This window comes from Paramormyrops kingsleyae, chromosome 3 (assembly GCF_048594095.1).
Source record: "Paramormyrops kingsleyae isolate MSU_618 chromosome 3, PKINGS_0.4, whole genome shotgun sequence".
Classification (NCBI taxonomy): Eukaryota; Metazoa; Chordata; class Actinopteri; order Osteoglossiformes; family Mormyridae; genus Paramormyrops; species Paramormyrops kingsleyae.
In genome coordinates, this window is record NC_132799.1 from 8,958,582 (window position 1) to 9,100,674 (window position 142,093).

Here is a 142,093-nt window from a genome sequence, read left to right on the forward strand (position 1 = left end):
AATCCTTAATGTTTAACTATTACAAATTATTCTGGGATTTCACCAGCTGGATAAGAGAAAAATTCACAATGCGTGTTAAGTTCAAAACCACTTGTGTGAATAACACGACTGTATACTACATTCTGTAATAATGGTAAAGTCATGGAGACATTTATGCTAATCATGTAACCAAGACTAGATCATCCTACAAAAGGTCTCCACAGCAGACAGATGCAGATCAGTTTAGTATGGGGTTATTTAACTAATTTACATGAACCAAACATAGATATCTGACAGGTAGCCATTATAAGGAGGCTAGTGAACGTTTTCTTTGTCATAACCTTGTAGTTATTGATATATAATTTGTAATTAGTTACATATAATAATAATGTAATGATTTTAAAAATTACACTGGTCGACATGGTTTTTGTTTCCTTCAAAATTTTTTGTGCACCAGATAGATTTTGTGATGCTGATCACAGAAATAACTTTGAAATCTTCCCAGTGGGCAAGGTTTTTGAGAAACAGCTAATTTTCTAATAGTTAGGAAGCAGTGTTAGAATCGGAGTGGTTTGCATAGTAATGGGCATTCCAGTTTACATGCCTGGCAGTAGTAGGTCAGAACTATTGTATTTTTAAAAAAATAACTGATGTAATTTATACTAGAGACTCATTTCGATCAAATTCTTCATGGAAATCTGTCTCATCATATGTACTTGGGCACCCAAGCACGTCTTAAAGACACTGGTTCCTGGGCAGAAGAACATTGCATATGAGCCACTGGTTGATCCGAAGAACGTATTTCTTCCACTTTTGCACATAAAACTTGGGCTAATGAAAAACTTTAAGGCAATGAATAAGCAAGGCAAAGCCTTTGCGCACTTGCGACAGATGTTTCCACATATCAGTGATGCCAAGATGAAAGAAGGCGTCTTTATTGGTCCACAGATCCGTGAAGTGATGAGGGACAGTCATTTTGATGGCCTGCTGCAGGGTGTCGAACCTGTCGCATGGATCACCTTCAAGAATGACGTTTCTAACTTTCTCGGTAACTACAAGGCACCAAACTACATCAAACAGGTTGAAAGTCTGCTCCAGGCATACAAATCAATGAACTGCAACGTGTCACTGAAGTTGCACTTTCTCCATTCTCACTGGGATTTCTTCCCAGCCAATCTCGGTGCAGTCAGTGACGAACATGGAGAAACGTTACCAGGGAAGGTGGAGTCCGTCTATGCTGGGGGGCTATTGTTGGACACTGATATGTGAAGCCCCGGACAGTGACTACAAATGAAAATCTGCATCAAAACATTTCTAATCTTCTCTTTTGTTGCTTACATTGCAGTATTATAGCATAGGCCTATGCCACTGATTATGTTATCATGTTAAATGCATAACTGCAGTTCTCTTTAAAACCCTACCTGATTCAAAAATTTCAAATACATATTTGAAAAAATTATGGAAAAAACAAAAAATTCCCTAAAATTTGTTGGCCAGTGTTATGAGTGCGCCAGACAGCCAATTGGGAGCGCTTACCAGAGCCAAACTGTTTGACTGACAGCATGTTAATTAAAGACATCTTGTGCTTATTGCTGGTAATGTATCTAAGATCATTAAACTGCTGGCACAGTGATATTCTCATGGGTGAACTGTAACCAAATATACATCGCTGTGTGCGGAATGAAGAAGAGAGGCGTGGAGTGACCCACACACCATGAAAAAGTGGAAAAAAAAAAATCACAGAATTCGGTGCATCACCAGTACGAATTTTAATATCAAAATGGATTTTACAAATGACTTTATCACCATGAACCATCTGAGGAACTGGTTTCTGCAGTAAGGACCTAATCAAATCAAATCAAATCAATTCAAATCAAATAATCCAAACATTTAAAAGCAGAAACTCTGTGTTCCACAACTTGATTAATCATCACCGGACTCAACACAGTTTTGTGTTATTTGGCAAATCATTTGACAGATAATATACAACTGTCATATAGAAGAGATTCTTAGAAAAGAGAAAACAATGAATGAAAGAAGAACAGACAAGAAAAATCTCTACAGGCCTAAGTCATAGTTGGGTTTGCCATCAAAGTAGTCTTTGAGGAAGGCTTTGTGGGTCTCGCCATCAAACATGGTTGCCTTGACAGTGGGATCCTCAACCATACGCTTCATCCACTCCTTCAGCGCCGGGGCTGCATCCAAGGGGCTGGAGAAACAGTGAAACATTTATGCTCCACAGCCGTTCTTGTAAATCACAGTTTAAAGATCATAGCGGCTCCCAGCTTGTATGATTATCTCAAAGCCATGCAGAATATAACCTTAGATATTCAGGGTAACAAGCGATACTTACCGTGCCACTCCAAAGCTATCGGCCCTCTCAAACCAAGGCCACATCAAGTAATCAATCATAGTCACAGAATCTCCTCCAAAAAATTTTGTCTTCCTACCAACTAGAACCTGGGAAGCAGACATACATGCACATATGAATCCAGTAGTAATGCAGCAGGAAACTCAGACAAATAAAATCCACATGCAGAAATTGCTCCAACATTTGTTTTGAAGGAATGTCTTAGTGACCAAAAACAACACTACACTGCATTACATCAGTAGATACCTCAAGAATGCAATACCAGGTTATCACAAACCTCATTGAGTTTTATGAATTTCCCTTTCAGTTCTTCTTCGTCAGCAGACGTATCCTCACCCTTGCTCTTCCCGATAGGGATTTTATAAATCAAGGCAATAACCTTAAGTAGAATGTAATGCGTTATTGGGTAATCACAGACGGTCAATGCAATTGGTCACTCTCACTCTGGAGAGTCTGTAAGAGTTTACAGGTTTTCTAATGATGCAGATCACAGGCAACAGCATAACCAACATTCAATCAACTGTTTAGTATGAGTCTGCTGGAAAAAAATGGGAAGCTAATGTCCTGTGAATGAAACATGGTTTTGACACATATGTTTAGTTACAGGTGAGTTACTACCTTGGAGAACTCCTCAAGCAGCATCTTCTGTTGGGCCTTCTTAAATGGGTCAGCAGGAAAGAGCTTCTTGTCCTGAAACATTTCATCCAGGTACTCACACGTGATCACTGAGTCACAGATCAGCTGACCCTGCACAGTCTCCAAAACTGGAACGGTACCCGCTGGATTTTTGTCCAAGAACCAACTAGGTTTGTTCTTCAGATGGATGTTAATGACTTCATAGCTGAAAATGAGAATGTGATGCTGTTCATTGTTGTCACCTCTGAAATGTAACATGCCTGTTTGATTATATTGTTATAGCAGCGGCTGTGGATAAATTGAAACTCACTTGATACCCTTGGCGTTGAGAACCAAACGCGTCCTTTCAGCAAAGGGGCAGAACCTCATACTGTATATGCGGATTTGGGAATTGGTCACTGGACCCGGAGCTTGGCATCCTGTTGGTTTAGAACAGGAGGAGTGATTCAGAGGAAATAATGGCACAAAGGGCGATGATTATAGTTAACAATCATATTTTAATGTCGTTTTGATTGACCACAGGCTTTATCATTTGTTTTGGTCACTTTCAGAACCCTTTATTATAAGATATCAAAATTAGAAATACAATTCATGCATTATTTGCCTGCAGCTTTACACAAATGTTTAAACGTAAAAGAGTAAGTAAGAAAAATACAATTTACACGATCGAAAAAAATTAAAAAATCCAGATTGGCTCCAGCTCAGGGGCTATTGATGTAGACAATTTTAGGTTTAAATGGAACAATATAGATTTGTTGTAAGATTTCTTGCGTGAGCGTGAGTCTGAAAGCGTGAGTAGGATGCGTGGGAGTTGGCAACCCTGTTAATTATTTTTAAAAACTTAGGTCAAATAAGTGGGCAATTTTACACGATCATAATGAGTCAGCAAAAATATTGGGAATCAGGGCTGAAGCCGATACCGAGATTAAAACCGTCAGCTCTTCCTATAGGTGTGCCCCGTAATGGTTATTGGAGTTGCAGAAAAAATACCGAGGACTTCACCTCGGAGTCCTCATATGGTACGAACATGCTGGCAATGAATATCATGTCAACCTGTTGTCTAACCTGCAGCTCCTATCTGAAAAAAAATGTTCTATATTTAATCAGTCATTTTCGCGGTTTTTCAATGTAGGCTACCTAAAGTTAATAAAAAAACAATTACTAAACTAACTTAACATGGTATTTCAGTTCATTTTGGAAGAAATGTTTGGCACTTGACAAAATAATTATTCATTAACAGATAAAATAACGAAACCAATCTTAACCCGCAACTCACGAACTGTTATTAAGATGAAATGAATATGCAATAGGTTTACACTTTCTGCTACCACACACTTTGTAAGAGCCTGGCACATTAAATGTAGGCAAAATAAAAGCGATTACCTTGGACGAGACATTTCTGTGAAGCCATTGATTCACCTGGTGGAAACCACAAATTTGTATAGGGTAGATGCATCAACTTAATGCATACAGTCACTGTGGCAAAACCAAACATTTCAAGTTCATTTTTAAAAAATGAAAAATCAATGCGCTAACTAAATACCTAGAAAACTGTACACGAACATAAGCGCACAGTTCCTGTTACTAAAAAGAGTAAAGTTTAAATAGTTATAAATAATTGCAAACAGATCAACCCCTCTTCTATGTAAATCTGGGTGCGTTCTTTATTCTTTCTTAGCAAAGTTCCTTAGCAAAGTTTACACAAATATTTCTACAGACATTACAGGAAAAGCACATACTTGAGTTCACGGCTTCCTACTGTCGCTGTCAGTGATCCGCGCTGCTCACGGAAAATGGCGGAGAGTCACGAACGTTGAAGGCCGGAGTTTCTTTTCTAGCCAATCACTTAAATCATAGTGGGGTGGGCGTGGCTTTTGGGAATGTGAGCAAACAACCCAATGTTTTAGGGAAAGAGATAAAAACGAGATTTTTTTTTCTGACTATTGTATTACCATAGATACAAAATTCATACAGGTATTTTACATATGGATGTTTAGGAAAATTAGTAAGTCGGGTAAAGTTGGAACCACTATCCTAATACTATATGCCTAAATTGAAATATATATTTCTGCTGCTGATATTGTAGTATCAGGGATGTTGGCCCCACTATGTGCTGACTTGATGATGTCTTCATTAGGTTGGGTTCCATGGGGTCCTAGTCATTATTTATACATCTGTCATTCTTTGTATTTTGTGGTTAATGTTAAGAACAGAAGGGAAATACAAAGCATAATTTATGCAATATGCAATGCATTCAATAATGTGATAAATAATTTGAGCATGTTGCTAGTGGATAATGGCAGTTGGCCTTAAATAAAGCTGAAAAAGAAATCCGGTTTTTCTAAAGAAAACCGTCCTTTGTAAATTACAGGAGTGGTATATTCAAAGCACAAATAATCCCGTTAAATCTTGCAGTGTAGCTATGACTTAGCAAAAGTTATATAATGAAAACAACCACCATGCTTTGAGGGCTATGAGTCATTAACTGTATGGAATCATACACAGTTTGCCGGTGCTCTGTGCCCAGTTCCAAACAGTAAAACTGATCTCCTTCTACTCTAAACGTCAATGGAATAAAAAAAACAAAAAACAGTGCCCCCTGCTGGGCATCGATATCTGAAGTGTACGTGGGCTGCAAAAATGGGCATTTACTAAAGGCGTGCCATAAAAGTGTCTATTGTGTAAAATCCCAAACCAGATCGCAATGCAACAGGTGGGTCCTCTTAGGTCAAACTATATTTTGGATTGCAAAAGAAAGGCTTTTAAATCCATTCAACATCTAATTGTTTATCTAGTACAAGGTTGGGGGGAGCTTTTACATTTTGAATCCTTAATGTTTAACTATTACAAATTATTCTGGGATTTCACCAGCTGGATAAGAGAAAAATTCACAATGCGTGTTAAGTTCAAAACCACTTGTGTGAATAACACGACTGTATACTACATTCTGTAATAATGGTAAAGTCATGGAGACATTTATGCTAATCATGTAACCAAGACTAGATCATCCTACAAAAGGTCTCCACAGCAGACAGATGCAGATCAGTTTAGTATGGGGTTATTTAACTAATTTACATGAACCAAACATAGATATCTGACAGGTAGCCATTATAAGGAGGCTAGTGAACGTTTTCTTTGTCATAACCTTGTAGTTATTGATATATAATTTGTAATTAGTTACATATAATAATAATGTAATGATTTTAAAAATTACACTGGTCGACATGGTTTTTGTTTCCTTCAAAATTTTTTGTGCACCAGATAGATTTTGTGATGCTGATCACAGAAATAACTTTGAAATCTTCCCAGTGGGCAAGGTTTTTGAGAAACAGCTAATTTTCTAATAGTTAGGAAGCAGTGTTAGAATCGGAGTGGTTTGCATAGTAATGGGCATTCCAGTTTACATGCCTGGCAGTAGTAGGTCAGAACTATTGTATTTTTAAAAAAATAACTGATGTAATTTATACTAGAGACTCATTTCGATCAAATTCTTCATGGAAATCTGTCTCATCATATGTACTTGGGCACCCAAGCACGTCTTAAAGACACTGGTTCCTGGGCAGAAGAACATTGCATATGAGCCACTGGTTGATCCGAAGAACGTATTTCTTCCACTTTTGCACATAAAACTTGGGCTAATGAAAAACTTTAAGGCAATGAATAAGCAAGGCAAAGCCTTTGCGCACTTGCGACAGATGTTTCCACATATCAGTGATGCCAAGATGAAAGAAGGCGTCTTTATTGGTCCACAGATCCGTGAAGTGATGAGGGACAGTCATTTTGATGGCCTGCTGCAGGGTGTCGAACCTGTCGCATGGATCACCTTCAAGAATGACGTTTCTAACTTTCTCGGTAACTACAAGGCACCAAACTACATCAAACAGGTTGAAAGTCTGCTCCAGGCATACAAATCAATGAACTGCAACGTGTCACTGAAGTTGCACTTTCTCCATTCTCACTGGGATTTCTTCCCAGCCAATCTCGGTGCAGTCAGTGACGAACATGGAGAAACGTTACCAGGGAAGGTGGAGTCCGTCTATGCTGGGGGGCTATTGTTGGACACTGATATGTGAAGCCCCGGACAGTGACTACAAATGAAAATCTGCATCAAAACATTTCTAATCTTCTCTTTTGTTGCTTACATTGCAGTATTATAGCATAGGCCTATGCCACTGATTATGTTATCATGTTAAATGCATAACTGCAGTTCTCTTTAAAACCCTACCTGATTCAAAAATTTCAAATACATATTTGAAAAAATTATGGAAAAAACAAAAAATTCCCTAAAATTTGTTGGCCAGTGTTATGAGTGCGCCAGACAGCCAATTGGGAGCGCTTACCAGAGCCAAACTGTTTGACTGACAGCATGTTAATTAAAGACATCTTGTGCTTATTGCTGGTAATGTATCTAAGATCATTAAACTGCTGGCACAGTGATATTCTCATGGGTGAACTGTAACCAAATATACATCGCTGTGTGCGGAATGAAGAAGAGAGGCGTGGAGTGACCCACACACCATGAAAAAGTGGAAAAAAAAAAATCACAGAATTCGGTGCATCACCAGTACGAATTTTAATATCAAAATGGATTTTACAAATGACTTTATCACCATGAACCATCTGAGGAACTGGTTTCTGCAGTAAGGACCTAATCAAATCAAATCAAATCAATTCAAATCAAATAATCCAAACATTTAAAAGCAGAAACTCTGTGTTCCACAACTTGATTAATCATCACCGGACTCAACACAGTTTTGTGTTATTTGGCAAATCATTTGACAGATAATATACAACTGTCATATAGAAGAGATTCTTAGAAAAGAGAAAACAATGAATGAAAGAAGAACAGACAAGAAAAATCTCTACAGGCCTAAGTCATAGTTGGGTTTGCCATCAAAGTAGTCTTTGAGGAAGGCTTTGTGGGTCTCGCCATCAAACATGGTTGCCTTGACAGTGGGATCCTCAACCATACGCTTCATCCACTCCTTCAGCGCCGGGGCTGCATCCAAGGGGCTGGAGAAACAGTGAAACATTTATGCTCCACAGCCGTTCTTGTAAATCACAGTTTAAAGATCATAGCGGCTCCCAGCTTGTATGATTATCTCAAAGCCATGCAGAATATAACCTTAGATATTCAGGGTAACAAGCGATACTTACCGTGCCACTCCAAAGCTATCGGCCCTCTCAAACCAAGGCCACATCAAGTAATCAATCATAGTCACAGAATCTCCTCCAAAAAATTTTGTCTTCCTACCAACTAGAACCTGGGAAGCAGACATACATGCACATATGAATCCAGTAGTAATGCAGCAGGAAACTCAGACAAATAAAATCCACATGCAGAAATTGCTCCAACATTTGTTTTGAAGGAATGTCTTAGTGACCAAAAACAACACTACACTGCATTACATCAGTAGATACCTCAAGAATGCAATACCAGGTTATCACAAACCTCATTGAGTTTTATGAATTTCCCTTTCAGTTCTTCTTCGTCAGCAGACGTATCCTCACCCTTGCTCTTCCCGATAGGGATTTTATAAATCAAGGCAATAACCTTAAGTAGAATGTAATGCGTTATTGGGTAATCACAGACGGTCAATGCAATTGGTCACTCTCACTCTGGAGAGTCTGTAAGAGTTTACAGGTTTTCTAATGATGCAGATCACAGGCAACAGCATAACCAACATTCAATCAACTGTTTAGTATGAGTCTGCTGGAAAAAAATGGGAAGCTAATGTCCTGTGAATGAAACATGGTTTTGACACATATGTTTAGTTACAGGTGAGTTACTACCTTGGAGAACTCCTCAAGCAGCATCTTCTGTTGGGCCTTCTTAAATGGGTCAGCAGGAAAGAGCTTCTTGTCCTGAAACATTTCATCCAGGTACTCACACGTGATCACTGAGTCACAGATCAGCTGACCCTGCACAGTCTCCAAAACTGGAACGGTACCCGCTGGATTTTTGTCCAAGAACCAACTAGGTTTGTTCTTCAGATGGATGTTAATGACTTCATAGCTGAAAATGAGAATGTGATGCTGTTCATTGTTGTCACCTCTGAAATGTAACATGCCTGTTTGATTATATTGTTATAGCAGCGGCTGTGGATAAATTGAAACTCACTTGATACCCTTGGCGTTGAGAACCAAACGCGTCCTTTCAGCAAAGGGGCAGAACCTCATACTGTATATGCGGATTTGGGAATTGGTCACTGGACCCGGAGCTTGGCATCCTGTTGGTTTAGAACAGGAGGAGTGATTCAGAGGAAATAATGGCACAAAGGGCGATGATTATAGTTAACAATCATATTTTAATGTCGTTTTGATTGACCACAGGCTTTATCATTTGTTTTGGTCACTTTCAGAACCCTTTATTATAAGATATCAAAATTAGAAATACAATTCATGCATTATTTGCCTGCAGCTTTACACAAATGTTTAAACGTAAAAGAGTAAGTAAGAAAAATACAATTTACACGATCGAAAAAAATTAAAAAATCCAGATTGGCTCCAGCTCAGGGGCTATTGATGTAGACAATTTTAGGTTTAAATGGAACAATATAGATTTGTTGTAAGATTTCTTGCGTGAGCGTGAGTCTGAAAGCGTGAGTAGGATGCGTGGGAGTTGGCAACCCTGTTAATTATTTTTAAAAACTTAGGTCAAATAAGTGGGCAATTTTACACGATCATAATGAGTCAGCAAAAATATTGGGAATCAGGGCTGAAGCCGATACCGAGATTAAAACCGTCAGCTCTTCCTATAGGTGTGCCCCGTAATGGTTATTGGAGTTGCAGAAAAAATACCGAGGACTTCACCTCGGAGTCCTCATATGGTACGAACATGCTGGCAATGAATATCATGTCAACCTGTTGTCTAACCTGCAGCTCCTATCTGAAAAAAAATGTTCTATATTTAATCAGTCATTTTCGCGGTTTTTCAATGTAGGCTACCTAAAGTTAATAAAAAAACAATTACTAAACTAACTTAACATGGTATTTCAGTTCATTTTGGAAGAAATGTTTGGCACTTGACAAAATAATTATTCATTAACAGATAAAATAACGAAACCAATCTTAACCCGCAACTCACGAACTGTTATTAAGATGAAATGAATATGCAATAGGTTTACACTTTCTGCTACCACACACTTTGTAAGAGCCTGGCACATTAAATGTAGGCAAAATAAAAGCGATTACCTTGGACGAGACATTTCTGTGAAGCCATTGATTCACCTGGTGGAAACCACAAATTTGTATAGGGTAGATGCATCAACTTAATGCATACAGTCACTGTGGCAAAACCAAACATTTCAAGTTCATTTTTAAAAAATGAAAAATCAATGCGCTAACTAAATACCTAGAAAACTGTACACGAACATAAGCGCACAGTTCCTGTTACTAAAAAGAGTAAAGTTTAAATAGTTATAAATAATTGCAAACAGATCAACCCCTCTTCTATGTAAATCTGGGTGCGTTCTTTATTCTTTCTTAGCAAAGTTCCTTAGCAAAGTTTACACAAATATTTCTACAGACATTACAGGAAAAGCACATACTTGAGTTCACGGCTTCCTACTGTCGCTGTCAGTGATCCGCGCTGCTCACGGAAAATGGCGGAGAGTCACGAACGTTGAAGGCCGGAGTTTCTTTTCTAGCCAATCACTTAAATCATAGTGGGGTGGGCGTGGCTTTTGGGAATGTGAGCAAACAACCCAATGTTTTAGGGAAAGAGATAAAAACGAGATTTTTTTTTCTGACTATTGTATTACCATAGATACAAAATTCATACAGGTATTTTACATATGGATGTTTAGGAAAATTAGTAAGTCGGGTAAAGTTGGAACCACTATCCTAATACTATATGCCTAAATTGAAATATATATTTCTGCTGCTGATATTGTAGTATCAGGGATGTTGGCCCCACTATGTGCTGACTTGATGATGTCTTCATTAGGTTGGGTTCCATGGGGTCCTAGTCATTATTTATACATCTGTCATTCTTTGTATTTTGTGGTTAATGTTAAGAACAGAAGGGAAATACAAAGCATAATTTATGCAATATGCAATGCATTCAATAATGTGATAAATAATTTGAGCATGTTGCTAGTGGATAATGGCAGTTGGCCTTAAATAAAGCTGAAAAAGAAATCCGGTTTTTCTAAAGAAAACCGTCCTTTGTAAATTACAGGAGTGGTATATTCAAAGCACAAATAATCCCGTTAAATCTTGCAGTGTAGCTATGACTTAGCAAAAGTTATATAATGAAAACAACCACCATGCTTTGAGGGCTATGAGTCATTAACTGTATGGAATCATACACAGTTTGCCGGTGCTCTGTGCCCAGTTCCAAACAGTAAAACTGATCTCCTTCTACTCTAAACGTCAATGGAATAAAAAAAACAAAAAACAGTGCCCCCTGCTGGGCATCGATATCTGAAGTGTACGTGGGCTGCAAAAATGGGCATTTACTAAAGGCGTGCCATAAAAGTGTCTATTGTGTAAAATCCCAAACCAGATCGCAATGCAACAGGTGGGTCCTCTTAGGTCAAACTATATTTTGGATTGCAAAAGAAAGGCTTTTAAATCCATTCAACATCTAATTGTTTATCTAGTACAAGGTTGGGGGGAGCTTTTACATTTTGAATCCTTAATGTTTAACTATTACAAATTATTCTGGGATTTCACCAGCTGGATAAGAGAAAAATTCACAATGCGTGTTAAGTTCAAAACCACTTGTGTGAATAACACGACTGTATACTACATTCTGTAATAATGGTAAAGTCATGGAGACATTTATGCTAATCATGTAACCAAGACTAGATCATCCTACAAAAGGTCTCCACAGCAGACAGATGCAGATCAGTTTAGTATGGGGTTATTTAACTAATTTACATGAACCAAACATAGATATCTGACAGGTAGCCATTATAAGGAGGCTAGTGAACGTTTTCTTTGTCATAACCTTGTAGTTATTGATATATAATTTGTAATTAGTTACATATAATAATAATGTAATGATTTTAAAAATTACACTGGTCGACATGGTTTTTGTTTCCTTCAAAATTTTTTGTGCACCAGATAGATTTTGTGATGCTGATCACAGAAATAACTTTGAAATCTTCCCAGTGGGCAAGGTTTTTGAGAAACAGCTAATTTTCTAATAGTTAGGAAGCAGTGTTAGAATCGGAGTGGTTTGCATAGTAATGGGCATTCCAGTTTACATGCCTGGCAGTAGTAGGTCAGAACTATTGTATTTTTAAAAAAATAACTGATGTAATTTATACTAGAGACTCATTTCGATCAAATTCTTCATGGAAATCTGTCTCATCATATGTACTTGGGCACCCAAGCACGTCTTAAAGACACTGGTTCCTGGGCAGAAGAACATTGCATATGAGCCACTGGTTGATCCGAAGAACGTATTTCTTCCACTTTTGCACATAAAACTTGGGCTAATGAAAAACTTTAAGGCAATGAATAAGCAAGGCAAAGCCTTTGCGCACTTGCGACAGATGTTTCCACATATCAGTGATGCCAAGATGAAAGAAGGCGTCTTTATTGGTCCACAGATCCGTGAAGTGATGAGGGACAGTCATTTTGATGGCCTGCTGCAGGGTGTCGAACCTGTCGCATGGATCACCTTCAAGAATGACGTTTCTAACTTTCTCGGTAACTACAAGGCACCAAACTACATCAAACAGGTTGAAAGTCTGCTCCAGGCATACAAATCAATGAACTGCAACGTGTCACTGAAGTTGCACTTTCTCCATTCTCACTGGGATTTCTTCCCAGCCAATCTCGGTGCAGTCAGTGACGAACATGGAGAAACGTTACCAGGGAAGGTGGAGTCCGTCTATGCTGGGGGGCTATTGTTGGACACTGATATGTGAAGCCCCGGACAGTGACTACAAATGAAAATCTGCATCAAAACATTTCTAATCTTCTCTTTTGTTGCTTACATTGCAGTATTATAGCATAGGCCTATGCCACTGATTATGTTATCATGTTAAATGCATAACTGCAGTTCTCTTTAAAACCCTACCTGATTCAAAAATTTCAAATACATATTTGAAAAAATTATGGAAAAAACAAAAAATTCCCTAAAATTTGTTGGCCAGTGTTATGAGTGCGCCAGACAGCCAATTGGGAGCGCTTACCAGAGCCAAACTGTTTGACTGACAGCATGTTAATTAAAGACATCTTGTGCTTATTGCTGGTAATGTATCTAAGATCATTAAACTGCTGGCACAGTGATATTCTCATGGGTGAACTGTAACCAAATATACATCGCTGTGTGCGGAATGAAGAAGAGAGGCGTGGAGTGACCCACACACCATGAAAAAGTGGAAAAAAAAAAATCACAGAATTCGGTGCATCACCAGTACGAATTTTAATATCAAAATGGATTTTACAAATGACTTTATCACCATGAACCATCTGAGGAACTGGTTTCTGCAGTAAGGACCTAATCAAATCAAATCAAATCAATTCAAATCAAATAATCCAAACATTTAAAAGCAGAAACTCTGTGTTCCACAACTTGATTAATCATCACCGGACTCAACACAGTTTTGTGTTATTTGGCAAATCATTTGACAGATAATATACAACTGTCATATAGAAGAGATTCTTAGAAAAGAGAAAACAATGAATGAAAGAAGAACAGACAAGAAAAATCTCTACAGGCCTAAGTCATAGTTGGGTTTGCCATCAAAGTAGTCTTTGAGGAAGGCTTTGTGGGTCTCGCCATCAAACATGGTTGCCTTGACAGTGGGATCCTCAACCATACGCTTCATCCACTCCTTCAGCGCCGGGGCTGCATCCAAGGGGCTGGAGAAACAGTGAAACATTTATGCTCCACAGCCGTTCTTGTAAATCACAGTTTAAAGATCATAGCGGCTCCCAGCTTGTATGATTATCTCAAAGCCATGCAGAATATAACCTTAGATATTCAGGGTAACAAGCGATACTTACCGTGCCACTCCAAAGCTATCGGCCCTCTCAAACCAAGGCCACATCAAGTAATCAATCATAGTCACAGAATCTCCTCCAAAAAATTTTGTCTTCCTACCAACTAGAACCTGGGAAGCAGACATACATGCACATATGAATCCAGTAGTAATGCAGCAGGAAACTCAGACAAATAAAATCCACATGCAGAAATTGCTCCAACATTTGTTTTGAAGGAATGTCTTAGTGACCAAAAACAACACTACACTGCATTACATCAGTAGATACCTCAAGAATGCAATACCAGGTTATCACAAACCTCATTGAGTTTTATGAATTTCCCTTTCAGTTCTTCTTCGTCAGCAGACGTATCCTCACCCTTGCTCTTCCCGATAGGGATTTTATAAATCAAGGCAATAACCTTAAGTAGAATGTAATGCGTTATTGGGTAATCACAGACGGTCAATGCAATTGGTCACTCTCACTCTGGAGAGTCTGTAAGAGTTTACAGGTTTTCTAATGATGCAGATCACAGGCAACAGCATAACCAACATTCAATCAACTGTTTAGTATGAGTCTGCTGGAAAAAAATGGGAAGCTAATGTCCTGTGAATGAAACATGGTTTTGACACATATGTTTAGTTACAGGTGAGTTACTACCTTGGAGAACTCCTCAAGCAGCATCTTCTGTTGGGCCTTCTTAAATGGGTCAGCAGGAAAGAGCTTCTTGTCCTGAAACATTTCATCCAGGTACTCACACGTGATCACTGAGTCACAGATCAGCTGACCCTGCACAGTCTCCAAAACTGGAACGGTACCCGCTGGATTTTTGTCCAAGAACCAACTAGGTTTGTTCTTCAGATGGATGTTAATGACTTCATAGCTGAAAATGAGAATGTGATGCTGTTCATTGTTGTCACCTCTGAAATGTAACATGCCTGTTTGATTATATTGTTATAGCAGCGGCTGTGGATAAATTGAAACTCACTTGATACCCTTGGCGTTGAGAACCAAACGCGTCCTTTCAGCAAAGGGGCAGAACCTCATACTGTATATGCGGATTTGGGAATTGGTCACTGGACCCGGAGCTTGGCATCCTGTTGGTTTAGAACAGGAGGAGTGATTCAGAGGAAATAATGGCACAAAGGGCGATGATTATAGTTAACAATCATATTTTAATGTCGTTTTGATTGACCACAGGCTTTATCATTTGTTTTGGTCACTTTCAGAACCCTTTATTATAAGATATCAAAATTAGAAATACAATTCATGCATTATTTGCCTGCAGCTTTACACAAATGTTTAAACGTAAAAGAGTAAGTAAGAAAAATACAATTTACACGATCGAAAAAAATTAAAAAATCCAGATTGGCTCCAGCTCAGGGGCTATTGATGTAGACAATTTTAGGTTTAAATGGAACAATATAGATTTGTTGTAAGATTTCTTGCGTGAGCGTGAGTCTGAAAGCGTGAGTAGGATGCGTGGGAGTTGGCAACCCTGTTAATTATTTTTAAAAACTTAGGTCAAATAAGTGGGCAATTTTACACGATCATAATGAGTCAGCAAAAATATTGGGAATCAGGGCTGAAGCCGATACCGAGATTAAAACCGTCAGCTCTTCCTATAGGTGTGCCCCGTAATGGTTATTGGAGTTGCAGAAAAAATACCGAGGACTTCACCTCGGAGTCCTCATATGGTACGAACATGCTGGCAATGAATATCATGTCAACCTGTTGTCTAACCTGCAGCTCCTATCTGAAAAAAAATGTTCTATATTTAATCAGTCATTTTCGCGGTTTTTCAATGTAGGCTACCTAAAGTTAATAAAAAAACAATTACTAAACTAACTTAACATGGTATTTCAGTTCATTTTGGAAGAAATGTTTGGCACTTGACAAAATAATTATTCATTAACAGATAAAATAACGAAACCAATCTTAACCCGCAACTCACGAACTGTTATTAAGATGAAATGAATATGCAATAGGTTTACACTTTCTGCTACCACACACTTTGTAAGAGCCTGGCACATTAAATGTAGGCAAAATAAAAGCGATTACCTTGGACGAGACATTTCTGTGAAGCCATTGATTCACCTGGTGGAAACCACAAATTTGTATAGGGTAGATGCATCAACTTAATGCATACAGTCACTGTGGCAAAACCAAACATTTCAAGTTCATTTTTAAAAAATGAAAAATCAATGCGCTAACTAAATACCTAGAAAACTGTACACGAACATAAGCGCACAGTTCCTGTTACTAAAAAGAGTAAAGTTTAAATAGTTATAAATAATTGCAAACAGATCAACCCCTCTTCTATGTAAATCTGGGTGCGTTCTTTATTCTTTCTTAGCAAAGTTCCTTAGCAAAGTTTACACAAATATTTCTACAGACATTACAGGAAAAGCACATACTTGAGTTCACGGCTTCCTACTGTCGCTGTCAGTGATCCGCGCTGCTCACGGAAAATGGCGGAGAGTCACGAACGTTGAAGGCCGGAGTTTCTTTTCTAGCCAATCACTTAAATCATAGTGGGGTGGGCGTGGCTTTTGGGAATGTGAGCAAACAACCCAATGTTTTAGGGAAAGAGATAAAAACGAGATTTTTTTTTCTGACTATTGTATTACCATAGATACAAAATTCATACAGGTATTTTACATATGGATGTTTAGGAAAATTAGTAAGTCGGGTAAAGTTGGAACCACTATCCTAATACTATATGCCTAAATTGAAATATATATTTCTGCTGCTGATATTGTAGTATCAGGGATGTTGGCCCCACTATGTGCTGACTTGATGATGTCTTCATTAGGTTGGGTTCCATGGGGTCCTAGTCATTATTTATACATCTGTCATTCTTTGTATTTTGTGGTTAATGTTAAGAACAGAAGGGAAATACAAAGCATAATTTATGCAATATGCAATGCATTCAATAATGTGATAAATAATTTGAGCATGTTGCTAGTGGATAATGGCAGTTGGCCTTAAATAAAGCTGAAAAAGAAATCCGGTTTTTCTAAAGAAAACCGTCCTTTGTAAATTACAGGAGTGGTATATTCAAAGCACAAATAATCCCGTTAAATCTTGCAGTGTAGCTATGACTTAGCAAAAGTTATATAATGAAAACAACCACCATGCTTTGAGGGCTATGAGTCATTAACTGTATGGAATCATACACAGTTTGCCGGTGCTCTGTGCCCAGTTCCAAACAGTAAAACTGATCTCCTTCTACTCTAAACGTCAATGGAATAAAAAAAACAAAAAACAGTGCCCCCTGCTGGGCATCGATATCTGAAGTGTACGTGGGCTGCAAAAATGGGCATTTACTAAAGGCGTGCCATAAAAGTGTCTATTGTGTAAAATCCCAAACCAGATCGCAATGCAACAGGTGGGTCCTCTTAGGTCAAACTATATTTTGGATTGCAAAAGAAAGGCTTTTAAATCCATTCAACATCTAATTGTTTATCTAGTACAAGGTTGGGGGGAGCTTTTACATTTTGAATCCTTAATGTTTAACTATTACAAATTATTCTGGGATTTCACCAGCTGGATAAGAGAAAAATTCACAATGCGTGTTAAGTTCAAAACCACTTGTGTGAATAACACGACTGTATACTACATTCTGTAATAATGGTAAAGTCATGGAGACATTTATGCTAATCATGTAACCAAGACTAGATCATCCTACAAAAGGTCTCCACAGCAGACAGATGCAGATCAGTTTAGTATGGGGTTATTTAACTAATTTACATGAACCAAACATAGATATCTGACAGGTAGCCATTATAAGGAGGCTAGTGAACGTTTTCTTTGTCATAACCTTGTAGTTATTGATATATAATTTGTAATTAGTTACATATAATAATAATGTAATGATTTTAAAAATTACACTGGTCGACATGGTTTTTGTTTCCTTCAAAATTTTTTGTGCACCAGATAGATTTTGTGATGCTGATCACAGAAATAACTTTGAAATCTTCCCAGTGGGCAAGGTTTTTGAGAAACAGCTAATTTTCTAATAGTTAGGAAGCAGTGTTAGAATCGGAGTGGTTTGCATAGTAATGGGCATTCCAGTTTACATGCCTGGCAGTAGTAGGTCAGAACTATTGTATTTTTAAAAAAATAACTGATGTAATTTATACTAGAGACTCATTTCGATCAAATTCTTCATGGAAATCTGTCTCATCATATGTACTTGGGCACCCAAGCACGTCTTAAAGACACTGGTTCCTGGGCAGAAGAACATTGCATATGAGCCACTGGTTGATCCGAAGAACGTATTTCTTCCACTTTTGCACATAAAACTTGGGCTAATGAAAAACTTTAAGGCAATGAATAAGCAAGGCAAAGCCTTTGCGCACTTGCGACAGATGTTTCCACATATCAGTGATGCCAAGATGAAAGAAGGCGTCTTTATTGGTCCACAGATCCGTGAAGTGATGAGGGACAGTCATTTTGATGGCCTGCTGCAGGGTGTCGAACCTGTCGCATGGATCACCTTCAAGAATGACGTTTCTAACTTTCTCGGTAACTACAAGGCACCAAACTACATCAAACAGGTTGAAAGTCTGCTCCAGGCATACAAATCAATGAACTGCAACGTGTCACTGAAGTTGCACTTTCTCCATTCTCACTGGGATTTCTTCCCAGCCAATCTCGGTGCAGTCAGTGACGAACATGGAGAAACGTTACCAGGGAAGGTGGAGTCCGTCTATGCTGGGGGGCTATTGTTGGACACTGATATGTGAAGCCCCGGACAGTGACTACAAATGAAAATCTGCATCAAAACATTTCTAATCTTCTCTTTTGTTGCTTACATTGCAGTATTATAGCATAGGCCTATGCCACTGATTATGTTATCATGTTAAATGCATAACTGCAGTTCTCTTTAAAACCCTACCTGATTCAAAAATTTCAAATACATATTTGAAAAAATTATGGAAAAAACAAAAAATTCCCTAAAATTTGTTGGCCAGTGTTATGAGTGCGCCAGACAGCCAATTGGGAGCGCTTACCAGAGCCAAACTGTTTGACTGACAGCATGTTAATTAAAGACATCTTGTGCTTATTGCTGGTAATGTATCTAAGATCATTAAACTGCTGGCACAGTGATATTCTCATGGGTGAACTGTAACCAAATATACATCGCTGTGTGCGGAATGAAGAAGAGAGGCGTGGAGTGACCCACACACCATGAAAAAGTGGAAAAAAAAAAATCACAGAATTCGGTGCATCACCAGTACGAATTTTAATATCAAAATGGATTTTACAAATGACTTTATCACCATGAACCATCTGAGGAACTGGTTTCTGCAGTAAGGACCTAATCAAATCAAATCAAATCAATTCAAATCAAATAATCCAAACATTTAAAAGCAGAAACTCTGTGTTCCACAACTTGATTAATCATCACCGGACTCAACACAGTTTTGTGTTATTTGGCAAATCATTTGACAGATAATATACAACTGTCATATAGAAGAGATTCTTAGAAAAGAGAAAACAATGAATGAAAGAAGAACAGACAAGAAAAATCTCTACAGGCCTAAGTCATAGTTGGGTTTGCCATCAAAGTAGTCTTTGAGGAAGGCTTTGTGGGTCTCGCCATCAAACATGGTTGCCTTGACAGTGGGATCCTCAACCATACGCTTCATCCACTCCTTCAGCGCCGGGGCTGCATCCAAGGGGCTGGAGAAACAGTGAAACATTTATGCTCCACAGCCGTTCTTGTAAATCACAGTTTAAAGATCATAGCGGCTCCCAGCTTGTATGATTATCTCAAAGCCATGCAGAATATAACCTTAGATATTCAGGGTAACAAGCGATACTTACCGTGCCACTCCAAAGCTATCGGCCCTCTCAAACCAAGGCCACATCAAGTAATCAATCATAGTCACAGAATCTCCTCCAAAAAATTTTGTCTTCCTACCAACTAGAACCTGGGAAGCAGACATACATGCACATATGAATCCAGTAGTAATGCAGCAGGAAACTCAGACAAATAAAATCCACATGCAGAAATTGCTCCAACATTTGTTTTGAAGGAATGTCTTAGTGACCAAAAACAACACTACACTGCATTACATCAGTAGATACCTCAAGAATGCAATACCAGGTTATCACAAACCTCATTGAGTTTTATGAATTTCCCTTTCAGTTCTTCTTCGTCAGCAGACGTATCCTCACCCTTGCTCTTCCCGATAGGGATTTTATAAATCAAGGCAATAACCTTAAGTAGAATGTAATGCGTTATTGGGTAATCACAGACGGTCAATGCAATTGGTCACTCTCACTCTGGAGAGTCTGTAAGAGTTTACAGGTTTTCTAATGATGCAGATCACAGGCAACAGCATAACCAACATTCAATCAACTGTTTAGTATGAGTCTGCTGGAAAAAAATGGGAAGCTAATGTCCTGTGAATGAAACATGGTTTTGACACATATGTTTAGTTACAGGTGAGTTACTACCTTGGAGAACTCCTCAAGCAGCATCTTCTGTTGGGCCTTCTTAAATGGGTCAGCAGGAAAGAGCTTCTTGTCCTGAAACATTTCATCCAGGTACTCACACGTGATCACTGAGTCACAGATCAGCTGACCCTGCACAGTCTCCAAAACTGGAACGGTACCCGCTGGATTTTTGTCCAAGAACCAACTAGGTTTGTTCTTCAGATGGATGTTAATGACTTCATAGCTGAAAATGAGAATGTGATGCTGTTCATTGTTGTCACCTCTGAAATGTAACATGCCTGTTTGATTATATTGTTATAGCAGCGGCTGTGGATAAATTGAAACTCACTTGATACCCTTGGCGTTGAGAACCAAACGCGTCCTTTCAGCAAAGGGGCAGAACCTCATACTGTATATGCGGATTTGGGAATTGGTCACTGGACCCGGAGCTTGGCATCCTGTTGGTTTAGAACAGGAGGAGTGATTCAGAGGAAATAATGGCACAAAGGGCGATGATTATAGTTAACAATCATATTTTAATGTCGTTTTGATTGACCACAGGCTTTATCATTTGTTTTGGTCACTTTCAGAACCCTTTATTATAAGATATCAAAATTAGAAATACAATTCATGCATTATTTGCCTGCAGCTTTACACAAATGTTTAAACGTAAAAGAGTAAGTAAGAAAAATACAATTTACACGATCGAAAAAAATTAAAAAATCCAGATTGGCTCCAGCTCAGGGGCTATTGATGTAGACAATTTTAGGTTTAAATGGAACAATATAGATTTGTTGTAAGATTTCTTGCGTGAGCGTGAGTCTGAAAGCGTGAGTAGGATGCGTGGGAGTTGGCAACCCTGTTAATTATTTTTAAAAACTTAGGTCAAATAAGTGGGCAATTTTACACGATCATAATGAGTCAGCAAAAATATTGGGAATCAGGGCTGAAGCCGATACCGAGATTAAAACCGTCAGCTCTTCCTATAGGTGTGCCCCGTAATGGTTATTGGAGTTGCAGAAAAAATACCGAGGACTTCACCTCGGAGTCCTCATATGGTACGAACATGCTGGCAATGAATATCATGTCAACCTGTTGTCTAACCTGCAGCTCCTATCTGAAAAAAAATGTTCTATATTTAATCAGTCATTTTCGCGGTTTTTCAATGTAGGCTACCTAAAGTTAATAAAAAAACAATTACTAAACTAACTTAACATGGTATTTCAGTTCATTTTGGAAGAAATGTTTGGCACTTGACAAAATAATTATTCATTAACAGATAAAATAACGAAACCAATCTTAACCCGCAACTCACGAACTGTTATTAAGATGAAATGAATATGCAATAGGTTTACACTTTCTGCTACCACACACTTTGTAAGAGCCTGGCACATTAAATGTAGGCAAAATAAAAGCGATTACCTTGGACGAGACATTTCTGTGAAGCCATTGATTCACCTGGTGGAAACCACAAATTTGTATAGGGTAGATGCATCAACTTAATGCATACAGTCACTGTGGCAAAACCAAACATTTCAAGTTCATTTTTAAAAAATGAAAAATCAATGCGCTAACTAAATACCTAGAAAACTGTACACGAACATAAGCGCACAGTTCCTGTTACTAAAAAGAGTAAAGTTTAAATAGTTATAAATAATTGCAAACAGATCAACCCCTCTTCTATGTAAATCTGGGTGCGTTCTTTATTCTTTCTTAGCAAAGTTCCTTAGCAAAGTTTACACAAATATTTCTACAGACATTACAGGAAAAGCACATACTTGAGTTCACGGCTTCCTACTGTCGCTGTCAGTGATCCGCGCTGCTCACGGAAAATGGCGGAGAGTCACGAACGTTGAAGGCCGGAGTTTCTTTTCTAGCCAATCACTTAAATCATAGTGGGGTGGGCGTGGCTTTTGGGAATGTGAGCAAACAACCCAATGTTTTAGGGAAAGAGATAAAAACGAGATTTTTTTTTCTGACTATTGTATTACCATAGATACAAAATTCATACAGGTATTTTACATATGGATGTTTAGGAAAATTAGTAAGTCGGGTAAAGTTGGAACCACTATCCTAATACTATATGCCTAAATTGAAATATATATTTCTGCTGCTGATATTGTAGTATCAGGGATGTTGGCCCCACTATGTGCTGACTTGATGATGTCTTCATTAGGTTGGGTTCCATGGGGTCCTAGTCATTATTTATACATCTGTCATTCTTTGTATTTTGTGGTTAATGTTAAGAACAGAAGGGAAATACAAAGCATAATTTATGCAATATGCAATGCATTCAATAATGTGATAAATAATTTGAGCATGTTGCTAGTGGATAATGGCAGTTGGCCTTAAATAAAGCTGAAAAAGAAATCCGGTTTTTCTAAAGAAAACCGTCCTTTGTAAATTACAGGAGTGGTATATTCAAAGCACAAATAATCCCGTTAAATCTTGCAGTGTAGCTATGACTTAGCAAAAGTTATATAATGAAAACAACCACCATGCTTTGAGGGCTATGAGTCATTAACTGTATGGAATCATACACAGTTTGCCGGTGCTCTGTGCCCAGTTCCAAACAGTAAAACTGATCTCCTTCTACTCTAAACGTCAATGGAATAAAAAAAACAAAAAACAGTGCCCCCTGCTGGGCATCGATATCTGAAGTGTACGTGGGCTGCAAAAATGGGCATTTACTAAAGGCGTGCCATAAAAGTGTCTATTGTGTAAAATCCCAAACCAGATCGCAATGCAACAGGTGGGTCCTCTTAGGTCAAACTATATTTTGGATTGCAAAAGAAAGGCTTTTAAATCCATTCAACATCTAATTGTTTATCTAGTACAAGGTTGGGGGGAGCTTTTACATTTTGAATCCTTAATGTTTAACTATTACAAATTATTCTGGGATTTCACCAGCTGGATAAGAGAAAAATTCACAATGCGTGTTAAGTTCAAAACCACTTGTGTGAATAACACGACTGTATACTACATTCTGTAATAATGGTAAAGTCATGGAGACATTTATGCTAATCATGTAACCAAGACTAGATCATCCTACAAAAGGTCTCCACAGCAGACAGATGCAGATCAGTTTAGTATGGGGTTATTTAACTAATTTACATGAACCAAACATAGATATCTGACAGGTAGCCATTATAAGGAGGCTAGTGAACGTTTTCTTTGTCATAACCTTGTAGTTATTGATATATAATTTGTAATTAGTTACATATAATAATAATGTAATGATTTTAAAAATTACACTGGTCGACATGGTTTTTGTTTCCTTCAAAATTTTTTGTGCACCAGATAGATTTTGTGATGCTGATCACAGAAATAACTTTGAAATCTTCCCAGTGGGCAAGGTTTTTGAGAAACAGCTAATTTTCTAATAGTTAGGAAGCAGTGTTAGAATCGGAGTGGTTTGCATAGTAATGGGCATTCCAGTTTACATGCCTGGCAGTAGTAGGTCAGAACTATTGTATTTTTAAAAAAATAACTGATGTAATTTATACTAGAGACTCATTTCGATCAAATTCTTCATGGAAATCTGTCTCATCATATGTACTTGGGCACCCAAGCACGTCTTAAAGACACTGGTTCCTGGGCAGAAGAACATTGCATATGAGCCACTGGTTGATCCGAAGAACGTATTTCTTCCACTTTTGCACATAAAACTTGGGCTAATGAAAAACTTTAAGGCAATGAATAAGCAAGGCAAAGCCTTTGCGCACTTGCGACAGATGTTTCCACATATCAGTGATGCCAAGATGAAAGAAGGCGTCTTTATTGGTCCACAGATCCGTGAAGTGATGAGGGACAGTCATTTTGATGGCCTGCTGCAGGGTGTCGAACCTGTCGCATGGATCACCTTCAAGAATGACGTTTCTAACTTTCTCGGTAACTACAAGGCACCAAACTACATCAAACAGGTTGAAAGTCTGCTCCAGGCATACAAATCAATGAACTGCAACGTGTCACTGAAGTTGCACTTTCTCCATTCTCACTGGGATTTCTTCCCAGCCAATCTCGGTGCAGTCAGTGACGAACATGGAGAAACGTTACCAGGGAAGGTGGAGTCCGTCTATGCTGGGGGGCTATTGTTGGACACTGATATGTGAAGCCCCGGACAGTGACTACAAATGAAAATCTGCATCAAAACATTTCTAATCTTCTCTTTTGTTGCTTACATTGCAGTATTATAGCATAGGCCTATGCCACTGATTATGTTATCATGTTAAATGCATAACTGCAGTTCTCTTTAAAACCCTACCTGATTCAAAAATTTCAAATACATATTTGAAAAAATTATGGAAAAAACAAAAAATTCCCTAAAATTTGTTGGCCAGTGTTATGAGTGCGCCAGACAGCCAATTGGGAGCGCTTACCAGAGCCAAACTGTTTGACTGACAGCATGTTAATTAAAGACATCTTGTGCTTATTGCTGGTAATGTATCTAAGATCATTAAACTGCTGGCACAGTGATATTCTCATGGGTGAACTGTAACCAAATATACATCGCTGTGTGCGGAATGAAGAAGAGAGGCGTGGAGTGACCCACACACCATGAAAAAGTGGAAAAAAAAAAATCACAGAATTCGGTGCATCACCAGTACGAATTTTAATATCAAAATGGATTTTACAAATGACTTTATCACCATGAACCATCTGAGGAACTGGTTTCTGCAGTAAGGACCTAATCAAATCAAATCAAATCAATTCAAATCAAATAATCCAAACATTTAAAAGCAGAAACTCTGTGTTCCACAACTTGATTAATCATCACCGGACTCAACACAGTTTTGTGTTATTTGGCAAATCATTTGACAGATAATATACAACTGTCATATAGAAGAGATTCTTAGAAAAGAGAAAACAATGAATGAAAGAAGAACAGACAAGAAAAATCTCTACAGGCCTAAGTCATAGTTGGGTTTGCCATCAAAGTAGTCTTTGAGGAAGGCTTTGTGGGTCTCGCCATCAAACATGGTTGCCTTGACAGTGGGATCCTCAACCATACGCTTCATCCACTCCTTCAGCGCCGGGGCTGCATCCAAGGGGCTGGAGAAACAGTGAAACATTTATGCTCCACAGCCGTTCTTGTAAATCACAGTTTAAAGATCATAGCGGCTCCCAGCTTGTATGATTATCTCAAAGCCATGCAGAATATAACCTTAGATATTCAGGGTAACAAGCGATACTTACCGTGCCACTCCAAAGCTATCGGCCCTCTCAAACCAAGGCCACATCAAGTAATCAATCATAGTCACAGAATCTCCTCCAAAAAATTTTGTCTTCCTACCAACTAGAACCTGGGAAGCAGACATACATGCACATATGAATCCAGTAGTAATGCAGCAGGAAACTCAGACAAATAAAATCCACATGCAGAAATTGCTCCAACATTTGTTTTGAAGGAATGTCTTAGTGACCAAAAACAACACTACACTGCATTACATCAGTAGATACCTCAAGAATGCAATACCAGGTTATCACAAACCTCATTGAGTTTTATGAATTTCCCTTTCAGTTCTTCTTCGTCAGCAGACGTATCCTCACCCTTGCTCTTCCCGATAGGGATTTTATAAATCAAGGCAATAACCTTAAGTAGAATGTAATGCGTTATTGGGTAATCACAGACGGTCAATGCAATTGGTCACTCTCACTCTGGAGAGTCTGTAAGAGTTTACAGGTTTTCTAATGATGCAGATCACAGGCAACAGCATAACCAACATTCAATCAACTGTTTAGTATGAGTCTGCTGGAAAAAAATGGGAAGCTAATGTCCTGTGAATGAAACATGGTTTTGACACATATGTTTAGTTACAGGTGAGTTACTACCTTGGAGAACTCCTCAAGCAGCATCTTCTGTTGGGCCTTCTTAAATGGGTCAGCAGGAAAGAGCTTCTTGTCCTGAAACATTTCATCCAGGTACTCACACGTGATCACTGAGTCACAGATCAGCTGACCCTGCACAGTCTCCAAAACTGGAACGGTACCCGCTGGATTTTTGTCCAAGAACCAACTAGGTTTGTTCTTCAGATGGATGTTAATGACTTCATACAGTAGCTGAAAATGAGAATGTGATGCTGTTCATTGTTGTCACCTCTGGAATGTAACATGCCTGTTTGATTATACTGTTATAGCAGCGGTTGTGGTTAAATTGAAACTCACTTGATACCCTTGGCGTTGAGAACCAAACGCGTCCTTTCAGCAAAGGGGCAGAACCTCATACTGTATATGCGGATTTGGGAATTGGTCACTGGACCCGGAGCTGGGCATCCTGTTGGTTCAGAACAGGAGGAGTGATTCAGAGGAAATAATGGCACAGAAGACAATGATTAATAAACCATCACATTTTAATGGTGCTTCGATTGTACACAAGCTTTATAATTTTCTTTGGTCCCTTAAGGTTCTTTTAGAATAAACTGATACAATTAGCAATACACTGCACACATTGCGTTTAATGCAGCTTTTGCCCAACTTTGTCAATTCATTCGTCCGTTCGTTTTATATAAGCTTACCACTTGTCCCATACATGGTCAGTGCAAGGCAGGAATAACCCAGAACGGAGCACCAACCCATCGCAGGGCACACACACCATTCACACACACCATTCACACCTACGGACATTTTGGCAACACCTCAGCGTGTACATCAGCAAATTCACAAAGTTTGGGGTCAAGCAAAATCGATTTTTCTCCATTTTTAATATTTCCTCCTGTCAACTTTTTCGCCTGTCAATTATGACTTCATTATAAAGTTAATTATTCAAAAAAGTCAGACTAATAAGATGCCAATTTAATCACAGTGAGTCAGCAGAAATATTGGCAAACAACGACTATCGTATCGACTTAGTGACTAATCTGCAGTTCCGATCTGAAAAACCTACCTGAAGTAATTTTAATAGTCGATTTAGCTGTTTTCAGATGAAATTAAAGGTATCGATCACTAATTAACATGCCATTAAATTCTGGCTCTAGAAAAAAAAAACTAACGAGGTTACACTTAATTCTGTACATCTTTTCACACATACAGATACACTTTTTGTCATATTAGTTGTTAGTAAAAAAAAAGCGATTACCTTTAACAAGGCATTTCTGCGAAGCCATTCAGTCACCTAGTTGAAACCGCTCACCTGTATGAAGAAATGACAGTAACGCTGCTTTTACGGCTTAGGCCTACAACAGTCATTTCAGAAAAACCAATTATTTCAGATTCGCTTTCTAAAACTGCCCTAACTAATAGATTAGCATACGAGTACAGTTCATATTGCTGAACACCAAAAAAATCTAAGTTTAATAGATATGAATTGCAAAGACGTCAGCCCCACTCTATTTAAGTTGCATTCTTTAATAGTAAACGAAAGTTTCCTTGTATAAAACCCACAGAAATATATTTAGAGATATTAAATGAAATGCACGCACAAGTTCGCCGTGATCTGCAGACGCTGTCAGTAAACGGACTGCTCGCCGGCGCTCGGGTCTCAGCAGAGTCTAGGTTCGTGCCCCGTTTTTCAGCCAATCGCATAAAGGGTCTTTCGGAGTGGGTGTGGCTTTTTGCAGTGTTACGGCTGGCTGCCATGGAAACCAACAAGCGCTTTCAGTGTCTCCCAAAAAGAGAAAAAACGACCGAAGACTTCTCTTTTCTATTACCACGATTGAGAAATTCCTACAAATATTTTGCTTATGGATGCTTTGGAAAATTTGGAAGTCGGGTAAGGTTGTTACTGATGTCGCCTATTAACTATACTGTCAGCAAATTCAGAACAGTAATATGAAATATTCCTGTTTTACTTTGTTCAGAAATCTAATTAGACTTCCAGATGTTTTAATAATATCATGATAAATGCCAATTTAAATGATCTATTCAGAGAATAAGTTTTCTCTTTATACTATATTGCTAAATTTAAATATATATTCCTGCTGTTGATATTGTAGAGTTACATTCAGGGATGTTGTCTCCAGTCTGGCCCCACTGTGTCCTGACATCTTCTATATGCTGGGTTCCATGGGGTCCAACACTTCATAACCTAAAACGACTAGACATTTGATATTAATCCATCATCCAACCACTGATAAACTATAGGGAACCTAGAAACACTGACTGCACGTTCTGTGCTGCAGGAGCAAATTGCTCCGTTAGCACACATGATATGCAGTATCATTTTAGTCTGTTCCCTGTAACTGACGGAGTTCTCATCCAGAGTGTCAGTTACCTTATGTCATAGCTTGCGTGTTCATGTTACACTTTATTACAGGTGGGTGCAGGGTTTTACCCAGCAAAATGTGGAATTTGTGGACACGAAAACTGGCTGCTACGTTTCTGGGAATTTCTTGGTTTTCTTTGACACGGAGACCAAGACGAGACAGACGTTTCAGGGCCCCGGCCGTGGCATAGGGGTCTTCACAGCATGCGGGTTCCGGAGCATTGTAGCCTTCTCCGAGCACAAGCTGAACCCCTCCATATTTGTATACACCTACCCCGAACTCCTCCTCAAGAGTGAACTTAAGGGTGAGATCTATCTATCTATCTATCTATCTATCTATCTATCTATCTATCTATCTATCTATATGCATGCATACCCTTAATTCCACATGACTATTTGTTTTTGAAACACCAGACAAGTCCATAACAAAGTAGTGCCAAGTCCAGTGATCTCCTACTGGTTAAGGAAGCACACTTGTGATTGAAAGGTTGTGCTTCGATTCCCTGACCAGCCAGGGGCCGCTGAGGCGCTCTGAGCGAGGGACGGCCCCCAAGCTCTGCTCCCCAGGTGCTATGGCACATTTTGGTTAAATGCAGAGGACACATCTTGTTGTTACGTGCCGTGGTGTGTCAACAATGGCAATTAATCACTTTCACTTTAATCTGTATGGATAATGGGATCCTTCAGACGAGGTACTACTGGAACACAGTCGTATGAATTGGGTTGTTAGTTTTATGCTGGTTTGCTTTACAGGTTCAGCCGAGTTGGACTATACATCACTGGCTCTAAGTGATGCAGGCCCTTATTTGGCCTGCTGCTCTTCCATCCCTGACCTCACACTCACGCTGTGGTAAGACACTAGCTTCAGTTTCTGCTCAGTTCACTCTATCAGGTAGATGCACAGACCAGGCAGTGCGGAAGAGCAGATCTGCGTCAAGGCACCAAATAAGTGTTTGTTTTGTAGGGACTGGGAGACTGCGGTGCCACTCTGCAGCAAGACATTGGCAGGAAAAGAAGTCAGGGATCTGACCTTTAACCCCATGAACTGGAACCAGATGTGTGCAACAAGTGCATCAGCCATTAGAATTTGGAGTGTTGAAAAATGTGATAAGTTGCACATAATGAAATCAAGGTAGAGCTGCTCCTGTTTATATAATATAGATATATATTTTTATTGTATAGTAATTAGCATATGCATTTTATACAGCATTTACTGTTTTTTTGTTTTACCTTTGTGTCTGGATACTAATATTGTCGTCTGAGGTTTCATTACATTGCTCTGTTCATTTCATAATTATTCAACAGTCAAATCAGTGATTTTAGCCAAAGCAGGGCTGTCGCATCGAAAGATATTTTGTTTTCTCCACAGTGAGATTTCCCTCCCAGCCGCTGATGGCTCTGAGATCGAATGCGTATCCAATCTTCGGCAAGACACTGGTGGCAAATTCTCTTACTATGGTCCCCTGATGCCCATTTCCGCTATCGCTGGGCTTGTAGGAGATGAAGCAGAAACATTTGTGGTACCATATGAGACTTCCTGAAATGCTGAAGACCAGTCCTGAAATACAGCCAATCTCTGTACTTTGTGGTTGATGTTAACAACAGAAATAAACTATAATTCATAATATATCATGCATACAATTATTTAATAAATCATTTGAGCATGTTGGTACTGGCTAATGATATTCAGTCAAAAATAGTAATGCTGAAAAAGAAATGCGCTTTTTCTAAAGAAAATAATCTTTGGCAAATAAGAGGAGTGGCATGTAAAGCACACAGAATCCTCTGAAGTCCTGCAGCGTAACTATGACTTGGCAAGAATTCGATAATGGAACAAAACCATAATGCTTTCAGTCACAAAATGTATAGAGTCATACAGAGTTTGCTAATGCGCTTGTGTTCAGTTTCAAATGGTAAAATTAATCTCTTTTTTTACTTGAAAAGCCTGTTGAACAGGAAAGGGCCAGACTGTGCCCCAGCGCCATCTGCTGGACGGCCTCATCAGAACTATACGTGGGCTGCAAAAACGGCCACTTACTGAAGGTCCACCCTGACAATAAAAGCGCCTCCATTCTGGTTGATTCCAAATGTAATGCAACAGGTGGGTCCTCTTAGGTCATGCTTTCTTCTCTAATGCTATCCATGCCTGAATGTTCATTGTGTTTGCACTTTTATTTTCATGGCATGGCTGCCTTTTACTGTGCTTACTGTGCTTATAGCCATGCTTACTGTGCTTGCTGTGTGTCGTGTTCATGCTATAGGTGCTGGCGTGGCTCCCCTACTGCAGGAAGGGAGTCTTTGCAGTCTGGTGTTGCACAGAGATGGCCTGTTCGCTGCAGGAGATGTAAGAACCACATTAACTCCTGTGCTGGTGCCATAGTCTAATGGATAATATAATTTAACTTAGATTCCTGGATAATTCTGTCTGGTAAATGTACCACATTTCATTGGCTCTGTATTTATACTCAGAACAGTAAAGTTAATTGTAATCTAATCTAATCTAATCTAATCTAATCTAATCTAATCTAGTTTAATCTAATCTAATCTAATCTAATCTTGACCTGGATTCCCTTTGGTTTTGTATCTCCACAGGATGGCATTTTACGGTGTTTAGATATTAAAGGGACGGAGGTGCAGGTCAAGCAGCAGTGGGATTTGAAGGAGCCCATTAGAAAAATGTGCATCTCTCCAGACTATGACATCCTGCTTTTATCTTCTAACAGCGTAAGGGTCAGACTACTTTGGAGCTGATGCCGCAAGGCAACTTAACTTCTGTGAGGGTACAATTACTGTTCCAGAACATCCAGAAATTAGAACCCACAGATAACTGAGAATCTCCGGTCTTCCCAGGGCCATGTGTACAGCAGGTCACTACGGACTGACAAGACAGAGAAGGTTCTAGACACTCTGTCTGGGGACTTTGTGGCGGCTGCAGCACTCACCACCGATAGGAACCTCTGCATGGTATCTATGCTATTTCATGACTCTGTCATCACCTTGCTAGGCAAACAGTTTGCCTGATTATGTTGGTGACATAGTTAAACTCCTACCGTTGAAGCTCCACCCAATCTGTGCATTGAAGGTTGACATAACATGATAACAGATTAACTTTATTCTATTCTAGCGAAAAAGACCTGTCACATCCTGCCCGGGGTTGTTATGTTGGAAATTTATTCAAAAACAAATTGCTGAAATTCCTACAGATTCTAGGAAATATACTAGGGCACTGGGTTCAGAGTAATGTAATAGAGAATACAGAAAATTATTGTTATAGCCAAAACAAATTTGCACACGTTCCCATCGTAATGAACATTGATTTGCGGTTAAGGGGGAAATGCATTGTGCTTCACTGGCTACTACTGTAGCTTCACACCTTCAGGACTGAGGGTTTAAATCCTGACCCAGACTCAGAATACGTACCTGGAGTTTGCATGTTCTTCTGATGAAGTATGAGTTACCACCAGGTTCTCTAATTTCCTACAATAGCTCAGAAATATGCGGTTAGTTCAGCTGGTATCTGTACATTGCCCCTTGTGTCTGAATGTGTGCACTGGGATTAACTGATTTCCTCTTCATATTGTTCCATGCCTTGCTCATTGACTTTAGTCTGTGTTTTTTTTTTTTGACTGATGCTGCACAATCGTGTGAATGTCTCCTAATTACAGTCGGTTCGGGGGTCTGGGATGCTTCAGCTATGGGCCGTTGATGGCGGGTCCTGTGTCGGATCCCTGTCTCTCCACGCTGAGGTGTGTCTCTAACCCTGCATTCATTCTTTCAGCTTAAAGTTACCGTCTCTCCAGGTCCAGGTGTTCAGCTGTATTCCTTTGTCACAATGTACACAATCCTCTACTACGCCTTCAGGTCTTTGTTATTCTGTATGTATCTTGGTTTCTTGAGGCCAGTGACTCTGACAATATAGTCATCCTTACAAAATGGAAAACCTGAGTGAAAAATATATGGGGATATATTTCTCCCCCCCCCATTGCCCAATTCTGGCCCCATACCAGGTACTGGAAGGCATGCTCAAACATCATGTGAGGGCTCTGTGGTCCTTGTGTCCCCAGGTGACTAGCCTGGCGTGTTGCCCACGTGCCCAGTACGCAGCAGTGGGCACCAGGAGTGGCCACGTGCTGTTTGTGGACCTGACCCAGACCCAGGGGCCTCGTGTGGTGCACAGGCACTGGCTCTACCACAGTGCACTTCAGCACCTGGTGTACGTGTTTATGTGGGAGCACCTCTGCCGTGCACATACAGTATGGCAGCATGAGGATAGCCTGTTATGTAGAAACACACCGAGCCACAGGATGTCACACAATCAACAGAGCACAGAAATCATACATCCATCTTCTAACCATTTATCCCGATCAGAGTTGGCTGGAACCAATCTGTTTAAGGTAAATTCTGTATGGCATGCTAGGCCATACGCATACCTAATAATGCATTATGGGTAATTTAGAAACACCAATTAGCCTAATTGTATGGAGGAAGCCCACACACATCCAACATCCAAAGACTTATTCATACCCTCAACTCTGGAGGCTTGTGGTAACAGTACTACCCCCTCTGCCACCACACAGAGAAGCAATACATTCTGTTATTTTACAATGGATAGCATCTGGCAAAACATAGACATACTTACTCAATTGCTTTTTATACACTTTGATCCTGTACTACAGGTTTTATGGAATACTGATGAATGGATGCGTCTTAAAAATAATTCTTACATTAACTTTGTTCTTCCTTTCTCTGCCCCTGTTGACAGTTTTGACCAAGAAGGAAACTTCCTGCTCTTAGGAGCCACAGATTTGCGTGTTTATGTGCTCGACGCAAGACCTTCCAGGCGCTTTGGAATCATTGGCTACACAGGTCCTGTAAGCTTTAAGCCGCTGCCCCCTTTGCTGCTGAGTCGCGCTGACCGTGGTGTAGCTTGTTTTGACGACTGGGCTGCACTGCCGTTTCAGAGGCTCCTGGAACGGTGCTGGGCGTGTCCACCCACAGCGGGCCGGAGGGCGGCGAGGTGCAGGTTCTGCTTCTGTGCTCAGGGGAAGGGGAAGGGGAAGGCCCCAAGCAGGGCCGCCGGATGCTGACGTTCTGTCTGCCCGTGTCTCTGCTACGAGGTGATTTCTCTGACCGTTAGGACTTTTGCATAGGCAGCTGTAGCGTCCTAAAGCAACACATCATTGGAGGTAGAATTGTCTTCATTTATTTGCTTAAAATGTCTTTAAGCACGGCCTTGTTTGTCAATCCAAAGGTCACTCAGCATCTTGCATGGATTTTTTATCAACTGAAGATAGTCAGTCCTGCTACAACGTGACTAATGCATTCCTGAAAAACCTGGCGTTCACTAAAATGCATACTGAAATACATATATCCAGCGGGAAAGATTGGGTCTAGGGGAATCGGACTCCATAACTTAGTCACGTACGCAAAACGAAATTTAATAAATAATAAAATGTGCGAACCAATTGCCAATAATTTAACTAAATTAATTTTCAATAAGAAATAACGATAATACATCCATTAAAAAATATTGTAGTGTGAATAAGCATGAAATTTTTCCTCCACTGCATCTCTTTTTCTGAATTTCCGCGTAACTTCCAAGTTCCAAAAAGTAAAAAAAGGTTCTGGTTCCAGAAAAAGGTTCCCTCGGCGTGATAATAATAATAATATATCAATCACATCAATCGCATTAGATCATATTCTCAGTGTGTTGTCACGTATTGTAGCGGGTGCGACAGTACTCCATCCAATAACATCTTATCCAGTATAAGCTGCAGACAATCCCAGCTCGCCATAGAGCACATGGGGCAGGGGAACACACTGGATGGGATGTCAAACACATCCGTACACTATAGGTACCTTACAGCTGCTAATTAGCCTAATTTTAAGTCTTTGGACTGGGGAAGCAAATACCTGAATGAAATCCACACAACATGGATATCAAAAACTCCACATATCGAGAGCAAAGGCGGAGTTCTAACCCCCAAACCTGAAGGTGTGATGCATCAGTACAGCTCATTGACTCGCTGTACCTCCTGTGAGAAGAGTAATATGGGATTGAACCATGTCCAGGTGATGAAGGCTGCAGTGACCCCCAGGGCCGCATACCAGACAACCTCCTGCAGAGGCAGCACTTTGAGGCTCCTCTGCCTCTCTGCTCAGCTGTCCTGGCACCCAGCAACAAAGTGTTCAGCTACTGTAACAGGAGCAAAACTCTACAGAGGTTCCAGCTGCCAAAGGTGCAACTTGGTTTTGATAAGCAAAACACTGAGATCTTCTGCCTCTGAACAATCTTTTGCCTCCTCGCATTACCTCAATGTTTGCTTGTCCAACAGAGTACCAAGTCTTTAGATGCTGCAAAGGTTGTACAGCTGACTCCAGAACAGGAAGTGGAAGGACACCCGCTTGGCCCCGCCTCTGTCCAGCTGTCACCTCATAAGCAGTGGCTGGCATCGGTGGGAAAAGATGGCCAGCTACGTGTTCGTGAGGCCTCCCGTATGGTATGACCTGTAGTTTACATCACAGTCCTGATAATGCCTGTCTACCCTTGTGTTTTTTCTGGGTTTCTCTTGTATTTTAGCCTTCATTCCCGTGATCTTCCTGTTTTAATGTTTTCTGATGAATCCCCCATTTCATAACGTTAGGCATACATAACTGGACTAATCAGTTTGTGACGGCCAAATGAAGCTCCATGAACCATTTGCTGTATTTTTGTTCCCACTAGATGGCTCGTTTTGGGGGCATGCTTTGAGCTGTTTTTTGAAGAGAGCACCATCTAGTGGGATCAGAAAGTACAGCAAGTGGTTCATGAAGCTTCATTTGGCCATCACTACAATCAATCTCTGTAATGATGTGTGCTTTCCACAATCCCTCAGCAGTGAAACATGTTGTAGTATGTAGAATATTACGACATCTAGTGGGGAAAAGAAGTCAAGATTTTTTTATAGGCAGAACTTGTCTAAATTTATTTGTGCAATGAGCTGAGTATGGGTGAAGAGTGGAATGGTGGGCTACCGGCCAAAAAGCATATGATTTTGTGTAGGTACCTTACAAAATGGGAGGAGGTTTACCCATATTTGACTAAGAGCTGCATGGATCAGAACCTTGCTTTTTGTAAACTTTGTTGTATAGACTTTAGCATAGGTCATGGTGGGAAAAGTGATGTTACCCAACATGATAAATCAGCAAAGCATAAGGGTGCCCAAGAGTCGCAGAAACACACTGCAAGTTTGATGTCATTCATGTCCAGAAAAATTTGTGAGTAGGATCGAATCACCGGAGTTGAATTGAAGATGCTATGTGCAAAAAATAACACTCTGCAACATGTGTCTACAACAAGTCCTTACAGCTAATGAAAGGCTCTCCGTCACTCCCTCTCCATTTTCTTACTCATTCTCTCTCCCATCCATTGCTAATAAACGTCAAAGTGTTGAACTTTTATGCCCCTTTGTGGTTCCATTTACGTTATGCGGGGGTGTTCACAGCATTTCACCTTCAACCAGATATCTGACCACCTGACTGCAGTCACTTAGCTAATCTAGGATCCAAATCGTGTTGATATTCTAAAGCAAGCCTAGTGATTGCCTAGTGATTCGCTCACTGTTCACTGTTGGCACCCTTGTCTAAAATATATGGGGTATAGCTAGAGGGAAGGTTCAGTGTGGGACCCTGGAAAATATCCCTTGATTTCAAAGCCCAATAGAGAATTTTGCATCCAAAAATTGATAATATGCGATTCTGATGTTACAGATCGATGCAATTAAATTGCCACCTTAATAATAGGTTGATCGAAATGCATGATGCATCTTTACACGTCTAGCAGAAACCCTTTCACCCATCCACCAATAAAGACTAGCTTAATGTTTTGCTACTGTGCAGTTCAAAATGGTGCAGGACAAGTACTTCTCTAACCATGGTTTATCTGGCTATTGATAGGACCAGTACCTGATGGTGCAGTGTCACTCATGCTGGCTGGCCGGGGCTCGGAGCACGTTCTTCACTCCTGATGGCCTGGCCCTGGTGACTATCGGCTCTCAAGATGGTTCCATGGTCTGTGTGCGACTGAGGTAGGCCCAGCGATTCACTCAGGATGTCTTCACGTTGGTTCCATTCCAACCCAGAGACATTGTAATGGGCAACTCTATGCTTTTAATAAGACCTTTTTGAATCATGCAGTATATATGTTAAATAAGACCTGATTTTTGTTTGTATGTTCTTTCAGAACCAAAGCGGCTGATGGTGAATCCAGTGCAGCAGCTCAGTTTGCAGAGGGACTGACCTCCAAGCTCAAACCTCTCCTGGCCATGGAGAACCCCATCCTCAGCCAGATGCCTGAGTGGGAGCCACAGGCTTGCTTGCCCTGTAGACCAGCACCCCACAACAGAGAGGAGGTACTGTACATTGTCTGTCTCATTGGCAACACAGACTTTTGAATTGTCTTTTGTTGTCCTGCATTTGTCCATTTAAATTTGACTTCATTTGGTTTCAACCATGACAGTTACTGATGTGGCATGTTGGCTCAGCGGGGATCATTGCTGTCTTACATTTCTAACACTGGGGGATTGAATTCTGTCTGGATAAGTGCCTGATGGTTGTGGATGAACACAAGAATTACTGTTTCCTTGGTCAATTATAGCAACTATAAAAGGATTTATAGATAAACTTTGAATCGTCTTGTAGCTTTATACTTTACAGTAAAGGATTTGGTTAAATCAGAGATATGTTTGTTGAAAGCAAATTGCAACACCTGTTTAGGGAAGTGAATCAGACCCAGTGGAGACTGAACAGGAAGGGAGAACCACCAGCCCCCCCCCAGACCCCCTGGGAGACCACACATGGCTGGAGCACAAGCAGGACGAGGTCATCATTACAGCTGATGCATTGTCATTTACTTTATCACACTCAGAATATATCACTTCAACAGAGAATATTTTTGCACACACAAGGAGATCCATGTTCTAATGTAGGCTGATTATAAAGATGCGTATTCTTGTGTTCTTGCGTGCCTGTTTGCCGTCATCTTCCATTTCCAAAGTACAGTTCCAAAGTACAATTTGGAACTCTATACAACAAAGTTTACAAAAAGCAAGGTTCTGATCCATGCAGCTCTTAGTCAAATTTGATTTGGTTGCAAATTGCTGGTAATAATAATAGTGATCATATAACCAATGTCATAGTTGATATGAGTGTAATTTTTTGCTAACCAGTAGAGGGCAGTATTTCCCGATATCAATTGTTTAACACTGTTACTGCTGAGTCACCTTTGGGCCAGTATCTAGAACACACTTACCTCACCTCACTCTCAGTGCAAATTACAGGTCTGTCGTTCCACAAGTCGCACCTTCATCCATATCTTCTTATTATGTCATCTCAATACCCCACAGGTTGACAGAGAGGAGAGGCGACGGTTTTCTGCAGAACACCAGAACTTGAGAAATAGCATCAGAGAGATCTGTGAAAGAGTAAGCAAGATAATCAGGGCTCTGGATCAACGTGCATGTTCAGTGCTGCCCAGAAGGGCCTCAGCTGATCATCGTGTCTGCAGGTCCAGGAGATGATGAGGGAGAATGAGAATCTGCCAGACATAGAGAAGCTGGATCCCCTGGAGTTTAACCTGGATGTTGAAGGGCTGCAGCAATTACAGGCCGAGGGGGAGGAGGAAGTCGCCAAGGTAACGGAGTTAAGGATTCCCCGAAGACCTGAGCTGCTAGCATTGCTGAAAATGTCCCGATGCACGACATTCTGCCTCACCTATGACTGTTACACTGAGGATATACTTATCTTCCTAAAATGTTAGAGGCTGAATGGATGAGATCGTTAAATCATTTCTTTATCGTTAAGGTCCAGAATGAGATTGAACTGGAAAACCTAACCAACTGCTACCTCCGTGAGGTCATCAAGCGGGAATGCTGGGATTCGATGAAGGTCAAAGGGCGTGCCATAAAGGTAATGCGAGGGCGATGTAGAACTACTGAGAGAAATAAAGGGGATGTGTTTTGTTTCATTGTCTCCACTGAGTGGCCTGAAGCAAGTATGTGCAATATGAGCTCAAGTAAGCAAATGCCACATGAAATGAAACAGGTAGGTTCATTGTATGAGTTTCACTGTTGCCGCTGGCTTCACATGCACCTCTCTGGGGGCACTGGGCGGGGAGAGTGTAAAGTGCTTTTTGAGACAATGTAATGTTGTGAAAATACACTATATAAAAATAGAATAGAAATGAATTGAATTAAAGTTGTGTTTGCTATCCTCAGGCCTTCCACTCAGACCATGAGGTGAAAAACTACCCAATGAAGGAACGTACACAGAAAGAACTGGAAGATCTGCGGAGGGTGCAGTGTATGAGGGCGATTGAACAGGCGGAGCAGAAAGTCAGTCCTGCAGAGTGGCCAGAGGACTTCACACACAGACAACACAAAGGCATACACAAAGGATTCACACACCCATACACACACACACACACACACACACACGTTTGTATTCATATCTTTGTGGGGACTCTCCTTTGATTTGTATGGGAAAAAAGCCTAATCATAACAATGATAACCTTAACCTTACCCAGCCCTGACCTTAACCATAGGTAACCAAACAAAATAGAAGACTTTTGGCATTTTTAGTTTTTTGAGATTTTTATAAAATCGAATGTCCAAAAAAATGACAGGATTATATCACATTGTGGGGACATTTGTCCCCCCCCACACTACACACACACACACACACAGTTCCTGAAACACACAGGTAACATTTCAGAGTGCCTGCAGAGTAATTCAGTGGCTGCAGCTTTTAATTCTTTTTGAAAATGAAGAGAATGGAAGTGCTTGAGCTGCTGATGGTGTGTGCAGAGCCAACATGAGATCCTGGAGAGGAAGAGCAGAGTACCAGGTGAGAGGGAAGAGGAAGAGGAGGAGGAGGAAGATGGAGAGGTAGAGAGCTTTGCTCTGGCTGGCAGCCTCAGTGCCCAGTTTGGTGTCTCCAGCCCGTATCTCTACAGCCAGTTTGAACTGCACACGCGGGAGCAGAAGATCAATCAGATAATACTGCTTCAGGTGCTTCTTACGGTTTTTGCTATTTTTTAGTAATTTTATTAAATAACACGCCATTTTATTTGCGATTTATTCATTTTTGCCATTTTACTTTTCACTTTCTTGTCCTTGAAGGATGTCATTTACCAGTTAAAGACTGCATTCAACGCGGAATTTTCCGGGCTGTACGAAAAGAAGGAGCAGGAATCCGGCCGCGTGATTGAAAAGAACAAGCGGATAGCAGAGATCATGACTGAGCTTGGCCTTAAGGGGGAGCTGTGGGAGCCAGTGTTGACAGACAGTGAAAGACCAGAGAGGGCCTTTCATGTGGATGACCTAGAGGTACTGCAGGAGGCATGAAACTTAGAAGATTCAACAGTCATTCAAGAATGTATACAGGTGTTATGTTAGCACAGTATTTATGTGAAGACTGAACACCTCTGTACTATTGTTGGGTCATGCAAGCTTGGTCACAAACAACTCAGCAGAGAATATTTCAGCTATCGGAAAAAAAGAATGAGGATTTCTCTGCATGTTAAATGTTGGTTGATGGACAAACGTCTTTCATTTTAAACCAGCTGTCTTTGACAAGTTTGTGATCTTCTCAGATTAAAGTGGAGAAGTACATGAATCCAGAACAGGGTCAGGAGGTGGAACAGAAGAAGGAGGAGGAGCAGAGGAAACTGGCTGCCAAGGTAGAGCCGACATAATTGGTTTTGGCATTACTGCGGCAGGGCAGAAGCCGTACATGTAGGTAAAACACGTAACAACAAGTATAGTAGAAGGTATTTGGTGACTGTTTATCATATATCCAGAAGAGAATAAAATCTATGAAATGAATTTGCATTTCAGGGTTCCTGGCAACTGACATAGCTTCTGATCTAATTGGTGAAAGACAAAGACGTGCAGATGTCAAATTATTAATGTTTGACCAAGGTCATCATTTCTTGTTCTACTTTATAGGGTGAAAATGTGAGAGAGAGAGCTCTTGAAGACATGATGGGTGGGATCCTCGAACACAGGAAGGAAGACATATTGAAAATGGTGGGAAGGTGTTGACGTTTGTCACAAAATGTATATTTAGTTGTTCAGATTATTGTGAATAGTAATGAATGTTTTATGAACCGGGATGATAATGGGTGAGGAAGTAGGTATGGATTGAAACAGGAAGTCCTGAATGTATGCCCTTTGACCGGCAGGAAGTCCCCCAGCCTGAGTTCATGACTAAGCCGGAGTCAGACTGGACAGAAGAGGAGAAGAAAATCTTTAAGGGGTTTGACAAAAAAGCCAAGGAACTGAGTGAGGAACAAGAAAAATACAGAAAGGTGTGCAACTGGTTTCTTCACAGTCGATGTGACACTGATGGCTTGAGTTACTCAGATGTAGACTATAATGGACACAGATATGAACCCATGTGTCTGTAGATTATTCAATGTGTAGTTCAGTCTGTACCATGTAATTTTATTATGTTGCAGGCATTAGAAGTTGAAATGAAGAAACTACAAGCATCAGTTAAAGATGCCGCCCAAGGGTTTGATGAAGCCTTAATGAGGATATTTGAGAAAAAAGTCAAGTGTGAAATGGTGATATGCCAGGTAATAATGTTATTCACAGCTGACGTCATGATTGCAGCCTCACAGCCATTCATCAACATAACATAGTCTAAACTCACAAATAAAAAAAGACCCAAAGTTGATCACTATATATAATTCTTACAGTCTTGGCTCAATGACCCAGGAAAGCTCAATGGGAAAGTTAAGTGCTGCATTAATTATATGGTTGACACTAATGCTAATGTAGGAGCGGAATGTCAAGCGTATTTGAATTTATTGTCATGACAGTCTTTATTAATGAGAATGCTAGTTAATGGTGCTACAGCAACTGAAGCTGGCGTATTACCTTGTATTAACCTCTTAATGGGATCGTTTTTGGCAGGAGGAGCTGAAGATTGCCAACTTGGTGTATTCAGTTCTTATCGAGGAGGAAATGCTAAATCGCGAAAGGCAACTCAACCACCAGCTTAAAAAGAAAATAACCTTAAAGGTACATTTAATTTTTATTGCAGTTTTCTTCCTTAAAACTTTTTTGAAAGGCTAGTGGAAAAGCATTGTGATTCATCCTTTACCCAGTCCAAAACTTTATTGTAACATACCGCCTAATGGCTTCTGAACAGAGTGCCCATTCATTTTTCACGTTGCACATTGTTGTGCTAATCGAATACATCCACGTGTGATTTTCCCAGTGGAAAACGTGTATTAGCCTTTGAAGAAGTCCTGTCTCTGTCTGTGCCATGATCACAGCTCACATTTCTCATAATAGAATGAACTGGCAGAGGATGTGAGAAGAGCCAAGGAGGAAGTCGATGCTTTCAGGGAGACTTATGACGATGCGGTAGCTGAAGACAAAGTAAGATCCCTGCCGTCTCGCTCGAATACGACCTGTTACAGCCTCTGCCCATAAAACTGTGTGGCCACGAATTTTAATTTGAAATCTAAAGTCATACAATTCAAAAATCAGTGAATGATTAGGGTTTATTTTAGGTGGAAACAGAGGGTTTACTTTTTTGTAAACTTGTCCAAACCTGTCAATCTCCTGATAATAGGAGGGATTCAGTCAGATTATTATGGTGCTGTCTTAAAATGTGGGTTTCCTGCTGGTCTGTTGTGACAACTCATGTGGCAGAATCACTTTATTTTATCATTAAACCCACCCAGAATATCACAGAAGGTTGATATATTTAAACTTTTCCGATACAAATAGAAGATTTCTTAATAGACATTCAGATCTAATTCTGTAAATAACTCAGACATAAAAATAGTTAGTGATTGTAAAATTATGAAATAAATTCTGTTTATATATTTAGTTTATGTGCTTCTGTCTGTGTAGTTACTTGACCGGGGCTTCAGGAAGGAGTTCTTTGATGTTCCTGGACTCCTGATTGATCAGCTGTATAAGTTATACAAGAAGAGACCAAGGTAAGATATTAACAGGTGGAAAGTGTGTCTCCATCTCTTAGGGGTAAGATCTTGCTGCACACTGTAGCATCATGGCTCTTATTTACTTCAGTGGTGGTACTGAATGTGCACACAGGCCAACAACAGCTTACTCAGTGGGTGTGGTGTGCTTGTGGCACAGGGTACAGAGAATGAGGACGCAGGTAGACAATGCCAGCCCTCTGCGGCAGCGGCCTTGGTCTGGGCGGGCAGCCAGTGAGGGGCTGGTACACTTGATGAAAGCCATGGATGAGCTAGACTCTCTGGAACACATGCCGGAGGGCTTGGACAGAGCCACATGGGAACGCTTCTGTCTGTCCCGGAGGACTAAGGTGGAGAGTGAGCAACAGGTGGGGACTCTGTGTTGGAATGCTTTGCAATGCATGGATTCTATGCGTATCTGCTCATGATGTTTCCACCATCATATTGCGTCATCTGCTTGTTCCTGGTATTAGTCATGTGTAGTGTAATGTAATGAGTATATAGGAGTCTGGGAGCAGGGATGCATCAGAGAAAGTAGCAGGGGAGAAATAATGAGTAAATAATGGTTACTGGACTCGATTTAAGTCTGTCTATAATGATGCCTGCAGGTAAAACAAAAGGCCCTAACTCTGGCAGAGATGCAGGCCTTCCTGCAGAGGAGGATCGACGAGGAGGAGAGGGCTGGACAGGAGGTTAAAAAAGTCATGGATGATCTGCACAGGTTAGAATGTTCGATACGTGGACCTTGGGTCCATCAGGAGATGGCTTACAGAAATGCTTGTGTATCCCATAGTGTTCTAAGTTCATATCATTTCACATAATATACAGTCCTATGCAAAAGTCTTAGGCAGCTAAAGAAAATGTTTAAAGTTATTTATCTGGGCAATAAGTGTATATTTGCTCAGAAATAAACTCAACTTAGAATATATGTAAATTCACAATAGCACAATAAAAACTAACAGGAACTTCTTCTGTTCTCCAAAAGGTAACCGATATCTTGTTGGATGGCTAGATGAATATTGCTTCAGTGCCCAAACCTCTCCTCCTCTCTAATTTGTTAAATCACTCAATTAGGTATCAATTAGCCAAACAAGATGGAGTAGTGGCCAAGTCAAAAAATACATTGGTGTAGTGAATGGTTACTGCAAATACTGGGGTAACTTTAGGAGAGGTTTTGAAACATCTAACATAACATACTTTGATAGACAATATCAGTTTTACACCGACATGAAGATCATGTAAACATCATTTTCTTTGACTGGCCAAGACTTTAACATAGTACTGTATATCCTGAAAATCTTGTCACAGCCTCAGTGAAGAAAAGATCATATTCCGGATGAACATCATGGTCCAGATCCTTATCAAGCAAGGGTTGGTGGAGCTGGAGACAGAGGACTTCAATACAGACTATTCTGACTCAGTACTTATCCATCGCAACGTTGTGGAGGATTTGAACGCGACTATTAAGGTTGGGCCAAAGCTCATACTTTGGTTTGTTTAAATTACATCCACCGTTTATCCATTTTGCTTCAAATCTGTTGATCACCTGGTGTCAGGCTTTGGGAGAGCAGAAAATCGCCATCATGGTGGAGTGCAAGGACTTCCGCAAGGGCATCATCCGGCAAGAATGGGAGCACCGGCGGATGTCCATGCAGATCGAAGACCTCCTGAACAAGGCCCGGGATATCCAGCAGCTGCATGTCACTCAGGAACTCCAGGAGGTGGGCTATGTCACCCCAGTGGATCCTACACCAGCATTCTGTCCTCAGAACATTTTTGTGTAGAACTCCCACAAGCGCACAATTCCAGAACTGTCCTTTAGTTATACAAGCAGAATGCACCAATAAAATATCATATAGATTGATATACAAATATTCTGATCACTATCCTAAGTGTGCACATCATATTTGTAAAAAAAGACGAGATATAGACTAAAAAATATCAAAGTAAAATATTTTTTTTTACCATTAATGAATACATGTGCTGATTTTTGTTGAAATTCTTTTCCTTCTTGAAGTATCTGAGTGAAACAGATCATGAGAACCGGATTGCAAAACAAATGTCAACTCTAGAAAAGAACATCTCACTACAAAAAGAGGTGAGACACAATTGCCTGTTCTTATTCCGCTTTGAGACTCCTTTCATTCTGGTGGCAAACTGAAATAGACACAGAAACATAGACTTATAAAAAATGAATTGTTTTGGAGACTAAGGTACTCAGTTAAATTATCTACTAGCTACCATGTATGTCTGCTTGTATTGTTTCACAGCCATTTCACAGAAGCTAATGCAATTACTCATTTTTGTTGAAGTATAGTATGATATTCATTATCATTCTAAATTTTCTGTTATATATGTTCAGGTGCTAACAATCTCTATTGATAAATAGGCAACACTTTACTTGAGCCAGCAGTAAGTAGCTTAATAACTCAGTTCCTGCTCAAGTACAAATCATGAACAAAAATAGCATGTAACTAACAGTTTCTAGTTAGTTTATTCATGAAGTAAGCGTGCACTGCTACATTATCTGTGCCTGCTCAAGTAATGCGTTATCCAAAAATCACTAAGGAGACTTGGCCATTCATTTTAAGATTCATGAGAAGAACGTGAAGAAGACGAAGATGTTGATTCAGAAGCTGAACAAGCAGGCCGCTCAGAGGGCAGCGGAGAACGCGGCGCTACACCAACAGCTGGAGCTCATGAACGTGACGGTGGCTGAGATGAGACAAATCTGTGAAGCCGCAGGTAAAATTACAAACAAGACAGGCCAGGCTAAGATCCTGCCTTTAAGTGTTTAGAGAACATAATCCTACTCCAACTTACATACCACATCCATCAAAGAACCAAAAAAGTACCATCTAGTATTTCCTGCTGCCTGACATTCAGTGATCAAACACAATGACTTTGGTGTCCAACAGCAGTGGAGCAGACTGAAGAGAATAGCGCTAAGGAGCGCTACCAAGCTATCCTGGAGAGGAAGCGTTTGCTGGAGCTGGCCAAAGCCCAGGCCCAGGAGCTGGACATCCTGCGAGCCGAGAGGGAGAGACTGAGAAAAAAGAACTTCCCATCACTGCCACAATCAGGGCACAAGTAAGGGAAATGTGTCTCAGTGGAGTTTTTACTTTATACCTACTTTGTTCTAAACTGATAATCTTACACAATCTGTATTATACAAGCACACAAATATATGCAATACTTCTTAGAGATACAATATAATCTGTACAATAAATATCAAACTTTTTATGAAAATCAATATGTCTTTGGTACTTCTTAGAGTAAAATCTTTTCCTATCTCCAGTCAGAATTTAGTTCTGTGATTTCTGGATATGAATTTTATTGTAGCACAGCATCAGAAATGCTTTCTAACTGTACAGCTATATAACAAAAATATAAAGAACGATGGAGGACAACAATCACCAAATCACAAATATATACATATTTGGCCTGATTTCATTTTGATTTCTTACCATGTAAAATCGTAAAATGTTAGATTTCATGGAGAAGCCCATTCCATATGTTCCACACATTTTAAAACAATTTCAATTTTCAGCTAATTATCGCCCCTCAGAAAGCTTAAGTTGCCCATGTTATATGTAATATGTACTGATACATACAACATACAGCATGCATAATGGTTTTTAATTCTATGTGATTAACAGAGACCAATCACAACAAAGATGATTTTAATCTGTGATTTGAATTACAGGTTTTGCTGAGAATGCAAGCCAGGACAAAATCTGCTCTCTGCCCAAAGGCAGAACCATCAATACAAGCTTAAACAGTCCAGGATCCGGTGAATCTATTGAGTTCTTCTGCAGAGAAATGTTTAGCTGTATTAATGTAAGCATCAACTGAGCGATTCTGATCTGTCCTACTGTATAAATAAATTAAATGCATAAAATGAGTCAGTTTATTTCTCAAAGAAACACCTGATGCTATTGTTAAACATTTCAAAAGTATTTCTTACAAGACATTCTTAACTGCAAAGACTACATTCATACGCCCATTTTCTTGCAGTCCAGATTCATTTCACGCTATCCTACTCAATAACATTAATATTTTTCAATGGTAACATTTTGAAAAAACAAAAAGGTGCGATTAATAAATAATTATTTTATTCATATGTTTTAGTATGTACAGCAAAATCAGTACATTGTATGAATCATTTAACTGTTTATATTCGACCCCTGGTGGCCATTCTGCAATTAACAGCACTGTGACAGCGTGCAAGACTGCTAGACAAGTAGGCATATCGGTGCTGGAAGAGGTGAGGACAGGCTGCACATACAGAACATGTTCATCAGTTATACTTCTCCTTCAGTCTCCCACCACATGCACAGAGCTGAGGAAATCCACCTTTTTTTGTAATGCACCACATGAGTGGAACACATTACAAAATATATTGAATTTAAACTCCTTGCCTTCTCTGAATGTTTAAAAATCTCTTAAATTCTGAACTTAAAGAACAGTGTCATTATTTCGTATAAATTAATTTTATTCTATGCATTTGTATGTGTTTTAGTCTGTGGTCATATTAATCATCCTTGTGTGAATGTATATGAAACTTTTGTCTTTTAAAATAGTAAAATAAAGGATAAATAATAATAATAATAATAAAAACATTCCTCTGGAAAACAAATTAAATAGATAAATTACCCACAGAATATCTTTGTTTAACATGTTTTGTCTCAGGGTTGGTTACAGTCATTGCTTTGGTGTTACAGAAAACAACAGCACCAAACATATTATACTGTTGCCTCACTGTAACAAGTTTATTTTAAAAAAACACATTTCATAAAAATGTAATGTTGTTTTTGCTCGATTATACCCTTGGAAAAGCTGCACAGTTTGAACACCACTTTGTACATTTTGGGAAACGCAAAACTCCTGGTCCTATACAACCTTCTTGCAACTATTAATAACTGTGGGATGTTTGGAAACAGAAATAGAAAATTCTCATTTGCAGTGTATATGTACTACAATACATTTATTACATGCAAGAAAGTTTATGATGGAAATTTCCTATTTAATGGAACAAACTTACACCCTGTAGAACATAGAGAAAATACATTGAACTTTATTAGAGGAACTTAGAGGACACCTTAAGCAACAAAAGTGGCAGACGAGGGGACATGCTGAAAGCTACTCAGTCTCTGAAGTCCTCCTCTGAGCGATCAAAGTGCAGCACATGGTCCTCCAGTCCCAGGTGGTCCAGCAGCTGGCTGAGGCTGGCCTTCTGCCCATTGACGGGTAGTGCCGCCTGGAGCTCATAGAGTACAGCCTGGCAGCAATGCCTCCACTTGTGGATGAGCCCTGTAACCTGTGTCAGGTCATTCTGGCAGGAAAAACAGATGTACTCAGCAACGGCTTACACTTATTCACAGGACTGGTGACTATATGTAATCTATAATTTTGCACAGGCATTTAGAATACCATGTATGGGGACAGTTTGTAGCTCTGTGGGTAAGGACAATATGCCTGTAATTGGCTAGTTGCTGGTTCAAATCTGTGTTGGCAGAATGATTTCACCTTTGATCCTTTAAGCAAGGCCCTTAACCCCCAATTGCTCCAGGAACTGACTAACACTCTCAAAAATGTATGTTGCTTGCAGGGTTTTGGGCCCCATGAAAACATATTATATTCCAAATTTTTTAGGGCCAGTCACTTGGGGCCCTTGGAATCTTCATAAGTTTCCCCTGCTTCATGGCGCCCCTGGTTGCATGGGACAAAAATGTCTGCTAAATAAATAAAATGAATATATATTTCGGATCTCTACCTTTCTCCTGTACATTTTGGCCATCTTCAGTCTCCGCAGTGTTTCTGTCTTTTCCCTGACTTCTCTTCTCAGTGTGTCACGCAGCTGCAGCAGGTCAGATTGCTCAGGCTCCCTGCCATCACCTGGCACCTCCGAGACCGGGGCTCCTTCACGGGTCGCAGGTTTCCCAGTCTGGTTTCCAGTTATGTCAGTCTGGTGATCTCTCTCACACAACTCGTTGTTTGACATGTCGGCATTCTCAGTCTCTTTTACTCCGGCTGAATCTGTCCCATTATCTTCCTCCGGGTCGACTTTCAGTCTTTTCGCCACCGATAAAGGAGCATTAAACGAGCGTCGTGACTTTTTCAGTCTGTCCCTCAATGAAGCGCTCATGGGCTGAAAGACAGAACAGAATAGGGGGGAGTTTTAATAAAGATCTTCCCCGAATACACTATGCACTTTAACGAGCAGATCAATGCCCATTTTATGTGATGGAATAGAATGACAGCAGTAAATAGCTGAAACTGAAAACACTTGAGATGTACATTAGTGCAAAAAAATATAAAACCTGCTCGTTTATCAACGCCTACCTTGGGTGTTTTATATCCACTTGCCCCGGCATTAACCGAACTTTTCGGTGTACAGTTAACAGGTTTTGATTTTAATGCATTTGGTGTTTCCATTCCGACTCTCGATCGCAAAATTATGTAATAAAATGATAAGGCATCTATCTCGATACAAATCAATAAGTTTTGCTGCTAGCCGAAAAAGTGCACAAGATGACAATTATCGATACGTACACATTATGTTGTAAACCAGGTAAATAGTTAGTTAAGTATAACCTAGCTATGTGCTACCTACTTTAATTAGTTAGCAGCAATGAACAGACATATATCGAAAACATGTTAAGGCGCCAAGCGTTTCCATGAACCAAAACTAATAATACAACAAGCAAATATTGCTAATCACACTACCAAAAGGCTACAGACGAAGATGATATTACAATTACATAAATACAGCGTAAAGTTCTTGAATAAATGGTTTTCTCTTTCGAAAGCTACCGCTTAAATTGGCGAAACAAAACAGAAGTTTTCAGTAGAGGGTCGGGTGCGCATGTACAAAGGGCATCATGGGATTTGAAGTTTTTGCATGGATCCGTCGTACGCCTAATATGCTTTTGATTTATATATTTATACATATTATTCACCTATTATTCGCATATATTATCCATATATCCCTACTGTAGGAAGTGATAGTAAGTGATTTTGAAAGCTATTATATGTTTAATCTCTGGTTCACTTGGCCTAATATTAGGACATCACGTAGTTTAAATAGGCTTTACTACGAATTGTGATGGTAGATATAAATACATCGTTAATAAGAAAATATAACCCGAAACGTCCAGTGATCAAGTCTCTCAATAGAGTACTATCTTTAATGTAATAAACAAAATCTCTAGTTCCATGTGCCGTAAGCGCGAAGGTGTGAACTGAGCTCTGCCATGCCCTGACTTGAATTGAAGCCCTGGTTCACGTCTCTGAAATTACCTGCCTCAAGGTATCATTTTTTTTTTTCCATTTTAAATGGCTCTTCATATGGGGTGGGTTTATAGCTGTTAATCTTTTCTTGAGTCATTGGGCAGATTTTTCTTTTTTCATTTTTTTTATGAAATTAGTCATAAATTGGTTGTAGCTGAATCTTAGGCTGGGAGCATGCTGGTTCAGTGGGAAACACTAATACCTCATTCCTCTAGGGTTCTAATCCCATCTTTCCATCTTGCGCTTTGTGTTGTGTGGGTTTCCTTGGGGTACTCTGTTTGTCCAAAGACATACAATTGGGCTTCTTCGTGTCACTGTATTGAGTATGATTGTGTATGTATGTGCCCTCGATGGACTGGCATCCCATTCATAGGGTAGCAGCAAGACTGAAGCCTACGTTACGAAGAACAAGACATATCCTGAACAAGATGCCAGTCCATCACAGAGTACTTATGAAGAGCTATTTATGGATGGTAATCCATCAAAATTATGTTTTAGGACAATGAGAAGAAACCCAGAACCAACAGAAAGTAAACAATCTAAGTTGAAAAATACAGTCAAAGGACTGAACCTTGGTTGTTGATTTACTCCTGTTCTGGAACATTGTCCTGTTGTTAGAACCAGCCTCATTTGAGTTTTAGAACACAGAGAGGTGTCTTTACATGGTGTAGTAATATTTCTTGATGCAATTTGGAATTGCCTCAGTTGTCCATTGGTCCATGAATGTTTGCAAGCCATCCAGTCTCAAAGGCAGCAATGCAGGCTGACATGCTATATGCTGAATTGGTATTTTCTACAAACACTATGCTGTGTACATTTACCAGCGTTTGTCTCGTATATATACAGAACATTATTTCTGTTGTGGAACCTCAAAGTTGTCTATAGAAAACTTGAGAGAGCAGTGTTTCCTTCACGGTGACCTCCCTTGAACAGCCCTCTTCGTTAAGGGTTTTCCTTATGGTAGACACTCACAGGTATTATTAGGTGCAAGAGATGCCTGCACCTTCTTAGCCGTCATCTTAGGGGTGTTTTGTATCTTGTATGTAGCGTGGCCTTGCACTGCTCTATGTAGGATGCTCAGTCATAGGGATTGTACCAATGGTACAGAATTTCATCCATTTGTAAACTTTCTGCCTGATCATGGTCCGATAGAGGCTCAAGTCTTTAGAAATCCTTTGCAGACATTCAGAAGAATTTCAGGTTTGAAGGATTCAATAATACAAAGACAGCCATAGATAACGGTAGGTTATCTGCCCTTCAGCCTCCTGGAGTAGCCTAGCCTGTATTTGTCATTACTTTGGTTTAAATTGTTTTGCTTAATTTACTTTCTGCAATTCCTCTACCTCAAGATAATCACATTGGCTTTCTCCATTGCTTGGCTGCGTCATTTTAATAATGCATAATATGATACATAATAACCATACAATATTATTGTTTTTTTATGTGTGAACTTATTTTTTAAGTACGGCTGAACTGTACTAGAAAAAAGTTTACATTGCAATATTCGAAATTTTCATGATAAATATTGCAGTATTTAAAAAACAAAAAAGGTCAGCTTTACACTGATTTCTAAAACATCTACCAGACAGAGTCGAAAAGGAACAATCAGTAAAATTGCAAAGCTTGATAAGGTTTGTGTCCTATGACAGAGAAAAAATATTTTAGGGCAGCTTACTAATGGTCTCAACCCAGCAGACTATCCCTGCAATGTGAATTGGAGGACAGAGTGTGACTGTGCATCCTGCCATGGGTTGGTTCCTGTCTCAAACCAATTGTAATATACAATGCATAATATTATATTTTATATATGTGTGTATTATATTGTATATGAACAATTACTCAATTGGTAGATTACCTGATTAAAAATATATCCAATATGAAGTATCAAGTATCAAGTGGGTCTTTATTGTCATACCATCTATATATAATCCACAGCATATAGTGGCATGAAATAACATGTGGTGCAGTGTTGGGCAGTATCCACTGGGCAAAGTGCTGGGCTAGTACTGGTGTTAAGGTTTGTAACAGGGCTGCTGAAGAGTTAAGAGTTCTAACAGCTCTGGGGAAGAAGCTTCTGCAGAACCTCTGCCAGATGGGAAGGAGACAAAGAGAGAGCGTGAAGGATGGGAAGGGTCTTCCACAAAGCTGGAGGCCTTGCAGATGCAGCCCTCCAGGAAGACGTCCTCAATGGAGGGTAGAGGGGTCCCGATAATATTTCTAGCTGTGTCGGCTATCCGTTGTTGGGTTTTGTGGTCAGAGACGTTGCAGTTCCAAAACCAGACAGTGACGCAGCTGGTGAGGACACCTTCAGTGGTTCCCCTGTAGAATATGATGAGGATGGGAGGTAGCAGACTCGCCCTTCTCAGCCAGTGAAGGAAATGGAGATGCTGCTGCGCCTTCTTGGCTAAGGAGGTGGTGTTGAGGTTCCAGGTGAGGTCAGCTGCCCGGTGTACTCTAAGGAATTTGCTGCTCCTGACCAACTCCACCACAAAGCCCTCAATGTGCAGTGGGAAATGGACAGCATGTGCCTTCCTGACCTCAACAAGCATCTTTTTCATTTTGATCACATTAAGGAAGACAGACTGTTGTACTTACACCAGTCGTTATATTTCCATCGTGTATGCCGACTCATCACTGTCACTGATGAGACCAAACAATGTTGTGTCATCAATATTTTAAGAACTATTTTATAGATTGTGATGAATTGACTATGCATACCATAAAAGCCCCCTTTAAATTAGATTGAATATTTCCAATAAAAAGCACAAAATGTTTTATGAAGATGTTCTTGTAGATCTTCTCCTCCCACACCTCATCACATGGTAGGGTGTCAACTGATAGACACAGTGTAGACATAGACAGCTTGCGCACACTTGCATAAACCTAGATAATGGACGGATCCAACAAAATGAATTATATTACCCACTGTGAGTCATAATTGCAACACCGAGTAGAAATTATTCAGCTCCACATGGGGGGAGACTTGATTGCTGGCAGTTTTGGTTTCTAGGTTACCTGCCACAACCCATCAGCATGTTCAGACTATGCCTACAACTGAGCATGAACCAGACAAGTTTTCATGAGAACACAGAAAATATATTTTACTCTGCAGTAATGGTAAAAACTGATGATCCAGCATCAGACCTCATCAGTATCCCTTGACTAGCTTCATCCAACAGTGAGGGTGGGCAGTGTGATCCACAAAGGGCCGGTGTGTGTGCAGGTTTTTGGGAGAACCTTTAGTTCGGCTCTTTAAAGAGTGTATGGAAAATGAATGAATAGGTCTAATTGGTCCAGCCAAATTCCCCCAGGTGTCAGTGTCATTTAAGGATTCCATCTGAACACGACCAGGTGGTTCTGAGAATGAGCTGGTCCATATTTTGAGGATGATCTGGCTGCGCTTCATCACAACCACCAATCTGTCCTCTGGAAACAAGAACATGTTACTAATTGGTGCTTGAAAACGGTGAGTCAGGCAGGTGGATTTTTCTCAAGGGTGTGGAGGGTGGAGTGCATGCATTTATGTGTTAGTTTGTGGGGGGGCGGGTTGTTATTTGATGCCTCAGGACAGCAGATGCGAGGCTTGTGTGAACCTGGATCATCTAAAACACATCCCATCCCAGGATAAATTAAAATTACTGAGTATGTAAGCCCTACTACAATGAAATGAGCTGCATTGTTTTAACTTTTAGGCAAGATAAAATAAACAACATGGTCTCGAACTGTTAAAGGGAACTCTGCCAATTCAAATCAACTGGTGGCAGAAAATGACATCATAGCTTCACATCCACCTATTCTGTACCCTACAATACCCACATTGGCATGACAGATTGTCCTTTCGATTGAGGCACTACCTCATGCCAAAAAAAAAAAAAAAATTTTTACTAATTGATACTATATTGTTCCCCATGGGGAAATTCTCTTTATGCCTCTCCCCAGACTTTGCCTCTCTGTTTGGGAGAGAATTCCAGCTGTGAAAAACAACCACCTGTTACAGTACCTAGGACTTAAGGACCTTACTAAGGGACCCCCTCAGTTATTCCAAGGCTGGGCTTGAACCTGCAACCTTGTGATCACAAGCACATAGGCTCAGCCCACTGAGCCACATTTTGCACCTTTTCAATAGTTGGTGTGCATTTTGGGAACTGTTCTCTCAGCATCTGCCAAACAATTAAGTAAAAAGATATGTTTGGATGGAAACACATGATCATTACAATTACCCCAATTCAGATAACTGATACAAACATTGTAACAATGCATTGACTCGGGCCCAAAAGCTGTTATCTGCTACATTATAACTCTATGCCTCCTTTGAAAAAGCACCAGTCTTGTACTTGCAAGTTGAATGGAGATGGAGGAAAACATCTTCCAGATAAACATGCTATAATAACAGCATGTAAGACTGATCCCAGTGCAGCTAGTAGTTAAATCACAAGCCCAAACAATCTCCCACTGTGTACTGCGAGCCCTTAGTAAACAGTCAGCAACAGAAGCATTTATGATAATGGTGTTAAAAAGACGTTAAATTATGTAGCAGCAATTAGATACACAAGTGAACTGACAAGTCCTGAACAGGTAAGCCGTTTTTTTTTAAAGTAGTTTTGACTAGTTTAGGGTAACCTCTTAATGAAGTGTTTGCTTCTTGTCAAATTATTCAGGTACCGCAGTAATTTATTTGCTGTATGAATTTTTAAATAAGACGCCCGGCTATCTATAAGAGTCTTAGCTTGTCACTTTGTCTTACCGCTCATTAAATTACCTGTGTGACGTGTCGCTCATCACATGCAGAAGTTTGATTCTACGAATTTTCCTGACAAAGAGGACTTTTGTAAACCTTCCATCAGACAGGTAAAGCATTTCAAACGAGTTCAACTCCAGCTGCCCCTGAAAACTAAGTTTGTTTTTTTCACCAGTCAAATGATCATTTGGCATAAAGTACCGATACAATTCCAGATTACAGCCATAAGATGTGTATTAAACACGGGTATTATATATTTTACATCTATAAAGTGTATTTGTTCATATGCATATAAATACTAAAATGCTACTGCAAACGTTAATGTTAAAAGTCAGTGCAGTTTAGCCACAGTTTCCTGGGCCACTACACCCATCGAGTCCAGCTCCATCCCTATTGCCAGTCAGCAAATTCGGATTATAGTATGAAACTCATAACCCGGGGGGGTTAGTATACCTTTGCACAGATGCGTCTGCCTTCCGAGCACCCACCATGGGTGCGGTCGAGGACAGCCCCTGTGATGTTCAGACTTGCCCCTGGAAGTGGAGAGAAAGTTGTCCTCATAAAACATAAAAGCATAAAACCAGTAAGAGCAGAAAGGGCTGGACACGCACCTAGACTCCATCCGAGGCGCACTGGCAGAAGTGATCACCAAGTTTCCTTCTTCACCTTCTCCTAATTTTGGTTTTGATAATTCTCCTTGCAATTTGGGATTGAAGGTATGAAGCATGCTTATAAAGTATAACTTATGGCTATTGTAAGGCTTAGTACAAAATCAGTGAATTCCATGTTTAACACACTTGTTTGTTCTGGTTCAGACACCGATGGTGACTGGACTATTGGAATCTCTTAGTAATATTCGGTTTTCTCTCAGTCTAACAATTATGCCGTTATATGATTCATTATATGCTTTGCAATTGTGACAGATTCTGTTTATTCTACGTTTTCATTGTACGTTTTATCTTGACGATAGATGTTGTGGCTTCTATCCACCTGTTAAACACCGAGTGCAAATATACATTTGGGGTTTAACGTTTATTGCAGATAGGAAAGTCATTTTATTCTGATTGGTCATATCGAACTTTCTTACACATACTTTAACAGAATTCATGCATTTAATTAAAAAACAGAGTTAGATGAATATATAAATAACAATAATAACGTTAGGTTTCAGCGAATATTTATATTTCTTAGAAGATAATACTATTAAACTTCGTAGTTAACAGTAAAGTGTAAATACCTTGTTGGCTGCTTATTTTCAGGTAGGCTAATTGTAGCAAACGGTAAATATCAGAGTAGACGGATGATTCTCAGTACATTATCTAGTTCAAGTTCGAAATAACTTACATTAAATCAGAAATTCTTTAATTGAATGTCTGCTATATTTAATTCTATACAAGTTGCACGCCTCCCTGTCCTATATATACCACGCCAATTTTCAAGCAGCTTGAGTGTTTGTAATAAGTCAAATGACAAGGTTAGTAGCCTAAATGAATAAAAGTAACAAAGGTATTTTTCCTTTAGGTGATTATGCTGGTTAAAATGTGTTTTGTTTATTCATTCTTGTCTGGTTAATTTCGTTAAATCAGAGCAGCGTGGTTCGGGTTGTTTCTATTGTTTGTACACTGTGCATGGTGCGTGTCTGCTTGCGTGAATACCGGCCCAGCAGCTGGACGGGAGCGGAGCCGTTGGGTGTGGCTCAGGACTGGGGGCGAAGCTTTGTGGGAAACTGCACAGAAGCACATCAAAGCCATTGTTGCTGGGAAACTGGAGAATGAACATAAAACGCTTAAAATGGCAGCTATGACCTCTGGTGGCCGCACATCACGGTGTCTGTCTGCTGGTTGTCTCTTACCATTTAAAAAAGGTGATTAATTGCTGTTTAGATAACGTTACGTTACGCATTGTGACTCATAGACACTGAAATGTCTATGTCCACCAAGCTAATTATGGCGTTTAGCTGCTTATCTCTTCCACTGTTGGAATGCTGGGAAAATCCGAGCAGTAACTTAAAGTTATTAGATTGCAAACTGATCAATGATCAAGTTAAGATTACTTTAAGATAATAGCTTCCCTTATGGTTTTCGAGGTTGCGAACTCTCATGCTTCTGGCTCACGCAACAAATCTTCCGGCAAATATATACAATTCCATTATAAACCTAAAATTACCCCACAGACTGTTTACAATGTAATAAATTGAAATCAAATTGAAAATCTTAAAATCACACTCCAACCAGATCAAGGGCGTAACTTTGGCTGGAACATTGCGGGGGGGTTGAGGTATTTTTCTGTGGGTTCGAACTTTCTGCCTCTGATTGGGAGGTTTCTGGTTCAAATCCTGGTCGGCTGAGAGATTTCACAGTTGGGCCCTTGAACAAGGCCGTTAACCTAATTGCCCCAGGGACTGTCTGACCCAGCTATCTCAAGTGTCTGTTGCTGTGGATTAAGGCATTCGCTACTGTATAAGTAAATCTTGCTACTGTTGTTTAGCGGTGAAATGGACACAGTTGTTTGGTAAACGCCACAGTGTTGTGGAGGAATCCCTGCTTTTTTGTTGCTAGAGGACCCATATGACTAACACACTGGGGTCCTGTATCATTCCAAGTTATTTTGCTGAGAATTTTTTTTTTTTTAATAGACAAAAACCTTGCCCCAAGCTACTCATCTTATATGTAATTTAGTGGTGATGACAGCAACCGAAAATTCGAGATCATTTTTGTCTGACCAGCTGGAAAAAATATATCAAGCTATGTGTATGCATATGTTTGTAATTATATAGTTAACAATGGATTTTGCCCTCATATCTGCTGTAAATATCTTTTATGAAGGATAAGTGTACGTCAAGAATCTGTTCATTTATCTGCATACCCAAGGAAGGATGGAATAAAGCAATTCCAGTGTATATTAGATATTACTAATAATGTGGACGTGTAGCTGAAATTAGACTGCAGTGCATTGTATGTTTTCTAATTTACAGTTATGGAATGGACAGTTTGACAAGGTACAGACACACTTCGGGTGGGAGATCGGAATCTCTAGGCAAAGGTAAGAATGCTTTGTGTGACACAGAGATCAGGAAAAAATATATGATTAAAGGCTCTAATGATATAAAGCACCATAATTAGTTTGAATGTTTCAGATGTGTTTTAATGGTCTTCCAGCCCCATCATAAGGCAGAGACTGCCCTCTAGTGATGAGCGGTTAGAAGACGGATGGAATATATTGGCTTTCAAAGTATTAGTAACGTTTAACTGAGAATTGGAGCTTTTTTGTATGGATTTCAAATAATATCATGAATTTTATGTTTGTACTGTATGTACTTTTCCCAGTTGTGACAGAAAATATCACCAAGAGTACAACACTGGCATCGTTGCCTCCCAGTAAGTTTTCCTTGCAGTGGAGATCTTTCTGCTTGTTCAGCTGCACGCTCACGATTGTTGAGGTTATTCCTGTCCTTGCCTCAAGTTTCAGCAAAGCTGTAAGAATCTACACTTGACTCTGAAATTTCTAAGTTGTGTTATGTTTTGTGTTGTGTTAGTCTTTGGCATGTTTCTATGAGGCACCAAAGGATGCTGTGGAATGAGTTTCCGAGCCTAAAATAACAGTGCCGTAGACTCACAATCTCCTTGGTAGATTTTGTCGTGGCCCCCACAGTAATAGTATTATTCTTGTAATATCTTATAGGTGGTGGGTAGGTTGGGGTGCATATTCATAAATACCTATTTAAGTGAATGTGATATTTCTGAGAAATTAGAGAATCACAACTTTTTCCTTTTTTTTTAACATCTTTTGACTTGAGTGTGCAGCTGACTGGTGTCTCTCTGCCCTGCTGTCCTCAGGTGGAGGTGGAGGGAGTCAGGTTAGGAGTGGCAGGTCAGGCTCTTCCACATCTGGAGGCCTGAGGAGGGGACAGGGCTCTTCCCCAATCTTCATGGAAAGAAAGACCATAACCAGTCGCTCAGCGGGATACGACGGTGAGTTGGTGGTTAATAATGTTTCATCATTCATCAATATTTTCCTTTTACCGCTATTCATAGCAACATCTCATAGTATTATGATGGTATTTCTTGGCTAGAGTTTGCCTACGCCATATGGTGTTATATACCAGTCATTACCAATATCTTATATTTACTAAAAAATAAACAAACAAACAACCAAATAAATAAATAATAATTATTAATAATAATAATCAATACTTTATTGATCCCCTGGGGAAATTGTCTTTTCGCCTCCCTCAACTTGCTCTTTTTCGTTCAGTAAGCTCTCTGCGAAGGGCAGCCACCCACAGCGGCGCCCAGGGAGGTGGGGGTTAAGGACCTTGCTCAAGGACTTTATTGATCCCCTTGGAGAAATTGTCTTTACGCCTCCAAGCCTCAAGTCAACTGTCCACGAGTTTGGGCGCCATGCATGAAAGAGTTAAATGGCCTCATGTCCTGTTATAATCTCTTTCTTTTCCTCATCAGGAAGTTCCAGTGGAAACTCTTCTCCTGAATACCCAAGGAAGGACTATGGTACTGGTATGCTGGTATACCGGAATCAGAACACCTACTCATTAGCACAATTCATAGGCACCCGAAAACTGACTGTAAATTAGTGTTTGAAGATTACAGACCAAAGTAACATCCTCATGTATTTTCTCAGCGTCAGGAGGCATCTGCAGCAGAGGGAGGAGCCAGACAAGAGGTATATTGACAATGTTAAACATTTTCATATTCACAGTCTATTGGAAAGAACATCAGACATATTTTTCCTTTCAAAATCAATATTCAGTGTATCATAAATATCATTTGTATGTTTGTGTTAATTAGTAGTAGGACATGCAGAGTAATACTTTCATTGCATAGTGGAATTGGCTGTTTACTGTGCATACAAACAGACTGTTGAATCTTGTCACCCCTCTGAATGATGTGGCTGCAGTGGTACCCAGCTAAATAGCTAATGCGATTAATTTGGGTAACCTGCCCCTTCACAGAGAGTGAGATCCGAGCTCGGCTGCAAAGTGCTTCCCCTTCAACTCGATGTGAGTAGCTCTCTGCTCCGTGTCGGTCTCATGGTGGCCCCTCAGATCCTATCAGACTCTTACATTTGCACGGAGTTCGGTTAATGGACTTGAACTGATGCTGGTTATACTGATGACCTGGTAACTCCAGACTTGAAGCAGTGCTTCTCCTTCGCAGGGACGGAGCTGGACGAGGTGAAGAAGCTGCTGAAGGGCAGCAGGTCTTGCAGCGTGAGCCCCACCAGGTCCCCCTCCAGCACCCTGCCCATCCCCAGGAAGGCCAGTGTGGAGACCAGGATTATTTCAGAGCCCTCCCAGTCAGGTACGGAATTATCACTGATTTTAATCTGTATCCTGATTTATTTTTGAAAATGTATCATGTACCTAGGGGAAATGTAAACACCTAGGCAGGCTTTGTGCTAACCCATTGACTGTTTGTTATCTGTGCTCTCTGTTCCAGTCTGTGGTTTTCCGAATAACCTGGGTACTGCTTCCACCAGCTTTCTGAGCAGTTCAGGTGTCAACGTGGGAACGAGCACTGGAGCCAACGCCGGGGTCACCCCCCATTCCGGTAACATCTAATCTGGGAGTGAGAAATTTTCGCTGTTCACCCAAGCGCTATATGAGGTGTATTATTCAATTTCTCTTTATCGTGATTGTAATTTCGTCTAAGTGTATGACTCATGGATCGTACAGCAGAAGTTGCCAATAAGAATCTTGACTCACGCTTTTAATTAGGGTAATCTACAGGTATTTCGGCATCAAAGAGAGAATGCCATTATTGTCACAGTAAAGGTGAAATCAAATATAGCCTTTTCTTGTTACATTTTCTTTCTTATTAGGCATGCAAACATAAGTGAGAGTGAAGCTTGTGGTCACAGTACAAGCTTAGCCATTGATCCAGCAACCATGGGGAAGTTTTAGGGGTTAAGGACCTTGCTCAAGCGGCCAGCAGTGATATTGCTGTTCTGCCAGCCATTGGTTTTGACAGAAAAATCTAACAGTCTGGTTGTGTTGGCCAGGAATCAAACCAGGATCAACTGCTTGGAAGGCAGCTATGCTAACCACTAGTGATGGCCAAATGAAGCGTCATGAACCATTTGCTGTATTTCTTGACCCCACTAGATGGCGCTCTTGGTTTGCTTTGGGGCATGCTTTGAGTCCTTTTTTTGAACAGAGAGCACCATCTAGTGGGGTAAGAAAATACAGCAAATGGTTCACAAAGCTTCATTTGGTCATCACTAGTAACCACTGTACCACCAACATTTTAGTTATACATACTTGTGCATACTTAGCCAGGTGGGATGTTACACAGATGCTCATACAAGTAGCTATAGTCTATGACATCACCTGAGCTGCTACTTAAGTTTACTGGCATCATAGTGTTGCACATTAAGTAACCAGTGGTTGTCTTTCCAGTTTCAGGGCAGTATGAGAGCACAGTTCTAGGTTCTACATCTCCATCCTACTTGTGGACCAGTTCCACTCTCCCATCAGGTGGCTTCCAAACCAACACCAAGAACCTGTCCCCCACCACCTCGCCCTCCTTGCTGCCAGGTTAGAGCTCCTGTTTGTAACCAGATCCTATGAAGGATCTACTGTCTTTCCTGGTAGCTTTTATGCACTGAAGGCTAATTGGCATATATGCTCATGTGATTTTTTTATAGGCTTTGGGGTCCAGAACAATCTCACCCTCAGCTCCATACCAGGGAACAGCTGCAGTACAGGTTTGTGCCCACACTGCTCCCACTGCCAAGCTAATCCTATGTCACAGAACAATATTGTTCTGTTATACCTATATTTACAGAACTATGTGTATATATAAACTGTTAGAATTCTATACTCGTACCCTTTGTCTCCGAATAGATTTTATGCTTTCTGATTTACTAAAAAAAAATTATGTGCCTAGGGGAAATGTAAACACCTAGGCAGGCTTTGTGCTAACCCATTGACTGTTATCTGTGCTCTCTGTTCCAGTCTGTGGTTTTCCGAATAACCTGGGTACTGCTTCCACCAGCGTTCTGAGCAGTGCAGGTGTCAACGTGGGAACGAGCACAGGAGCCAATGCTGGGGTCACCCCCTATTCCGGTAAACTTCTGCTGTTCACCCAAGCGCTATATGAGGTGTATTATTCAATCTCTGTTTATCATTTGCAGTTCAAATGGAATGATTTGTCCTTTTTTGCTCGCTGAGCAGGTGAATGTGTTATACTGGCAGAATGAGAGGGGATAGATGTATTACTTCCTGTAGCTGAACAAACAGTTCAGTTGCACTATCAATGCAAAGATTGTGGGTTTGAATTCCAGGAAACGTGTCAATTGTAATTCTTCCCTCTGATGTAAGTTGCTTTGAATAAATGCATCAGATAAGTATAATATAAACAACACTGGTCTTGCTTTAGCAACCAGGAACACACGTCACAAGCAGGGCTGCCTCTAGCGTCGGGCGGAATAGGCATTTGACTCCTAATTTATCTGCTTGATGGAGGAAGTGAGGAGACTCGCAAGTAAAGCTTTGCCCTGAAGAGGTAGAGCCAGACCTGATCGCAAATGTTACCTTTTCACAGAATACAGCACAAGTCTGAACCTATTATACTCACGTAGCATCTAAGACTGGAAGAATTGGGCGGCTAGAACAAAACGATACCTTACAGCAACCACCCCTAGGTGGCGTTTTATTATGCATCGATCGCTTCAGTGCAGTGCAATAGCAATTGTTCACCTCTAGGTGGCACTGATGGGCAAAAAACATCACATGCGGCAAACACATCATCAGTATAAAATGGAAATGCTCTACCCGTATGTTAAAATTAAACCGCTTCCTGGTTAGTTGAGTGCAATTTTCATTCTGAAATTAGTTTATTGCAATGGCAATTTAAATCTGATTTCAAAACTGAGGAAGGTGGCAATGTGCAAAAATTGAATGACACTTTGTGTTTGGTAACATAATTATTAAATGCGAATCATAGATGATAATATTTGGCGTTTTTTACATTCTTTTTTTTATGTTTACCATGATATTTTACTGTGTAAGTGGTTATGGAAGATTTTTGGGTGCTTTAATGGTGATTTTTCTTGCTGTCAAAGCTGATTTTAGTAGTTCAGGTCATGTTCAATATGTTTTCTGAGGTCTGCAGTATCCTTTTAGCATTCATGCTAATTTTTATAGTATTATATTATATGCAACCAAATGAGCAGACTTGTGCAGAAGATACTACTCAGGAAGTAAGTGAAGCATCACAGAACTTGATAATATATAATTCCTTTGGAAATAATGAGTCCCCAGATTGTAGCCTGTAGATTCTGTATAATAAATTGTTAATTTACACAGATTTATATTGGAACCTATTTTGGTGAGTGTGAATTGATGGCTGCAGATGACCAATGCTTGTCAAAGTTATACACTACAAAAGTTCATTTTCGCTGAAAAAAATTCAGTGGGGCCCATCTATTGCCGGAAAAACATATTAATAGTGATATTTAATCCAGCATGAACATGAAAAAAGTATCCTAATGCTTACAATGACATTGTCCTAGGGAATACAGTCAAGCTGCATAATGACGACACGCTCCTTAAAGACTATAAGTTCCTGCTGCTGGAGAAGGAGAACATTCCAGCCAAGAAGGACAAAGAACTTCTCGTTATGAGCAAAAACAGCGGCAAGCAGTTCAGAGAAAGATTAAGAGACAGTAAGGACACATTCTGTCTCTTGAAATGCATTTTGATCAAGCCTTCAAATAAACACCATTTTGGTGCACATCTATTAATTAGATTAATAGATACTGAGAGACCATCCTGCTGAATTAGCGATACCCAAGTAGCTGGTTCTCCCTGACAGGCACTTGTTCAGAAGACTCCGTACAGAAAGAGAAGGAGGTATCCATTGCAAAGCCTGCATTTTTGCAGTACAGCCAGGACAGCTGTAAGTGGAACCCAAAGCACATCAAAATATCACTAGTTATCTTACACATTGCATGTGAAATCTAACATTATTTCTTGTATAGATGGGCCCTTAAAGGCTTCTACGAAGGACAAAGCCACATATGCAGGTATCATTGTTGTCTCATACTCATAATTAGTACAGAGTTGGACACATCAGTTGGTTCCTCGGTGTCAGTGCTGGTGCTATGGCAGTTCTCTGCTCCCCCACAGAGATCCATAAAGGGGGGGACTCCACAAAGGCAGGAGCAGGCTTCTGTGGGGGCGGCTCCTGCTGCAGCTGGTGGAAGTGGTTGCTGGGATTGCTACTTGGCCTGCTGCTTCTGTTGGGTCTGCTCTTTGGACTTATTGCCCTCGGTAAGTCTTCTTGTGTAACATTTCCATGGTGAGAACACTTGTGTGAGATCACATGGATAAGACCACTTTCAAAATGCTGCCTGGGTAATTTTACATGGGTGAGACCCACTTGGGTGAAAATGGCTGGGTGAGACCATTTGGTATAGACCTCCAAGTGTTTATATCATCTGTTTAGATCCACTTAGGTAAGTTAAGCTGTATACGCTCGCTCAAGTAATGTCACGTGAACAAGACTGCTCACATTAAATTTGCCTCTGCACCACCTGGGTTAAGACCACTGCAGGGAAATAAGATGCAGTGACGTTGCAGTGGGGGTCTACCTCTTCGTGCGGCAAGGTGAGCTGGTTGGTGCTCAGTGTGTTTTTCTTCGTTGGCCCCTCACCTACAAAGCGGAGGAGGTGAAGAACCTGAAGAAACGCGTTACAGACCTGGAGGAAAGACCCCACAGCGGCCGAATGTTAGGCTTGGAAATGAGTGGTGTACCTAATATGGACCAAGGCAACTTCCAGCAGACTGTGCAGCAGCTAATGAGGTCCGAGCTACAATCAGAATCATTCAGAGGTAAAAGACCCACGTGGGCAGTATGTGATCCTGCACTGAACTTGATTGTTGAATATCTCTCCTTTACTTGACAATCACAGTGAAAGTTATATTTGACACTAACATACGCAAAATGTAATGTAATGAATCGTACTGAAACCTAATTTTTGGTGAAACAAAAATATTTACTAATGTTTATATCGGTTAAAGCTGCTTTTGCATCCTCCATGAGGGGAGAAAAAGGAGAACCAGGACTCAGAGGTAAGACCTGCTCACACTGTGTGTTAATATATTTATGTATCAAGTTACTCAGTCATTGCTACTCAGTCACTGCTACCTACCTCAGTCAAATGCCAATGATAGGAAATTACAAATCAAGGGAAAGCAGTTTTCTTACCTCTTTTTATACTCCATGTTGCAGGTGATACAGGATATCCGGGACCTAAAGGTCAGTATATAAGACATTGTTTGTAGTTTTAGGTTGCTCATGGGAGTTTTACTTATACAAAAATGTTCTAAGGGCAGAAGCAAAAATGATTGGTTAAGCGAGATAACCAATGAGATTGTAGAGGAAGTGGATCCAAGCAATTAGAGGAGGCAGGACCAACCAATCAGGTGTCTTGGTCACGTCTCCTCTAGTGGCTTGGACCCACTTCCTCTACAATTTAATTGGTTGTATCTCTGAATCAATAATTTTTCCTTCTGCCCTCAGAAAATATTTGTGTAAGTAAAACTCCCATGAGCTTTTAGTTTCCTGTTGATAGGGTACAGAAGTACATTGCTGACCTTCAGACCAGAATGACAGAGGTTGTGTAGAGTGTGTATGTAGTGCTCTGCAGCAAGGGTGTAAAACAATGCACTGATTCTGCTGTGTTTCCACTCTTGGTTCCAGGTGACACAGGTTTGCCAGGAGTGCCAGGTGAGTCTAGAACTTGTTCTGGAGCTGGTCTCCTGGAATTCTCAGGTTAGCAGAAACTTACAGTGCTGGCACACTGTGCTTCAGGTTCACCTGGGCCCAAAGGTGATATTGGACATGACGGAGCCAAAGGTCAGAAAGGAAGTCAAGGTAATGACAGAAAACAGATTCCACTGGATAGATTCAAGGCAAAAATTCCTCAAGGCAAAAATGTAGTCTGTGAGATCACAGAGATGTGTCACTGTCCTTTGTACAGGGGACCATGGAACAGAAGGCTCACCTGGGCCCCGGGGACGAGAGGGGCCTGCGGGGCCACGTGGGGAGGCCGGGCCTCCTGGAACTGGAGAAAAAGGGGACAGAGGTTTGACAATCACTCTGCACAATTAATGTGAGAAATTAAGTTTTAAAGCCTGCAGTGGGAGAAGATTTCCACTGCATTGAGCCAGTGAGCACTGTATCAACACTATATCAATAGTATATCAACATTAAACTAGCACCAAGTCAACATTATAATAAACAGTAGTTTTGGAATTTGATGATCTTAACTTAGTTGGTGTTGTTTTCCTGTTGTCATACTTTCACAGGTTCTTCTGGTGTTCCTGGGCTTCCGGGGCTTGTTGGGCCACCGGGTCCAGTGGGACCCAAAGGTATGTCAGCTTGCTGCTGCACCAAGCCTTGGTTCTGGCTTCATTAAAATAATTAACCTTTTTTTGTTCTTCACTTGACAAATGGATGTTAAGCTTATTTCCTTTTGGTGTTGAAGGCTTTGCAGGTACGCCTGGCGCCCCCGGTGTTCACGGTGAGTTACTGTTTCCTTTCTCTCAGCCATTATACTGGAGTTTTGTATAACATAAATTTCAATTTTAGGACCACTATTGTCACCAATGTTGACACCAATACATACAGTAAACTGGTTAAATTTGCAGACGACACCAAGGTGGATGGTGTAGCAGATACTGATCTAGCAGCACAGAGGCTACAATGGGATCTGGATTTAATTAGCGACTGGGCTGATACCTGGCGGATGAAATTTAACATAAATAAGTGCAAGGTAATCCATGCAGGGAGCAGAAATATAAAGTACAGATATTTTATGGGTTCCACTGAAATAAAGGTAGTTGATTTTGAGAAAGACCTTGGTGTGTATGATGATGCTTCCATGTCCCACTCTCGCCAGTGTGAGGAAGCAATAAAAAAGGCCAATAGGATGTTTGGTTACTAGGTGTGTGGAGTTTAAGTCAAGGGAGGTGATGCTACGATTATACAATTCCTTGGTAAGATCCCACCTGAAATATTGCGTGCAGGTTTGGTCACCATATCTTAAAAAGGACATTGTTGCCTTGGAAAAGGTTCAACATAGGGCTACAAGAATGATTCCTGGTCTTAGAAGAATGAGAGGTTAGCTGAGCTGAACCTGTTCAGCCTCGCGCAAAGGAGATTAAGGGGGGACATGATCCAGGTATATAACATTCTAACACATCTGGATGCTGTTCAGCCAATTGGCTACTTTAATATTAGTTTAGATACTAGAACTTGTGGCCATAAGTGGAAATTAGCAGGAGAACATTTTAAAATGAATTTGAGGAAGCACTTCTTTACACAGCGTGTAGTTAGAGTATGGAATAGTCTTCCTGCTAGTGTAGTGGAAGCTAAAACCCTGGGTTCCTTCAAATCAGAGCTAGATACGATTTTAACAACTCTGAGCTATTAGTTAAGTTCTCCCCAAACGAGCTTGATGGGCCAAATGGCCTCCTCTCATAAATTTCTTGTGTTCTTATGTTCTTAAATAAGAACTGTATAATTAACGTCCGTCTTGACATTTTTAGGAGAACCTGGCGCTCAAGGCTTCCGTGGAGAAAGTGGACCATCTGGAGCTAAAGGTACGGGGTCACATGCGGTGATACTATCTTATTTTCCGAAAGTTGCTGCCTGTCATGCTCTGGTAAGACTTGTGCGTTATGTGTGGTGTTATTGCGCTGACATCCGCAGCTGCATTTTCCCCAAAATCCTGTCTTTTCCTGCAGGGGAGCGAGGGGTACAAGGGAGTCAAGGACCCAAGGGTAGGATTCTGGGATTCTTGAATTGAAATTACTAAATGAAGTTTCATGAACCATTTGCTGTATTTTCTGACACCACTAGATGGTGCTCTCTGTTCAAAAAAGGGCTCAAAGCATGCCCCAAAAGCAAGTCAAGAGCACCATCTAGTGGGCACAGAAAATGGTTCATGAAGCTTCATTTGCTCATCGCTACTTACTTGCCCTCAAATGACTGCATGTCAGGGTTAATTAGTTTGGAGCAGCTTCCATTATCAGAGGGGGCAAATTAGTTAATGTTCTTCTAAGTGACAAGCTTTTGTTTAACTGATACAGGTGACCAGGGAGAGAAAGGACCACGTGGACCTTCAGGTGAGCATCAGATATTACTAGTTCTTCTTCAGAAGCATGTAGTTTATTACTGATGTGGACATACAACTTCAAACCTGGAGATTTCTATTTCCCTCTGTTGTCTCATGAGTTCGAGCTGTTTAGGTGGGCTGATGGTTGGTTGTTGGTTCCCACCCCACAGGTGATCCAGGACTGCCAGGACTTCCAGGCATTGCTGGTGAGAAGGGACCTAAAGGATCTGCAGGTGAGAGGACATTAAAATCCCACAATTCATAAAGCTCTGAAGTATTCCAATGACTGGCACAAAAATTAGTCTGGGCTCCTAGAGAACTAGAGAGTACTGAAGATCTAGATTCACACAGGGTAATTACATAAAATGTAAATTAATCATGGCCTTTATTTCTAGGTTTTCTCAGGAAATTTTAAATTGAAAATGTTAGATAAATCAGTGAAAGTAGTTTAATTATTGCTCAAGTCGTTTCAGGTGATATGTGTTTACATATCCCTCCATTTTCTCACCATCTTGGTCAGGATAGTGGGGGGTTGGAGCCTATCCCAGGCAGGGCACAAGGCCGGGTGCATGCGGACAGCACGGCACACAGTCGCAAGGCAGAAACACGCGCAGTCTCACTCGATGCACGATTTAGAGACACCAGTGATGTTCTTTGGACTGTGGGAGGAAACTCACACGAACTAGCAGAAGCCACACGCATATACACACACACAGACCTGTAATCATATCTTTGTGGGGACCGCTCATTCATTTCTATGGGAAAAATGCTAATGCTAACTATGACACCCTTACCCCCTACCCAGCCATAACCTTAACCATAAGTCCAAAAAAACGGGTATTCATCATGTCGTAAGGACATTTGGTCCCCACAAAGTAAGTATATCTGGTCCACACACACACAAAGAGCAGGAGGAGGATTCAAAACTGCAAACCTGGCACTGGGAAACAACAGCGCAACCCACAGAGCCACCATATGTATCACTAACAATGCATATACATTGCATTGTTAGCACAATGTCACTTCAAACAACTTATTTGTATATATAAAAGAGAAGTATTATAATGTTTCTAATTTTACACTGAATACAGTTTAGTAGTTACATCAATAAACTGTATGTACTATAATAAACTGATAACTGTTGCCAATTCTGTTTTTTGTGTTTTCTCTTATTATTTTAAACAGGTCTTCCTGGAGCTGATGGAGAAAAGGGCCCCAGAGGTATGTAAACTGGCTCTAATGGGCAGCCGGCCAGTTCCACATGTCATATGTCACCAGGCTCACTATAAGTGACACACAATAAACCCATACATATGTTTGATTTTATGCTATTTCCAGGTGACCAGGGTCCGATCGGACTGCCAGGAATCAGAGGCCCACCAGGATCTCAAGGCGACGCTGGCAGTTCAGGTACGCAGATTTTAAAGGACGTAGATGCACCAGTGCATTTGCTTACAGTTTTTCAGATTGATCTGCAGTGTTAATTTACCATTAGGGGTATCCAGTCAGTCTATAAATAGAGTGAGCTCTCTGTGCCATTAAGTCGCTGTGAAGTGAGTCACTTTGCTTGTTTCTGTTGGGTCAAATGACAATCCTTTTTACTCTAGGATCTCCTGGACTACAAGGACCACCAGGTAATGCTGTTTAACTGGGGCTTTGGGGAAGTGCTGTGGCAGTGGTGATCTAATGGCTAGTGAAGCATGCTTGTGATCAGAAGGTTGTGGGTTTGAATCCTTGAACAGCAAAGTACTGCTGCCCACTATTATATCCAATATGGGTTACTTACAGTGCATTTCAGTGCTGGGGTGTGTGAACAATCAATCGCTTTTTAAAGAAATACTGTAGGCAACAGGTCAGTCCTGGCATTCATATAGAAAGACATAAACTTCTTTTGCAATTAAACTTGGTTGATAAGGTTACTGCTCATAAACTTCAACTGATAGCAGGATGCTGCGGCAGCAGAGCAGTTTTTGTATAGTACAGTATGTTAGCGTTAGCACTGTAGCCCTGCTATATGTTTGCTGTGTGGCATCTGCATCTTCTCCCCATATTATATGGGCTTCCTCTAGATAGTCTGGTTTCCTTTCACAGTCCAAAAACATGCAGTTTGGCAAATCGCTATCTTTTATTTGCCCATTTGTCTGTGATCTATGATCTGTCCGGGGTGCTTTATGATTTATGCCTCCTGGGACAGATGCCATGGTAGTGAAATGCATGGTGGAATATTAATAAGAATTTCTCTTTAAAACTGATTGGGCGTGACGTTAACTTGCATTAGTACTAATTCATATATGTGATTTGTAAGAGGAATGCCTGACTCATTAAGGATTTATGGCTATCACAATTGCAGAGCAACTGAATGATACCTGTAGATATAAAAATCATAAATGAGCTTCTTACTGTGATTATAAACTGCTTGCCTAATACTGTGGCAGATGGAGAGGTTTCACACACAACGATTCCAGCTAGTAACACGTTACATTGCATGAAACAATATAACAGCAGTATGTTGTTAATGTAACAATTATTCAGCTTGACATGATCTTACGTGTGAGAAAATTCACTCGGCCTGTTCCTAGCTTGGCTTGTGTCGTATGCATGGCAGGCCTAGGGTCAAACCAAGCGCTATAAAAATAATGCCAGTCTCCTGGTTATAACACTAGCATTACATTTGTTAGAATAGCTGGTTTTGTTGCAAGGTTCATTTATTTAGCTGTTGTAATTTGAAGGAGGTTAATTTTGAAGTGATATGGTATGAATGGGGTAGGACCAAATAAGTTCACACTTCTGCCTGCTCCTTTTCAGGCAAGGAAATCGAAAGGTGTAATATTATGATGGAGAATGTGGAATTTTTGTTTTTATTTGTTGTTTGTTTGAAATAAATAAAATGAATGAATGAACATTTCTTTAAAGATAATGAATGAAAGATATTTCACATTTTACAGGAATTCCAGGAAATCCAGGTGCGCCTGGGACCAAAGGTAACACAAAATTGGAATTAAAATAATTGGAATTAAGGTTCTTTCATAAGCATACAGACTGATGTTGTAAAAACAAATGCTGGTAAGAACGACATAAACTTGCCAGTTCTTTCGCAATTAAAATTGGTTGATAGGTTACTTCTAGAAAAACCCCTAAGCTATGGTCTCAATAGTCTCAATGGTCCTTTCCTGATTTTCGTTATAAGGTTGCATCATTCAAACTTCTATTTCAGGTGATCCAGGTGAACCTGGAAGAATCATCAATGCAGGTCAGTGACTGGAGATGATGTTTTGTATTTTAGGTGCACTGTAGTATATTGAAATAAAATGTATGGCTAATTCATTGTTTTTACTAAATGCAGTGTGATGCATGCAGTCATTACGTTTCCATACCTCAGACTGTCATCTGTGAAAATAACTAATCTGTCACAATCTTTGATATACGTCTTTGCCGTGTTTCTCAGCGGGTTCGAATTCTGTGGGCATACCTGGTCCCCCAGGCAACCCTGGGCCGCCTGGACCTCCAGGACCATCAGGACTGTCAGGTTGGACAGAGAAAAATATTTCACATGGTTTATTGCTGGGAGTGAGGGGCTCTGTAGGGGCTCTGTAGGGGCTCTATCCATCCCTTAATCCAGATTAAGAGTCATTAGTGATGCTTTTTTTTTTTAAGGTCCAATTGGTCCAGCTGGGCTGCCTGGTTCACCTGGTAAGTCACTTCTTTCTCGTAAAATAAGAAACAGAGCATCTTTGGTCATGCAGAGTGTAGATGGCAGAGTGTAGATGGAGAGTGTAGATGCAGAGTGTAGATATGCATAGTACAAACAATACTGTAACCTAAATATGTTTGTGTGCGGCTGACCATCTTCATATGTATGTGTCTCACATTGAGCATATTTCTGTACATTGGCAGGTCCTAAGGGTGCCAAAGGAGATCAAGGTAAATAGGAGAGGCCCACTCCTGGTCCTACCATGCATCATTCAAAGTATTTGCAAGCTCTCCATGGCACAATTCCTCTGCCACATGTATGATCCAAGTAGGAAGTGCTGAGAAGAAAAACTGCTGACCGTCTGGCTGCTTTCAGCTGATCATGCTTTGTTCTCCTTCCTGTGACCCTGACCCCCTTCTGCCGTGTCCCTTTCAGGACAATATGCTGAAAGCAATGCAGTTCTGTCAAGCCTCCCAGGCCCTCCTGGACCACCAGGGCCGCCGGGGATGCCAGGGCCGGCTGGCCGTGCAGGTCAGCACCGCTACGCTTTTGTCCCAGTCCACACTTCAGTGACAGGGTCAGAGTGTGTTTCAGCTGGGGATCGTCACACTCCAGACCCGTCCTGATAATGAAAAAATTCAATTTTATGTCGATTAATAACATGATCTCCCGGCCACTGTCACCAACCTACCACCAGGGCGGCGCACTGGAAATTCTCCCAGTTCTCACAATTAGACATTAGAGCTAGTTGTTAGTAACAACTGCTCATGTTCTCTTAACGTCCTTCTGTTCAAAGTAAAAACTGATTTTCTTCTTTAGGAGACTCCAGACAAGGTCCACCAGGGCCCCCTGGTCCACCTGGAAGTCCAGGTCAGTCTGTGCCTTTCCAGTGCATCCACAGTCATGCTACCCTGCAAAGGGCTTTGTGAGATCTGCTGAAAGCACATGTTCTTGGTGTTTCCAGGATACGGCCAGCCAGGCCCCCCAGGACAGAAAGGAGAACCTGGAAGCCTCTTGCCAAGCTCAGGTACTGACTCATACAAACCTCATTATTATTTTTTCATATGTTTTTGAGATTAATTGATCTGGACTCATGTGCAAGGATGCAGTGTAGTGCTTCAATCCATTAACTAATTTAGTCTCACTTTTCACATAATCTGTTTTTATTGTTCATTTTCTACTTATCAGTTTAGTGTTTGTCAGTTTTTCTAATGTAGTGAATTACAGCCACTTTCACTGCCAAGCATTAAAATTGGCGTCATTTAGCTATGGAGTGTCCAGATCTTTCCTAAATCAAAATCCTTTTAGATACCAGGATGACTGATTTTTGAAAACTAGCATGATAATAATTGCCATTGCAATGACATTGCATAAGAAGCCAAATAAAGATGTATCATTTTATAGTAATTACACCTAAAATGTCAATGCATTAAAAAACCTTTTTGATATATATCAGTTGAAGTACAGTAGTATGTAATCCACTTGTCATTAATATGTAAATGTGACAATGACTTTACTTGGATCGGTTTCCAGGAACATTCTATGCTGGACCTCCAGGACCCCCGGGACAACCTGGACAGAAAGGAGCGCAAGGTCAGCACACTCAGCAGTGAAAGATCCAGCTAATTAAAGTTCCCGCTAATGAAAGTTCCCGCTAATGAAAGTTCCCGCTAATGAAAGTTCCCGCTAATGAAAGTTCCCGCTAAAAGTTTCAGCTATTGGAAACACACAATCAGTGATCATTGTTCCATCTCTGGGTTCTCCAAAGAGTGTAATTGTACTGTATATTGACAATTACAGGTATTCAGGGTCCAAGAGGATATCAGGGTAAGGTGTTTTTTTCTTCACAAAATAGGATTATATATGTATTCATAGTTAACAATCAGATATAAATTAGATTAAATTATCTAGGGCAGCCAGATTAGAGAGTCTGTTTGCTAGACAGGTGCCTTTGAATCATACTTGTGAATCTTTATATGTGGTCAGCACTGGTGTGTAGGTTGTGTGTGGACTATGCTGGTGTGTTAAACTACTAAACTACGAGCTGAGTGGTGGAAATAGTGTAATGCATCATTTTCTGCATGTTCTTGTCATTTCACAGGTGAACCAGGCCAACCAGGCCTGCCTGGATCATCAGGAAGCCTTGGAGATCATGGGAGAGGTGAGTAGGCGATAGCATTCATTTTCAATACTCCCAGAGTAATATTCAAAACCATTTGATACCGTATAATAACATTTAGTCTCAATCCACAATGCTGGACATTAGTATTAATTATGTAGTATATAAATAACAAACACAAGTGGTCAGTAATGATGCTAATGACTACATGAAGTAACTATGTAATGGTAAGCAACACTTACTACTGTTAATTATGTTCTTGGGTTTAGGTCTTGCTGGCCCCCCAGGACCTATGGGCCCCACTGGTGTCTCAGGGCCACCTGGACCCCCAGGGAGAGAGGGACCAAAAGGTGGGTATTTGATTGATGTACTTGTAATTAAATCGCAATTGTGTAATTCTGTTGTAATTGCGTACCTGTGTAATTACGTTGTAATGCCTATTTCGTTGTGTTGTGTTCCTCTGATCCCCAGGTGAAGCTGGAGTACCAGGCGCCCCGGGTATACCTGGTGCTTCCAGAGGTAGGAGCTCCAGTCATGCATATATCAGAATACATTATAATTAGTGTCATATTCATTCTTGAGAAACAATAAGTGTGGTAACTTGCCAAATTATTACTTCAATAAAACAATAACTAAAACTCTGTGGTATAGAAAAAACTTTCATAGCTGCCAGACCTTTGATTTACTATTGATCAGGAGTTTACTCACCAGGTCAGTAATAAGCATGGTTGGACCATGTTGACAACAGACACTGAACTGCCTGTATATCATCTGAACTGCCTGTATATCTCCCCCAGATCCTAGTAGTTGCCCTGCATTTTGCTTGTTTGGTCCTCATGCCTTCCATCTGTTTGCAGTAAGCATTCTGTGTAACCCTTCCAGGTGGTAACTCAAGAATCAGCCAAGGGCTACCTGGCCCCCCCGGCCCTCCTGGGACCCCAGGTCGGCCAAGTGATGGGTCATCGAAGGAAGAACTTCGCCAGTACATTTTGGAGTACATGCAGAGTAGGTAGCACTCTTCTGGGGTCTAGCAGGACATTCCTTTGGGTGGTCTCACTACTGTCTGCAATTTATGAAAGCAGATGCAAATGTGTTTGTCAAATGCAATTTTGAAATCACATTCGTGGTGTAAGTGCACTTAAAAGGTCAGAGAGAAGCTCCAAAGTGGTTCCATTACTGTGTCTGTTTGTAGGTGATGCCCTCAGGCAGTACCTTATTGGGCCCCAGGGTCTCCCCGGACCTCCTGGTGCCAGTGCTTTGGGAGCTTATTCTGTGGAGGACTTGGCCTCCCGAGTGGTTGCCTACATCCAGCGTGAGTACTTGTCAACGACATCATACTTAATCCCAAGAAAAGAGCAAAACACAGGATACCTAAAGAGACTTTCTTGGTAGTTGACTGGTTAAAATTATTAACTGTTAACTGTGGCTATGAGAAGTTCACACTCTTTATAAATGTGGGTGGGGCTGATAGGTACGGGAGCTGTGATTGGAGCTCCAGGTCCAGCTGGTCCCCCTGGGTCTGTGTCTGTCAGTGACATCATCGCACTGATGCAGCGTGAGTACTGGGTTTCACTGCATTTTACTATCCCTGTCTCTCAGTGAGAAAGCACTGAGCTTCATAATGTGTCTGAAACAAGACAGTTAAAGTGTTGTAATGAAAAGCACTCCATCCATTTGAGAAAATGGTAGCATGTTCTTCCTTCTAGCAGTGGCAAGATGAAGACAAAGGATTTAAATGATATGGCACCAAGTATCAGCATAGTAACAAATGATGACCGTAGTTCAAAAGCGATATTATGTTTATTGATTGTGAAAAACAGTGTAGAATTACTGTGTGTATGATATTTTATGGTCTTATGCAGGGGATGAAGTGCGACAGTATCTGATTGGTCCAGCTGGTCCTCCTGGACCACCAGGAGTTCTTCAGACCTCACTAAATATGCAGGAGGTGGCTACTCGAATCCTTGGAACCATGAATGGTAAATTTGTGCTCAGTAGATGCAAGAGGAATTCACTGATTTATACCTGAAGAAGTCACAGAAATGCTAGGCTCATGCAGGCTGAATCCAAGCATGTCACTGAAAATATGATGCTTTACGGTTTGTGGTTGAAGCTTGATATGCTATATAGCATGCTATCGCTAACATGCTACTGCTATGTAAATGTTTCTGTATGGTCAGAACGTGGGATGGTTGGAGTTCCTGGACCCCCTGGCCCTCCTGGACCTCCTGGGCCGGTATCTTCTCACCTGCCCTGTAAGAGCTCGTTCCGCTGGACTGCTCTTTACTCCCATGTCTGTCCTGTGCTACTTTCATTATCTGAAATATTTTTGTCCACTTCTATTCGTCACATTCCTCTTGTCCTTGTTGTTAGTTTTTTAATAGCTTCCCTTCTAATGTGCTATGACTGACCTGTTTTTTGTGTCATACTTCTGAATAATTCAAATTTGTTTCCATTTACAGCATTAGAAAGAGTGGAGTACGTGTCACAGCCAGGGCCTCCAGGTCGACCTGGACTTCCAGGGCCTCCTGGACCTCCAGGCCTGGCCAGTGGTGGATCCCATAGCTCTGGCTATAGACTCGAGGATATCAAACAGTACTTGCAGGGTAGGTAGACAGTAGGCATGTAAAGATGCATTGATGTATCATGAATCGAATCATTTCAATGCATTGATCTGTAAAGACAGAATCGATTTTCATAGGTACTCCTACTTCGGGGTTGTGCATTGTCCCGTTCACGTAGTGCGAGTAGATGCACAAAGCAGCAGTGCCGTTACGCAAAATTACGCATTAATATTCATAAAGGAAACATTACTTGATCTTTGTGCTACAGCATTTTTGGGAAGCTCACCTGCTTATTAGTGTAGAACACTCTCTCTAACGGTTAAAATATTCTTTGAACGCCATGCTTTTGGAAAATACCTCGTTTGTATATTTTCAATATTTTCGCATTATGATAGGCTTTTTGGAACGTAACCCCATCATAACCTGGGGAGAGGCTGTGACACATTTTATCAGTTACTGTTAAAGATGGCATGGTGGCACACTGGGTTAGGAGATGCCAGTACACACAGATGGAATGCCTGAATTAACGGTGGCTGACGAGAAGCCATTTGTTTGAGATCCCGTGTTGGGTGTCCGCTACTCTGTGCTTCCTGGGAAGTACTCTAGGCTTACAATGGCCCTTTATTATAGAGCAGCGTTTCTCAATCCAGTCCACATTTTTGCTCCCTCTCAGCTTTCGGTAAGGAGCTGGCAGGGACCTTAGAGAGAGCAAAAACATGGACCGACTGTGGATCTCCGAGGACCGGATTGGGAAACACTGTTATAGAGGATGGATACAAGTTGATAAGAAGACTAAGAGAGTATTATAATGTTGGAGTAGTCATGTTATGTATTCAAACAACGCTAGTTCTTAATACATTTAATCAAAGGAAACGATCATACCAATAAAACCTTTTTTTTGCTGTATCACAGATTCTGGATTTAATGGACCACCAGGAGCCCCTGGCCCCCCAGGGCCAATGGGCCCTCAGGGGCCTCCTGGGGACTCCAGAGGACTGGTGTCATACACTGGAAACTCTCAGCAGGAATGGGTGCATGCCTATTTACAGCAGTATTTCAGCAGTGAGTCCCCCGCCCCCCTATTGATATATAATGCCATGGTATGGTCTGCTTTGACGTAGCTAATTCATCTTCTGATGCGTTTTGTTTCAGATGAGAGTGTCCGTCGCTCCATCACAGGCCCACCTGGCCCTCCTGGTCCTCGGGGAGAGAAGGGGGAACGCGGGGATAGCAGCTACATCCTGGGGACTACCCACGAGCGCAGCCACGGTCAGAGTAGCGACCACGCATACGGTCAAAATGGTGAGCGCGGGTACCATCTAGATGAACGAAGACAGGGCCAGAATGGCAACACAGGATACGGCTACAATGAAAGGCGGCTGGAAACAGCGGACTACTCAAATATGGCTTTGAAAGTGGCCGAGTATATCAAGAGTAAGTATCTGCTAGTAAGTGCAGATGCATTTCCAGGGCTGTTGAGTAGAGGGCTGAAAATGATCTCCACCTCCAGGCCAGGGTCTACTGCGGGGCCTGATTCCAGACGGTCATGGGCTGGAGCGATGGGATGTCCAGGGTCCCCCCGGCCCCCCCGGCCCACGTGGCGCTCCAGGATATAGCCGCATCATTGGGTACCATGGCAACGTGACGGCTGATCTCATGGACTTCTTCAGAAGTGAGAAAAAAAATGCCCAACTGAAATTCGTACATTTCTATAAGCATATGTGACACCTAAAGGCATGACTGTGAGGGTGTTTGAGGGGGTTTCGTGTAGAATATTCTGAAATAATGCTGTGCAATTTGTCTGAATTTACTAACAGCACATGGAGCCATTGTTGGCCCAGCCGGCATACCTGGACCACAGGGGGAGAGAGGGTATCCTGGACTGAAAGGTGACAGAGGTACGGCATCAACATTTCAGTGTCTCAATAGCAAATAGAGCGAATGATGGTATTTTTCGAGTAGATTATGCTACAGCTGGCACTACTTTACATTTTTTTGTTTTGTTTTTGATTGTAGGTGAAGTGGGATCTCCGGGGCAACCAGGCCGTGATGGCCCCAGGGGAGAGAAAGGCGAAAAGGGTAAGCCATCGGAAAGTGGATATTGAGGCAAAATCTAGTTATCCTGCATTATCAGCTTCCTCCATTACCAATGAAGTCAATGAGTCATCCTATCACAAAGGCCGGTTCATCACATCCTCAAGCCTTTTTGGGTTCTCACCAAATTACAGCTTTCCCTTAGAATTTATATTTGGGTGGAAAAAAAGCACAATACTTCACTAGAAATATTACCTTCATACCCTCCCCCTTTCCTCAGGATAGTTTCTCTACTGCTGTTTTTTTAATCACATCTGTGACTCCCACACTCTTCCCGAATCCTAAGTGTAACCGAGCTGGACTGCAAGGGGTGGATGTTTTGAGATTTTTCTGCTCGCAGGAGAGCCAATGGTGGTTGGGCGTCGGAAGAGGAGGAGCTTGGGGGTGTGACGGCACAAGAGAAGACGAGGAGCCACTCATTACACTTTCTGCACAATAGCATTTAACATAGAATTATAGTGCCTGGGTAGAACTAGAAAAAGTAACAAATTAGCGGTGTGCTTCTTACCTACACAGCCATATATATTTCCTTGTACAATTCACTTTGACAAATAGAGGGAAAATTCAAACCAGTTTAAGTTTTAAACCCCAAATGGAGAGTTAAAACCTAAATTTTTACAATTCCTTCTCTATACCGCATGCCCATTTCTGGGCCGCGGAGGTCCAGATCCTATCCTGGTAACACAATACAAATTAATACTGGGGAGTCCAATGCCAGCTCCCCCCATAGGACCCAACTGATGTGTAGTGCCACAGGTTAGGCTTTGTGTCTGTCATCAGAAGAGCATAGGTTCAAATCCTTTATTTGGGAAAGTAGTTGCATGACTGCTAGGCCCTTGTGCAAAGTCTAAACCACCCCCCCCCACAAAAAACAGCCCTAAGGTGCTAAATAAAGGTCTGATACCAGGCTCCATTCGCACTCACATATGTGCACCTCTACTGGGAGAGAAAGGTGGGATGTGTGAAAACTAAAGAATTCCTACGTAACTGGTGAATAAAGCATCTTTTTTCACGTGTGGATAAGTCAAGCTTAAACCATACAAATGAGTAAAATACAGCAATTTTTTTTCCTGAAATGATCATTTTGCACAGTTACTGAATTTGCCAACCCATGTGATTCGTACATGGTAGGTCAGATATTGCTTTTGTTTTTGCAAGTTACAGTAGATGAGTACATTTGAAACTTCAGTAGTGGCAGATTTTTATTTTTGTTGGGAGTGCTTTTGTATTTTTGTACCTTTTTTAAAACACGACTTGCAAGATTTTTTCGTACACTGAAAACCTCTGAACTAAAATGTGGTCTAATTCAAAATTAGGGGGTTGTTTTACTCTCACTAGCACTTAAATTTTATACTACCCCAGAAATGTATTTAATAATTAACATTGTCTTTTATTTAAAAAAAATATTCCAGCAAACATTTTAAGTTGGTTTATTTTGATACGCATTGTCTGATTTAAAATAGCTTCCACTGACATCAAAAAAGATTTATAACATGGAAGCAGCATCCCTCACAATATTTTGTGGTTTGCAGTTGAGAAACCTTTCCAGCGAGTCTCTTGGCTTTTCCACAGTAAAGTGTTCAGCTTCTTATGTCCCCAAAAGCCAGCCCTTACGGAAGTGATGCACCAGGAAAGAATATCTACAATGTAATGCAACAACCAATTTTGGCAATATATTACAAAATTGCAGACTACATTGTGTCAAAAACAACAGGTGTAAGCTCATTCATCACTGTCTCTGTGACCCATTGAAAGATAAAACCTTTGACAAGGCTGGACACAGTCATGGACTTGAATCATGATGAACAGTAACATGGTTTATTTACAATGATGTTGACCTACAGAGGTGTTTAAAAAATAAATCCATCAAATAAATCCACTTTTAAAAATCAATATGTTCTAAAGGGTCATTCTTTTGAAAATGTTCAAATGTATTATCTGAAAGTGAACAAGGGTTTTATGGTTCTGTAAATGGACACAACACCCCCCCCCCCCCCAGCAGCTCTTTTGCAGTGTCGTTCCCTCTGCTACTCCAGTTACAGTTTTTCATGCCTCTTGTGTTATTATGCTGAGAACTACATGGGATTTTTTCTTTAAACATCCATCAAAATACCCTTCCAATTGAGTATCCCTCTGTCTAACAGCCATGATGTGTGAATTAAAATAATCTTCCATACAATTTCATAAGCATTACAGTATTACCCAGTCATAACTAAGAAATATTAAATTGCATGTATACATAGTTACAGTAATATAAAAATTTTGAAACATGCAGTGCCCCTCAAAACAATCAATGAATTTGTCGCTGGAACATCTAAAACAGACACCAAATGTAGTGGCTTACAGACACAATTGCTAGAAGCTAAAATCTGACCAAGGCCAGAATTCTGCCCTCTTTTAGAGTAAACATCAGTTCATTACTGCATATTCTCTGGTATCAATGAAACAGTGCAATGGCATGAATAAAGGTTTATGGACCTGAGGGTTTGTTTGTATGCTTACATCACTAACCACTGCAACGAAGACTTTACTGCATAAGAACCAGATAAATAATAACAGACAATTCAAAAAAAAAAAAAAAAAGAGAAACCAAAAAAGGCATTTCACTTGAAACTGTAACCCACAGAAACCTTAGGTGATATGTACACACACACACACAATAGTTGCACATCAAGTAAAAATTGTACTGAGGAAGCAGTCACTGTGGATGAGATCTCCTCAGGCTACCAGCAGGGTAGCACCATCAATCCAGCATCTCCAAGCAATATATTGATCCTCATCCCATTCATTCCATCTGGAATGCCTACTCAACCATTTACCAACATTCCACTGCATTACTATAGAAATGCAGCCTTCTGAAGCCTTGCCTTTAAAATTCAATCATCAGCTTCGGTGCTAAAATATACATTATTATTATTTTCTTTTGTGGCGTCGATGCGAAATATCCAGCAGATTTTAGTGCAAATGAACCGAATGTGAAAATGGAGCAGCAAAGCAAGAGAGAAAAAAAAAGACTGACTGAAACAGACCGCTGCAGGCACTGGGTTATCTTCTGGAGAAAAAAAAAATATTTAAAATGGCAGTCACTGAATTTCTCAATAATCATAAATATTGATATGCCTGAGCTGCCCGAAACCTTTAAAGCATTAAAAAAAGAGGAAAAAACGGCCAAAAATATAGACCCTCCTTAAGCAATTCCAATTCATTTTTTTTTTATATTACAGAGGATAAGCTATGCAGGAGTCAATCCACATTCTAATCTAAATTCTAATAAAGCCATGGTTTAAAAAAAATTGTGAGGCTTCGGGTGGCTGCATTCGAGTCATACAGCACTGAAGAGCAAAGTGGAAAAAAGACATTGTAGAGGTAATAGAGATTGTCGTCGGTGGGGGGGGACGGGGACGGGACGGAGGCAGAGATGACGGTACGTCCAGCTCTGTGAGGGTGGCACAGGGTTACAGACCAGAGGAGGGGACATTAGGGATCTGGTAGAACTTGGAGATCCGGCTTTGGGCTGAGGGATTAAGGCATTCAGAATCTCCGCCCATCTTGAAGAACACCTCCTGCTCTTGCATCTTGCGGGCAAACTCCTCCTCCAGGGCCTGCAGACCCAGAAAGGTGAGACGCAAAAACCGAATGACTTAGTTACAGCATCATTACAGTGCAATGTGTGGCTTCCTTTAACTTTATAGCTTATTTTTCCTTAGAAGGCGTCATGGAAAGATCTTAAGGCCCGCAGGAGGGAGTCGTACCAAACACCCTGTCATAAACATCAACGCAAACTGTTTCAGTGTTAAGTAGGATCATCAATGAGCTCAGGATAAACCAAATAATGTCACCGACGAGTCGCACATTTTCTTTTTATTCAGAGAAACTGGTGAAACTTGCTGGTGCAGATTAATGGAATGGCACTTTTATTGGGTGGAAAATAAAATATTTATCTAGGGGCCAGATTTAGTAATGAATTACAAATGTTTCACGGGCTGGTACTTTAGACCTCTTATAAGTGGTGAATGAGCCATGAAATTCCTCGTCCAATGCAATCATCGTTATTTCAGTGGTACAGTAGCTCTATTGCAGTTACCCTTGATCATTAATAAAGTTTAAATATTGAATGGCAATTTTGGTATGTTAACCGATATTTTGTTCATATCAATATAGTTTGTTCTTTGTAAAGACAATATGTAATGCAAAATAATAATAATAATAATAATAATAATAAAGGAAAAATATACTGCACAGGAATCATGTGAGATCGGCATCTTGTAGAAAATCGTAATTCAGATTTTACCGAGAATCTTCAAGCCCTATATCAGGTCTGCTTTTCGTTTTTTATTTGGGTGAATAATGATGGTTGTGCAGAATGTATCGCAGTAAAAAGTCTTTATTTAGCTCTGAAATGTAGCGAACCGAAAATATTTGTGCTTCGTTATTTGACACCTGTGTCAGAAGATGGATTAACCCTCTGGGGTCTAGGGGTAGGGAACACACTTTCACTGACTGGGGCATGGTCACACATTTCATTCAATATCAAACGATGCCGTCGACCCCAGAAGGTTAAAACAAGATTTAAGGGAAGAGCAGTCCGTGTTTCAGTTCCGATTCCTCCCTTGGGACACGGAACAGAGTGCATTCTGGGCCGTCATACCTTCTTCCTCGGCCGTAGTTTCTCTCTCCATTCCTTTAGCTCCTGGCTGTGTTCCTCATCCAGCTCCTTCAGCTTCTGGGTCTCATGCTCGATCAGAATGTGGCACTTCTCATTCTGCAATGGGCCCAGGCAGCCAGTTAGCCCCCGTCTCGCACAGCCTGCCGGTGCGCTGTGCTGTTACACCGCGGACGCTTTCTGCCGCGCCACGCACCTGTAGCTGCTGCAGCTCCCGCACGTTGCTTTCGCACTGCATCTGCAGGTCCCTCATCTGGTTGTCGTGCTTCTGCATCTGCTGGAGCCGCTCGTTCTTTTGCCTCTTCTCCTCCTGGACGGAGAACTGTCCCAGACACAAATCCGTGACGTTAACGAGGAGCCTCGCAGAGGCCCGGAGCAACTTTATTCTCAGTCACATGACCCTAAGTACTTCTCAGGATCTCTGAATGGGAGCTTGCAGTTGGCGTATGAATGAGCATCGTTTCAGAGTCCTTATAGTATGAGCTGAATGATGTCACTGGTGGGCCTTCCCCAATTGCTCCTGGGACTGGCTAACACTGCTTTCTCGCTTTTTGCATCACTCTGTTTGTTTTTTTTTTAAAAGAGGTTTTTGCATCCCCTAAAGCAGTGTTTCCCAATCCTGACACAGTACACAAGGGAGCAAAAATGAGGACTGTCTGACAGGGAGCTGAGAGGGAGCAAAAACACGGACCGACTGTGGGTCCCTGAGGACCGGGCTGGGAAACACTGCCCTGAAGTGACAGTAGAGAGAATGAGCAGTGGACCACAGAGCATCACCTGTTTGATCTTCTCCCTGTCCTGCTCCGGGGTCCCGCTGGAGGCGATGCGGAGGCTCTTCTTGAACATCGCCATGCGCGTCTTGGCATCGCTGCGTTGGATCTTGGGCAGCCGGGCCTTCTCCTGGGCTTGTCGGACCTTGATCTCCTCCAGCAGCCGTTGGTTATACCTCTGCATCTGTTCCATCTCCTGCGGGAACGCGCATACAGAGAGCACGGCGTTAGACGAAGACGCTGGAGCCGGGGGGCGAGGGGACTCCTGAGGGCTCAGCGGGACGCCTGGGCTGTCACCTCACCTTTTCATGTCTCTTCAGCAGCTGGTGTCTCTGCATGAAATACTGGTCTTTCAGCTGCTGCTTCAGCAGCTGGTGTTTCTCCTGCAGGTGGCGCTCTTCCAGTTCCCATATGGCAGCTTCGCGAGCTTAGGAGACAGGATGCACTTTAACACCGCCGACTACCTTACCGCTGCACACCAAAACATCCTGTTGATAACAATGAGCATGCAATGAATTCTGGGACTGTGGAGGACACAGCCCCGAGCTCGGACCTCTCATGAGCTGCTGCTTGCTGTTGAGGCAGTCCCGTTCGATGGTGGCAATCTCGTGCTTGTGCTGCTGGATGATCTTCTTCAGAGCACCGTCCAGCTCCTGCTGCTGCTTCTGCAGGAACTCTTGTTCCTGGACGTGCACAAAGCAGCACAAGTCAGCGTATAGTGCATGGTGCACTTAACCAGACCAAGGCCGTAAACCACATGATGCACACGCACAGAGACACACGCACAATCCAACATGCTGCAGTCCAACAAGCCAAAATCTATGTACAAATGCACAGAAATCACAACAGTAAACTCCATAAATAAAACCTGAAATATAAGCACAATTTAGACCTTCACCAAGATGGAGAACAAACCTTAGCTATTTTAAACTATCAATGTGAGTCTGTTAAAAACAGAACTGCATGCAATTCAAATTTACACTAGTGATCATCTTGATATTTCAAGTAATTCAAGCTTCCCCCAATCATTTACTGGAAGGATCACTGCATGGTCTTAATTTAACAGGTATCACATGGGCGTATTTATATAAACACAGGGCCCAGTATGGTGTCCTGCTCCAGTGATAAGCTGCCTATTCTTCCCTTTTTAGGACGCAGGGAACGTTTGAGCAACAGCAGTCTGGTAAGCGAGAGCGACAGCACAGCAGCGGTGAGTCACTCTACAGACACTGTGTGCTGTTCTTTAATGTATGAGAGACAGCGGCACAGTACACCGAGCACGACCATATCGTATCAAAACCAAAGCCGGAAACAGAAGTGCTGCGTCAGGCTTGTGTCTAATCATTTCCTCAGCTTGGCGCGCAAAGTGAGCATGCTGGACACCGAACAGCGGGAAGCAGGTTACGCCATGCGGATGTAAAACCACACCACCCCCCTCCCCCCCCCTCCTTTGGAGAACACAACAGAAATAGCCAGAACACAAACTAAAGTCACGTCCTTGCTGGGCACAGAGAAGTCTAAGCAGAGGTTTTACAACATACACTTTTAAATTATTTTTAATTTATTTATAAGATGTCTTTATCTAAAGCGACGCACATTTTTCAGAAAGCGGGGTCAGGAGATACTTGGAACAACTGCGAGTTAAGGTCCACTGCTCACCAACAGTGAAATCACTCTTCCGGTGCTGCGATCTGGACTGGTGACCTTGCGATCGCAGCCACAGTGTTCTAACCCGTCGAGCCAGACGCCCAAAAGAAAAATTCCCTTATTCGAGAGTCAAGCAGTAACAACGCCTCTGCAGTAAGAATTGTGTGAAGACCGTATGCCTTTTACAGGCTGAATATTTCAAATGAGAAAAACTCTGACAAGCCAGAAGTACTCCACACTGCCAGAAGTACTCCACACTGCCAGAAGTACTCCACACTGCCAGAAGTACTCCACACTGCACTGCCAGGGAATGTGTCAACTGTCATCTTGAGCTTCCAGCTAATTACACTCCCAGATGGGTTGTTGATCTTTTTTTAGCTATTATTTATGTAGTGTTCCTTAAAAAAAAAAAAAATACACTTCAATAGTTATATTTTAAAATGAAAACTGGTAGAGAAGTGTTTAAAGAAAATATATTTTTATCCCTTTTGCGGACACTGGATCTCATACAAAAATACACACGTAACGTCAGCCACTACTTCCTTTTTGAATCTACCTCGAAACTTTGGTTAATATAAAGAAGTCCCATTTCCTGAAATGATTGTTAGCTACTTCTACAATATTTGAAAGCTTACATGATAAATGCTACAGTGGTATGTTCATTTGAATCAGCTGAAAATGTTTCAAGTACGGCGGAATCATTTATAGGAACATAAAGCATTTATAGAAACATAAAACAAATCAGGTAGGAAACGATAAGCCTTTTCATTTTTCTTGATGGTCTTCTTGAAGTCCTCACTGCATCGGACATTTCATTCTACCCAGTCCTCACTGCATCGGACATTTCATTCTACCCAGTCCTCACTGCATCTACCCATCTTAAAGTACTACAAGGGGACTGTGGAAGGAAACCAAAGCTGCTCCAGGAAAACAAACCTATAAAACTACGACTGAAAATGCTCAGGGATGTGGACCTTTGGTTAATGCTGAAATGGTCTGCGCCCAGGGCAAACTTTACTGCTTGGTGGAAATTTCTGCGACGTCAGGTGAACGTTAATATGCCGAGGAATCACTACACATCCTCTCATACCAAGGAATGAAACGAGATAAAAAAATAAAAAAAACAATTCATTCAGGCAAAATAAATAATAAATACAGCAATGGCAATAAGTAAAAAAAAATAACTGACAGAACTGCATGAAGAGGAGAATTTTTAAAGGTCTGAAGCCCTGCACTGAATTTGTCAATTAGAAACAGGGTTGAGCAGGTAAATCATAGGTGACATGGTTAACTATGCCTAAGGATTGATAAGGCTGCACTGTACAGATGGCTGAGACTCAGGTTAACTAATTATGATACAAGTCAAGAACAGAACTGGAGGAAGGGGAAAGAAACTGAAGTACTGGCTTAAAGTGTGCAAGAATGACTGAGAAGGTTTCAAGTCAAGAAAGACGTGCGTGTGGACAGCGGCCACCGAGTTACCTGTTGATGCTGCGTGACCAATAGGTCCTCTTTTAAGCGTTTCATGAGCCCTTTTCTCAAATGTTTGGGAGAAACGTTCACTTCTTCTTTCACCTACAGTGTTGGCAGGTACATGAATTGGGATGAACACAAAGCCTATCTTTGCCGGAGGGAACAAACTGGCGAGCCTGCAGTACGGAGTTAGCTTCCAAAAGAAGCGGCACCCATTAGTGCTGGAACACCCATGCTTGATTTCATGGTGCTGATGTTTTAAAGGTCCACCTCCTTCCATTTGGCACCCATGGACCAAGGGGCCAGTGGACCTTTAAATGCCTTTGAGGAAATGAAGGCCCCAAAGGAAGAAGACGATTTGCTCACGGGGCTGCAAGTACCCGCCCCCAAAGTCGAAGTGCTGAAGAACTTTCAGTGACAACGTCCACGCCTACCCCACGCTCATGCCGACGAAAGAGCCAATAGCGTTCGGGAGAGCACTCCAGGTAGAGAGCACAAGGTATGGGACAGGTTATTCTGCATGAGTGATGGGTAGACGTTGTTGCAAGTCATACACGCCAGACTTGCAGTTCCAAAGCCACACTCAGGAGGAGTAAAGCCCAGCCAGGTGTGGGGAGGGGGGGGGCTTTAATGCGACTCAGCCTGCACCCTTCCCACAGGAGCTCGAAATCACCGCAAAGCCGGCCCCGATCTCAGCACCACAAGCTCCCCTCCGGTTACGCACATCATTGACACACAAGCCCCTCCACCAAGCCAATGGCCATTACTGACAGAAGTGCACAGACCAACAGCAAACTGTTCACCATGAAGGCCGCCGGCACCCGAATCAAACCCCCCTTCCAACCTCTTTCCTGCGGTTCTTCATGGTGCTCTGGAACTTGGCCAGCTCCTTGTCCTGCTCGCCCTTGATGCGCTTGGCCTCATCACGCAGACGCGTGGTGTGATCCTGCTCCAGACGCTCCACCGTCTGCTTCTGCTGCTTCTCCAGGCTCTCGATCTCCTGGTCGTACTGCCGCTTCTTAGCCTGGTGCGAAGGCATCGCCGGACCCATTAATAATGTATTACACATGGGATAAGCATGAATTATTAAGCCGATCAATATACTTAGAGAGAATTACATTGCAGAAATGGGAATTCAGCCATGGTATTGTAACAGTTGGGTATTTTTTTTTAATCCTGACAGTCAGGACCTTCCTTCAAAAGGAGGAGAACACACTACAGCAGAGGTTCCCAAACTATGGCTTGTGACCCAAAATGGGTTGCAGTTGTGGTGCGTCACCGACTGACCACGAAAAGCCTAATTTATAATACGGCATTTGTGGCGCCGTGCGTCTTTCCGTGCACCTGTGTGACAAGCCTCTGCAGTGATCGCCACATTGCAGCGATCGGTCACCGCGTTGCAGCGATCGGTCACCGCGTTGCAGCGATCGGTCACCGCGTTGCAGCGATCGGTCACCGCGTTGCTGCCACGATGAAACATCATCGTATTGGATACTTTCTAATCAGAGTGGTCTGTTTCTGTAAAAACTGAAATCCTATTAGTAATGTTTTTGTAGAACTTGAACTCTCTCCAAATAATAATAAAAAAAGACGGGTCATGACAATCAGAATTCTGTCGGACTTGGTATGAAAGCCTTCATAAAAATTAATTTGTTAGTTTCTAAATAATGTCATTAGGTTTCTTTTTTGTCTGAAAAGGCCTTTAGTATGGATGCGGTGGAAGGTGAGGAAACATGCAGGATAATTGTTCAATGCCCTGTGATAGGTTAGCGCCCCATCCTGGGTTATTCCCTGCCTTGTGCCTACAGCTTCCAGGATGGGATATGCTCCAGACCCCCTGCGACCCTGAACAGCGGTTTCAGAAAATGGATGGATGGATGGATGGTTTTTCATCATTATGTCAGATGTTCCCTTGTGTTTGTTTTGTCTCTTGAAGGATGGAGGAGGGGTTTGCAGAGAGGTGCATTAATTGTCATGAACAGCAATACGAATAATTTTTTTTTAAACAATTAAAAAAATAATAATAATAATAATTAAATGAAGAATATTGCTTGTATACTTTAACTTTTTTGTTGTTTTTTGTTTATCTTTATTATATTGTTATAATGGTATTTCATTATATATTTTGGGTTTCAGTCCCAGGCAGACAACAAATCTGCCTTTTGGGACCCCCTACACCACAGTACTGTCAGCTGCAGTGGAACATTCCGGTGTGTTAGCAGTGCCGTCTTTCAGCTTTATGGGCTTCCCCCGCTGGCCGGCCGCCCCCCGTCTGCGGACTGGCTACTCACTGCCATCTCCTGCTCGAACCGGCGGTAAATGACATCCCTCTGCTGCAGCAGCTTGTCGCTCAGCTGCTGCTGGGCCCTCTGCTCCTCCTTCTGCAGCAGACGCAGCTCACGCAGCTCCTGCCGCCTGTGGGGGGGGGGGGGGGACCAATGCAGGTGTGTGGTTTGGCTGCGTCTCACGTTCACATAGTACCAGTCAAAAGACTGGACACACATGCTGAAAATAATTTGTTTTCCAAGAAGGTAATGACTAGAGATGCACCGATACCGATATTTGGATCGGTATCGGCGCCGATCCAGACCTATCTGACGGATCGGGTATCGGCCATGCGTGACCGATCCACATCCTATACTTACTTATTTAGTTTTTGTACAATCAATCGCACGACAGCTCTTTCCCATTTTACATGTTTTTTTGCGGCTTTCAAATCGAACGCTATCGCTGTCCCTCAGTCTTTTTTGCTACTCGGTGGGTGTGAGTACAGTGACGTCTGCCTGCTACCCTTCGCAGTACGAGGAGCGTAAGATAAGGCGTGACGATCTGGGAGTATTTTACGCTTTTAATGGAAATCAGTAACACAGCGATTTGCAATCTATGTTAAATAAAGTTTTGAGGTAGGAATAGCGTTTAATGGACAATCCCATTTAACAAAGTGCACGCAACTGCGAGACGAAACAAAGCAATGGATGATTTGGGAGTCGCCCACTTCATTGGACTGTTTTGCGAAGTCGCTGCAGCTTGTGATACAAGAGGGGCTGAAATCGCAACAAAGTGTAACTGCGCTGATGCCAATGGGAGAATAACTTAAAATTTTAAGCATTCGCCACTTTATACTTGCTTTGAAGATATTCATATTGAACTGCAAATGCCTCAAAAACGCTTAAAACAAACGAGGTGGAACAGTACGTTATGTTTGTAGTAGCCTAATTAAATATTTTTTGTCATAATTTTTTCCATCTGTATTTACTAGCTTAAAAAAATTAATATATAAAGTATAACAAAGTAAAAACAGCTCTTCTTATCGGAATCTGTATCGGTATCTGCAGTTGTGTATCGGAATCGGATCGGAACTGAAAAAATGTGGATCGCCCATCTCTAGTAATGACCCGAAGCGAACCTGGAGGTTATGCAAATACTGTATTATCTGGTAAACAAGGCAAGATATGGGGTGGGGCTTCGGGATGAGTCTGGTCAAACAGGAAGAGCAAAGCATCCAACTTGTGCCAAAAAACCTGTGGAAACTCCTTCAGGACTGTTCGAGAAGCATTCCAGGTGGCTACATCTGGAAGCTGCTTGAGAGAATGCCAAGAGTCTGCAATGCTGTCATTCAAGCAAAAGGGAGCTATTTTAGACAGTCTAAAGTTTGAGAAAATACTGAAATGCCGGACACGTCTCTTGATATTGCAATATTTGATATGACTTAACGGCCTCAGAGCCATTTACTCTAAGGTGAATGACATGAGAAAGACAAAAATGCATTAAAACAGGTGGCTTAGACCAGTCAGCCTATATTTTATTGTCGAAAAACCAGTATAGCATCATAAAATGTAACGAATGACACAGAAAAATATTGCTACATCCAAATATTGCCAATTTGAAAACATGGGTACCGCTTTGAAATATAACAGGAAGATACATCCATACCTTAAGAATCGCATTTCTTCATTTTTGGTGTCATTGTCTGTGACGATCTTCGACGTGGTGACGCTGACCTCCACGCCGTCCACCAGGAACTTACGGGTCTTCTTTAGAGTCTTCTTCTGCCGCTTGATGTCCTGGAGAGGTGGGCCATCATTTAGGGTTCTGGTAATCTATCCACAGTGTGCTCTATGGCACAGCCTGCTTACCTGGATGGAAACGGAGCCAGTTTCCTTGTTCTTAGTAAGGAAGCTGGAGATGGAGAGGTTCAGGTCGACGCTGCTGTTATCCGCTGCAGAGCTGCTCCCGGAATCGGAGTCCTTCTCGCCGTTGGTCTGTTTGGGCCCAGCCTTGTCTGCCGGGGCCTCCGTCTGAGGGGAGGAGCTCGGCGCCGTCGGTGGCTCTTGTTGCTCCATGGGTGAGGCTGTGCCATCTCCAGTGCCTTGGGCCTCTTTCTGAGCATCTGCCTCTTGATTTGGATCCTGAGCCTTTTTAGGTTCCTCTAAAGGTACTGGTGCTTCCTCCTGCCTGTTGTCCATTGTTGAGGCTTGTTCTGGAGATCCAGGGGCTTTCTCTGTGCTCTCAGGTTCAGGCCTGAGCTCAGGCACAGGTTCTGGTCTTGGGTCAGGATCAGGTTTGGTTACAGGTTCAGGCCTGAGCTCAGGGTCAGGTTCTGGTTTGACTTCAGGAATAGGTTCTGGCTTAATCTCAGGCACGAGTTCAAGCCTGATCTCAGGAATGGGTTCAGTCACAACTTGAAGGCCCTCTTTTGCTGGTTCCTCTTTACTGCTGCTCTCTGGGACATGGACCTCATTGAGCTTGTCGTTCTCCATCTTGTCAGAGTCACTGCTTCCAATGCCCTCGTCTGAGAGCTTGCCGCTGGCCTTGTCTTCCGAGCCTTCCGTCTCCGCCTTCTCCGACACCGACTCCAAGACGGAGGTCGTCTGAGACAGCTTCTCATCCTCCGAACTGCCGAAGCTGGCATCTGACAGAGCTCGCTGATGTCCAGGCCCCAGCTGCAGAGCGGAGAAGGTTCACATGAACATGGGTACACGGCCATGTGTGTGGTTGATGATAAACTTCTGGTAGGACAAAACTGCAGACAGTGGCATGATTTGCATACTAGCAGACAGTAAAAAGGTAATTCCATTCAAATAAGAGCCAACAACCCTCACCAACTGTGGCTCTGGCTCCTCATCTTCCTCTTCCTCTTTGGATTCCTCAATTTCCTCCGTGACCTCTGCTTTGGCTTCTGCTATCAGCTCCCGAAGAGGCCTGCTGTCCGGCACGTTCGCAGCAAAAGGGTGCTGCGTAGGGCGAGGCCAGCAATCAATCAGAAAAAGCAGTCATGGGCCCACATCCCCCACATCCCCATCAAGCCAGGCCACAGCCTTGAGGGATTCAGCACTGCTAAGTGTCCCCCTATAGCTAATCATCAGCTTTTATTGTCTGTATACCTTAAGATTCCTTACTTACATTACTGATGCACAGTAAACACCTGCATGCATGCCCGCCCATACATAAATCTACGAGTTTCAACTAGTGTGGCCAAAGGGTATTTTACTGATTAACTAGCTAAAAAGTTAATATCTCGAAATGGCACGAGATTGTGACTTAAATCAGGACGCAATTTTAAGTGAAGCCGGATGTCAGATTAACTGCTTGTCAGTTATTGTCCAAAAAACAACACAGCTCCCAACAGAACTCAACTTGTTTTCAAGATTCTTCCTTCGTTTTTATCCAGGAACATCCAGCGGTCTAAATTAAAAACATTCTTTGGCAGCCATAGATTTATTTGATATTAAAGAACAAAAAGATGAGGCTATATAAAACTACATAAAGTCTGCTCTTTACTAGTATATCACAGTGTTGCAGGCTGCATAGCAATTAGACACAGACGTCTGAAATGGCAAACTACTTTCATTCCCCGCCAAGCCTCTTCACTGTCGCATTCAAATACATGCTAATCGAATAGCCTTTTTAAGCTCTTGTTCTATTCCCAGCAGTAAGGCACAGCATTAAGCAAAGACCCACTGATGAAGCTCTGTTGCTAGGCTTTGTCCGTGGTCCAAGGCCTAGCGCCTACCTGCAGGAGCTGAATGCTGTTCCACCTGTTGTCCACATTTTTATCCAGCGCCTTCCGCAGGAAGTCACTGAACTCCGGAGACCTGCCCAATGCAAAATGAAGGGTTTTAACAAGAAGAGGCCAAATAACCTGCATTGAGGGTAATGTATGTAGAGGTCCAGTGAGACTCTGTCCCTCACCAGTGCGATGGATGCATCAAAGTCGGGGGCTCAGACTTGGCTATCTTCAGCAGGACTCTCATGGGGTTCATCTCATGGTTGGGGGGCTCTATCTGCGCCAGCTCAATCAGCGTGACGCCCAGGGACCAGATGTCTGCCTTGTAGTCATAGGGCCGGTCCTTAGAGGTCTCGCACATGACCACTTCGGGGGCCATCCTGCGGGGCACGGGAGACAGGAAGTGTCCTCAGAGGACGCAGTTTCTACAGGAAGCTGATAAAGTGCCCAAACACAAAGACAGACAGGAAGGAGCTTTCCTCAGCAGGAGGAAAGTGTTGGTGGAACGTGTTACTCACCAGTATGGGGTCCCGATGAAGGAGTCTCTTCTCTGAAGAGTCTTCGTGTTCTTGGCTGACACACCAAAGTCAGCTAAGGGCAGAAAGTACTGGCTTAGGGCCAAAATATGAGTGCTGGGTGGGGCAGTGGGGCGGCCTACGGCCCCTTACTCAGACTTAACTAAGCCTAACGTTCTCTCTGAGTCAGGTGGCCAGTCCCCACATGTACGCTGGTAAAACATTAACACACTCAGGTAGCCCCTGTGCTCAAGCTACAACAATTCTATGCTAGCTACAATGCTATTCTCTCAGCCCTTCTTTAAGTCCAAGATAATTCAGTGCCTATTTACATCGCATCAGTGATCAATCCCCAAACTGATCCTTCAAGCTAAATAAAATGACCTTAAAACTAAAGCATATTTAAACACAGTACATTTACATTTATTTATTTAACAGGTGCTTTTAACAAAGCGTCATACAAATGAGAAAGCGGGGACAAACATTCACTGGAGCGATTCGAGTGGATAAGCGCCTCGCTCAAAAGCCTAATGGTGACATCGCTCTGCTGACCCTGGGATTTGAACCGGCAACCTTCCGATCATGGGCGCAGCACTGAGCCACACACCACCTCCACTGTAAATATCGAAGACCAATATTTTTATGGAATTCAATTATTGGTGTCTCCCGATGTCACCCTACAAAGAGGGAGAACATCCACCCCCACCTGTCTACAAGTGTTGTACTAACGATTATCTGTTGACAGTCATTCAGTTAATGCATAACAACAAAACTCCTTGGCCCTCAAAACACGACTGGCAGTGGTGCTTACCCAGCTTGACGTCCCCTTCCAGAGAGAGAAGGATGTTACCAGCTTTCAGGTCCCTGTGAATCACCTTGTTCTCGTGCAGGTAAATCAGTGCCTCGAGGGTCTGCCTGCAAACCACCCGGATCTGGGGCTCAGTCAGGGGTCTCTCCAGCTCTGGAATCAGACACACACACACAACTATGTCTCTGTCCACTCCTTATTCTGGCCAAGCTAGCAGAAGAGCCTCCCAGGAACAGAGACAGGCAGCACAGAGGAAGCAATCACAGAATATTGGGGGGGGGGAGCAGACGAAGAAACAGGAAAAAAAAAAAAAAAATGAGGTTCTGCTGCTTAATTGCACTGTGGTACCACACGATGGCAGCGTAAAGAAAGCGCAGTTGCTCACAGTACTGATAAGTCCTCTGAGTCTTTATGAAGGAACTAAAACAAACACACAGTACTTTGTAGAAAGGTCTGTCTGTCAACATTACCTAGTGAGTCATGCATTTACATTCCTACGCCTTTCTCTCAGTGCGAATAAAAATAGCACCTACCCAGCATCACGGCGTCGACGGCTCCCCCTGCACAGAACTCTATCAGAATCTGCAGAGTGAATGAACAATGAATCAGGACCAGATAATCTCTCATTTAAACAGTGAAGCAACCCACTGGGAGATACAGCACAATATAACTCAGAAACGCATAACTTGGTTCCAAGAGATAAAAGTTCATGCGTGTTTTATCAGGGCGGCATCTATCAGTGTCACCAAACTGAGGAGCTAATCTACAGCCTCTCAGAACTCTTGAAGACACCATGAATCCCAGGTGACCAATTATACACAATTTATTTAATCTCATGCTCCAGGGATCAACCTCAACTCTACTTTAGTTTTTAGAATCAACTAGATGCTGGAAGACCATCAGTACAGCGTGAGATGCTGCAGGACTTCCCAAGCAGGGAAAGGCAGTCAGAGACCTTCCTTAGAGGGACTGGGCTTTCTCTGCATTATAGAATCGGATATCTAGCGTGACGCTGCAGGCAGCTGGCTCTGCCCTGGGAGCATACGTGAGATCTCAGCAGCACGGCCTGTTCGTCATGCTGACAGAAACCTTGACATTATACTTAGTGTGTGCATGCAGTTTTATCCTGTTGTGCCTCATCAATAATGAACAACGATAATGCAATAATGGTGCTACACTTTAAAGCCGTCTGTCTGAGTCCATTGCTCAGTAGTATTACCTAATCAATCACCAAATTAAAGAGGTAAATTAAGCACATTAAGAAGGATCATGCTGTACAACAGCCTGCCAACTACTTTCTGATTTCCTTTAGCCCCGCCCATGGGGGGGGGAGGGGGGAGAGAGCCACACCCACATGGCACACAATGCAGGAATCCCAGAGAAAATCACACACCCACAGTTTGGTATCATAGTAGAAGGCATCCAGCAGTTTCACAATGTGATGGTGATCGCAGGAGGCCAGGATTTCTATCTCCACCATGTAATCCTCCAGCTCCTCGTCAGTCGCCGTGCTGATGACCTTAGCTGCAGCCAGGGTACCCGTCTCTTTATTCTGGGCCTGGAGCACAGAGACGGGGAGAAGAGCGTCAAAACTAAGACTGACAGTGATGGGCTGACATAGCAGCGTGAAGCGCATTTAGAAACGGGACAAGCATGTGAAGTTATGAGCCTGTCGATTCAAGCAATCGGCAATTAATTTTTTGTTAATGGTTTTCTGTCAGAACACGGACTGTTGCAGAAAGTGTTAAAAGCAATGTAATCTGTGGCGTGTAGCCGATGGCCGGAAACGTGGTGAGTCAGATGAGGTGAGGCCAGGCGTGGGCCAACCAGAGATCAGAAGAAAAACACCCAACAAGAGTTGGCGCCAGCCTTGCTCGGCATTCCCTCCATTACAACACTTCCCCCAGAAGCAGGGCAGTGCCCGGATGAGGCAGGATGATGGGGGGGGGGGTGAGACCAGCATTTACCTACCAGCCCTAGGACCTTTCATATTGCCAAGCTCTGCACTCTAACTTGATGTTCAAATGTCAAGGTGGTTTGCATCATTCTTACAGAGGCATCACAGGGAAGAATCCGGGCAGAGCTGCATCCCAACATATGTATCCTTATCGGGACAATAAGTGTTTAACAATACTGCCATTTAATTTAATCACAGGAAAACACAACAGAAAGGTGCTTCCTGTGCACACGGGCACTTCCTGGATGAGCAGCGGGGGGAGGACCTGGGCAGCTGGGCAACGGACAGGGTTTTCTCAGCTTCTGACTTCCTTGCAGGGCTGGGGTGGGGGGGGAACGGCACAGCTATTTTGGGCTAAGCTCGGGTTTAAGCAGTGAGGACTGGGAGGGGGGCGGTTTGGATGGAATCTGGTGTCGTCACACTTCTATTTACATAAGCGGACGTCACTTGAGTTGAACGGCCCCACGCCTCACTGTATCCCACTCCCAGTCGCCATACAGGGACTACAAGCTGGCTCTGCCACTGGCAAACAGGTTTTGGCTCAGATCCAGAGTCAAACACTTAACTCTGGCTCATATTTCAGGAAGGATTGTGGGTGTGTCCGTGTTTTCTTGGTCCGGTCAGTTTTTCAAATCAGTCAGGTTTTGAGTCAAATGACATAATTATGGCCTGAAACCCAAACTTGAGCTACAGCCTAGCTGCAGAATCAGGAGCTATAAAGAAGTAACATCATAAGAAGAATAATGGACTGACTTATCAATAGAGACATCTAACACAGCAATTCCTAATTCGTAGATACAATTTCTTCTGAAACGCTCTAGCAAAACAATACTTATGTGGCTGAACAAAACATCCCAGTCATTTCCTAATGCAGAATACACTAGACCAGGAGTCACAAAACCAATACCATTGCAGCATCATTTTCAGCCCTGCAATTGACTGGGGATCAAAGAGAAAGGTAAAAAACTCCACTATACGCCAGTATGATTCATTCTGAACTCTGCACAGAACTTCTGTTCGCTTTGACTAATAAGCCCCATAAAGTATGCTATTCTAAGCATATTTCTGACAAACCTGTCCCTCTATCACACACATCTAAAATGTTGATGCGTGACCCTTCAGCTGGTCCTGAATGCATTGATGTCATGGTCTCATGCTCTCCTGCGGTTCCATGTCAATCTACCGGAGCAGAGATGAGCATGCAACCAATCTTCAGCCGGTCGAGCATGTTTTCTCTGTTCTGCTGCTGAATACCACCACGAGTCACAGCTGTGGGAGGCACTGGGATTATGGGCAAGCACTTTAACTTAAAACCTTAATTTCTCCAGCAAAACCACAAGTTTATAAAAATGGGTCGTTTCAAATAGACAAAACAATGAACAAATAACCATTCAGACCAACAGAAGAACCTCAAATCAGCTGTAGCACGCAGGCTAGTATGATCATTATATATAACGTTGTTGTCATCCTGCTATATGGCAACCTTGAGTTGTAAAGTAGACTGAGGTTAATACATTCTTTAAAACACTCGCAAATGTTTCTGTTCCCCTGCGAACCGATATAAAACAGGGCTGTGGCACTGAGAAACAGGACTAAATCAAATAATAAAGCTACAGGGAGGCGTGCCTTTGAGTGACGAACTGCAAGTACTGCAGAGTGGAGAGCCTCCGAAAAGGAACTAAAGTAAAGCCATGGAGTCCAGCAGTAATGTATGTAATCTTACATTGCACAACAGGAATGTTAAGACATCACTAAGATAGCGTTTACAAAAGCATAACTAACGTTCCTCTGAGACCGTCCGTCTCAGCTGAGGCTGCTTTGTGTGTGATTGATAAATATGTCAACATGGATGTGGGCAGAAAATAAACATAGCATCTCGGAGAAATTTCCAACGCCAGTGTTTCATGTCCTCCAAGCATCATGCCATATGCCACCCAGAAGAGGTGACACAAGGTCCCCTGCTGCAGAGTTCTGTGACACCTACTTGAGAAGGCAGTGGAGAGGGAAGCTAGAGGCAAGTGGCACTTATTTCTTTTACAACATTTACAGTCATGACAATTGCTTGGGTCTGTCTGGATGATAGTCTACGTATTCAGTGACCAAATATATTGGAGATCAGGCTTTCCAGCGATGATTTGCCTGCTGGATTTGACGCACCTATTGGGAACAGTGAACAAAAGGTGTTTCCTATGATGTCAGATGAATGACTAATGTATAAACAGGCAGTCTCGATAGACTATCTTTTGAAGGGCAGCTACACACAAGCCTCCCAGTGGTCCATGACTTGTCTAGGGTAAGACTATCTGCTACCATTCCAGGCTTTAACCTGTTTGGCTTTGCTCAGAATAGGTGACTCTGAATTTGTACCCTTCGCTCCAAATTCCCCGCCCACAACCCTCCCCCCTGTCCACTAGCCAAGCGACTCTCACCACTGTTTCTGAGATACGCTTTGGCAAGCCCCACCTAGCTGATGTCAGGACGTGCTACTCAAAGCATGCGGGCCTGGCAAGCACATTGGAAAGGTGTGATTAAATGTGCTGATGCAAGCAGTAACAGTGAAGCCACTGCTGGCGATGTGACCCATCCCCCCAGCTCCCCACTCCCAATACAAAGAGTAGAAAAACTTCCTACCATCTGTACAATAGCCCATTATGGATGGGCCAGTATCTACAATTCTCATTTCCACTTACTGATAACTTTACACAGTGGTACGTTCAAAAACATTTAATTGAGGGGACAATACTAGCAATGGCCCATGGAAATTTGACTGAATTTGTGGCTTCAGTTGATAATGTATTTGCTGTGAACCTCACAAGCTTTTATATATAAGAATATCTAGATTGTATATATTGTTTATATATCTTGGGAGTTTCCGGCTAGATGAGGCATCCTGCGAATTTACCACACAAACAGAGAGAATGTGTGTCTCTCATCCAAAACAGCAAATCTGCCCTTCACTTGCTTAGGTCCATGGGTCTATCATCCCAGGATATTTCAAAGACATTCATCTTGCCTTCCCTCTATTCTTTTGGCTCAAGTTTAACAGCAGAATCCTCTAAAACCTAAAGGTGATGATACGCAGGGCAACTTTTTACGCAACGTTGCCGGCAATGTTGCTGACCCATGTTGCTCGGGCAGCAGATTTCTATTTGAAAAACTTTAACTGGCAGCGGGCAACATTTTCCGACGATCCAGATGAGTTGTCCTTTGGCTCACCTGGTTGCCAGTTGCCCGGAGACATTGCTCAAACTGTTGCCCTGCTATCATCCCCTTAACAGTACGGATACTTTACGAAAATCTCTCAACCGCACGGCTACAACAACCAATACCTTCCCATAAGAGTCATCTCACCCTCATTCTGGGCATCTGATCCCTTACTTACGTTCTAACCACCAGGTTTGCAGAGTTATCAAGATTCTTCACAGGAATCTTACACCATCAGCAGTCATGCAATGAGCACAGTAACATACATAGATCACTTTGATGTAGGTCTGATCAAAGTTATAAAGCTTTATCTTCGAGTACATGGTGCGCCAACAAGCATTATAACAGTGACGATTTATCTTCAGTATTACTTTTTTCATCCGTCAATGACGTTATATACTAAAGCTGAGTTCTTTTGCCACTGAAATTCAAAATGAGGCCCAAACTCAAAATTATAAAATAATCTTTACATTATGAGAGTCACGAATAAAAACATGTAAGTAAAGCAATGAAAAATTAATGACTGGTATAGCTGGAGTTACATTACACTGTATGTACTTCAAATTATATAACTGCACTGCTTAATAAATGATGTTTATGTCCAAAACAGATCATCACACACTAAAGCATCAAATTAGTAACGTAAATAAAAATGAAAACAATTCTCATGTTCCGCAGTATGGTTAACTTTAACCCAGGGTAACACATTTAGATTGGCATTTACAAATCAATTCTATTTTAAAAACCCTACCGCATGTCTATGTGTGCGGGTAGGTACAGGGCACGGATCCACATGTGAAACGAGTCCTTTGGGGTTGAGTTTACCACAATGAGAAAAGGCCCTTAAAATAAAGTTCACCTTGTAGACTTTCCCGAAGGCTCCGTCGCCCAGCTCGCCGATGATTTCCCAAATATCCTCCGGATTAACGTCCCTGTGGACGTGCTCATACTGCTTCTTCTTCTTGTCTGCCCCCAGCTTAAATATTTTGCGAAAATTAAAAAACGACATTGCTTCTTTTCTGCCAAGTACTGTAACTATCGGCGAACGATCGGCTCTGCGACTTCCTTTATTTTCTGTAAAAAAACGACTAATATGCTATATGACCAGCTAGGTAGCTCTCCAGTCATTCAATAAAAGAAAATACAAAACTATTAGCTATAGACTACATTTATATAGCTTTGTTTTCACCAGTACAATGTGATCCCAGATTTGGACTGGATATCAAAAATATTTCATTTATACTAACAAATCAATGCTATCATTAACTATTATTCTAATATCCTGCCAGTCAAGCAATTAAATCCGACTGTTGTAGGAAAAAAAAAACACTGGCGGCTAACTAGTAAATCGGACCATACAGTAACTACCAGCCATGTTTGAGCCGCAATTAAAAAATAAGTCTATATCAACCGCTTATCCGGAGATAGCGGGCGCCGCCGGCCGTCATAGCCGAGGCTTGCTAGCGCTCCCGCGGACTCGGTGGGCATCCACAGCCCCGAGTTTCGGCCCAGCGACGCGAGCGGAGACGGAAGGGGGAAAAAAAAAGCGCCTTCTGACTTTAAGTAAGCTTTTAGAATAAAATAATAATACTCCGATAATACAATTCCACCCCGTAAACGCGTCTCTCCTTGCAAATCACAGAAAAACCCTTTCACGAGACTAGAACAAAGTGAGCCCGCTTCCCTCGTCTGGAATCAACAACTTGAGAAGCAACGACTACAGCGCGGCGGACGGAGCGCGTTCCCGCAGAGCTTGGCGGACAGAGCGCGTTCCCGCGGAGCGCAGACTCAGTGTGGCTTAAAAAAAACAAAACAAAACCGCAAGCTGTACGGTGGGGGCGTCATAGACAAACAAAACATTTTCATATCACGTCAGTTTTACGTTGGGAAAAAAAATCCTTTCTTCACCCAGGAAGCACCAACAAAAAAACAAATTTATGACGCAAGGGGAAATTAATGTGCCAATTCAATGTCGTACTGAAGGTAGACACAATTCACAGATGCAAAAACCAAGCAGTCAAGACAAAAATGATTAAGAAAAAAATAATTTGTAATCAAAATACAAACAAATTGAAGCATAACTATGAATACAAATACAAGGTGGAGTGTGTGGGAATATGCATGCATGCAATATTCGTGCATTTACAGGTACTATCAGTCCTATTGAACTACAGATATTAAGACAAAAACAACTAATTTTCTTGCACTTAAGACTTCCTCGGGACTGGATCAGTTAGCAGAATTCACTTATGTGGATGTCTGTAATTTGTGTCACAGACTGGGAGGATCAATTTTTCTACTTATTTAATTGCCCTGATAATTTGAATCACCGTGCTTCTTAAACACCGTTAAAGTAACACTTTCTATCCCGGATTTATTATAATTACATATTGGGTCGCCTTTACAGCCTTCTGTTGGTGAAAATATTGAAATAGCTTTCAGTATTAACCTTAATCAGTGCCCTTGGAAGGTGTTGTAGACAGTGATGTGCTCCATTATGTACCTTCCAAGGATTTATTTTTCTCCATTATTCATCAATGTATGGTGACTCTGAGATGGAAAGTTTATGTCACTCTTCTTTGAACACACCCTATTGTAGCCATTGCAGAACTTCAGCGTGAGGTTTTCTCAAACTTGAATTTGATATTCTTTATTTATTTTGCTGGCCACTTACTGCACTCTATCTATCTATCTACAGTATCTATCTATCTATCTATCTATCTATCTATCTATCTATCTATCTATCTATCTATCTATCTATCTATCTATCTATATATCTATCTATCTAGCATTTGTTAATTTCAATAAGTTTATATAAATGATTTTGTTTGTTAATTAGTGTGTGACTCATTGGGTTAGGCTACTGAGCCTTTGATAAAAAGGTTGCTCATTCAAATCCTTTGGTCAGCAGAGTGATTTCACCGTCAGGCCCCAGCTGGGACTGTCTGAACCCGCTTACTCAAAATGCACATCACTTTGGATGATTGCTTCTACTAAGCAAATATAATTGTTTATGTAGTTTCAGTCTAATCTGCTGTTCTACTTCTAATTGTTTTTCTGGAATGTAGTAACGGGTCTGTTATACTGAAGGACGTCTTCTGAGCCTGGACTTAATCCAAGGCTAAGCCACCCCAGCTGTGGATTAGGTCGTAATCGTGACTAGCTGGGAGCTGTAAAAACAACCAAGGAATGTTTACACTGCATGAAAGAGTTGTTTTTTTTTTTACTGAAGGAACAATCAAAACAAATAAAAATTTTATACATATGAGAATTTAAGCCTTTGGATATAATTTACTGAGAAGGGAAAAATCTAAACAGTTCTAATAAAATTTCCATCTGGGACTTAATCTTAACTCTAATCTTCAAGTTTCTGTTTTTATGAATTTATATAAAAACAGCCATAACATAACATAGAATTATTTTTTAATGATTGCAGAAGAAGTTTGTGCTTTGTTAATAAAGAAAATAATAGGGGCTAGTTCCAATTATCCAATTAAATAAAGGACAGTAGAGGGATGCATTGTGTAACTTTCAGCAAGCAACCATTTTATTCCATCTTATGACCACTTACACTGGTCAGGGTTGCACAAAAGGCAGCATCAGGCATCAGGCTGAGATGCATGAGATGCCAGTGCAACACAGGACACATATCCACACTAATACTCCATAGGCAGTGTAGAGATGGCAGGAGTAGCCTAACTGCATAATAGCCTAACTGCATAATAGCCTAACTGCATAATAGCCTAACTGATAAAGCTCTTGTTCGGTAAATATTTCATTTTTGAATTGCCATCAGCCAAATTTTATACGTAATGAATTTCTGGAATGTTATAAGGCCAAATGTGTGTGAGACTACTCCTGTGAGGAATATGTATATCGCTCTTAGCTTCCTATAAATTAGTTATTGGGAGTTTACATAAAGTAAAATAAAAGCTGCATGGTAAAACATAAACAAAAACAAACAAGCAAACAAACAAAAAACATTCAGTTAGGTGGCAGGATGGCTCAGGCACTGTGGCTTAACATTTTTAGGGTCTGATTCTATCCTCAGATCTTTGAGTGTGGAGGTTGCATGTTCTTCCACCATCTGTGCAGGTTTCCACAGTCCACAGTCACTTTGGTTTCCTCCAGCAGTCAAAAAATATTTAAGTTGTATCTCCAAAGTTGTGCACAGGGTTTCACCAGATATGGTTGAAAGAAGCAAGCAACCAACCACTGCAAGGTTGCAGTGGATATTTCTGATGAATGTAAACATTTGTTTGCATTTGTTATTTAATAGATACAGAGTTGAGATGGGTTTAACGGAACGGTGGAGATGAATGGAAATAAAAATTGCATAAATTAGCATCAGTGCAAGAGATAACATGCAGAAATCAATGTGGGGCTATCATTCCCTGGGAAGAGTTGAAGTGGGGTGCAGGTCTCAGGATGTGTTGGGGAAAAAAAACACAAGGAGAGACTGTCTGCAAGCCAGAAGTGACCAAATTAATTTACAAACCAAATTTCTGCTGACCTCTGCTGGACATACTGTTAAAAGCATCGCTTACAGTGGAAAATAAAACTACGAATAATAAAAAAAGATACAAATAGCTGCCTAAACTTAAATGTATCTCTTTTTGCAAGTGTAAAACACAAATAATTTGTGTAAAAAAGATTCGTACAATTTACTTTATTTCTATTAATGTGTTGCATTGCATTCATATAAAAACACAGTTGCTTTTTCACTGATGTTTGGTCTTTATGTTAGAAAATGGATAAAAGTGCAATATTTTATTTTTACATGTTGCTCATAGAGTCATGGTGTATTAATGTGAGAGATTTTAGTATATGTATTATTTTCTAGAAATATGTGTGCTGATATTAATATACATCCTGAAAGTATTATATGGAGATATGCATATTTATCTGACCACCTGATCATCTTAAACAAGGTACCCATCTAAACAAGTGGACCGTCACTTGGCACAATGGAGAATGGCCCAGTTCCACCAGTAGAATCGTTTTCCTGCACAATATACCTGCTAAATGGTTTACATGAAATCAACATTTGTGTGAAAGCAAATATGTAGAACTGTGACACGGAATATTAGACTCACTCTTCTTCCACCTCATGGTCTTCTGCATACTCCAGGGGCTTCTGTAATATCTGCAGGACCAGTTTCCTAAGACTGACTTGGTGAGCTATTGATAGAATTTGGGGATTTTCATTTGTAATGCTTAAAATAAATACTTCAATACTTTAATGTTAAATACTGAAGCATAAAAATAACATTTTCCTTTGGAGTGAATAGGGTACAAATGGACACAATGGTTCTGCCTCAGAGGCTGAACCTTTGATGTGTAGCGACTCCTGGGAAAATGATTTGCAACACCGTTCAATAGTGGAGCCTACCCAGAGATTTCACATGCAACATCAGAAGACTTGTAGTTCCGCCTGAACCATTTGTCACTGTTCGAACACATTTAATTTTTTCCATCAGCGTCCTAGACCTTTGGTCTTTGGTGGTTAAAAACAGGGGGACTTGGAGTGATGATGAGAAACAGCAAATCCAGAAAGAAGTTTGAATAGCTCTCTCTGTCGGGGTGAGGTTTAATGGGGAGGGGGACACGTCTCTGAGCACTGTTAGGAACTGCTTCTCTCCCACATTATCCCGCTAAACATTTTATTTGAGTCTCCATTAGAATCCCTTCAAAGAAAACCAAAGGAGTCCAATCAATTGTTTCTTGGCTCTGAAATGGGAAAAAGGTATTGAGGCAGCAAGTACTGGGAGGGGCGGATGGGGGGGTGGTTGTACATAGGAAGAGCCACAGGCTGTGGTGGTTTAAGGGGGAGTGTTGCTATGTCAACAAATGTAAGACTTGCTACAGTAAATGAGGTGGTGGAAGTGTGAGATGTTTTAGGCTATGATGGTTGCTAAGCAATTGAATGAAGCAGTGAGGAGAGAGGTGAGACTGTGAAACACTGGGTATGTGGGATTACAGTGCACTGTCAATCACTGCTGGGTTTGACCAGATGTGGTTGAAAGAAGCAACCAATGAGAAATGGTTGTTATAATCCCACCTATTGTAGATTTTGAAGTGTCTCATTGTATCTCTAAAATAAAAGAGTATGGATAAATTGAGTATGATCTGTAGTCCTACCCCCGAGGTTTCAGGAGAAATGGGTGTGAAAACCTCATGAAGCCCCATGGCCATTTCACAGTTTGGAAATTAGAATCCAAATCCAAATCAATTTTATTCATGCACTACTTTTCATTGCACTGTGTAATGTATTTTACTCTGCTTAGCATAAGAACAATTGGCATTTATGAGACCGAGTAACCTGACAGATAATCTGTTGAGTGCATCAATGGCATATTCTTGAATGCGACGTGAGATTAATGCAAAGACTATAAACTGCATGTCTGTAAGTCCATTTTGGGTGGGGGTGAGTGGAATAACTTGGAAAGTGTGAGAGACACAGACGGTTTTACCAGAGATGCAGGAAAAGCAATTTCACCCGGTACTTGTCAAACCAAAATGCTATTTCAATATATTAAGTTCAATAAAATGAAATTGTATTGTAGAGTTATATTTGAAAATGTGGCTTGTGTTAGTCATATCAATGTGTAATAATAATTCATTGTAAATATACTTATCATAATTTTTTTACTATTGTATTTATCTGGGAGACTGGAGTTTCCAATGTTGGGGGAGAAAGAAAGTGTACAGATGCTGATTAGTTCTAAGTTTATTAGGCCTGGATCTGTTTTCAAGACTCCCAGGTGGGAGGAGAAGAGCGAAAAAACGTTGACAGCATTCCTCCTTACAAATGTCTTGTACAGATTCTCAGCGGAGGGGAGATGCAAGTCTTAGACATAGTTTGCCCTTGGGAAAGGTAGGGCCAAAAATAAACAAGGCAGTGATGTGAGTTTCTTTGATGGCTTTGTGGATTGAACCAGAATGGACCAGATGTCATTTTTTTCTACTTGTGAGGAAACACATGCACATGATCTTTTCATGTAGATGGTGAGGTTCTAATGCCAGATGTGCATTTTGGAGTCGGTTTGTGTTGGAAAAAAAAGATTCATTATAAAACATTATCAACAAGATCCAAATCACACCTCAAGGTTATGTACTGTAAGTACTGTATTATCGGAATGAGGAAAGACATGGAGGCCTGTGACAGATGACCTGGCCCCCTCAGTCCCCCCATAAACCCTACAGAGCTGGTTTGGGATGAGTTGGTGATGCCTAGTCTGATATTACTATAACTTGTTTTTTAAAAAACTTCCTGTAGATCAGAAGATACACACAAAAGAAACTTCATCATTATGCCCAATCACAGTGGTCCCTGAAATGTCTTCAATTTCTCGTGTATGTGTTCTGTACTATTAAAGTACTCCCACATACTGCGAGAAGTTACTGCTGGGTCCACACTGACTGCAGTGTCAATGAGTGACTGACACCCCCAGCTCCATTCATAATGAGAATTTATCATTTGTTGTTTATTATCAGTACTTTCAATCTCTTTGCTTAAACTTGGTGGTTCTCTCCTGATGTAATTCATTTAAATCTGATTGTGTTCTGCACACAGTAGATAAGTAGCCGCAGAAACTGCAGTGTTCATAGGGAGTCATATGCTTGAGATGAAAGTGGAAATTTCTTTGATGGGATTTCACTGTTCTTACATTGATTTATTTATCAGATGCTTTTGTTCAAAGGGTCTGCCTTTGCTCAAGAGTCCAAAGGTGACATCACTTTCGACCTCAGGATATGAACTGGGGATCTTCCAATCACAGGCACAGAGCCCCGACCCCAAGAGAGTCACTCATCATCCTCCATTATTCCTATTACAGAATGTAGTCTTTGCTTTCTGTATTTATATCTGTTCGCTTTGTATTTGCTTGGTTTCCAGCCTTGTGTTTTTAGATGATCCTTAAATGGGTCTGTTGATAGTCTCGGATTAAACCTGCAGAGTGGCTTCTCTGTTCTGCTTGCAGACTGCAGCACACCCCTAGTCCTCAATCATCCATTTTATAATGCATGCGTCTCGTCCTTTCCCCGCTGCCATAGGTTACTGAGCGTCCCTCTTTGTGCAGCCGGGAAGAATCAGAGATTGGTATTTTACCTTCCTCTTAATGTTAGGTCAACTTATGGAGACTCGGCACTAAGCTTTCGTTGTTCTTGTACTGCTGTTGGAGATAAAGCATCGATTAAGGCAGGACAAGGATTCCCAGCGTCTGCTTCATTAGGACAAACTGTATCCCCAGCTCCCTGTGTTACAGAACTCTGTCTCCAGTCCTCATTATTAGTAATACATAATGAAAACAGGATATTTTCCTTTTGTTAATTGTAATTGAATTCATAAAATGAATTTATTTTGAATTAAACTGGTTTTCCAGCTTCTAATTGCTCATTTTGCTGAGGGTTGTTTGTCTGTGTGTTTTGGGGGGGAGGGGGTAGCTGGAACGTAAACCCCTGGAGATAGAGCTGGGGTGCACACACACACAGACACAGACACACGCACACACACATGCAGACACACACATGTAAACACACACACACACACACACACACAAACGTAGATTAGGTATCTTCTTCTGCATTCATTTTTATGGACATAACTCTAAACATTACTATGATAACCTTAACCGTAAACCTAAACCTAAACCTAACCCTAACCCTAACCCTACCCAGTCTTAACCTTAACCATAAGGAACCAAACAAAATACAAGATCTCTGGCAGTTTTAGTTTTTTGACTGCAGTCACATATTTTTATAAAATTGAGATTCCCTTTATGGGGATGAACAAATGTCCCCACAAAGTCAAAATAACTGGTTTTCTATCATATTGTGGGGACATTTGTTCCCCATAATGTAACATATACATGACCACACACGGGAAAATTTAGGCATCAATGAGCCTGAGGTCGTGTATCTCAAACGCAGGACGAAGGCTGTGCTGAAAGGGGAGAACGTGCAAACTCCACCCATGCAGAACAGAAGTGGGGTTTGAAACCTCAGCCATGAAGGCATCAGACAACAGAGATAAACACTGTGCCCTGACTAGCACTGGCTGAACACACTGCTTATTCACATTTATCATGACATTCAAAGAGATTAAAATGGGTGATGGTTCAGCATGATATTCATTTTCAGACATTCTTAACTATCACCTTGCCTTTATTCTGAGAGGTTACTTGTAACTAACTTCAAATACGACTGCATACTTATGACCTGTGGAACATCATGTCATGAGGTTACCTGAGTATATGCCAGACACATATTTTTAAGTGAGTTTAGGCCCAGAAATGCAGCATATAATGCGAACTGGCACATCAATTTCCAGTCCTTCAAAGCAAGTTCTGCCTCTGAAGTCTTCCCTTTTGAGTTCTGAATGTATATGCAATATGGAACTTGTGATTCTGTGACCTTTCATTGAGTTTGTGAATGAATTTTTGTCGCAACTTATGGGAAGGGATCCTGAGAAGGTCAAATCACAGATAAGTTTAGCTGACATTCAGATCTGTTGAGGCAAGTCAAGCCAGGTGTTACACTGAATTTGGTCAACCCTGGAATCTAAATCCATGAGAGCTAAAGCAGAATGAAAATGTTATCCATCAGCCTCACTGGCTGCGTTAAATACAACAGTCTTCCACCTAGTTAAGGAGCGTGTCCTTCATCCTCTGATGAAGAGTAAAATTCTGTTTTATGTTATATAAATAAAGGTCGTATTACAGACCGAGTTCCGTACCTGTGACTAGGTAAATAAGCGCGGATCTGCCCCTTACTGATATTTCAAACATACTGTACTTGTAGTTGGTTGTCGTCCACCAACTTTAGATATGGGTTTAATGTCACCTTTGCACCATGAATAACATTTTAAATATATTTATATATGTTTATACAGTAGTGTACTGCATAGTAGAATAAATAGAATAGAGGAAATCAGCTCTGATTACTCAGGTTTGCACACTGTAAATAAAGGTAATTGTTTTTATTTATTCTGAATAAAGAAAAGGTCTGAAGGAAACTGCAACTTGATAACTTTGTTTTAATTTGCATAATTGCTTGACGCTGAGACGCCGTGCTGCAATTTCCACGGCCGAAGTTCTCGTACAGAGTACAATACTGACTGGTCGGAGATCTGGTCTGAAGTCAGTGCCGTCGTTAAGCAGGTAGGTCATTAAGTGAGGAGTGTCTATATAAATTAGAACCTGTGAAGTCCACGTGCGAGTTTAACATAAAAACTAATTAATTTCTCACCTAACTTTAGGAGAAATTATTTTGCATATCTGTATCAATTATCTAATATCTGCATCAACTGTGACCATCTCACAGTACTGGATAGTTACAGCTGTCTAACAAATCTGCATAAACACAGCCTAGCTGAGTTATTGTTACAAGTGAAAAGGAGCGGTTAGTTCAAGTTGCGTGCATAATAGCATGAAATGGCACAGGTAACAACTGCATTGATTTATGTACAGCTACCTCAATTCACCAAAATGCACATCCTAATATTTTTTTTCTTAACAAGCTAGTCTACTGGCTATGCTTCTTTCATAAAAAATGGTCACTGTTGGAAGACATCATAATTCTGGTAGGAAACTGGAACTTTTTCCAAAAAAACATGCCAGCAGCAGTTGACCCTTGTTAGTCCCCATCTCCCATCCCAGCACTGTGTCATCTCCCTGTTATTGGCCAGATAAAATCGTTTCTGCTGGACCCCTTCAGCCGATTCTAGCATTTCCTCATGTGCTCAGGATGGCCACATCGCTGCTTTATCTCGCTCAGTCACACCTCACAGATGAAATGAGATTGTCTCGGGAAACGTACGACCCAGTACATGTAATGGCTTTCTGCATTGATTACGCTTCAAGGCGACTAGGTCACAATGTAAGGAAAAAAAAGGAAGGATGGTTCTTTATTACGAGACTCTGTGTTGGTAATTTATGGAAGCAGTAGCTGATGGCTGCATCTTGTCACCAGCCGTTCTGTATTGTTGTTTCATCCCCCTGCTTATACTGTATGTACTTGTAAATGTAAAATTGCCTTCTATAGAATAAAAATATCCAAAAGAACAATAATTTGTGTATTTGCAAACTGATTGGGAGCTGCAAAGTATTAACTTTTCTTTAATCTGAGGCACTGCACTGCACTTAAGAAAAAACCTGGCTTTAAACATAAATGGGAAATGTGTTCTGTCAGACATACAGGCTGCTTAGAGGAGTGTGAAATGACCTATGGCAGTAAAAGGTGATTTACTGTGTATCGATGCCATTATTACCCATTGGCTGCTGGGTTTTTCAAGACTTCACGAGCACTAACTTCCTTTGACAACTTAAAAAATGGCTTGAAACCATAATTTTGTCTTCATAAGTATGAAATAATTCTTAAAGACTATTTGATTAACAATCAATAATAAAAGGAATATTGCCACAAGAAAATATTTTGGCTGGCATGTGGTGTAGTATAAGTGTACACCAGGGGGCAGAATTTAGCAATACATTGACTAGTTTTTAAAAGACTGTCTTATCGACAGTGTATCTGACGCTCTTATTTGAAAGGTAGCTTGAGCAGAATAGTTTTAGTATTCAGATTAAGTTACTGGTTAAACATAAACTTATCATCAGTTGGTTGCTGGTGATGTGTAACTATGTGGGGTAAGTATCTCTTATCATATTGGAAAGTTGGGTTCTCATCTTGTTGTTGGAGAGTAATCATATCACTATTGGTCTCCTTAGCTCCAATTACTCCTAGGTTCACTGCTCTCTGATCCTCACCTGTATGTTGATATGGACAAAAACAACTGCTAAATAAATGCTGGTTAATATATCAGAAATGGCCATTTTGTGAACTGTTGACTGAGGTAGACGGCTGGAATTTCTCCAGTGAAATCCGGCTTCAAAATGAACAAAAATATGCAGGTCATTTTTACTCCTTTATTCCTTTGAGTAAAGGTTTCATAGTTGAACAGCTCGACAATATATTTCCGGCATGGCATGAAATTAAGAGCAGTTTTACTGTGCAAATTTTGGCCGGGTTCATCTCTGAATGCGCGTCCTTCATCCTCTGATGATTAATAAAATATTTATAAAAAGGAGACCAAAATGTTCCTCTTTTAATTTCGCTTCAGTAGGGCATCAATATTTCCGAATTAGTTTTGCTGTCTGTTAAGTACTAAAGTAGTTTTCATAATCATTATCTGCATTGTGTAATAACATTGTGAATGACTTAAGTTCCTGTCTATCAGCGGCCTAATGACTGTGTAACCAGCTCCGCGTCTGCTGCAGAACAAGATGAAGAGCAATGGGTCGGTGGGATTTATCTTGGGGAGCTGCGCTGAGAACCACCCAAGCGATGCTGTAACGGCTGCAAGCCTCCGGGAGGCGATATTTGACTACCTGCTGTCACCAGTGTGTCTCTGCTTCCTGATAAACTGCTTGCCCACAGGAAGCCCCCTTTCCCATCATTCCTTCCCTGATAAAGCAATGTCTCCGACTCGGCCCATTACTCGAAGAATAGCGGCGATGTGGGGAGCCTGTATCCAGCCATTCATCAATGTCCGTTTATCGGATGGGGTCCTGTAATAGTAACGATTAAAAAGAGCTTATCTTCACCGATGTGTTTATTGTTCAGAACTTTTAAGCAGGCATTATTAATGATGGGTGTAGAGGACCTTCCTGGAAATGTAGCAGCCAAGTCATGTCATCTCAAATGACAAAATAATGCAAATATTATTTCCTGATGTCCAATTGAGTGGATGCTTTCCGCAGTGTATTATTTCTTTTAGTAAACGCTTTGAATTTCTGTTAAAATGTTATGCTGGCATGAAAAAATTTCCATCCATCTTCCAAATACATATCATGTACGTTATCAAAGGTGGGGGGTGGGGGGTGGAGCCTATCTCACACGGCAGGAGGCAGACAGCAGGGGGACACCCCGTATGGGATGCTAGTGCTTCACAGGGCACACACCATCAGCAACTCAGACAACAATTCACTGTAGTGCGTACTGTAGTCCTCGGACTCCAACAGGAAACAGAAACAGGGGTGGGATTCGAACCAAAAACAACAGTGATGTCCTCAAAAAATAACCGATGCCCTGTATATATTAATATTCTACCAAAAATGAACAAAAGTGGCTTTAATTAATCATAATTAAACCTACAAAATGCACACCAAAAATGAATGCGGAAAAGGGTAAGTTCTCCCACGCATTACATCATAGAATTGTGTAGCTACGCACCTTTTCTGCTTGAACGTATTCACCCATCATCTGGGATTTACACCCACTTACACTAGATACACATTTTGGCGGAGAAACACCAGAATATGAGCTACTTGAATATAACTGGTTTTATGTACATTCTGCCACTTACTTAAGCACTTTAAATCGCATTTTTCAATACAGCCCTCCAGAGCGTGTAGCAAGTCACACGCCTCTGTATGGCTAAATAGAATATTGCAGTGTCTAGAAATCCAAACGTGTACCATGCATGGGAATAATTCAGCTCTTTTGCTGCCCTGGGCAATCCTTTCAGGTCAGTTGGGGACAGAAGCTCAGAGACCCAGAAATCGGAGAACAGGGGATTTATTAGAAAGATAAAGCAAACAAAAGAGGAACCGTCGGGCTTGTCTCAGGGTCACGGTCATGGGTCCAAACACGTTAGAACCTGGGGAGATCAATCCCACGGAGGCATAGAGAACATGAGATGAACACGTGAGGCAGGTCTGAAGGAAGCAGGAATGACCAGGGGTGGGATCTGGGAAGGCAGGCAGGAACTGGTGAAGCCGTATGACAGGGCTGAAACGCCCAGTAAGGCTCATGGAAAGCAAACTACCCCTCCCACTGACTGTGAGGGCAGAAGGGGCTTTAAAGGGAGCAGAGCGAGTGAATTAGAGATTGCGGCTAATTGGTCGACCCCATCCTTAGGAAATGTCTACAAAGAGTTTTCATTGAGCTAAATATGTTCTTTTTTGTGTACGATGTTTTTCAAATGAGCTGAAAGATTTACTGGGAAAATCTAAACAAGTTTATTGCTTGAAATCCCCGTAGCATTTATGATATTTCCGAAAGAATTTATGACTGGGTGGTTCCCACCTCTAGGGTTGAATCCCACTCGTACTCTAACTGTGTGGCATTTTTGTAATATCCTTGTGCTTTATGGGTTTCTTCCCATAGGCTAGCTACATATTTTTGGTCTAACTGGCATATCTAATAGGCTGTAGTCTACGATTGTGTGCGTGTGTGTGTGTGTGCAGCCATAGACTGGGATCCCAGTCAGTGTATTCCCCAGCCTTGTGACCCAAACTGCCTGCTACAGGTTACAGGGCCCTTACCAGGAGAGGCAGCTGGAAGATGGAAGGAATTCAGCAGTACTGGATAACTACCTTCTATATTAACAGCATAAATATAAGTGTAACCTATCCTTCTTCTGAAGCAGTTTATCCAGCATAGGGTTACACAGAAATATTAATACACTGTAAATTAAAAATATAAACATAAATAAATCAATGCCAAGTATAGGCATATTACTCAAGCTGGTAAATACGAATGCCAGGACACCTGGATAATTTTCCTTTCTTTATAACCATCATGCTTTAAATGAGAGAAAATAATTAGTTACACTCATTATTATTTCAATACAAATAAAAAAAAAACTCACTTGCAAACATTTAGGCTTTGCACAGAATTCAGTCGTTACATTTAAATAAATTTAAATTAATTTCAATCTTTAAATGTGAAATGCAAACCAGTTAATCAGCTAAAAAATTCAAATGAATCCAAAAGTTGACTGCATTTGCATTATTCATACCAGGCAGTCTTGTTATTCTTGTGAAACTCTACATGAAAAACTGATAATGAACACATCCGATATGACACCCAGCTAAAAGAGAACATATGGTGAGTAATTTCATTATGGTAAATGTATAAATACAGTTTAGAAGTGTGGTCTGTAGTTTCTGAGCTATGTTTTAGCTATACAAGTAAATGGTTTTCTGGATTAGTTTTATAGTTGTATTGTTCATCCTGTTTAGAATCGGTATTTATTGTGACTTCTGATAATGCGAACGCCGATTGGCTTAATAATGACATTATTTGCAATCCTGCAGATGGATGAAAAGTGTTAAATCTGATGCTGATGAGAATCTGCGGCCATATGAATAAAAACTGGACAATCTAGGATAGTTTTGCTTTTCAAATGAATTGGTGTCATTTGCGTGTTTATTTTGTTCGTATTTTGTTTTACTACAGAGCTGCTTCGGTATTCAGCAAGGCTCATATAATTATTTATTTATGACATAACTAATTTTTAGAACTTATAATTTTGTATGTAACATTTCTTTTAAAAAGTGAACATATTAGGGTTTAACAGAAAAGTTACATTATGAATCAGCAGCCGTGGGTTTAACCAGCTTAGCCGAAGTTCGATCGTAAAGTCGGTAGTAAAGTGTACCTTAAGTCTTACGCTGAAAGTAGCTAGTTCGAAACTATGTATGTAATTTCCAAGTACCGAACTCTCCTTTTTCAACTATGCCTAAGTCAAGCCAGATTTTCATTCTATGACAACTCCTTCAAGCATTGTATTTCGGTAAGGTCCGATCGGTAGAGCTGTTTTCAAATAGACTAAAGGGCTACAGGGGCCATATTCGTCTCCAGCGGACATTTGCATGTAGTAAATCATAATGTACGCCCAAGGGAACAGTACATAAGCGTGCCACCAGTTTTATGTCGCTGTCGCTCTCCAAAATCGGCCTTTACTGAGCTGACCATTCTGCAGAGAGCTGGAATTGTGCTGAAACTACTCTCTCTTCGCAGTACGGTTTGGTTCCTGTATGCCAGATGAATTGCAAGCGGTAGTAACCAGTATGATCTGGAAAAAATCAGCAAGCGTTATCTGTCACGTTGGCTCACACACATGGAGGTTCAGATGGATCACGCACGCAATACTTACGGTCATGATAAGTGGATATGAGGTTCTTCCTCACCATACTTCCTGCAATGAGCTTTGGTTAACATTCCTGAAACATAATTTCACACCTTCAAAAGGTAGTAAGGTACTTAATGACAACATAGACACCATTCTGAAGGCTAAGTATGTATCTTTATTAGGTTTATTTACAAACAGCTTCTATATCCTTCACTTCTGCCTATAACCCATAAGATCATAGATTGAACGCTGCAGTCTTTGTTCTTGGGACTCCTGAGTCTGTTCTCGATCTGTGTTGCACTAAGATGTTTCTCCTTGCTGGAGTCGATGTAAATTAACCAGTTGAGGCCTCCTTGTGTTATTCACTGCCTCCTCTCTAGGGGGCAGTCTTTGCCACTCGCCCCTGGGCTGTGGATTTTGTGTGGGCCTTCTGCCATTCTGGGGCTGCCAGTGGAAATGGTCCCTCTCTGTGTCAAGCTGGAGACCTCTGTGATGGAGCTGAGCCTCATGTCTATTCGTTCAAAATGCTCCTCCACGCTTGATTTCTTCTTCCAGTATGACTCTCCATTCCTTCCACGCTGGGGTCCCAGATCAGAGTGCCATGCAGTGTTGGTATGGAAAAACTCCAGGTGGAGTTTGTCCCTCTCAGACACTTGGTGGAAAACATTCCTTTCCCATTCACCCTCTCCTGTGAGCTTTTGCTTCCTCTGACAGCTGTTTTCCACCTTTCCATTGTCAGCCTTTTCTGCCTCTTTCACTGTGCCTCTTTCTCTCTCTATCACTCCTGAGAGGCACTTTGCTCTCCTTTTCAGACTCCATGCACTCGACTTTTGTAGGTAGTGCCTCCTTAAAGGACACTGCAGCATTTTCCAGCTTTCTTTTTTCACCTTGTTTTCTGCCATTATCCTCCTCCATCAAGCACTTATTCATTGGCATTTTTTCCTTAACTCCTTCACTCATTATTTTAACCATAATTTCAATCTAGATTTTGACTACAACATACAGTACAAGATTTTATCCATCTCATTTTCCATATCTTTTGGACTAAGAAGAAACACAACTACTCTCTTCAAAAGATGCAAGTAGAGTGAGGAGAATACAGTGCTTTCTCTGATGACCACGGCCACTGAAAATTCCGTAACATCGCAGGTTGCCACGGAAGCAAGTTGAACGTAAACAGTAACATTATATATCGAACTCCATGCACCAATCGTACCACTGCGCAGAAGATAAGAGCATGAGCACCCTAGCGATATCTTCTGTGGAAGATACCTTGTGTGGAGTTTGGTAGAAAAAAAATAGTTCCTACATTAAAGTGCTCACTACAGAGTCTATGGATTATCTTGAGTAACCGAGTCATGATTTCTGGTAAGAGATGCTGCTGAATTGGATTTTTCAAATGTATTTTTCTGGCACTTTAATCACCACCCTTTATTCCCTGTTTTTGATCTAACGGTCATCCAAACTAACGGTGGCATAATGAATGGCTGATATTAGGTGCAGTGATAGATGTAATTTGACAGTTGTATTGTCTCTCACTGTCACAGCAGCAACACTAAAGTAACCACCCAGGCAGCACGCGTGCATAGACATGTCGTTTCCGGGATGCTTTGAAATTCATCGCAAAGCATCTTTATGAGATCATTTGCTCACTGGCTTGCTACCGAATATTGATTCAGCATTATCCTGCTCTCTGTGTGATGCATTTCAACAGCAACATATTAATGAGATGATAATGCCTGCTGTTATTTTTCCCCATACATAGCATAACCCCACAACAGGGTTATATCATGTATATTTATAAACTATAACGTTGATTTCTTCTTGTCCCTGTTGTTTAATACGCATCCACAGCCAAATGTAGTATGAACACAAGGTGCTCTGTGCACGACCATCCGCAGCTCAAAAGTGCACGTGGAAAAGTGAAGTATGAACTAGAATTAATTACCCACAATGTTTGAAAAACCAGATAATTAATGCTATCCTCATAACTGACAGCGCCGTGCTCACAACCATTTTGCTTTCAATGAGTCACGTCCAATATTATTATTTCCTCGTAATATTATTATTTTGATTTTATATAACATTATTTTGCATCACCGTATGAAATGAGCACTGAATATGAGTGGTGTGACAATAAAGCCCTACTTGACTTGTGTTATTTGCATTCACATGCTTGGAATACTCCCTTATCGTGATTGAAAAGGCACCAAGATGGCAGTACGAGGCAATTATGCAATACTACTGCAACCCTCCCAGTGTTCCCCTACTGGCTTGGTGCCCCCGGCAAATGCCAGATTTGTCTGGGCCACACACCACCCCTACATATTTCTATAATTTTAAACTAATAATCTTAAAAATAATATAAACACAACAGAAATCCTAATACAACTTTTAAATTACTAATAAAATATAATAAAAATGTATAAACATAATAATAATTCAAATACAGTGGTACCTCAGTCCTCGAACTCATTATAACTCGAATTTCTTAAAAGTCGAACCAACCAGTTCGAAAAAAAAATACCTAGAACCCGATCTTTATCTCAGAAGTGAAACCGTGAACGCCGACCTAAGATAACTTGTAGGCGCGGGAAATGAGTCACGCGGCATGTCTCTCAGTGGAAACAAAGGGTAACGCTTCAGTCTCAGCCTCGCATTCGCTGTGATAGCATCGTGCATGTTTACACTAGCTGAATGACCATACATATAGACAGTAAAAATACATTTAGACAATGATAGACAATAACAGTAATTATTATCATATAATAAAATACATTTGAAAATAAAGATTTCTTATTCATTATTTTAATATTAATAATAAACCATTAATACATTTAATTATAATAATATTGTCGTACCCAGCGGGGACGGAACGGAGACAAAGGCGCAGACGTCAGGGTATCGGGGAATACGGGGTTTAATTACAGGTAAGGCAGGCAAAACGCAGACGGACAATACAATGGTCGGACTGGGTAAACAAACTGAAACGTGGACTAAACACAGAGGACTAATGACAACAACCAGAAACAGATGATCACACGGGGATTACACACGGGGTTAACGAGGGGGCGTGGCACACGGAATGACCGGATAATCGGGGCAGATCACATTGTTTGGATACATTTATTTTCTTACTTTAAAAATAACTGTTTTGATAAATGTGCTTAGATGTGTTTAGTAGCCTACAGTATATGCTCTTCTTGTTTTATCCGGTTCATTTTGTGTTTAAATGCTAAAAAACAAACATATTTCGGTGTAATTTTTTGGGGCCGGGAACCAATTAATTGGTTTTCCATTATTTCTTATGGGGAAAATTCGATCAGAACTCGAACTTTTTAGGATTCGATCTGGAGTTCTGAACGGATTGAGTTCGAGTTCTGAGGTACCACTGTACTGTTTGATAGAATTTTAATGCTCATGTCACGAACAACAATACAAACATTTATCGAGTGGAATTAAATATTTTGCTTTCTATAGTAGGTGGAAACGGTCATACGTTTTTACATTTTGCACTCACTGACTGAACCTGTCTGAAACCTGAAAACCTTATAAAATGATTTCTTTTATACCTATCCACTAACTCCTTTGGTACAATTGCTGCAATACAGACAGGGCCATTGATAAATATCTGTGGCCAGTGGTGACAATCAGTGGCTTTTAATGTGCATAATGGCATGGACCCTACTTGTGCTGTCACCTCAGCGATGCTCAACTGTCATCATCACTATGTGGCACTCAGCGCATGTGTCACTGCTGATGTGTATGCAAGAGGCATTTTGACCTGCCCTTTCATTACCATGCAGGGCTGACTCAAATTACAATTGCGGCTCTCTCATTCAAATAGTTTCGAAGACACCAAGGTCTTTTGAAGAGAGCTGAACAGTGTCAGTGTCCGTTCAAGGCACTCAGGTAGAATGGTCATGACCTATATATGGTGTATAAAACATTGAAAACCATTTTTCGAATGTGTTTCAACCCAACGTTGGCAGAGAAAGTTCTTCCTGTAGCATTTATGGAACCTTATTTCCATGCTTTACATTTCAACTAAGGCTTTGTCAGTCAGCACGATAACATTATTATCCGAACATCCATTTAACGCAATTAATGTTGAAAAATATTGATTTATCATAAAATATTATTTCATTAAAGTGCTAAATGCATGTACGGCCAAAACACCATCCAGCCTCGAGCCCATCGTCTTTGAGATATAAAGCAACATCTACCACACTTTTGTTTTTGTTTTATTAGTCTTAGCTGAGTTTGTAGTAGTGGGATAACATTCTGGGAACAGGACAACTACACACTGAATGTTTCCATACGTTAATTGTAACATTCGGTAAACGTTCCTAGAACAGAAAATTGTTAGCCAGGGAGCTGGGGACCTATCTCAGAATGCACAGTGCACAAAGCAGGGATAGATGTCAAGGCATAGCAGGACACACACAATCACACACCATTGACAATTAAGAGATAGTCATTTGTCTAATTGCATGTGTTTGGACTTTGGGAGAAAAACCAGTCGAAATCAACATAACAAAACTTCTCCATAGCAAAGGAGTAGGATTCAAACCCCTAACTAAAGACAATGGAGGCAATATTGTTGACTACTGAGCCACCGTGACACTAAAACAATGCTGCACCATGCTAAGCTGAATTGAACTGAATTTGAATTATAAATGTCTGAGCAAGTCTCTCGCAGTCTGCCTTGGGTATGGAGACCTGCAGTGTGAAGAGTCCGGTGCTCATCATCCCAGAGACGTCCTGCATCGATCGATACTCAGTGCTGACAGGATGTGCTCGATAGGGCTCCTTTTTGTATTTTAATTGCTGCCGACAGGTGCCATGAGCATAAAGAGAAGGCAGTGTCACCTTTCTGTAAACTTGGGGGAGCAGGGTAATGAATTGGCTAATTGCAACAGAAGTAGCGACATCTGTTCTAATCTTGTCGCTCCGACCACCCGTTCATAATGACATTGTGTTAGGGGTCATTGACACAGGTGTAATTAGAAAAATGCAGCAGACATAATTAGGGAAACACAACTACGTCGCTGAACTCTTCCATGATTTTTTTGTTTTATTTGAAAGATACATTTGAAAAATGGAGAACTTGGGAGGACATAGAGGACAGGGAAAACTAAGAACATAAAATGACCCTGGAAGCTGTGGTAACATGCTCCAGACTGTAACCAAAATGACCGATAGTGTGCGAGTTTAAATTTCGCGTCGTTGCATCTGTGTGAATGATAATCATTAGGATTTTTTGCTCTGCCACGGTTACTGCGATATCCAGTTGTGACTGAAAGTTTTTATTTCTTCCTCCCTGGCTCAGTGTGTTTTTTTCACACCCTATCTGCACACACGTGCACTGATGAGCACGAGACAACGTGTCCCAAAAATAAAGCTGTCAATAGCTGAATCAGCCGGTCAGCTGTGCTCGTGACCATTGAATCTTTGCGTTTCTCGCAGTAACTTTTTAACTTTTCAGCGGCGTTAATTTAGCTTTTTTTTTAAAATGAGTCTAAAATATAGTGCTGCGAGTGCGTTCAGTAGTAACTTTGTACATACAGGGGCATAATTTAGATGGTTTCTATAATACATCAAAATGTCTTGCTACGAACTGACAAAGTAATTTGACATGCAAACTGTACAGTTCAGTACTGCTTGTTTAGAAATTGGTAATAAATAGACATTTTACGTTATAATTCAGGCTAGCAGTTATAGGTGCAGACTGGGGGTGCAAGTGTTATTTATGAACTGTCACGTTGGCGGGGATCTGTTACCCCTAACCTTGAGCGTATGTGAAGGGGTCACTGCGTGAAGTCTTGAGCCACTGTCAATCTTTCAGCAATACAAAAAGTAGGTTGTGCAGATTAGGACAACTATTCACCAGCATGCAAGGTCATTGATTAATACCATGCTGTACCAAAATAGAAAGGTGAAGCATGTAGGATAACTGAGAAAGTCGGCAGCCCCAGTTCGACCACTGGAAACGGCATTCTGGAGTCCTGGAATACATATAAAAGAAGAAAAACGGTGCTCTCCTTTTGACAGAAATGAGATTTTCTTTGTGTATTATTACTACTTTGGGATATCGCTTCAGGAGTCTATACTAAAACACTAAGATTAAAGCCCTAACCTCTGTCTTAAACCTGGAAATGTGTAGCCTTCTTTTCTGATACTGGATCTAAATGATAGACAGACTTTGACATTTTCCATTCACTACAGTGACAGATTGTGAAAATGCTTGGCTACAAAAAAAAACAACTGCATTAGAGATAAGGTCTTACATGAATCTCCAATAAGGCCAGTTTTATTTGTTCGCTCAGCAAATGGCTTTAACTTCACAAAGGAATTGAGCAGTAATTTTCGTATTTATCAGCGTTGGCATTGCTGGGTGATTGAATGCAGTGTGCACAGTGGCGGATTATGCAGTGTGTTTCCAGTCATTCTATCGGTCTTAAGAGAGGATGATGTCTGTGGGGAAGGTTACACCCAATGCTAGCTAGCCATGGGTTGCATTTGAGGTCAGGAGGTAACTGTGTCCTCCTGTCCCCAGGGGTGTGAGATTATTCCTTGGGTTTCTTACGGTTCACAAGTATTTGTCAAGGTTTCCTCTGGGTGCTCTGGTTTCCCCTCACAGGCATGCAGTTATGGTGAAATCATATCTCTAAATTACCCATAGTTTGTGGTTGTTAGACGCTGCTCTCCGTGCTCCCTGGATAAGCCGCAGGCCTGCCGCGGGGCCTGCATTGGATGCTAAAACGTGTAGGAAAATGGAAAGATGCATTGTACCGTTTGACAAGTGTATGCCTTTTTGACATTTTAAGTTTTGCCTGATTGTGGTAGTCAGATTTCATTGTGTTACATATTTGCCCATTAAAAAAAAGAGACATTGAGGTTTTTCACTTTTTAAGAGCTTTTTTTCTGCATATGTGGACAGGTGTTGGCCATTTTGTGAACAATGTTCTTTGCTGAAAATTTGAACGCAACTGTAATAGTTCTGCATTATTCGTGCTCAGAATTTGTGACGTCTGTGTCATCATTGTAAGACGGAATTATGAAAAGGATACAAACTTTGATATTAATATTTAAACAATAAGAATTGAATAGTGGACATAAAAAGCCCCAGAGTGCATATACTGCTGCTTAGTACTCAGTGATGTTGGCGTCCCAGATTGAAGCACCTGGGTTGGACTCAAGTGCTGAGCAGTGAAAAGAATAGCCAAGGACAAAATCATAAATCGAAGCAGTACAGGCAAACAACAGCAGCATCAACAACAGCAGCACACAAACAGACACAAAGAAATTAAACAGTATTGACCACAGTGAGCACCAGCAGGATGCTGGTTCAAATCCCCAACCCATAAAGTACCATTGAGTTACCACCTCCACAAAGTGCTCCCCATGTGCTAAAAAATAGCTGCCCGCTGCTATGTCACATCGGTTAAATATAGAGCCCACATTTTGTTTTTGAGCTGTGGTTGTCAACAATGGCAATTAACCACCTTAAAAACAAAACACAATTTAACATTAGAGCACATGCAAATTAACAGTAACAATTGAAGATAACAAGAATTCCCTCTATTCTCCTAAAAGTCACTGATATTTTATTGGACAGCTAGTTGAACACCGCTTCAGTTCCCAAACCTCTATCCAAAGGCACCCCAGCCGTTAATTAATTAATTTAATTGGTTAAAGTCAATAATGTATTGATTTAAACAAGATGTGGTCGAGTCAAAGAATGCATCTGTATATAAGATGTTTACTGCAAATACAGGGATGATTTTAGGAGATGTTTTGAAATGGTTAAACCATTGGCATCGCCGCCATTGAATCTGAGGGGGACGTGTCCCCCTCACATTTCATAATAATTTGTTTGGACCCCCCCACATTTAACATAAAATATTAGTTTTATGCAAGTGTGTCCCCCCCACATTCAAAATGCTTCTGACGCCTCTGGGTTAAACTGACACACTTTGACAGGCAGAGTTCTTTTCACAAACATGAAGACCATTTAAGCATCATTTTCTTTGCCTTAGATTTTTGCACTGTACTGTAGGTGGTGCTTGTTATGGATTGGAGGAGCAGTTACACAGCAGATGTAGGTAGTTCTTTAATCCTCAGCTTAAGTCAAATAGCCAACAAATGGATTTTGTTTCCCCCCCCCCCCCCATTTTGCTACCTGACATGCTGGTGTCAGCTTAAAGTGCAGGGCAGGATTATCAAGGAGCGTAAAGAAGGTGGTAATACTGTCAGAACCCAGCAGACAGGAGGCTCCTATCAGCCAATCCCATCTTACTGTCGCTTTTAAAAAGCTGGTTATAGGCATGTAGGCTTGTGGACTGGCTTACTCTGTAGGAGGCCCGCACCACTGCGTACAAATATCTTTAATAATGGGAACAGGGCATCTGCAATGGCTTGCTAAGCTGTGTTAGTCCTCTTGGGCTGGTATTGAGTTGAGCTGCCATCATAAACATTAAAATTACTCAGGTCTTTGTATATTAAATGACAGGTTGCACTAAATGAGTGAACCAGTATACCACAAGTGGCAAGTTGTTAGTTTTCAGACCGCAGAAATGCTTGACTCGTGCCTTTAATTAGTGTTAATGAGGGCCTGTTAATAAAGGGTCTTTAAAAATGGTTAAAAAAAAAAGAAAAGCTCAAACCAGCCAATCAGCAGATTAAATGTTTGTTTCCTTATATTATATACATACCAAATAGGAATGAATGACTTTCCTAAAAGAAAGAGAGAGAGCTTAATAAATAAAAGATTGGGGAAATATTATTTTATCCTGTTATTATAGACTCATGATGTGACATTGCCCAAATGATAGATCTGTACGATGCATTGTTGATAAATTAATATATGAACTGTGCATAATTTTCAGAAGAAAAAAGAATTTGAAGCAGTCTGCTTTTGTGAAATTGTATTAAACAGCTGGGAAGTTATTTTTTTTTATATATGAAAAACAAAAACATTGATGCCTTTAGATTAGCTCCACACCTTAATGCAAGGATGGCTCCCACAGTATGATTTACACATCTAACACTGTGAAAATCGAATAGCTACATAAACTAATGTGTTGCAAAGATGTGTTATTTCATAATAACGTGTCATTGCTCTGTTATGCATTATGATGACGTTATGTAACCTTATGAAACCCTGGGCCGGCCCTGGGGGCCAAGCTGCCCTAGGCGACATTCTGCTGAGCACCTGGGGGCTCTGGAGCCTATTAGTTGTTCTTCTAGCTCAGATGACGGATCCTACAGCTATTATACACAGGTCTTGGTCAGCTTTTCTTCACTTTGACATGCTTGACATTAATTCAAACATTTCCTTCCTACATACTTACTGTTTGTGTAGCTGGATCGCTATTCATTGGGTGATTCACTAGATTTCAAAATGTATTTTTTTTAGCGTGTATTCATCTGTCTGTTACCAGGTAATTTATTTGTGATTCACTTATTGTGCTTTGGGCCAACGGTGGGTAAAAAGTTACAGCTTCACTTGGTTTTCTAGGTGCTCGGATCAGTGAGGTCGATTTTCCACTGGCGTCTTGGATTGTTTTTTTTCGGTTATTGTGAAGATGTCCTGTGGGCTTCTTGTCGAGGCACTATAATGCTTGTCTGCTGTATTTCCCCGCTGGACTTTACTTGCCCCATTTTCTCTACCTCCCAATCAATAAACTTCACAGTCCAGTCTAACTAAGGCTTTGTTTATCCATGAAAAACTTGTGCACATACTTTCCTGTATGTGCCATACGGTCTTCACGGTGAACAGATATAGATATTTCAGTTTTATTTTGTCTACCGTATTTTTGTACCACTTCTAGCAGTCCCACATTGAGGTATTTAATGGTGTGTGTGTGTGTGGATCTGGTACCTCCTAAAAGACCAATGCTGCTGTTGGTTTGTTGAATTTACCTACTCCTAAAACATATGGCTCCCTTTTGAGTTAGCTATGGCTTATACTACCATACCATTAATCAGTGAGCAGGTAAAACTCACTGGGGGACATGAATAATGTAATAGTACATGTTTACTTAATGCATTAATTAACCAGTACCCAAGCATTAATTACGTACTGAACCCATACTTGTTCATCATTAATCAATCATGACACTCCGTGTATTTAATTCAAGCACTATATTAGGTATCAGTTAACAAATTAGTTAATAATGGCAAGATATCACTTGAGGGGGGAAAAAATACTTAACTCATTTACTACTCAAGTCCATTCATGAACTAATACAGGTTTCCCCATGAAATACATGAACTGTCATGATTGATTAATGATGGATCCACTTGGGATCAGTACTTAACACTTAGGTTAATTAATGCATTAAGTAAGCGTGTACTACTATATTATTAATGTCCCCTCAAGTAGTTACTGGTTAAACAAACCAGATCTGATGCTAAGGAATCAAAGCAAGCCCTTTGTTTGAAATAATCTCAAGCCATTTAGGTTCCACCAGTAATCAGTACTGCTTACTTTACACTTAGTGTAGTGTTCCTACCAGAGGTGCGTTCTAAGTTTCTATACTTTTTTCCCCTTTCAATTCTCCATTTTGAACAGTGTTCTTGTCTCGAAAATGGGGTCTTCAAGGACCCGATCCTAGTTAAAGAGGCACTTCACAAAACCCACGGGTCTAAGTGGAGATACAGATAAGCTGTGGTTGTGAAACAACACTAGTATCTCTACTGCTGTCTTTTCAGGATTCCCATAGCAAGATAATTTATTTCAGTAGTACATACACTAATCAGGATTCCACTGAGTATTAGAAAATGTTAAACAGACCTGTAGAGGAGGCTAGACAATGTGTAAAGAATGAGGGCACGATAAGGTAAAATCCAAATAAGGGGCTGGCTATCACACTTATCATAAACCTTCTCATGTTATTCGTGTGCAAACCCCTGTACGGCAGGGGAGCCTTTGGAGTGCAGGAGAGTACAGATGAGTTTCTGAGAGTCAAATGCACGAGGGTCACTTATCTCTGCATATGGTTGCCTCCATTGACCCGATTTTATAGAATGCTGTGTCTTCAGGCAGGAATCCTCTGCGTGGGCCTGAATCGGGACAGGTTGTGCCTGAAGGGAATATCCTATAAAAGATGCTGAGAAAGCTAGAGGTATATGCAGTGATATGCAAAGTGTGGTTTACAGGTACTGTACCACTGGACGCCACATGGCTTGTGCACAAAGTCTGTTGCAGTGCTGGCAAGGGTGCAGCGGCTCGGGGTCGATTACACCGGCTGCGTTTCCAGTGCTGTGCTCCAGGGCATATTTTCAGGGTTGTGCGTAGCCTCGTGTTCCTAGCACCAGGCTGGATGCTGAGGGACAGCCTCAGGGAAGCTGGACGGCTCCCATCAGGAGGACGGCGATGGGGGTGTCCCAGGTCTCCCTGCAGTATTAACGGTGCCTTTTTTCTCTCATTGGCCTGAAGCTGCCAAAGTTACGCAATTACTGCGAATACAAGTGACATCCTTCGCTAAGTTATTATAGTGCTGTACAGAGGTCTTGGTGCCAGGACACGGCCCACAGATTCCCCCCCCCATAACTCCGACCCTGAAGTAACATAGGATTCTCAAACTAAGAGCAACTAATCTCTGTTTAACATATAAAATAGGGTAGGTATAGACATATTTTGACCTTTTAATGATATTGTCCTGGTAGGTTATGGAGACAAACAAATCTTCTGAGAATGTATTATCTGAGAGTCAAGTCTTCCAGATGATAGATTCACGGTCCATGGGAATCTGTAGGATGGAGCAGAACAAATTTACTATATATATATTTTTTTAATTTTAAAATGCAAAAATGACCTGAAATACCCTGAGAGATGAATCATTGCTCCTTGTCTTTCATTGTCAAACGGTAAATACAATGGTTTGTTCTCTGACCTTGCCCCCTCCCTCAAGGTTTCCACACACCCTCCTATTTTTGCAAACAGCTCTAAATACTGCAGCCTGAGTAACACGCAAAACATCCTAAATAATGGTTCTAATATTAAGGAAATGTGAGAGCGTTCCCTGCACCGAAGGTTTCATTGCTACTAAATATATTCAGTACAAACACAAAGCTTATTAGGCTACCATAGAAGTGTGGTCATCAAGTGGCCAACACCAGTATGATTGAATTTGGACTGCACGGTCGATCCACCCCATCCCCACCCCCAAATGTCAAATTTCTCATGCAATTTGGCCCCCGGGGGAAAAAAGTTGAGCACCCCTGCCATAGAACATAGTATCCTATTGGGGCATGAGACAGTTGGACAAATTGTGCTACCTCCTGGCTAATATACACACAACATACTGCACGCAGCGGGGTGGGGGTGGGGGTGGGGGGGCAGGGGTGACATTGCTGCTAATGTTAGCGGTTGTGGTCAGAGGGGCTGCAGGACAGAAATGCTGGAGTGTTTAAAACAGAGCTAAGGTGAAGCTCGATGGATTGGCTGACTAGCTTACTCTACCGTCAAGAGAAAACAGTAGCTCAGACAAGAAATGAGAAAACGTATTCAAAGTAAAACATACATTGGCGTAGAGACTAACTCACCTTTGATTCTTGGAATATGTGTCAAATACCATGTTATGATATTTTTAGGCAGAAACAGCAATGCATGATGTACTGTATATCTCAGTATTTTCTATCTGCCAGACAGGGCTGCCCATAAGGGAGAAGGACCTTTGTTGTACTTTTTGCAGGTGTCCAGTATGTGATTGTCAATGTAGAGCATATATCCCTAACTGGGATTTATGTGCATTACTTGAACCCAACATGGTTTCCAATCATAATATCCTTAGATATAAACCTCGCAGGCACAGGAAATGTATAGAGCTGTGGAACTGTGTGACATTCAACGCTGAAATGGTCAGTGAGGGCAGCAATTTCAGTGTGGTCAGGGCATGGATTTTATAATATGCTGCGTACACGAAGAGAAAGAAAGAAAGAAAGAAAGAAAGAAAAGAAGAAAGGAAATAAGAAAGAAAGAAAAATATCTTTCCTACAATATTCACACATTGTACCTGTGAAGGGACAGTAGTGAATCTTCAAGGTGTATGACCTACCTTTAATGTTTGTAACTGCTTTTTTTTATACTTTCATCTAAGTCTTCCTGTTTCAGACGTTTTGTCAGGGGTAGGGAACAGCTCATGTTTCATATAGAAAGGTCACATTTAAGTTACCAACAGAAATTAAAAGGCGACTGTCATTTTGCATTGATTCTGTTGCATAGATACCACAGGAGCGCAAAGCACGATAAGAGACTATAGCCAAGCTGTGTTGTGCTAAATTACGGGTCAGACGGAGGCTCTCCAGCAATGTTTGTTATCTGCTTTCAGACGTAAACATGGTTGTTGGGGAATTACATCTTTTTTTTGTGGCCCCCTTGTGACTCTTAGCTGCCTCCTGTAGACTGAGCCAGACAAGTATTTACTAAACTCTAAATGTAAGCCACACGCCGAAGAACCGGTTAGTCAATTTGTGAGGATTTTAAGCAACAGGAGTATAGTGATTGGTATAGTAATTGACCAGAATTATTCTAAAAAAAAAACAACAGCACGTTCTTGGGGTGGTGCCCTGTTGCTGTCACATCGTACCTCAAAGTTAAGGGTTTGACTCCCACCCCTGCTGTGTTTGACTCCCACCTGAGTCCCTCCCTTGGACTGGCCGGTCTGTAGGTTCCCCTGCCTGGGGCAGGCTCTGAGCCGTCCATAACACTACTGGATAAGCAGCTAAGATAAGAATTTTATAAAAAATTCTATATACGTGTAGTTAATATTAAGAACAAATAAAACATTCAAATACTTACAAACCTTTGATACAATTATGGTATCTTAATAAGGGTCATTGTTTGCGCTGTTTTTAAGGGGACTTCAGCTCCCCTAAAATAGTTCCCCCCCCTCTCCCCCCTCAAATGAATGTACGCTAATTAATTTAAATATTGATGTTTCATTTTTATCCCATTTCAGACCCGTCTAATAAAAGCTTAGCCCCCCATTAGATTAAGCAGTGCTCTCCTAAATAAGAAAATAGGCAAACACAAGCATATAAGATGCTAAACAAAGACAAAGTTTTCTCTGTTAAAAAAAAAAAAGCAAGACTGTTCGTATGTAGCCTAGTGGAAAATCATTAATCTACAAAGTGATGGAGTGGAAATTAATTAAAGATGTACCCTTAACTTTTACTGGCTATATGTTATCTTCAACCAATCAATTAAACAAAGTAAAATTTCAGGGGTTTAAACCACCATCCTTCTAAAGAGGGGGAATCACTAGACTGTAGCGTTAATTAGTGATCTGTTTCACCCCTGCTAACCAAGACAGCAATTTTGATGCCTTTCTTTACTCACTTAATTAGCAGTTTTTTCTGTTTTGTTTTACATTTTCCCTTTTCCTGCATGAGTTAATTTTCCTACTTTATTTTCAGAATTATGGGATCTTTGGCACTCAACTGATCCTGTCCTCCACAGATCATGCTATCAGGCACAGATATCTAAGCATACACAGATAGGTTCAGCTCGTAATTTTCCTAACAAGTACCTTAAACAATAATTTAAGATTGGAAATTTGTGAAAATAGAATTCAGAGTGTCTGTGTAGCCAACAAAATAGAATAAAAATCTAATGCTTTTTGTTGATCAGTGGGTCTGAGTACCAAAGCTGAATAAAGCAGAATGCTGCTCTCTTATGGAAATGTGGAGCTTGGAAGGCGTCAGTCCTGCTATCAGTGTAGCATCTAACATGCTTAGAAGGTAGTATGAAGGCTCACGGTGTTTTTTCTCAAATCAGGAGTGTGTTACTCAAATCAAATTTTATGGTTTTTATGGTTTTGGTTAATAACAGGGGTGCCCAACCTGTTGGCTTGTTAGCATGACTCCTCAAACCCACATGGTGGATTTCCCTGTATATTTCTCGTTATAGATGCCAGGGGACAGGGAGGGGGAGATTAGTGCATAGAGTGTTTGTACTGTCTATATATTCACATGGTGTCCCAGTGCTGCATGAGTTTCCTCCCACAGTCCAAATAGCTTTTGGCTAATTGGCTTCTCTACATGTGTGTGCATGGCTGTTCTGTGTGGGACCGCCCACCAGTCCAGGGTCCCCCCCCCCCCCCGCCCCCTGACTGATCTGGTGGTTAGAGCATGGATTGGAGGATTTTGGGGCTCATTAAATGTGACTGGATAACATGCGTAGTATAAATTTTAAGCTTAAAAACACATTTCTTAGGATGATGTTCTCGGTTGGGACATTGTGCCTGTGATCAGAAGGCCATGACTTTAATCTCAGAGCCATCAGACTGACTTCCCCTGTGGGCCCTTGAGCCCCAGTTGCTGCACTGACTGGGTGACCCTCCTTTCTCAAGAAAAGCTGCTGAATAAACGTAATATTACATAATGTAATGTAATGTGACAAATCCAAGCTAAGAGAATAAGAAAAAGATGATGGAGATCAGGCAAAAATAATATATAAACTGGGCAGCCAACGAATTGTCGGTGGGGTGTGAACACACAGTACCCTGCATAGAGGTGACTAAAAACATCAGTTTGTCTGTCCATCCATCCATCCATCTGTCCATTTTCTATACCGCTTGTCCTGTGCAGGGTTGTGGGGGTCTGGAGACTGGAGCCTATCCTGGACACTACAAGCAGGGAGTAACCAACACATTGCAGGACATACACTCCACCTCTGGAGAATTTGGCAACTTTAATATGATTTTAGACTGTGTGGGGAAACCAGAAAACCTGGAGGAAGAACATGCAAACTCTACTCACATGGAGCCGGAAACAGAGAGTGAAATCCGGGTCTCCATTCTAGCTACTGGGCTACTGTGCTGCCCCATGACAAAAAAGAGGTCCTAAAATACACTACTGACACAGCGTTTACAGCCACAAGGGTGCTAAAGCTACGGTGAGGCGGAGCTTAGCCGTGATGGGCGTGACTTATTGGAAGTTTGGCTGGTTGCAGGTGAGAAAGGGGTGTGTCTCGCTCAGGGTTAATGCATTGTAAACACCCCTTAAATTGATGGCCCCGAGTATTAAATACAGGGTGTTCCTTGCCTGCAACAATTGTGTGAATGACCCCATTAAATACATGAGTTCAGCAACATGTTCATCCACATATCATTAAGGAAAAATGATTTTGTCATTAGCTATCTGCCGGGTTTATTAACAGCTCATTAGCTCAGATGATGATGATCCAGGGGTCAGTATTTAAGGATAGAAAAAGGAGAAAATATGTATGTACTTCCAGTTTGTTTTTTAACTCTAAAATAACAATATTAACTGTGAATACTCATCCATCCATTTTCCATAACCACTTGATGTTTGCAGGGTGTAACTATATTACTTACAAATGACCTTTTTTACATCTTACATACCTGTATTTTTAAATCCACAATATATAATCAACGCTAAAAATGTATATTTCATTAGGGAATCTTTGACTGATCAGATGATTAGAAGATGGATGGATGAACTTAACAAACAAAACCATATCTCAAGTAGCTATTAGATGGGATTTTATCTTCAATTGTGCAAACTAAAGTTTCATAAAAGGGTGGCTTGTAAATACCATCCAGAAACAACATGGCCTAAGTAAACGGCCGAAGGGTTAGCAGTTTGGACTAATCAACTTTTCATTAGACAGTAACATAAATCTGTTTGATGAATCCCTGTTTCCGACACTGCTCCTCTGTGAAACGAGCTTTAAAATGTATTGTTAGCTGTGTGACAGCAATGTCCTCGTCTTTATAATGATAAGTGGGCGAATCACTGTATTACATTGGGCTTCAAGTGAAGTATTTATCAGTTTTGTCAAGATGAATGAGTATCTGAAATAGTGGTTTGCAGGGATGGTAGGACGAAACATTACTATCTTTTTATAGAAACACATATCAGGCCTTCCTTCGGCTGGAAAGATTCTTTACTCTTCTGTCAAACCAATTTTAATTTTCCAGTTCCTGTTGGTATCCTTCAAAAAACCATTTCTGATTGATATCAGGCAGAAGCAGCTGGTCTACAGAGGTGGGGAAGGCAGCATCTCCTCAAAGATATTTGAGATTAAATTATGAAAACAAGTAACTTTGAAATTACTCATTGCTAAAATTTTAAAAACACATTTGCTGTCCGCTTTGGGAAAATTCTGTATTGTGCTATTATAAAATGTATTATCTTACCTCCTCATTTATTTTATTTTATTTTATTTTTATTTTTTGCAACCAGCTGCTACTGATATCAACAGACATCTTTTTATTCTGGGGATTTACAGGGTATAATGCATCTAAAAAAGTATGTCAGTCTGATTAGATCAGATTATGTCAGATTAATCTCTTAATGTAATGATGCAGAATTACTTCGAAATCTGCCATTTTCACGACGGGTGGGATGCATTTCAGAAGTCAGGTCCATCTCTCTGAGATGCCCCACTAATAATGTGAAATGGGCAATATGACAACTTTTCCTGCAATTTCCACCACATAAAGCTTATGCTCCACCCATCCATCCACTCTCAGTAGCTGCTTTTCCAATTAAGGTCACACTAATCCAGTGGCAAGGAGCCCGAGGCGAGGTGCACCCTTAGATGAGTTTCGGAATATTGGGTGTCACCGAGTATAAGATGGATGAAACTGTATCAATTTTTGTGTGCTGAGATTTTCATCCCTGTATTACTGCGAATCATGGCTTCCTCAAAGTTCTCTTTGAGTGCATTTTTTAGAATTGTGTGGATAAGTCATATTTGTTTTATCCCCTGTAGTTTACAAGGTTTCATGAATCTTCTGACATGCATATGCAGGAAGCTTTAAAAAATTATTTGAGCTATTTAGTACATTTCAGCAATCTTTCACTTGAGGCGTCTTCCCAACCACAGCCGTCAAAGGTTTCAGTTCTATAAAAATGAGCACCTATAATTCTCCTCTGACAACATGCCATGCTGAGTGTCAAACCTGCTTTTTAAAATGATTAAAAATGTATTTCAACATGGCACATTTGTGGATTTGTATATTGCAAGATGTCCAATTACTTTCCCCGCAGTGGTTTCCGGGGATTTGAATTTTAGATGCTTTTAAATGGTCTCACAGATACACATTAACCAGGAAGACTGTCACCGCGAACTAGAAAGTTTGATCATTCATTTACAATGATAAATCAGCTGGTGCACCCTGGGTAATTGAATAGTGCTGTAATAAAACAAGGAAGGTGGGACAGATGCTGCTGCCTCATCTCTCCTCTTAGCTACTAATGTTAAGACCACAATACTTCATGTCAGACTGTTTTTTTTTTTTATTATTCAGATGCAACTTTTTGAAACCAGTCATTTTTGGTTTGCATCCACGTTGCATCATGTGGTATCACGATACATATCCCATGTGCTATACTGTACCACATTCGGTGCCAAAGCAATAGACCTCAAGAACAGAATACAACTCATCACTTTGCATTGTTCAATTCAAACAATGAATTAACAAATATACAGCAAAATCAAAACAGGAAGCAATATTTAAAAAGTGGTCTGTTTTTGGTGGTGTACTGAATAATTTGTTCCAGTTCGTTTCAGACTTGGAATAGAGTTCTAATTAAAATCCAGGCCAAAAACAGAGCCTCTGGACTTACCCTCAGTTTAATTCCATGTTTGAATAGCTCAGACTTTCCTTTCGTTTCATAGCCGTGGTAAATTCTTATTTGTTTTTATTAATAAACTGTGTGGAACCACTGCAGTTAATACAGTAAACGGGCCACAGCTAAAATCCGGATACTGTAGAAAATTACTTTTCTAGCATAGATTTGCTCCACTGTTATATTATCTGTATTTTCATTTGCCACGAGAGTTCAGTATTATGTAAACAATATGAAATATAAAAGAAAGATTAAAAGAAGATATTGGCAAAATGAAATGTATGAAGTATTAATGCAAACTATTGATCAAAGTTTTACAAATATCCGGGAAAAACAGTTGGTTTAATCAATGGAAACCCAGTGAAACCTTTCAGATGAAAAAGACGAAGACCAAGATTACATTAAATATTTATGCATAACAATAGCAGATTACTCGTCCTAATTTTGCCTCAGAAACTCTTTGAAATAACTTCCATTATAAAGTCAGGATATTATCGCTCTTTTAACTTGGCTGTACTCTTATGTATCTGACCTTCAGATGTTAATGTCCAAGCTCTTCCTGACTTGCACTCGTCAGCTCATTGACCTCCCACGGCTCACAGAGGCTGATACTGCCTAGTGCATCCCAGCAGGATATGAACTTCCACATACACATTGCGCTAAAAGTTTATCTACAGAGTTCGGTAATTCAGGTGCAGAGCGTAGTCCAGACCAAGATTTTGTTTCAACCAACCATAAAAAGCATAAAGAGTCACTGTACTCAACTGGTTGGTTGAAACAAAATCCCGGTCTGGACTTTTACTCTCTGGACCTGAATTACCCAACTCTGTTTATCTATAATGCAGTCCTTTTTTTTTCTATAAACATTAATTATTAAGCTATAGGACAGCAGAGTACTTTGTGTGTACATCTAGGGTATACCAGATGGGGGCAGTGTTGACCTAGTGTCAACTCTGTTTATATTCTGTGGGCAAGAAGACAAACGATTTATAGAATTGAAATTCTGACCGGTTCAACATGAATTAAATACACCAGTTTGATTGTAATTCCAGAAATGAGCTTTAACAGCATCACACTCATGTATTACTGGGAAAACACCTTTTTATATTTCCACTTAAGCTCAAAGGTGTATGACTGGTATTTTAAGTACTTTCCAGCCATGTTACGTCTTCACTTGGTATTTTTAGGGAAAAAAATTTGTTGTGGTGGCCTTTTGAATTGCATGTGAAGTCACAGGGACAGGAGTGATTTAAAGACCAAGCGCCGCCACAAGCTACGTCAGTCAGCTCACAGTCACTCCTCTCCAGGGTGCAGGTGAGACGAAATCAAGCGTTGCTAACTAAGTACATTTTTTACAAAGGATTTGAACTGTCACATTAAGAAATAATGAGAAATTTTCATAGAACTGAGACATTTAGTTGATATAATATGCTTAATGTGTTTAAAATTTCTGTTTCTCCAAATCCAATTGCATGTAGGCTGGATCATTCTTCCCCTTTTGCATTTTTGATTTATTATTCTTTTTGACTTTGCCACTGGGTGGCGTTGTTGCCAGAAGGAATACATGAAATTCACCCTGAGATTAAATATTCTACCATTTAGATTTGCAGGTGCTTTACCACATTGTCAGGATATAACTTGCTTAAATAGTTTTATCTGGAAAACTACATTAGTATAAATAGCACAGATTACTGAGCCTCAGAATAAGCTAGGGGAGCAGGGAGAAATGGAAAGTAGCACATGACCAGGAGCTCAGACTCCTACTCTACACCTGAGTATTACTATACACTAGCACGCCACCAGGAGCTCAGACTCCTACTCTACACCTGAGTATTACTACTGTATACACTAGCACGCCACCAGGAGCTCAGACTCCTACTCTACACCTGAGTATTACTATACACTAGCACGCCACCAGGAGCTCAGACTCCTACTCTACACCTGAGTATTACTATACACTAGCACGCCACCAGGAGCTCAGACTCCTACTCTACACCTGAGTATTACTATACACTAGCACGCCACCAGGAGCTCAGACTCCTACTCTACACCTGAGTATTACTATACACTAGCACGCCACCAAGAGCTCAGACTCCTACTCTACACCTGAGTATTACTATACACTAGCACGCCACCAGGAGCTCAGACTCCTACTCTACGCCTGAGTATTACTATACACTAGCACGCCACCAGGAGCTCAGACTCCTACTCTGCACCTGAGTATTACTATACACTAGCACACCACCAGGAGGTCAGACTCCTACCCTACACCTGAGTATTACTATACACTAGCACGCCACCAGGAGCTCAGACTCCTACTCTACACCTGAGTATTACTATACACTAGCACGCCACCAGGAGCTCAGACTCCTACTCTACACCTGAGTATTACTATACACTAGCACGCCACCAGGAGCTCAGACTCCTACTCTACACCTGAGTATTACTATATACTAGTACGCCACCAGGAGCTCAGACTCCTACCCTACACCTGAGTATTACTATACACTAGCGCACCACCAGGAGCTCAGACTCCTACTCTACACCTGAGTATTACTATACACTAGCGCGCCACCAGGAGCTCAGACTCCTACTCTACACCTGAGTATTACTATATACTAGTACGCCACCAGGAGCTCAGACTCCTACTCTACACCTGAGTATTACTATACACTAGCACGCCACCAGGAGCTCAGACTCCTACTCTACACCTGAGTATTACTATACACTAGCACGCCACCAGGAGCTCAGACTCTGAGACTGTTCTTTGAGATACAACATGTGTTTGAAGAGGCCGTTGTCACAGAGGTTTGTAGGCTCTTGGAGAGCTATGTAAATGAAGTTTTTCACCTTCACAAATATATTCGTCTCTCTTTTAAAAATGCCAGCGTTTTCTCGTTTGAATGTCTGTGCTCTCATTGTCATTTGTATGGTATTGTATAACTTCTTTCATCTTTCATCGGGGTTACCTGGCAATTCATTGGGGCCAGCAGGTCCTCCTATCTTCAAGAAGCAATGGCTGGCTAGGCTTCAGGCTGAGCCCCAGGTGGTGACCTCCTGGGGCACCTATTATCTGTGGATGATGGCTTCAGGGTGCTGTAGATCTTTGAAACCCCTTTAAGCTATGGTGGCACCCTCGAAGTTCTTCACTGTTGACATACTATTGATCAAGATTAATTTTGCCTTTAAAAACTGGATATTGTCCAGAATGGAAATTGTGATGTTTTTTTCTACTATTAAACAGCCTTATCTAAAACAAATGGTCAAAAACCATGTAATAAACATGTTTCTTTTCCTGTGGGGTCATTTTACGAGTCTTTTAAATTCTCCTCCTGTCACCTTAAGTATTAAGTCCTACAGTAGGTTATATATGTATTTAATTTTAATCTTTTTATGTGTTACATGGATTTTCTTACCTGGGTTAAAAAAAATAGATATAAGGTCTGTACTTGGGTGAAAATCAAATTGTTAATAATTTTATAAATTCCACCCATCCATTTTCTGAAACTGCTTATTTTATTAAGGGTCACAGGGGGTCTGGAGCCTATGGGTGCAAGACTGGGAACAACTCTGGATGGGGCACCAACCCATTGCAGGGCACACACATGCAAACACACAATTTGGCAACTCCAATTAGCCTCAGTGTGTTTCTGGACTGTGGGGGTGGGGGTGGGGGTGGGGGGGGGAACCCCATGATGACACAAGGAGAACATGCAAACACATGGAACACTGGCAGAGACTTGAACCCAGGTCCCCCTGGTGTGAAGTAACACTGAACCAACATGCCACCCCTAATATTATAAATTATTTTAGAAAATAAAATATAAAGCTTAAGTAACTGACTATTTTGTTATTGCATTCATTTGTAGTTAACAAAAAATAAAAACGTAAAGCTCCAATATTGGTATAAAACTTTAAAATTAAACATGAGGAATAATTACAGCTTATCGCACATTTATGAAATACAGTCTAATGCAATGAAGGATATTTTTTCAGTGTCTGTCAATAAACTTTTTTATGTAGAATGCATTGCTAATACTGAGAAACTTCGGTCCATCTTCAAAGAAAAACACAGTATATTCAAACAGTATTATTTATAATTTTCTGTCTGAGAAGGACAAGTGGCATGTCTGAATATGAGTAGAATCACTCTAAAATTCCCTGGCCCCCTTTCATAAAGAAGTAAAATTCCAAGTTTGAATTCTTCAAACGCGGGGAAGCAAAGTATTTAAATAATAACCCTGAGTATGATTTAACCTGATTGTTACAGTGTACGGCATGTTTTTACTACTGATAATTCATGTTAAAATAACAGTAGGTAATTTACATGTGAAATGAAATTACTGCCCATGACAAGGTGTCTTCTTAAAATAATATCTCTCTGTATTACAAGTGTACTTCATAAAAATGATAAATATATGTGGTTATAGGAGGTATCAGAGGTACTGTAAGACTGGGTGTTCATTCTTCATTCTTAGCCACTATTCTCCAAGATCACATGAAGTGCAAATTAGCTTGGAAGAGCTCTCTCTGATGAGAGGTCAGAAAACTCATCTTCCTGATGCATACTGAGTTGATTTTGTCATTCTGCTTGCGACGCACAGACAGGATATTGGTAGTTTGGGCTCACGGCCGCCTGGATTTTATTTCTCACCCGGTCGTCTCTCACCTGCTTATCCAGAACGGGGCTGTAGTCAGGGCCAATCAGTCTTATAGGTTAATGATTCCCAAACGCTTGCATGATGACCACAGGCTGGTTTATGCTGTGTAAGAAAATTCACAAACTGGGCAGGGGGATCCGTGGAAGATTGATTGGCAGGATGTGCTTAATAAGTTTAATAAGTTTGACGTTGCATTTTTTTTTACTTGCAATCGGCAAGTAGGGGTGACCAAAAGAGGCGTGGCTTGGAAATATTTCTTTTACTCTGGAAGATTAACCAACACAGAAAACCCCCAGTATTTGGTGAACTCAGCATGGTTCCTGTCTGCGGACCCCTAATATAGGTAACATAGGCAGTCGCTTAGGGTGCCCTCTTCTAAGCAGTACCCTACACTGAGCGTCACACCGTTTGAGATGGTGACATTGGGTGGTGGTGGTGGGGGGGGGGGGTGTACCTTGCCCCCCCCAGACACACACACACACACATCACTATGACTTTTAAAGGTGTCTACGTTTTTATCCAGGATGGATAGGCTATCAGTGCTGCCACACAGAATTACAAACTAATAAGAAAAAACAGCATTGAGTATTTAAATTTCTTAAATGAATGTTTGCTTTATTTACTTATTGCTTTATTTGGTTTAATGTTGATGACCTTGGACTTTTCAGCTCATAGGAGGTTTACTTTTACACAAAAATGTTCTGAAGGCAGAAAGAAAAATGATTGATTCAGTGAGATAACCAATCAGATTATAGAGGAGACGGGTCCAACCAATCAGATGTCTTGATATTTGAGAATACTTTACATCATAGTCAAGTGTTTGCAAGTTACATTAAAGCCTTAATCCAGGTTAGTAGTAACATTAAGATTGCTGCATGTTTTTGATCATTACATACAGTTGCAGGAAGACAAGATAGCTTCTATAAATTGCCTCTTGTGTGTGCCTGTCCAGAAAGTTCCGCTGCCTTGTGCCCCCACCCCCCCGCAACCTTGCACTGGAATGGTGGCTGAAAGATGGATGGAGGCTCATTTTTATAATAATTTGCTGCCAAATACAGATGCAGCATATAGAGCCGGGGGGCTTTCAGGTTGATTGGCTGTAAACATATTCAGATGCACATTATATTATCAAAGTTGGTAGCTTCAACAGATTTCATAAGAACATAAGAACATAAGAACTATACAAACGAGAGGAGGCCATTCGGCCCATCGAGCTCGCTTGGGGAGAACTTAACTAATAGCTCAGAGTTGTTAAAATCTTATCTAGCTCTGATTTAAAGGAACCCAAGGATTCAGCTTGCACTACGTTATCAGGAAGACTATTCCATACTCTGACTACACGCTGTGTAAAGAAGTGCTTTCTTAAATCCAGTTTGAAATGTTCTCCCGCTAATTTCCACCTATGGCCACGAGTTCTTGTATTTGAACTAATGCTGAAGTAACTATTCGGTTTAACAGCATCCAAACCTGTTAGAATCTTATAGACCTGGATCATGTCCCCCCTCAGTCTCCTTTGCTTGAGGCTGAACAGATTTAGCTCAAATAACCTTTCCTCGTATGACATTCCTCTAAGACCAGGAATCATTCTTGTGGCCCTACGCTGCACCTTTTCTAAGGCCGCTATGTCCTTTTTAAGATATGGTGACCAAACCTGTACACAATATTCTAGGTGAGGTCTCACCAAGGAATTGTATAATCTTAGCATTACCTCCCTTGACTTAAACTCCACACACCTGGAGATATACCCCAACATCCTATTGGCCTTTTTTATTGCTTCCCCACACTGGCGAGAATGAGACATGGAAGCATCAACATACACACCAAGGTCTTTCTCATAATCAGCTACCTTTATTTCAGTAGGTCCCATAAAATACCTGTACTTTATATTTCTGCTCCCTACATGGAGTACCTTACATTTGTCTATGTTAAATTTCATCTGCCAGGTGTCAGCCCAGTCACTAATTAAATTAAGATCCCGCTGTAGCTGCTGAGCCGCTAGTTCAGTATCTGCTACACCACCCACCTTGGTGTCATCTGCAAATTTCACCAGTTTACTGTATATATTGGTGTCTATATCATTTATGTAAATTAGGAACAAAAGTGGTCCTAAAATTGAACCCTGCGGTACCCCACTATGAACGCAGGCCCACTGTGACATCGAGCCTCTTATAACTACTCGCTGCTTCCTATCCGTTAACCAGTTATCAATCCAAGTCGCTACAGTTCCTAAAATACCTGTCGCTTTGAGTTTAAGTGAGAGCCTCTTGTGGGGAACAACATCAAAAGCCTTTTGGAAATCTAAATAGATGACATCATAGGCCTTCTTATCATCAACTTCCTGAGTAGCTTCCTCAAAAAACTCCAACAGATTTGTTAAACAGGATCTACCTCTCCTAAATCCATGCTGGCTATCCCTCAAAATGTTATTTGAGTCCAGGTAATCTACCATTTTCTCTTTGATTATAGCCTCCATAACTTTACCAGTTATACAAGTTAGACTGATTGGCCTATAGTTTGACAAATTACTTCTATCCCCTTTTTTGAAAATGGGCGTTATGTTGGCATGCTTCCAATCAGAAGGTACCACACCTTCAGATAAGGATTTTTGAAACAGTAATGTTAAGGGTCGGCAAATAATATCCCTCATCTCTTTTAACACTATAGGTAAGATGCCATCAGGGCCCTGTGATTTATTTAATTTGAGCTTAGCTAGGCTTTGCAAAACATCAGCTTCAGTTATATATATATTAGTTATAGACGATGTTGGATTAGTAATAAGAACTGGTAAGTTACTAGTGTCCTCGACAGTGAATACCCGTGCAAAACTATCATTGAACTCATTTACTATGTCAATGTCGTTTTCAATTATAAGACCCTTACTATCCTGCAGATTAGTAATTTCAGCTTTTAGAGCTCTTTTAGAGTTAAAATACTGGAAGAAACTTTTAACGTCATCCTTAGCCTCCAATGCGATCTTCCTTTCGACATTCCTTTTAGCTCGTCTAATGTCATTTTTTAATTCAGCCTGTAGATTTAGATACTCTTGCTTTATTATGTCATCATCAGTTATTTTCCATCTCTGGAACAAAGCCCTTTTCCTCCTTACTTTATACTTTATGTCCCAATTTAACCACCTAGGTTGCAATTTCCTAGATTTATTCTTGCTAGAAACAGGTATGAAGTCCTCTTGTACTTGCAATAATGTGCTTTTAAAAAATTCCCATGCCTCTTCAACAGTTTTGTTATTTGACTCCATCCAGTTCACGGTTTCTAGTTTTAATCTCATACAATTGAAGTTAGCCTTCCTAACATTATATATTTTTGATTTGGACTTTGCTCTTCGGGCACTAAACTTAACCTCAAATTTAACCATGTTATGATCGCTACTGTCAAGTGGTTCTAAAACATCTAATTTACCAATCCTGTCCTGGTTATTAGACAAAACAAGATCAAGAATGGCATCTCCCCTGGTAGGGGTGTTAACAAACTGAGTAAAAAAACAATCCTGTACTAATTCCACCATCTCAAGTTCATTTTCAGAAGAGCCAGCAACAATGTCCCACTGCATCCCCGGTAGATTAAAATCACCCATAACTACCACATCATTTTTATTGCTCATAATCCTAATATCACTGTATAACA

At 41.0% G+C, this 142,093-nt stretch overlaps 9 protein-coding genes across 15 annotated transcripts; 2 read left to right on the plus strand and 7 right to left on the minus strand.

Annotated features, from left to right (window-relative positions):
• Positions 1-1,733: 1,733 nt before the first annotated feature.
• On the minus strand, positions 1,734-4,833 carry LOC140588172 (glutathione S-transferase omega-1-like). Its single transcript, XM_072709564.1, has 7 exons — positions 4,726-4,833; positions 4,370-4,405; positions 3,297-3,405; positions 2,969-3,191; positions 2,628-2,729; positions 2,333-2,439; positions 1,734-2,188 (listed from the first exon to the last, which is right to left on the minus strand). The coding sequence occupies exons 2-7, from the start codon at positions 4,395-4,397 to the stop codon at positions 2,038-2,040; spliced, it is 720 nt and encodes a 239-aa protein (XP_072565665.1). The 5' UTR covers positions 4,398-4,405; positions 4,726-4,833; the 3' UTR covers positions 1,734-2,037.
• Positions 4,834-7,544: 2,711 nt separating this feature from the next.
• Positions 7,545-10,644, minus strand: LOC140588173 (glutathione S-transferase omega-1-like). The gene is made up of 7 exons (XM_072709565.1): positions 10,537-10,644; positions 10,181-10,216; positions 9,108-9,216; positions 8,780-9,002; positions 8,439-8,540; positions 8,144-8,250; positions 7,545-7,999 (listed from the first exon to the last, which is right to left on the minus strand). The coding sequence occupies exons 2-7, from the start codon at positions 10,206-10,208 to the stop codon at positions 7,849-7,851; spliced, it is 720 nt and encodes a 239-aa protein (XP_072565666.1). The 5' UTR covers positions 10,209-10,216; positions 10,537-10,644; the 3' UTR covers positions 7,545-7,848.
• Positions 10,645-13,355: 2,711 nt separating this feature from the next.
• LOC140588174 (glutathione S-transferase omega-1-like) lies at positions 13,356-16,455 on the minus strand. Its single transcript, XM_072709566.1, has 7 exons — positions 16,348-16,455; positions 15,992-16,027; positions 14,919-15,027; positions 14,591-14,813; positions 14,250-14,351; positions 13,955-14,061; positions 13,356-13,810 (listed from the first exon to the last, which is right to left on the minus strand). Exons 2-7 carry the CDS (start codon positions 16,017-16,019, stop codon positions 13,660-13,662), a joined length of 720 nt encoding a protein of 239 aa, XP_072565667.1. The 5' UTR covers positions 16,020-16,027; positions 16,348-16,455; the 3' UTR covers positions 13,356-13,659.
• Positions 16,456-19,166: 2,711 nt separating this feature from the next.
• Positions 19,167-22,266, minus strand: LOC140588175 (glutathione S-transferase omega-1-like). The gene is made up of 7 exons (XM_072709567.1): positions 22,159-22,266; positions 21,803-21,838; positions 20,730-20,838; positions 20,402-20,624; positions 20,061-20,162; positions 19,766-19,872; positions 19,167-19,621 (listed from the first exon to the last, which is right to left on the minus strand). Exons 2-7 carry the CDS (start codon positions 21,828-21,830, stop codon positions 19,471-19,473), a joined length of 720 nt encoding a protein of 239 aa, XP_072565668.1. The 5' UTR covers positions 21,831-21,838; positions 22,159-22,266; the 3' UTR covers positions 19,167-19,470.
• Positions 22,267-24,977: 2,711 nt separating this feature from the next.
• On the minus strand, positions 24,978-27,004 carry LOC111858740 (glutathione S-transferase omega-1-like). Its single transcript, XM_072710414.1, has 5 exons — positions 26,999-27,004; positions 26,213-26,440; positions 25,872-25,973; positions 25,577-25,683; positions 24,978-25,432 (listed from the first exon to the last, which is right to left on the minus strand). The coding sequence occupies exons 1-5, from the start codon at positions 27,002-27,004 to the stop codon at positions 25,282-25,284; spliced, it is 594 nt and encodes a 197-aa protein (XP_072566515.1). The 3' UTR covers positions 24,978-25,281.
• A 957-nt stretch (positions 27,005-27,961) lies between these two features.
• On the plus strand, positions 27,962-46,813 carry cfap43 (cilia and flagella associated protein 43). 2 transcript variants are annotated; one of them, XM_023842590.2, is made up of 39 exons: positions 27,962-28,088; positions 28,632-28,885; positions 29,334-29,430; positions 29,545-29,712; positions 29,950-30,100; positions 30,525-30,681; positions 30,842-30,924; positions 31,173-31,304; positions 31,431-31,544; positions 32,246-32,326; positions 32,645-32,793; positions 33,343-33,446; positions 33,542-33,697; positions 34,653-34,819; positions 34,916-35,080; positions 36,516-36,646; positions 36,802-36,970; positions 37,335-37,439; positions 37,964-38,041; positions 38,125-38,250; positions 38,421-38,525; positions 38,834-38,950; positions 39,422-39,625; positions 39,737-39,943; positions 40,210-40,296; positions 40,565-40,645; positions 40,801-40,926; positions 41,077-41,196; positions 41,537-41,644; positions 41,921-42,007; positions 42,488-42,576; positions 42,737-42,944; positions 43,185-43,297; positions 43,885-44,044; positions 44,133-44,297; positions 44,594-44,674; positions 45,168-45,321; positions 45,495-45,666; positions 46,283-46,813. In XM_023842590.2, the coding sequence occupies exons 1-39, from the start codon at positions 28,060-28,062 to the stop codon at positions 46,290-46,292; spliced, it is 5,010 nt and encodes a 1,669-aa protein (XP_023698358.2). In that variant the 5' UTR covers positions 27,962-28,059; the 3' UTR covers positions 46,293-46,813. The 2 variants fall into 2 exon arrangements, with proteins under 2 accessions (XP_023698358.2, XP_072565669.1); XM_072709568.1 differs by lacking the exons at positions 43,185-43,297; positions 44,133-44,297; positions 44,594-44,674; ... (1 more) ...; positions 45,495-45,666; positions 46,283-46,813 and having other exon boundaries at positions 43,885-44,024.
• Positions 46,814-47,282: 469 nt separating this feature from the next.
• On the minus strand, positions 47,283-49,451 carry sfr1 (SWI5-dependent homologous recombination repair protein 1). Its single transcript, XM_023842576.2, has 3 exons — positions 48,922-49,451; positions 48,353-48,727; positions 47,283-47,911 (listed from the first exon to the last, which is right to left on the minus strand). The coding sequence occupies exons 1-3, from the start codon at positions 49,012-49,014 to the stop codon at positions 47,723-47,725; spliced, it is 657 nt and encodes a 218-aa protein (XP_023698344.2). The 5' UTR covers positions 49,015-49,451; the 3' UTR covers positions 47,283-47,722.
• A 4,968-nt stretch (positions 49,452-54,419) lies between these two features.
• Positions 54,420-79,080, plus strand: col17a1b (collagen, type XVII, alpha 1b). Of its 4 annotated transcripts, none has more exons than XM_023842497.2 (56): positions 54,420-54,444; positions 57,582-57,649; positions 57,934-57,984; positions 58,444-58,578; positions 59,068-59,121; positions 59,246-59,287; positions 59,577-59,624; positions 59,782-59,925; positions 60,064-60,174; positions 61,023-61,160; positions 61,271-61,330; positions 61,581-61,691; positions 63,140-63,292; positions 63,442-63,525; positions 63,608-63,652; positions 63,756-63,899; positions 64,290-64,460; positions 64,650-64,700; positions 64,861-64,887; positions 65,332-65,358; positions 65,443-65,505; positions 65,612-65,716; positions 65,940-66,002; positions 66,119-66,154; positions 67,182-67,235; positions 67,380-67,415; positions 67,725-67,760; positions 67,921-67,983; positions 68,936-68,971; positions 69,089-69,160; positions 69,358-69,384; positions 70,696-70,731; positions 70,965-71,000; positions 71,196-71,276; positions 71,405-71,440; positions 71,645-71,671; positions 71,877-71,972; positions 72,261-72,311; positions 72,406-72,468; positions 72,975-73,034; positions 73,242-73,268; positions 73,543-73,602; positions 73,830-73,910; positions 74,032-74,079; positions 74,443-74,565; positions 74,753-74,872; positions 75,032-75,115; positions 75,423-75,539; positions 75,741-75,815; positions 76,023-76,166; positions 77,037-77,186; positions 77,277-77,558; positions 77,635-77,796; positions 77,942-78,022; positions 78,141-78,203; positions 78,559-79,080. In XM_023842497.2, the coding sequence occupies exons 2-56, from the start codon at positions 57,589-57,591 to the stop codon at positions 78,606-78,608; spliced, it is 4,401 nt and encodes a 1,466-aa protein (XP_023698265.2). In that variant the 5' UTR covers positions 54,420-54,444; positions 57,582-57,588; the 3' UTR covers positions 78,609-79,080. The 4 variants fall into 4 exon arrangements, with proteins under 4 accessions (XP_023698265.2, XP_023698259.2, XP_023698274.2 ...); XM_023842491.2 differs by lacking the exon at positions 54,420-54,444 and adding an exon at positions 55,167-55,323; XM_023842506.2 differs by lacking the exon at positions 54,420-54,444 and adding an exon at positions 55,167-55,323 and having other exon boundaries at positions 59,068-59,115.
• Positions 79,081-80,022: 942 nt separating this feature from the next.
• Positions 80,023-101,014, minus strand: slka (STE20-like kinase a). Of its 3 annotated transcripts, XM_023842528.2 has the most exons (19): positions 100,122-101,014; positions 95,495-95,659; positions 94,635-94,683; positions 94,105-94,254; positions 93,297-93,369; positions 92,964-93,158; positions 92,785-92,866; positions 91,874-92,005; positions 90,908-91,714; positions 90,705-90,835; positions 89,063-89,186; positions 87,616-87,795; positions 86,781-86,873; positions 84,205-84,334; positions 83,954-84,078; positions 83,659-83,847; positions 83,078-83,203; positions 82,867-82,980; positions 80,023-81,820 (listed from the first exon to the last, which is right to left on the minus strand). In XM_023842528.2, the coding sequence occupies exons 1-19, from the start codon at positions 100,269-100,271 to the stop codon at positions 81,674-81,676; spliced, it is 3,162 nt and encodes a 1,053-aa protein (XP_023698296.2). In that variant the 5' UTR covers positions 100,272-101,014; the 3' UTR covers positions 80,023-81,673. The 3 variants fall into 3 exon arrangements, with proteins under 3 accessions (XP_023698296.2, XP_023698305.2, XP_023698314.2); XM_023842537.2 differs by lacking the exon at positions 86,781-86,873; XM_023842546.2 differs by lacking the exon at positions 100,122-101,014 and having other exon boundaries at positions 95,499-95,626.
• Between the last annotated feature and the right edge of the window lie 41,079 nt (positions 101,015-142,093).

Excerpts from the sequence above, each read along its gene's own strand:
- LOC140588172 (XM_072709564.1), bottom strand. The coding sequence starts at position 4,397 with ATGGCTTCACAGAAATGTCTCGTCCAAG. Across the intron at positions 2,730-2,968 it reads TGCTTGAGGAGTTCTCCAAG|GTTATTGCCTTGATTTATAA; the intron begins GTAGTAACTCAC and ends ATTCTACTTAAG. Across the intron at positions 2,440-2,627 it reads AATTCATAAAACTCAATGAG|GTTCTAGTTGGTAGGAAGAC; the intron begins GTTTGTGATAAC and ends TCTGCTTCCCAG.
- LOC140588173 (XM_072709565.1), bottom strand. The coding sequence starts at position 10,208 with ATGGCTTCACAGAAATGTCTCGTCCAAG. Across the intron at positions 8,251-8,438 it reads AATTCATAAAACTCAATGAG|GTTCTAGTTGGTAGGAAGAC; the intron begins GTTTGTGATAAC and ends TCTGCTTCCCAG. Across the intron at positions 8,000-8,143 it reads GATAGCTTTGGAGTGGCACG|CCCCTTGGATGCAGCCCCGG; the intron begins GTAAGTATCGCT and ends CTGTTTCTCCAG.
- LOC140588174 (XM_072709566.1), bottom strand. The coding sequence starts at position 16,019 with ATGGCTTCACAGAAATGTCTCGTCCAAG. Across the intron at positions 14,352-14,590 it reads TGCTTGAGGAGTTCTCCAAG|GTTATTGCCTTGATTTATAA; the intron begins GTAGTAACTCAC and ends ATTCTACTTAAG. Across the intron at positions 13,811-13,954 it reads GATAGCTTTGGAGTGGCACG|CCCCTTGGATGCAGCCCCGG; the intron begins GTAAGTATCGCT and ends CTGTTTCTCCAG.
- LOC140588175 (XM_072709567.1), bottom strand. The coding sequence starts at position 21,830 with ATGGCTTCACAGAAATGTCTCGTCCAAG. Across the intron at positions 20,839-21,802 it reads ACAGAAATGTCTCGTCCAAG|GATGCCAAGCTCCGGGTCCA; the intron begins GTAATCGCTTTT and ends CTAAACCAACAG. Across the intron at positions 20,163-20,401 it reads TGCTTGAGGAGTTCTCCAAG|GTTATTGCCTTGATTTATAA; the intron begins GTAGTAACTCAC and ends ATTCTACTTAAG.
- LOC111858740 (XM_072710414.1), bottom strand. Across the intron at positions 25,974-26,212 it reads TGCTTGAGGAGTTCTCCAAG|GTTATTGCCTTGATTTATAA; the intron begins GTAGTAACTCAC and ends ATTCTACTTAAG. Across the intron at positions 25,684-25,871 it reads AATTCATAAAACTCAATGAG|GTTCTAGTTGGTAGGAAGAC; the intron begins GTTTGTGATAAC and ends TCTGCTTCCCAG.
- cfap43 (XM_023842590.2), top strand. The coding sequence starts at position 28,060 with ATGGATGCTTTGGAAAATTTGGAAGTCGG. Across the intron at positions 32,794-33,342 it reads AGTGCACTTCAGCACCTGGT|TTTTGACCAAGAAGGAAACT; the intron begins GTACGTGTTTAT and ends CCCTGTTGACAG. Across the intron at positions 36,647-36,801 it reads ATGGTCTGTGTGCGACTGAG|AACCAAAGCGGCTGATGGTG; the intron begins GTAGGCCCAGCG and ends ATGTTCTTTCAG.
- sfr1 (XM_023842576.2), bottom strand. The coding sequence starts at position 49,014 with ATGGAAACACCAAATGCATTAAAATCAAAACCTGTTAACTGTACACCG. Across the intron at positions 48,728-48,921 it reads GTGGATATAAAACACCCAAG|CCCATGAGCGCTTCATTGAG; the intron begins GTAGGCGTTGAT and ends TCTGTCTTTCAG. Across the intron at positions 47,912-48,352 it reads CCAAAATGTACAGGAGAAAG|AATGACCTGACACAGGTTAC; the intron begins GTAGAGATCCGA and ends TTTTCCTGCCAG.
- col17a1b (XM_023842497.2), top strand. The coding sequence starts at position 57,589 with ATGGACAGTTTGACAAGGTACAGACACACTTCGGGTGGGAGATCGGAA. Across the intron at positions 57,985-58,443 it reads ACTGGCATCGTTGCCTCCCA|GTGGAGGTGGAGGGAGTCAG; the intron begins GTAAGTTTTCCT and ends TGCTGTCCTCAG. Across the intron at positions 75,540-75,740 it reads AATCCTTGGAACCATGAATG|AACGTGGGATGGTTGGAGTT; the intron begins GTAAATTTGTGC and ends CTGTATGGTCAG.
- slka (XM_023842528.2), bottom strand. The coding sequence starts at position 100,271 with ATGTCGTTTTTTAATTTTCGCAAAATATTTAAGCTGGGGGCAGACAAG. Across the intron at positions 93,370-94,104 it reads GGAAGGGGACGTCAAGCTGG|CTGACTTTGGTGTGTCAGCC; the intron begins GTAAGCACCACT and ends TTCTGCCCTTAG. Across the intron at positions 91,715-91,873 it reads AGGAGCCAGAGCCACAGTTG|CTGGGGCCTGGACATCAGCG; the intron begins GTGAGGGTTGTT and ends TCCGCTCTGCAG.